Source organism: Diabrotica undecimpunctata, chromosome 6, assembly GCF_040954645.1.
Source record: "Diabrotica undecimpunctata isolate CICGRU chromosome 6, icDiaUnde3, whole genome shotgun sequence".
NCBI classification, from domain to species: Eukaryota; Metazoa; Arthropoda; class Insecta; order Coleoptera; family Chrysomelidae; genus Diabrotica; species Diabrotica undecimpunctata.
In genome coordinates, this window is record NC_092808.1 from 135,051,649 (window position 1) to 135,170,319 (window position 118,671).

At 32.6% G+C, this 118,671-nt stretch overlaps 2 protein-coding genes across 2 annotated transcripts; one reads left to right on the forward strand and one right to left on the reverse strand.

The window, feature by feature from the left end:
- Positions 1-1,365: 1,365 nt before the first annotated feature.
- Nf-YC (nuclear factor Y-box C) lies at positions 1,366-10,320 on the forward strand. Its single transcript, XM_072535468.1, has 7 exons — positions 1,366-1,529; positions 1,583-1,709; positions 2,365-2,550; positions 2,721-2,849; positions 4,980-5,138; positions 6,812-6,961; positions 10,073-10,320. The coding sequence occupies exons 1-7, from the start codon at positions 1,501-1,503 to the stop codon at positions 10,262-10,264; spliced, it is 972 nt and encodes a 323-aa protein (XP_072391569.1). The 5' UTR covers positions 1,366-1,500; the 3' UTR covers positions 10,265-10,320.
- A 10,493-nt stretch (positions 10,321-20,813) lies between these two features.
- Positions 20,814-76,242, reverse strand: LOC140443943 (XK-related protein 6-like). Its single transcript, XM_072535467.1, has 4 exons — positions 75,766-76,242; positions 35,157-35,482; positions 33,807-33,968; positions 20,814-28,918 (listed from the first exon to the last, which is right to left on the reverse strand). Exons 1-4 carry the CDS (start codon positions 76,050-76,052, stop codon positions 28,416-28,418), a joined length of 1,278 nt encoding a protein of 425 aa, XP_072391568.1. The 5' UTR covers positions 76,053-76,242; the 3' UTR covers positions 20,814-28,415.
- Positions 76,243-118,671: the final 42,429 nt, after the last annotated feature.

Sequence of the window (118,671 nt, forward strand, 5' to 3'; positions counted from 1 at the left end):
AATTATACAAACAAATGGACATAAACAAAACCGTTAACTCGTACGCTTCTTGGTTGATTCACTAGTAGACGTTGATGAAACAAATTAAATAATCAGAAAGTACCCGGTGCACTTATTCAATTTATTTTGATGAATCAATTTGAACAAGTCATTTTCATTATACAGCATTTTTATTTTACAAAATTTGACACCCGGTTAGAAAAACGTCATTTACGACATGAGATAATAATAATATAACTGGATAACTACTCGTCTGAAGAACTAAATTTCTTCTTTGAGAGTATACACAGGATATGTCACAGAATGTTGACAGACTATTGTAGCTAGTAGAAATAAGAAACCGTCTTGGATACATTAGTTACTTAAAAGAAGTAGAAACTAACTTCTATTATTGTTTATTGTACATACCTGATTTTTTGGTTTTAATATGTTTAAATTTCATTTGAAACACAATAATACAACAACAATAAGTATTGAAAGGAATGTAGAAGTAAATAATTGGCCGAAATTTCGGCAGGAAATGAAGGACTTACAAAAATGCATTAATGTACACTTAACCGAATTGGTAAATAAGACAAATTCTGAAAGTACGTATTTTTATATTATATATATTCTCAAATTGTTATTAATATAGTCTAGTATGTGTAACACACTGTTAGTAAATAGTTTATAATGGTATTAGGAAGTAACTCGAATTTTACTTTACATTCTAAATTCTTATGATTGTTTTAGGTGTAGACGATATAAGTGATTCTGGTACTGATACGGAAGCTGAAGATAAAGATCATCACTCAAAACGAAAATTAAAATTTTCTAATAATAAAAAATGTAAAAATAAGAAAAAATAAAATATATAGTTTAAATTTTTTGACACTGTAAATGAAAATGGCAGATGGCAGTTGCTATGTTGCCAACTTTTGGCTAACCCAAATTTATTTATATTTTGTTCTATGCTTTATGTGGTCCTACGCATAGATAAAATTACTCCTACGGTCGTTCATACAATCTGTCAATAAATTATACCAAAATTTAATATAATTGATTTTAAAATGCATTCAAGGGAATAGGACACATAAATATATTGTTTGTCAACATTATTTATTTGTTAATATTTTAGAAATAAATTGCATATCTCTTATTTTAACAACCTCCCTATATATATTTATATTTTTTTAAGTAAAACCGAGAAGTTATTTTTAACTTCTTTAACATATATGGGGAACTATTAAATATATGAGGTCCATTTCAAATAATAATATTTTGCGACTACAATTATTAAAAAAGGTTGATTTTTGGGTATTGCATAATGTACGTCGTTAAAATATGCCTCGTCCCTAATCAATGCATGTCTGATGTTATTCTATAAACGTCACTTTGACATTGAATAGTACATTTCGATTGGATTGGGCAGAAAAGGAATCAAAAGTAAAAACTGATTGGTTATATTAGCGGCGCCTTAATTTTCAATATTCGGAAATCTGAGTAATTAAATACTTGAAAATGTCTACTTCCCTGTTCTTTGTAAATACGTAAGTATTGAACGCAGTAAATAATACATTTTCTCATAACATTTATCTCACAGAGACTCCAATGAAGACAAAACCGATACACAATGTGTAGATGATCAGTCCCAAACTCAAAGCCAAGCACAACAAGCGCTAAATCAGTTCTGGCCTAAAGTTATGGAGGAAATAAGATCCATTCGTAATGTAGGTATTCCGTTCATTCCTATATACTAGAGTTATTAGTTCAAAAATCAACAAAACAATAATTGTACATAAGCTAACATTAAAATACTTGGACAACAAACTAATGATTTACTCCTAAGACCATGTAAAGGGGATTTAAAATTAAAAGGTATTTTTTCTAGTATTGAGGTAGAACTCTCTATGTCACTTTTGGGTAAATAGTTACAAATTTATTCAAGATGAAATGAGTATGGAAAGAGTTTAAATGGAATTAAAATATCCTAAATTTTGACGAAAAACAATATGAAGTAATGTAAGAAATATAGCAACAAGGCAAAACCTGAAATAACCTGCTAACACTGAATACAGAATGTTGTGGAAATTGAGGTATTTTTTGCATATTCTAATGTAAAAATCGAACCAGGATAATACAGACTTCCTTTATGCAGAAAAATTTCTTACAAGCATACTGTTCTATTGCACAGGTTTGGTTGTAAATATTTAAATATTATTTATCTGTATATTTCTGTTGTACACCACAAGGATTAAATCTTTAATTTTATAGAGGATTCAAGGATTATAATCTCATATAATTTGCTAGGATTATCTATATTTATCTGATTTGTTAACCAACTTGATCTTTATTGAGTTTTATATTTTAATTATATGGTTATAGATGGATCTCAAACAGCAAGTTCTGCCTTTGGCCCGAATTAAAAAAATAATGAAACTTGATGAGGATGTTAAGATGATCAGCGCAGAGGCACCTTTATTGTTTGCCAAAGCAGCAGAAATTTTTATCCATGAACTTACATTAAGGGCATGGATTCACACTGAAGATAACAAAAGACGAACTTTGCAGGTATTTTAATAATTGTATTTAAAATATACCTAGATCTAATAAATAATAATATAATAAAATAAGTAAACTATAATATTTAATTTACTAAACTTTATTATTAAATTAAGATTATATATATGTTGTAGACAGTATTGTCAGAGTCCTATATTAAAGATTTTTTTTAATTGCAGAGAAATGACCTAGCAATGGCAATAACAAAATATGATCAGTTTGACTTCTTAATTGACATAGTTCCTCGGGATGATATAAAACCCAATAAAGTAAGAGATGAATCAAGAATATCATCAAATCCAGACCAGGTAATGTATATTTTTCGGTTTCATTTTTAAATAATAGTTAATATAAAATAGTCACTGTGAAATTTTTTTATTTAGTAGGGTGTAATAAAATTAAACCCAGTTGGTCTGTGTCGTCTTAACTGACAAGAACCACGTGTTAAAAACCAAGCAGAGAGACATGTAGCTCCTTAAATATTGAATTTTATTCATTGTAATCGACCTAGAGTCAACATATAATTTAATTTTGTAAAGATGTAAACCCATATATGGATGTCATAGCCACAAATTCATTGTTAGCTTCAAGTACATAAGGCACTGAAGATGATCTGATTAGATCGAAAACGTTATGCTGTTTTTATATACCTAAATACAATGGTGAAGTGTTTTAACTTCTGTAAGTTTTTTTAAACGATGGTATACAGCCAACTACTGGGATTTTCCCATTAATTTTTATAAAAATTAAATACTTTTTCATCTTTACACAATCTAATTACTTGTTTAATAATCACATATTGATCCGTCAGTCTATAAGGCTGTTTTAACATTATTCTGGGCAGATCAAATGGAAACCCCTTCAATTTCTTGTTATGGAGGCTAACCTTGAAATTTTATTTGGGATTTGTCAAAATAATCACATTAAATAATGTATAAAAACATTCCTATTAGATATAGTTACTTATATTGGTAATTCTTACAGCATAAATTGATTTTTAGATCTCAGGATTATTTCATTTGGTCAATTTTAGATCTTCTAAATTTATACCCAACTTCCTATTGCTACCCTATTGAATACAAATTTTAGAATGGTAATAACATTTCAGAACTTAGAAAATGCTAGGTTTATAGGAACTGTAGCTTTTGTAGAATAGTGCTATGTAGTTGGAAGTCTAGAATTTGATGTATGACAATTTGCCTGAGAGGAAAAAGGGTTATGAGAAGAAGAAGATCTGAAGTATCTTTCTATTTATTACAAAAGTAATCTCTCACTGTAAATTCGTTAAAGTGCAGAGACTTAGATGGGCTGGAAACATTGCTAGGATGTCAGATCACGAATACACGAAGAGATTAACATTTTCACAACCAGAGGGCACAAGAAGCAGAGGACGACCACGAATGAGATGGATTGATGATGTGGAAGAAGACCTACAGATTCTAGGGGTTAGAAGATGGAGGAAAGTTGCCAGGAATCGACAGGAGTGGCGACTTCTTTGTGAGCAGGCCAAGATCCACAACGGATTGTCGAGCCACTTATGATGATGAATCTCTCACTGTCTGTCATGCCCATTTGTTCAAGATGATATTTCATAAAGCAGAGGTCAGCAAGAAAATCCTGACAAACAATGCTGGTGTGATTTCAATTTATGCTTCTTCCAGATTCATAATACCTATCTAGAGCTCCCTTTTCACCCATTAGTGTTACCTTAGAGCTTTCTGATAGTTTCTTTTGTAATGGTCTTTTGCCAAAACCTGTTATACAACATTCTGTGAATTACTGTCACTTTCTCTGTCAATTTTTTGAAGAAGCGAATCTTTCTCTGATCAACTGTGAACAATTTTGGAACGAATGTTCCATAGAAGTTTTGGCCGTCATACTACAGAGGCACAAGTAATTATGATTTAATATGACCATTAGATTATTTTTTATTTCAAGCCCAGGTGTTCAATTGGCTACACTATGACTGGTTTATTAAAAATGGCTTTTAAAAAATAACCCGCTTTAGAGTACTGAATAAGATTTTGTTGAAATTGGATTTTATACTAATTTTGATATTTTTGTTTATCTTAACTTTGATCTATGCTGATTTCTAATATCCCTCAATTGCGTTATTGATTTTTTTAGCATATTTGTTTCTGGTACCTGGGCTACATGTCCAGCCCATTATAGGTAGATTCTTTTAATTGTACTAGTAACATCTTTTCCATTGAACTTGGCCTTGCACTTGTGTATGTTCTGTTGCTAAGAGGTGTATAGTTTTTCAGGGGAAAACACACTAATTTTGTTGAAGATATAAGTAAATAAGAATTAATCCACTTTGTTAAATTTGATAACGAGTTGTACTTTTTAGTCCTGCTTAATTTCTGAGGAAATATAACATCTCGTAAATAAATAAATTTCTAGTTGATCGTTGTTTACTTAATGTGTATTTTCAGGTACATTATTACTTTCAACTTGCTCAACAACATCATGCTAATTTACAACAAAACAATACTTCTCCCACCACCACTCCAAGTACAACCCAATCTCAAGGAACAATACAAATAGTTCAACCTCAACAAGTACAAACAGTTCAAGTTAATGCAATTGAACAGGTAAGATATATACTTTTTAAATTAGTACTAATGTAATCAAACAGTTCGTAATCTCTATCCAAAGTAAATTGAAAACGGAAGTCTCAAGCTTATCGGTGATATCTGAAAAATTCATTGGCGTACGAAATTTAGTTTTTCTAGAATACTTAATTTGATGAATATAAGTTAACATGCCTTTACATTTGGTTTGTAACATTAATTTTTTAAGACCGAAAGATAAAATGTGTCAATGGCTTTAATGTAAATAAAGATCAAAGTGTCTGGACCTTTATTTAAAGTTCAAATATTCACTAACAGATAAAGACAGCATGTGGGCCAAAAACTGTCAAAGAGACTGTTTTCGCAGTTTCTCTGCGAAACCTGGAAAGCTATTTCAATAGAAGTTATAGAGGGTGAATTCCGAAAAGGGATTTTCCCAATTAACAAAAATGTTATACCAGATGAAGCTTTCCCACCATAATCACTAAAAAGATGGAACGCTTCTCAAAGTACTATCCGTGTTAACGGGAATTCGATAGCAGATGATACTGCAGTGGCTTCTACATCAAAAGAAGAAAGTGATACAAAAGAACCTAGTGTTAACGTATCATTTGAGAACTTATTATTGTCAGTATTTCGCCAAGTACCTATGCCAGAGACAACAAAAAAGTCCCGAGTATGCCCGGGTTTTTAAATATTAACCTCAGAAGAGGCAGTAAGTCGACTAAAAGAGGACAGTAAAAAATCAACACTACCAAAACCAGCTAAAAGAAATAAAAAAAAGATCAACTTCGTCAAGCAGCACAGATTTGCAACCTGCATCTTTGCCTTATACGGATTCCGACAATTCTGAAGAGTTTTGGCATGAGTTTGAAGATGATAATAACATTAAAGATGTTGATCAAACTGCAACTCCTAATTCTTGGGTACTAGTGAGATATTGCACCAAAAAACTAATAAAGCATTTTGTTGGAATGGTTACAGAGTCATGCGATGATGGTTGGACAGCAAACTTCACACGATTTGCAAAAAACGCGTTTTCATGGTCAGTAATGGAGGACATGGTCACTCTAGACCAAAGCGATATCTTCCTGGTTTTTCCAGAACCAACTGTCGCGGTTCTTTTGTATTCTCAGCTTCTTTTAAAGGTTACAATTTATCTTCTTAATTGATTTTTGTATCTAAGTACCAATAAAGTGTATCATGTTTTTTTAGATAATTAATTTTTTTAGAATATTGATTTTCTTTACGATCAAGCTTTATACTTTTGCCCTGTAATGTTTTAAATAACTTACTTATAGGTTGGTATACAGAATTATTACATTTGAGCCAAACGTCGAGGTAAATATGATATACTGATATAATTAAAAAAAAAAATGTTGCGTATATATGAAAGAAGATTAATTAATAACTATCTATATTTGAAGTATTGCACATTTTTTGTTTTATCATTGTTTCATTAAAAATGCCGTTTTACCCGTATGAAAGTGAACTATTCAAAAATTATATCACATATACCCCACTTCACCTTATTTTATTACAAATTTATATCAAAATTTAAGTATAGTTTGGCGTTCGTTTGATAAATTCCGATTTTTTAATTATTAATTTATTTTTATAATTAATCTAAAAATTGTACCTACTCGTATTAAATTTTGTTTTATATAAATTCATTAAGCTAATTTATATTCTAGCCTACTCCGACATCAGCGGCTCAAAATAATACGACTACAACCCAATCACCGGTTATTCTACAACAGGGACAAACGATACCTCAAAACCAAGGGAACGTGCAAATAATTCAACAGATTGTTACACCTACAGGAGAAATACAACAAATACCGGTATGTAGTTAATTTTTCATTTAATTTATTTGCATTAACTTGTGATGAGCGGAGGCCCGGTTTGCAAAGCAAAATAAAAAAATTCTTTTAAAAGGTCTAGAGCAGGAATGGGGAAACTTTTTCTTTCGTGTGCCAATATTTACTAAAGAAATATATGGCGGGCCAAGCTGTTGCATTTTGGTTATGTTGTTTGCTGAAATAAAAATATTGATTTTTCATTTTTCGGAAACACTTTTATTGTGCAATATTACAAAACAAACGATTGGAATACAAAAGCAATCGTAAATAACTTAATTAAAATTTTATGTCAGCAGTGAAGTACAAGGTATAGCAGAATTAGACTTTGTGAGGTATGTCACATGTGGAACTGTTTTTGTATAAAATAATGTATGAAATTTTGTATGTAATGTATGAATGCTGTTTCTAGCATTCTTTTTGTTTCCTCGGGTCGTGTTTCTGCTGCGTATGCCATTATTGATCTAATGTATTGTTTTGTAAATTCTGCCTTTCATTTCTTTCCTGATATTTAGAGAGAAGGTAAGTTCCAGAAAGTAGTCTGCCTATGTTTCCTTCTGAATGTGTTTAGTTTTTATTAGTTCGAATTTTTTCTGGATACGGTTAAAAATATACTTTACAGAGGTGACGTAGCAGGTATATACTCGGTACACTGTAGCTACTCGGTAGTTCGGGGTCTTTCCCGGGTTTTAGAAGGGCTACCACAATTTTGGAATCTTGTAGACCCCGAAAGTTGTTAAATAGGTCAAGAACCCCTTCTTTTGTTTTTGGCCCGAAGTGCTTTGCCTGCTTTGTTAGGATTTCATTCGCCCCAGTTGATTTTTTTAAATTTTTTATGACATTCATGCCCGTTTTGAGCTCTTCGGTGATAAATGCGTTTCGCAACAAAGTTGTTTTCTTGGGATATTTTAATTTTTGCTGCTTTACATCGGTGATTTGCTTTGGCATTCAGCAGTGCTGCGCATGGCTGTTTTACCTCTGTAGGATCACCGTCAAGTTTTTTGATCGTTAATATCTTACTTCATCGTTGTTGTCTTCAGTGCTCAGTATCTGCTGCAATAGCTCACCAATTGCGGCTGTCATTTTACTAAAAGGATCTTTGCTCAGATCAGATAAATGTAATGTTGTTGACATCCTTTGGATGTGTTTACAGGAGGTTTGTTTCACACGCTCGATGAAGGCATAATAATTTTCAGGGATCTGGGCTATGCTTTCCACTTGCTCTTCCAATTCGTCAGTATATTTTTTTCTATTCAGCTTTTTTGAAGTTAAACCTTCGTTTGATAGGTATTTTGGGAGCTTTTATAGTACTGCATATGGTTATTCCCACGGGTTTATACTGCCTTTTTTATATGGGCTTGTATATCTTCTAACGCAACGGTCCTCTCAAGACATGATAAATGTGAAACAAGGGTTGTAGTCTTTTTTTTTCTAAATTTTGCTTCAAAATAGTGTCGTGTAATAGTGCCAGGTTGTTTTGTTCAACCCAATCTTCCACAAGATCTCCATTTTTGTCAGTTAACGCATAGTCCCAATGGATATTATGGCTACTGAATTCCACGAGGATGAATATGGTTTTTTGAGAGACAAAAGTATTTGTAGGAGAGAAGACTGCGTATACTGCGGTTACTGTAAAGGCTCCTACTTCGATGGTCAGAATTTCAATGTTGTGGCATGTTTTTTCAGCTAATGTTACAACGATGTTTTGATTTATAAATATGCCTGGGACGGAGCAAAGGGATAAACTCTAGTATATACTGTGCAGTGTATAGTGATATAAAATCAAATTTAACTTAGTGAGTGGAAACTTTGAAAAAAAGGTGAGGTCCTAGATAGTCATTTTTTACCTTTAAATGTGAGGTGCTCTTTCAAGCCAGTTAAAAACAGGAACAAAAATCATAGTTACAGTGAATTTCGGACTACTTATTTTACTATAGCTGGTACACTGTACTATACTGTCTCTTTAGTTTTTCAGATATTAAAGGCAAGAAAAGTATCAATTACCGATCTGTATTCTCATTACCAATCAGCCAATCGCGTCCACTGCTGGATATAGGCCTCCCCCAGGTCTTTCCAATGTTCTCTATACTGAGCCGCTTGTAGCCAGTTTCTTGCTACTCTATTCACGTCGTCGGTCATCCTCGGCTTCTTTTATAGTTTCTGGGCCTCCATTCCATGATTCGTCTTGTCCACCGTCCATCTTGTATTCTAGCGAAGTGTCCTAACCACTTCCACTTAACCATCGTGATTATTTCGATGACTTCTTGAACGCCTGATCTTTACATGATTTGTTATTTGGTCTCGAAGGCTCACGTCCAGCATTCTACGTTTTGTATAGGGTAGCACAAAATGTATGTGACAGAGAAGTAGAATATTTGAACTTTACAGTAGCAGATACATGGCTTCTTCTTTCAGACATCTGAGAAGATATTTGAACATTTCGCGGAGCGTTCAGCGACCGACTGACATATTTTGCGATTCAATGCGAGACAATGAAGAATAGATTTTGCTAATTATTATTATTAGGAATGTTTTTAAATCTGAAGATATTTGTTTCCAGTTTCGGTGTTAATTACCTAAAAATCCTTTTAAGAGAAAATGCTACCGTTCAAATTTACAAATATCTCACCAAAAAGTTTTGGGGAGAGTACCCCCACTACTTCAGTGTGGTAGAGCAATGTACTAAATGGTTTTCCTCTTGAAACAAACGGCTCATTTAAAACCAGAGGAGTATTAAGCAGGATAATACAAGATGTCATACTTTGGCAACAATTCTATGACCAGCAGCTTCACCAGATCTTTGTCCATATTAAAAGTATGACGACTAATGAATGTTAAAGTGAACCGAGTTCTTAGCGAACATTATGACGGTCATCTAGTTTAGAATTAAAAGGAGGTTTTATAATTAAATGAAATAAATAATGTTTTTATACAATGTCTGTAAGAAGCAATAAAAAGTTTTAGCAGTTTTTTGTTAGATACAATTCCATTTATAAACCATTCCTTGCCGAAGACACTTGTTAATGATATTTAAATTTGTGCACCATCATACTATTTAATATTAATATATTAAAATAATAGAAACCCCTTTTACAGATACAGCTAACACCCCAGCAACTTCAGATGATTAAAATGCAGCTTCAAGGTAATTCTTCCCAACCAGTAATAATTCAGACCGCTCCCATTGCCGCTGGAACACAGTCACAAATAATCCAGGTAGCTCAACAGAACGCGGGTGGTCAGCAGGTCTTTCTAGCTCAAGGCGGTAGTAGCTCAGAAAATGAATAGTGTGTATTTTTAAAATTTATTGATAAGGACTTATAACTAATAAAACTTAATTTATATTTTAAGACTTTTATTAATAAAAATCAACACTTAAAACTTGTATAATACATTAAGTAATTTTTTACAATATTTTCAAATATACAAAATATAAATAGTTTTTACAACTACATTATCAATATTGTTCCCTTTATTTTTAGCTCTCATTTTAGGCAAAGTACAGATTTAGGCATTTAAGGTTCGTATTTTTTCAAAACAGAAATACCGATGCTTAACAAATTTTTTACCAAGAACATAAAACTTTTTGGGATACGATTTTGAGGTAATTCTACAAAGAATGGATCGATATAGTTGAGTACTTGATATTTAAATACTTTTTTTGTCTTTTTTTTATTAAACTTCAACAATTTGTATATCTAGATTTATTTAACAAAATGGTTCTCATTTTGGTAAACCCAAAAATTGAAGGAGCTAGTACTCTTTTTGTCTGACCAGAACCATTCTGTTATTATGAAAAAAGTTTATTACAAACTTCTAGAACCACAAGTGTTTTCATTGGGTACAACTTGTAAAGTGTACAGAACAACATTTAAACAGATTCTACTAGAGTTGATCATTATTGCCGTAAACATGTGAAACAATTATTTTTGGAACTTGTTTAGCTAATAATAGTACCTCCAACAAGGATAAAAATGTAGAGGGTGTACACAAAAGATCTTTCATCTTTTCAGTTATTTCTGGGTGGTCAAATGACCTCTTTGAAATCTACAATATTTCTTATTCAAACTAAAAAAAGTGAAAACTACAAAAGAGCGAACAATAGACTTAATTTAGGGAAAACAACAAATTGGGAAAACATTGTTTAAATTAATTGGAAGTATTTTATGGACAACTTTAAATGACATTTATTGTTTTTTTTTTTTCTTTGATTACATTGTAATTCAGAAAATGTTATCCGGTTCTTGCTGTCAGGTTTTTTTGACTACCATTGATAGCAATTTACAGCTGTTTATTTTCTTTATACGAATATAACAGGAACGTTCTGTTCATTTAACTTCATCTATAGGGAATCTAACCAGTTATAAAAAAGTGATGTGACGGTTCTAGGATGAGGCGCACAGGAGAACATGCAATGGAATCACGCTATCCTGTGTGAGCAATATTTTTAGTAAATCTGCCCTTATACTGGAAACTTATTTAGTTACCAAAACGTGGATTTTGTATTATCGTTGATAGCGTATATGTCTCTTGAGCTCGGATTTATTATCTTTTGATAACAGGAGAATATCGAAGCGGTGAAAGAATTCTGTTATTACGGTCACTGCTGGACTACAAGAACAAATACATCCACAGAAATAAGGAAGTGAATATGCGTGGCTAATCGCTGCTACTCAACTACTGATGGCGGAGTTAAGGAATAGGGTTTATAGAGAAGGTCACCATTTTGAACTCTACAGACTCGTTGGTAATGCAGACATTGTTAAAACCTTGAAAATAAACCACTTGAGATGGATGGCTCACATAATGCGAATGGATGGAAGTGATCCTGTTAAAATAACTATGTTAAACAAACCGATCGGAAGGGAACGACCTAAGCTCACATATTTGGACAATGTGTGGTAATAGCTGAAATATATTTAATATTACAGATTTCTTTAACCGAAAAAATAGGAATAATCATGAATAATGGGAGTGTACATTCATTAATTTTCATTACAAATTTTTTGTAATTAATTTTGGCTATGAACACGTGTGCTTGGTTGTGTAGTCGTTTCTAGTAAATAAACTATAATTTGTTTATCGATTTGTTCACTAAGTGGTTTTCACCGTTTTGCCTTTTCTACGTCTGATCTTTGCACAGTAATCCAAAGTTCTCCATGTCTGTAGCATTGTTTGTTCTTAATTGGACTAATATAATAATTTCAACCGAGCAAACTACATTCAATTAGGATTAAATTACTCCAATACGAAAACAGATTGTTGATAGACATACAGTAGAACATGTTTTGAATAATTAAGAATGGAAAGTTGCTGTGGTTAAACATCTACGTAAAAAAAGACAAAAAAATGAGGGATGAAATCATTGAAAATTGATAGTGAAACTTTTGTAAAGGTCGAGCATCTTCAATACCTAGAAAGCGGGGTCAATTTTAACGAAGGAATAGAAAAAGTTATGCAAAGGTGATAACGAGAGACAAAATTTTTTTTAATGTTTTAAATATCTAGTAAAAACAAACATTTGCTTTCAATACGAATGTAAAATCTGTGCTTTTTTACGACTGTGCGACTTAGAAAGTCACAAATGCTATGTTAGAGGCTGCAGAAGTTTGTTAAAAGATATTGTGTAATGGTCAAATATGATTACAAGCGAAGAATATTGGAACCTAAATGACCAAAAAATGATTTTTTAGACAGTCATTTACAGAAAAGGACTTGATTGGACATGTGTGTTCGCAAATGAACTATATTCAAGTCAGCACTAAAGCACAGTAAAGGAACGAGAAATTCAGTATTTGGTAAAAACTGAGAAACCAAAAGGAAATCATTTTAGAACAATTTTGATGTAACTATGTTATTTAGGTTCTGATATTAGCTTCAACTATTAACGCTTCGATTCCCCAGATTATTTAAACCTGATACTTCTACAATTGCATTAACATCTATTATGTGGTTCAATTTTAGAAACAGTTTTACAAGATCAGGCCTATGGTCATTACGACTTTAATGTAAAAGTAATACCATATATTAAACAAAGTGTCGTATTTAAAATACTCATTATATCAATTAAGATTTCATAGAAATTAATTTGGAAAAAACAGATCCAATCTTTGTAAGTTTTAATACTGTGCAAAAGGCGGTACTAAAACGTAATTATGTACTAAAATATTAAATTATATAGGTTTGACAAAGTATAATAAATTTTCAACAAATTCTTATTGAAAAACCCAACACGAACAGTAAAAACTGTTTTTATATATACAAAAAGATTAATTTTTACGTCAAAGTTATTTTAAATAGGTGTTTAAGTACTGTGTAATACCTTTCAGTTTTAGTCTTCCAAAAGTCTATACATTAGCCATAAGTAACAGTATATTCTGTTTTCATACTAATTTAGTTACACGACATCGGTGAAAATATAATGTCTACTTGAAATCGATTTACTAGATTTTGTGAATAGAGGTTTACTGCATGAAATGATTACTATGATGCTTACTTTTTCCCAAAACAAGTATAATCACCATTGTGTCGTTTTTATATGTATCAAATAACAAAACTACAATTCTCCAAATATAGCTTGTACGGTCGGACGTGAACACCAAAGTACGTACTACCGACTAGATTCGTTTAGGGAAGTAGTACCTTAGTATTATTATTTTTTTAATTTTGACGTTAAGGCAACGGTGTGTAATCACAAGGACAATGGCGTGGTACGAAATTAGTATGAAAAACGCTAGATTTCATCCAGCACACATATATTTTTGCTTAACTTAACCAAAATAACATTGATTCTTGGATATACCAATTTTAGCATTGCTAGAATATAAAATTATGATGATAATGTTTTTAATAAAAGAATAAGTAGAGCAGATCACATATTATTACAGAACAGAATAAAATGGAATGATCGGAACGAAACGGACTTTGTTAAATTGACAACCGAGAGAATTTTTCTGTCCTTCAACTGTTCAGTGGAGGGTTTACCAAAACCCGTGACGTGCAAACTTTTTCAGGCTATTAAGTACACGAAATACCAAATAATATATCGATTAAAGCCATCACACCAAAAAATATTAGTTATATTGAATTGATGCAGCATACGTTGTAAATCATCTTTTGAAATCCACTGCTGTTGATTTTTTTTTTCGTAGTTATATTTTGTATTTTTTATTATTTCAGGTGACGAATCTGACCCCTTTAGTTCACTTGATTCCGATCTTGACTCCATGGTTTTTGTCAACCAGTGATCAGAAATGTTATCTAGTTCAGATTTGTCAGACATAGAAGCATTTTCAGACATATTTTCTCAAAAAATAGCATTGTCCAAACCCAAAGCAAATAACAAACGCAAATTGCAACCAACTAACATCATTTCAAAGACATTGTGTACGAGGAATGTTTTGGATCAACCAAGTTGTTCTACATCACTCTTGCCCGATGATGCCCCACAGGAAGAAATAGAAGGTGCTGAGGCTACAGCACTCCATTTGATTCTATAGAAACAAACGATAATTGGTTATCAAAATATTTGGGACGGGAACGGAACAATATTTCACCTGAACAATTGGAAGGATTCTCTAGCAAATACTAACGAAATCCAGGAAAGTGAGGTTGAAGCTAATCAAATAAATAATTTATCGTCCTAGAAGTGTTTTCGTTGATGATCAAATTATTGATGAGATTGTAAATCAAACAAACTTATATGCAACTCAAATATTGTGTGATTCCAACGATATAAACAATGATTGAAGACTACACAGATGGGCTCCAACCGACAAAAAAGAAACGATTAGATTTATTGGTATAGTAGCTTACATGGGTCTAGTAAAAATGCCTTCTTTGGAGAAGTATTGTAGCAACGACGATCTATATAAGAATGTTATTATACCAAAAACCATGTCCCGAAATAGAGTTCAGTTGCTTCTTAGAATGTGACACTTCTCAGGTAATGAAAGTTGCCCAGAAGGAGATTGTTTATTTAAGGTTCAGCCATTAGCAGAAAGACTTAAGGTTTATACTCCTGGTTGAACATTTTGTATAGATGAGTCTGTCGTTCCATTTTAAGAACGATTGATATTTAAACAATATATTCCTCAGAAAACCCATAAATAAGGCGTAAAACTTTATAGATTATGCGGTAGCAATGGGTATATACAGGGAGTCTACGAATATATACCGGAAATGAAAAAAAGAAGGCAACGCTTCTGTATCAACTAACATCGTCATTAACCTCTCAAAGGACCTACTAAATTCAGGAAGAACTATTACTGCTGATAATAATTCTACAAGTCTTGAACCCAACTCAACTACAACAAATATTTTGTTGGACAGTAAAAGCCATTATATTGATACATTGAGAGCTAACCGGCGTGGAAATCTGAAAGAAGTTATACTTAAAAAGTTAAAAAGAGGGGAAGTATTTGAACAGGAAAACGAAAAAGGTCTATGCGTCCTGAAATGGAAAGATAAGAGGGATGTTTTCTTCTCAACACTGAGCACACTACAGAAACCGTGGCCACACAGCGACGCAGAATCGAAAAAATGAATCGATTTCGTTCGGAAGACTTAAGAAAATCGGTTTTGGTTTACGCCAGGCAAACTCTTGTTTAGTCCATACTAAATTACTCATGTAATAATAAAATTTTCCGCATTTTCTCATCCGCAGAATTTCCATTCCTATCTATTCGGCTCCGCTATATTGTGCGGTCTGCTTAACTCAAACATAAGTATCTCTGCTAGGCATTTAGCTGTACTACAGTTAATTATCAACATTTTAAACCAATAATCCATTAGCTTTCGACTCATATTACAATTGCTAGCTGAACTCTAAACAAAGTTTTACATTCAATAATTATAAAGTGTCATTTTTTTTTTAAATATATGATTTTAGCCATATTTTTCGACTATATTTTTTGGAAATAAGAAAACTTTGATTAAACCTCCATTGAAGCCCTTCCCAAATTTAATACACTTTTGAGAATAATTTATATTCACGACAAGCATTTTTAGTTTGGTGTGTTTTTTCTAGAAGCTTATTTTCTAACGTATTTATTTATACCATTATCTTCAGTTTTATACAAATATTCTAGATTGATTCTATTTGTGATTGTTTCTAGTTTTGTGCGCACAATTTGAGAAGGGCGTTTTATATATATATACATCTTCCAACACAAAAATATATTCAAAACACTAGCTGAAAGATCATTTTTGTTTAAAATAAATGGTATTAGATGATTAAAATGCTCTAAACACTTCACATTATTTTTTTAATTCTGGAGAATAAATAAAAGAGACATTTGAAATATATTTATCTGTCAGAGACATATCTTTCTGTAATTTGTTCTATAGATGCAGCACATATACACATATAGAAGGAATGTCTTTCCCTTTCTGTCTAAAAGTTTGTGATTCGGCTACACCATAAGAGATGGGTTAAGTTTACCGAAAGTACAAGCTGAATATAGCCGCAAATGTCAACCATGAAAAAAAATATTTCGATCTGGCAGTGTTGGGATGTTTTTATAATACATATGTTGTATGATTCAAATATAAAGAGAGAAAGCTTTTAAAAAGTACTTTTTGATTATACTATTTTATGAATTCTGCAATTTTTAATTTATATGAAACAATAACGAGTAAATATTTGTCTCTTTCGAGATTAATTGCAAACATCTGTTGAAATCTGGCTACTGCTGATTTGACGATTACCAAATCTATCCACTAATCCATCAAAGAAACAAGTAGTTACTCATTCTTGTTTTATATAAATAAAAAATTGCAGAATTCATAACATAATATAATTAAAATGTACTTTTCTAAAGCTTTATCTCTTTATATTTGAAGCATACAGCACATACATTATAAAAACATGCCAACACTGCTAAACCGACATTTTTTGTTTCATGTTTGACATTTGCGGCTATAATCAGCTTGTATATATAATAACGGATTTATTAAGGCTGTCGCCGCTTCTCCGCCCCCAATTTCCATCTTTTTCTGTCATATGCAGTTGCCTCTTCTAAGTCTCTTGCCGCCATTGCTTCATCAATATCGTTGCGCCAACTTCTCCGTGGTCGTCCTCTCTTTCTTCTTTCAGGAGGGATCCATTCCAGTACTCTTCTAGGCCATCTGTACTCTGGCATTCTTTTAACATGTCCGAACCAGATTAATTGTTTTCTTTCTATGTCATCATTGATATTTCGCTCCATTTTCATTTCGTTTCTTATTTGTTCGTTTCTAACTCTCTCCAATTTCAATCTACCGCAGCTTTGTCTCAGATAATCCATTTCTGTCGTCATAAGTTTGTTTCTATTAGCTTTGGTGACGTCCTATACTTCCGAACCGTAAAGTGTAATACTTTGGACTATACTACCGTAAATGTGTTTTTTGGTTTCTCGTCGAATTGTTTTTTTGCCAGAGAAAAGAGTTTAAGGCACGGGTCGTTGCCCTGCCCTTGTTTATTCTTTCCCTGATTTCATCTGCGCCATTTTCCTTCTTGTTGAAAATGACCCCCAAATATTTGCAGGATTGCACGCCTTTGATTTTGTCGTCTTCCAAGACTAGATTACATATTTCATCTGTTCCCACTGAGATATTCACATTTTGTCATATTGATGTTTAGACCTGCCACATCATATTCTTCTTGCAGTTTTCTTACCATATAGCTAAGATCGTAGCTGTCTTCGGCAATTACTACCTGGTCATTCGCAAAGAAAAGTGTATATAGCTTGTTTTCTTCCACCGTTATTCCCATGTTTCTACATTTTTTTTACCCATTTCACTAAGGATCTGTCCAAATAGATTTTAAATAAGGTGGGTGACAGACAGCAGCCTTGTCTTAGTCCCTTTGTTGTTTGAAAAGGAGAGGTGATTTCTTGTCCCATTTTAATTCTTGCAAAGTTTTGTTCGTAATATTTTTGAGTGGCGTTAATAAGAATTGGGTTTATTTTCAAGTTACCCATTTCTATCCATAGTTGGGAGATCGGTACACTGTCATGCTTTTCCAAATCTATTAAAGCTATATGGGTTTATCTATTTCTCTGCACTCGTTTTTCCATTGCAATTTTTAATGTGAAAATATTATCCATAGTGGAGCGTCCGGCCCTAAATCCCGCTTGTTTTTCAGGTTGTTTGTCTTTAATATCATTTTCTATCCGGTTTCGTAGTACTTTTGAGTATAGTCGGCCTATAGTAGCAATCACTGCGATTCCTCTATAGTTTTTAGGATCCATCTTTGTGCCTTTCTTGTGTATTGAGGGATATACGATTGTCTCCATTCTTCTGGAACTTCTTCTCCTTGTACTTTCGGTAAACTCAACCAAGAGATGTTTCGTTCTGTTGGGGTAGGTCGAAGATAGAAAAGCAGGCTTCTTACCAACATTTTTCATTATTGACATGGTATATGATAATCTGTTGTTAAAACTTTCAATGAGCATAACAAATATGTACTTGTAGATTATTTTTTAATATAAGCTATATTTTTCTTCAACAGAAAAGTTTCCTCTCCCAATGTACTATTTCAAAGACTAATGCGTTATTTTTTCTGTATATGTTGCAGTTTTAGCCGCAATAAAACCTGAACATACAGACAAACTGCACAAAGCTTAAGGATTGAGTAAAAAATATATTTAGACTCAATAAACTCATTTGTATAATTTGTTGTCTATTTAACCCTAATAACCCTGACGTTCTATATGTAGGACGCTAATTTCAATAATTTTTGAACACGGCCCTGTTTAAATTTGATAACGCCGTCTATCACAAAATGTTACTCAAGGACAAATCGTCCCATTGTTGTTTAGTTTGTTCCTATCCCTTGAAACGTCTACTTGTGGTGCGGTTGTAAAAAACGTAAAATATGGCTGAGCATGGAATCAGATTTGCAAGGTAAGAAATGAATATTAAACTTTTGATAAAATATACTTTTTTATGATGTTATTTGTATATAAGTGTTCATTTTTCCAAATCGTGAAATAATTTTATCCAAAATGTTTGCCAGTTGGCTGCCAGGTGGTGATAAATTTGACCGTCCTACATGTAGGATGTCAGGATTATGTACTATTATGGCATGAAAATTATAATTTTGAGTAATTATTGTAATCATTGGATTTCTTTGTTTATTTTACTTAGTATTTAGCCCAAAAGAATTTGTTGATAGTGTTATGAACATACTGCTTTTATTGTTTCAGGGGTTTTTCTTTACATGAGGCCTTGGAGATGTTAGAAGAAGATGAATTTCCTCATTCTCAAGCTAATATAGTTCTCTTACCTCCGGAAGATGCCGCTGAAACAGATGAGGATTCTGGTGATGAAGAAAACGTGTCTCCGGATAATTTGCCTTCAAATATGTTGAGAACAGTAGCTGAAATCCATGTACCTCGTTCGGTTGACTCAGATTCGGATGATGATATTCCATTATCAAATTCTGTTAAATCTGAGAAAGTTTTGAAGATTCCACGGCAATACCACTGGTCTGAAGTAGCAACCACCTCAGAGGAAGCAGAAATACTTGATTGGTCAAAGGATAATGATCTCAATATTGATACAGAAGATACTCCCATAGACCGGTTCATGAAGTTGTTCGATGAAGAAATTTTTGATTTACTGGTTGTCGAATCCAATAGATATGCAAGCATGAAAAATAAGAAAAATAAGCCTATATGTATCGAAGAAATCAAAGCATTCGTAGGAATTCTTATTCTTAGTGGTTATGCTCAATACCCAAGGAAGAAGATGTATTGGGAAAAGGATAGAGACGTCTGTAATTCCTTAGTTTCTGGGGCACTTGCTAGGGATAGGTTTGATTTTATAATGAGCGTTCTGCATATAGCCGATAATAATAATTTGGATCATTCGGATAAATTCAGTAAAGTTAGACCTCTCTTTAGGTTACTAAATCAAAATTTTTTAAAACATGCAGTTTTAGAAGAGAACCACAGTGTTGATGAAGCCATGGTTCCTTATTTCGGGCGTCACGGCTGTAAACAGTTTATAAAGGGTAAACCGATAAGATGGGGATATAAACTTTGGGTTGGATGTAACAAAAATGGGTACGTAACGTGGTTTGAGCCATACCAGGGAGCATCAACACACGTATCGCCTAAATACAAGGATTTTGGTGTCGGTGTAGGTGTGGTACTCAGTTATGTTGACATTCTTAGATCAAAGTGGGAGCTGAAAAAATTTCATTTATTTTTTGATAATTTTTTTAGTACAATGCCTTTATTTGAAATGCTGACAGAAAAAAATATCAGAGGAACAGGAACCATAAGAAGTAACAGAATACCAAAAAATCCGCTGAAATCGGCAAAGGAGTTACAAAAAGACAAAAGAGGTTCGTACGATGCTAAGTTTGACGGTAATAAGAAATTGACAATTGTCAGCTGGCACGATAATAGTGTTGTATCGCTCTGCTCGAACGCAGTTGGTACGAATCCTATTCATCAAGTAAAGCGATATTCGCGACAAGAAAAAAAAACGATACTTGTTCCTCAACCATTTATGGTAAAATTATATAATCGAAATATGGGCGGCGTAGATCGATGCGATCAAAACGTAGGTTTATATAGAACTGGTATTAGAGGAAAAAAGTGGTACTTCTGTTTGTTTACTCACTGTATCGATTTGGCTATACAGAATGCTTGGCAACTACATCGAAGCAATCAGGGCACTTTGGATCAATTAGCTTTTCGACGACGCACTGCAACTTCACTTCTTCAGCTATATACAAAAGCGACTTCATCTTCTTGTGGACGGCCAAGTCGAAGAGAAAATGCCGATTCTCGTTTCGATGGAATGCATCATTATGTGATTGATCAAGAAAAAAGAACTAGAGGTCGCTACTGCCATAAAAAAACAACTACAAGATGTCAAAAATGTGATGTTGGTATCCATGTACGCTGCTTTGTGAGTTACCACACAAATAGTAGTGCTTGATCCTGACGTCCTAGATGTAGGACGCTAATTTTTTTTTGTGTACATTGCGATTTTTTGCAATATTATTACAGTAATGTATTCAAGTGTTCCAAATAAAACATATTAATAACAAAAAATTGCAGTTTTAATACTATTTCTTATGTCAGGATTATCTGGGTTAAATACTGTCTCAACCTTTAAGACCCGGCTAGAATTTAGTCAGTCTGTACGAGTGAACGCAAAACATAAATTCTTTACTGCTGGCACGACAAAAAACGCATTTCTTTAGTTCCTGAAACGAATCTTTTTTTCCAACAGTAAAGGGTAAGTGGTTATTTAAATAAATTCTTTATGCTGCTAATTGTGTTAAGTTGCCTCAATTGATTGTTCTTATGTTTATAACCATACATTTTATATTTTATCTTTGTATTAATTTAGTGTATCTTTGGCAACAGTTTGAGCCTCTGTAAACACAAAAAATTCTTTTTAATCCAAATATTTACAACAAAAATCTTCCTCAGCTAGTGCGATCTACATACAAATTGTACTCAACAAGCTTATATCTTTTTATATTAGGCCTCTCTCAACAAAAAACGTAACAATAAAATTTCAAGCTCATAACGATTACACTCAATAATCTATCTTTATGTTTAAGGCAATTTCTTACACTGAATGTCGAGTTGGCACTTGGCAGTCTTGGTTTTGCGTGCCATTTTACTACTTTTGGACCAATGAACTACTCTCTAATACACAAAAAATATTGGATAAATGTAAAGAAATACTAAAAATTAAATTTTGAATGTATCTTACTGGGTTTTAAGGTTTTTGGAGTCGGTCATAATTTGGACACAAAATATTAGTGGTTGGCGACTGAGTGCTGCATAATAATGGGTTTTAACATTCAACATGTACATTATTTTTAGTAAATTAATTTTTAAATAATCTTGGTGTTATAATATTTTTAATTACCGCTTTTTAGAGTTGTGTCTTAAAATCTTTGAAGAGAGTAAGCATAATTTAAATGTTTATTTGTCCCGCCAGATTCCTCTAGAGATAGGTACTGTCCTTTAATTTCGCTTTTCTTTCTCAATCCCGCATGAATTTTAAAATAATATCTGAATTAAACAACCAAATAGGCGACAGAAAGTTGAAGATCGAGAAACATTGTGTGAGAATCGAAATAAGAAATAAGGTTAAAAGGCAGCACAGTCACCTCGCGGTATGGAGAAAGATCATTCTGATTTTGGCGGTGTGGCGGACCAATTTTTTATATTGAAGACTACACTAGTCTAACCAAGTGCATTATAGCTGCAAAAGATATAAATTATCATATATATATTATATAAATTATCAAAAGACAACGCATAACAGAGTGCTTGTTGTTTCTGTTACCTTTAACCGTAAGGGCTAATCTCTGTCTTCCTCAATCATTTTCTTTCCATGCTTCTTTGAGCAGTTTGAACTAGAAAAATTGACTCCCGCCGGCAGTCAAGGCGGCTCCCATAAGCTTGCATATCAACTTGTTGACCACCATACTGAATAAGTAGAATGACAGGGGATTTCCCTGTTTAAACATCTTTTCTCATTATGATATTCCCCTTTCATTTACTACCGAGAGTGACGCTCATACGAATCCATTACGTATCGTTTAAATGCGTAATAAATCTAGGTGGCACTCAACACTCTAGGCGATGTATGCGAATATCCATATAGCCTTGTGTGACGAAGGTAGTACCACAGACATACAACCATTTCGAATTATTGATTTGTAAAGTAGTTGAGTCAAACAACCTTAAGAATGGAAAAAGATTGTTTGCATGAAATTTGCAAACACTTTAAACCAGATAAACTCTGTACGATTAGCGTTCCAATCTCAGTGGTCTCTGCTCTACCACATGGAGTTCTGCGCTGGGAGGATTTATTGTGACATGGAAGACTTAAATTTAAGATGGCTAGGTAGCCTGAAGTAGATACCAGAAAAAAAAAACAGTCTTCAACATTTCAAACAAAATTGTCCATTCTCAAGATTTATAGGGTGGTCTATGATTCTAAAATTATGCTTTGTTAATCTCCGTATTCGATATTTGTTCAAGCAATATAAATCTTTCAGACAAGTTTTCTGCAACAAATTTATTTTGTAAGCTACTATTACTGTAAGAAGAATGACAAGACACACTGTGCTATTCTCTGCGACAAGACATGTCTGATGAGAGGCAATGAGCACGCAATTGCAATAACGTTATGGTCATTGAACAAATTTCCAATGCAAAGCGTTGTCTTTTAGAGGAATAGGCTTACAAATCTAAGTTGCAAAAAACTTTTAAAAGATATATAATTTAAATTGATAATAATCTGATAAAATATCAGTACGCCACCAAAAACTATAACGTCCCACTACACTTGATACATTTTAAATCTTACGATAGTAGTTCACTATTCCAATACGATAACTTATCACATTTAGAAAAGTTACAAGGCAATGATATAACAAGTACGTCTATTACTTTAGTGGACATTTATAAAACATTTTAACACGTGTCCAATGTTCGTTAAAATTTTATCTCTCGCCCTAAGTGTACATTACGGTATAAAAGTTACACAACTGTGTTTAAAAAATTCTATAAATCTTCAAAAAAATATTCACCTCGATTACGTCAGATTTATGAACATTTCAGAGACATATTGCTATTGAAACGTAGATATTTCTAGATTTTTTTAAAAATAATTGAAATTAATTCTTAGAAATTAATATAATTATACTTTTGCACAATTTATATGTAGTTTATAAAGGGATAAACGGTCACTTACAAGATTATAACATTATGCCATTTGAGTTTTTTTTATTGTACATAATGCGTTTCTTAAGTATCTTATGATTCTTTAAGTCGCGGTTTTGGCATTATATATACAAAGGGTTCACGGTGCATCTTTTTCTTTTTCCACTGTAACTAATTTTTTTATTTATAAATCACATTATACTTCTATAATTTGAATCAACTGCCAGCATTTTCTTTAACTTAGTTTTCACTAATACAGAGTTTGCGTAATCTATATCTTCCTCGAACAAATCAATATCTATTCTCAGTTTTTTTACACATATCATAAGTATTATGTCTGTCCCAAAACTATCCACCTTCGATTAAAATTTCGTTTGAAAACATTCTAACGCCATCTGTGCTGTAAGAGTGTAAACACTAATTCTTGCAAAACTTGCTGAACTTGCCGTATACCACAGATACTATTGGGAAGTGTCTAGTTCATAATACCATGCCTTTGTTTATATTGTCTATGCAACAAGTCCTGTGGGAGATAATTATATAAACAAAATACAGATAAAAGTGGTTCAATCACTTTTAAAATGACGGCCAGTTCGTTGACAACAAGATGCGTTTTGGTCGACTTTCCAGTACAACATCCGAACCATTTGAGTGTGTGCGAAATAGAAAAGACTTATGAATTCCAAAAGTTGTGTTGTCTAACCGAGATTTATTTGGGAATGACTTGCGCGTGAGCCAAATTTATTCTAAAAATTTCACGACTGAGCAGATTGTGGTTCAAATATTTTTGGGTGGACCATTATGAGGATCCATCTCAACGTTTCGATATCCTTGTAGTCCTTCAAAGTCCGACGGGCAATAATAATCATCATCGGTATCATCCAGGTCTTAAGTTACTCATTTACCTTATTTTCGCTCACTAGAAAAATAAAGTTTTTACGAAAGCTATCTCATTTTCATATGAAAGACTAGAAATAATTGTGAAGTTTGTAAAAAAAGTTAGTTTGGGCGTGTTGGCAACGTTGAATAGATTGAAATAATTTTTAGGAATCAATAATACTCTTTATTATGGCAGAAAGTTTTTAACGCTGTATTTTACATCACTTCACTTTTTATTATCCAATATTTCAATTAGTAAACTAATAAAATATTGGATAATAAAATTACTTTACCGGTTACCGGTAAAGTAATCCACACAAATGCTCACTGGTAGCTATCTTTACCGCTCAACGATCTTCAGTGAGTCGTGTGGTGTCTAATTTCACCAAAAATCCTTGTGCAACAGTACTGTTTGTGCTTATGATCTAGTACTCATTGCTATAAGTTAGAAAATAACCTTTAACAAAGTGGTACATATAGCTACCACTCACACTTAGAAGGGGTAAACTCTTTATGAATCTTATTGACTTCGTTTATCTATTGTTATATTATTATTTTGTAAATAAATACTTAAGTACTAATTTGTTTTGGATTTTTATAAATTGAGCAACATTATGACTGTTATACGACTATACATAATATAGAGAATTCATTCCAATAGCTACATGTTTCCTAAAACCCGTAATCAGTGATTTTTTTCAAAAGAATCACAAAACTCTTTTTAGAGCTGTGGTCTATATATTTACATATAAATACGTAACTAACACGAAACACTTTATGGTAAATTTATATTTCTAAATGTAGAGGGATAGGGCACATTTCGCAGGCAAGAAGTTTAAAGAATTTTCCCAGCCAATATCACAGCGACTTCAAAAAATTAATCTATTCACATGCGAAGCCTTCGTTATTTTTTACCACAGCAAAGTACTTCCCCGCTCTGTTTTAACTACAATGGTAAATGGTAAACATATACTATAGATTTCTCTGACTCTTTAGCAAAAACTTCAATTAACTTAAGGCAAATTACATCTTCATCTGAGTTTATGGGACTTATTCGGAAATTTTTGTCCCTAGGTATTCGTCTGTAACTGTAGCAGATATTAAACAACCCTCAAGCGCTGATATTATAAGTGATACGAGATCGCCTTTGATGTCTGCTGCAGTTGCAGACGAAATACCAAGAACAAACTTTTCTGGAACAGTGCTACAAACCCCGATAAAAAATCTACCTTTACACGAGAGTTCCGCGAAAATCTACACTTCTGTAACAAGTAGTAAAGTTAGTTAACAAAAGAAATAAATCCTTTAGGATCATAATTTATAACTCATTGGAAATTATTTTTTAAATATTTCGCTATTTCTATAAATTCCTTTTTAAAATGTTAAGCTTGCAGTTAAACAAAATAATGAAGTAAAATAATAAAATTTCTTAAGGCACTGGATAATATTTTACGATATACTTTATAAATTTTTTAAATTGTATCAAATGTGACCTAGTTTGAAGGTCCCCTTTTATTTAAGAGTTGACGGTGAGCCCACCCTTCAGTCCTAATCTGATTAACAGATTATCTAAATTATTGTGAGTACATTCTTCTACTCTAAGCAAATAAGTGATGCTGCTTTTACGTTAAGAAAGTTTATTTAACAATATATAAGACTGAATTAAGTAGAATTTAATATTTAAAATCTTTTCTTATAGACAGTGCATATTTCAGTATTCATATTATTTAATGTTAATTAATATTCCTATGCAGTCTCTATTTTAAACATGTTAAAATCGAAATGGATTAACTAAACAATAAATTTTGTGTTCTTGGTACGTATTTAACTATTTTTTTAAATTTCATTTCATTCTTTTTTATTCGACACTGTTAATCCGTTGCAAAGGAAACTTATATTAGTTAAGACCGTCTTTTAGGTGTACATAATTTAAGACCTTTTTGTGTATACACTTTATATTTATAACAGGATTGATTAAGAATTCGGAATGAAATTAAACTAAAAGAAAACAAAGACCATCGTTATCAGCAAGGACATAAACAAAAATAAACATAACCGAAACTGAATTAGAATGAGTGGCAAAAATAACGAACCTGGGATGCAACCTAAATGAAGATCGGGACTATTACAAACCGATAGACCTACTTCCAGAAATCAGCCAGATATCAGAAATAGTAATTATCTCGATAGTACAGGAGGAACGGAAATATTAGGAATAATTTTCGAAGTTCAATTTGTATTTAGAGATCAACATTTAAGCGAGCTACAAGTACTCAGGCTAATGGAGTAAATAGCTGCATGATTCAACGACAAACAATATATAGGAGCAGCTTTCCTGGATGTAAATAAAGCTTTCGATAGATTATGGCATAAAGGAATGATATTAAAAATGAAAAACTAGACATACAGCGACATATTAATGAAAGTTTAGGGTTTGATGGGATAAGTCCTGTCATAGGACGGGATTCCGGAAGTAGACAGGAAGCAGTGTTATCACCTCTAGTGTATAACATATATAAAGCAAGCGTTCCAACATCACTCGTTAAAAATCTACTGCGCTGAATGCACTGAAAGACTGATGCATACAATGGAAAATATCTGTACTAGTATAACAAGAAGTTATTTTTGAGAAATGAAACACCAGATAGAAGACCAATTAGAAGTACTAAACACTTCCATCGAGTGGAGAAATGAGACAACATATATGGGAATCATAATGAACAGGTCTGACTCTATAACTCACACAGTAGCAGCCGCCCAAGCGAACATCAGAAGACTCACAGGAAAATACAGCAAACAAGCCATCAAAACGCCGTCCCGGTTTTATAAGCAAAGAATATGTCATGTGAAGATTCTCAGGATTTTCATATGATTCGCAATTAGCATGACGTTAGTCCCCTCACGGTAAAATGGTACGTGTGAAGGTGGAGTGGCTGGGGAGCATTGGGGTTGTGAAGGTTTGTCTCTGACTAGTTCAGACGCCAACGATCCCCACCCCAAGTCATGGATGACCAATTGTTCTTTACAAGCATGCATGCCCTCTGAAGTATTATCTAAAACTGATCAGAATATCATAAGTCAGTCATATATAGAACCAATGTAGTGCTCAAAAGAATGAAAAAAACTAATAAACCTAGTTAAAAAATGGCTTAAGAATATCAGACAATGGACCAATATAATATCGATCCATTCCATTACGGCCAATCAAATTAAATTACCATCATAATCATACCTGTTCATCACATATTATTTTTGTTTTATTATCATTTAACCATGCGCATGGCGCAGTCACATCAACATTGCAATTTTTAAATAGTTACAAGCTTAACACATTTATATTCCATTACAAGTTTAATATCTCAGGACCTGTTTCTCTATTTATAAATTAATATAAAAATTTATGTATTTAAACGCATCTTTATATTTTACCTTTAAGAAGCTTTATCCTTAAATTCTTTGGAGATATTTATGAATATCGTATGTAAATTTTTCATTTGATTATATATTCAAGAGTTCATAAAATCTTGACAAAAATATAAAAACAGAGCGGGGACTATTTAGTTACGTCAGTACATATATTCAATTTTTGAAAAAAAAATCTTCCATTTCGTCTAATGCACAATTAAATGCTACGCTACAGCCATTTTCAATCGCAGTTGAAGGGATGAACGAAAAAGTAAGTCTGCTTCATACAGAAGAACCAACATACAAATACAAATGATTCTTTAAAATCAAATATTTTGTAAAAATATACCGACAAAACTGGATTGAAAATTGTATTTAACGTCTGAAATAAATACTTGTGCATAGATAACAATAACTTCCATAAGTAATATACCTTTTACGTCTTCTTAGACGTAAACCAAAGATCAAGATCGAGATCTTAAATTATATGATTTGCTATAACCTGGCCTTTCAGACTCCAAAAAATCGGAATCCAAGCTTGGAATTTTTGACCGGTTCATTATAGAAGGATGACAACAATTGTAGTAAACAAGTAAAAATATAATACCAAGTAAAAATGTGACTATCTGTCCCCCAGCTGCTCCATAATACAGCATAGGATTGTCTACAGAATTGTTAGTGACACACCATACTACCAGTGCTGCTGTGTTTTCCATAAAGCATACTAAATAATAAGCTAGGTAGACGTAACGTGTTGGTCCGTCTCGTGGAGATATAAACGCCAATACGTATGCCAGTCCTAACGCTGTTGATAGAAGCAATTCCTCGCATCGGCTACCGCATGCTGCTGTTTGATGTTGGCCCAAGGCAAGCCATACGGACATTACACCCCAATGTAAGGCGCAGACGCAACCCATCCAGGCAGGGAATATTGAAGCTAAAAGACTTAAGGCTAGGACGCGGGACACTGAAACAAAAAATATATAAATAAAAACTTCTTTAATTGATTAAATCTCTTTACAAACTAATTGAGAGGTTACTTTTGTATGACAATATGTAAACAAAAGAAAAAAAATTATCTCAACATTTTTGCAGGGTTTTTCATTTATTTATCATTACGAGTACAGTGATGTATGTTTTTTTGGAGATGTGACATTCGCCCAAAGTTTTTAGGACCACATGAATTATTACGGACACACAACACAGAATATTAGATATCAAAGAATAAAAAAAACTACATTTCTGAATAATTTGAAGATGAACGAATAGAACACTATACAACGATTGCCATAACAGGTCCATCTACAACAGAAAGTGAGGTTACATGGGTAATACAAACGGCAAAAAATGGAAAAGCACTTGGCTCCGACGAATGCTGAAATACTAAAGTTTTTTTGGGAGAAAATGGAATTAGCACAGGGAAATAAGCTTTTTGTCGTGACACTCGTCCGGCCAGGCAACCGACAGTTGTTTTGAGTAGTATGGACCTCTATAAGAAGAACCTATATGTTTCCTGCAGTCGATTTTTTGGACTTAATTAATTATTAACAAATTAAGGTCAAAAAACGGTAAATTTTCGCTTTTTTCGTCTATCAGCAAAAAGTAAAGCGTTTGAAACAAATTTGAGAAGCGAAGAAACTTATAAAGTCATAAAAACCTTCAAAATAGCGTTTTCTAAACGTTCCTATCCTTATTTGTTGCTTAAAACGTTGCAAAATAAGTCAAAAATTTCGGTTTTTCATAAATTTTAATAATTTTTTTTAAAATAAACTTATACTTTTATATTACACACAATGTTGGGTCTTGTGGTCTGTACAGAGGTCCAGACTACTCAAAACAACTGTCGTTTGCCTGGCCGTTTTAGTGTCACAAACGGGGTCCTTTTTTTACTTATTTCCCTGGTCTACACTGTCTGGCCTCTTTAACAGAATTTATGACACTATGATATTACCAACTGATTGGTTTAAGTCAAAAAGGCGTTTGACAAGGCCCGACATAACAAAACGCGTCATTTAGAGTGGAAGCGAGGACCCATCAGTGAGGCCGGTAGGTAAGGCAATTGTACTGAAAATCGACTGCATCATTAGACTGCTGTCGATTAAGTCACGATGGCGAATATGGTAGCCAACATGATATCCAACGATCTACAACGGGCATGGAACTAGAAGAAGATAAACAATGAATTGGTATAACTCATTCTAAAATAAATAATCTGTAAGTATCCGTATTGTATGTAGGTTAAAGCAACCTATATGATGAGTTTTATTTCCCTTTCCTTTCCTGGTGAATTATAGTAGCTGTTATCCTACTATTTGTTTTAGAAAGTTTAGTCCTCTTTTGGCGATACTAGAGGGTGTAGTGGATACGCCTTAGGAAAGCATACCTTAAAAAATGCTACAGAAACGCAGGGAAAGTGTCATAATAGTTGTATCAATATTTTACAGTTATAATTTTACAGGACAAAATGACTTTTGAAGTGGTTCGAAGAGTAGAGGACGGAACTGCGCCAGTGGAACGGTTTCTGTACTGCGATGTGGAAAGTAAATGGGAACCTTATGCATTATATTCTCCGTTCTCCGTATTATATCCGCTCTGAATTATCACTTCTTTCTTCTACATAATCTTCTTCTTGGTGATCATAATCATTATCGAAAGGTTTTTCTTCCTCATCATCTAATAATGCTTTCTCCATCAACTTTTGAAGACGGTTCTGCTGTCAAACTGTGTAATCTGAATCAAGACCGATACAGAAAGAATCGATATACTTACTTCTTGTGATATATTTAAAAAACTTTTACCGCAAGCACAATTTACATTAAGGGATAGTAAACGGTACTTAGGACTACAACATTGTGGATGTATTCCGATAACATTTTGGTATCGCAATAAACGCTGGTCAAATCTCTTAATGTCCGTTGATAATATAGGTGTAATATATTCAAAAATTTGTTTATTTCTTATGAAATTTGTTTTCATATTATCTAATCAACTTTTTGAGGTAATGTTTCTATTTTAAAAGAGTTACTCTCAAATTGCGCAATCACATTTCCGCCAATTTTACGATTATTTTTTTAAAAGGTAAAACATGACATCACTATTATGGTTAGCAAGTAAATTATCTACTGCAATAAAAAAATATCGCTTTTCTCTTGAAACAATCCGTTTAATTTCAAAACAAATATTGTAATATTTATTATCCTAGATAACAATTGAATCACTAGTCATAACTAGAGACTATGTATTTTTTAACATAAATATTCTTCAAAATATTTTATTAACAGATGCTTGTAATGTTAACAAGTGGATTTATGTTTCTTCATATAACTTAGATAGTGCATGCTGCTAACTGTTGTTTTAGTTTTACTCCTTGAAATATTTGTTGTACGAGTCTTCGCCTATGCAATTAGTGCTTCTTCTTTATCATGTACCATGTCCTTTCAATACGTTAGTTACCATCATAGCTATCTTAATTTTATTCACTGCCACTAGTCTTCGCCGTAGTTTTGTCATCTGAGATTAGGATTGCGTCGCCAGCATAACAAAGGATTTTTATTTGTTTTTTGCCCAGTTCATATCCTTGACCTACATTTTTAGTTCTTTGATTTTGACAATTACTAAATTGAAGAGCAGTAGGTTTAAGCTAGACTGTTAGATCTCCTAGTTAATATCTTCTTTCAATGTTATTAATTCTCGAATTAAAGTTACCATTCTGTGGTGTGGTAACAGAATTGATTGTAAGTACTTAATTCGATTTCTATTGTTTACTTTTTTATGCATGGTTATTATGATCGTCGTCCACTTCTTTCTTCTTCCTCATGTACCGTGTCCTTTCATAACGTTGGTTATCATCATAGCTATCTTAATTTTGTTCACTGCCACGCTAAATAGCATGCTTATATCAATACCATACCAAGTTCTTCAACCATGAAGTCTTTCTTCCTCCTGGACTGCGTTTGCCTGCTATTTTCCCTGGCATAATATTTTGTAGCAACCTATATTTAACACGTCTCAGTACATGTCGGAAGTACTCCAGTTTTCTCTTCTTGGTGATTTTTATTCTTTGTAATCTTGCTGAGACGTTCTAGTATTGTGGATTATCAAAACCAAGAAACTTTTCAAAATTATTCTATAGCATCAGAAGCAGGCGGATCTGCAGTGCCAATTTTAGGTCTTTGTTACATAATACCTTGGACATCCTTCTAAAAGCGGCTCTGGCCTGCTTAATTCTTGATCTAATGTCACCTTGACTCTCTGCGAACTGATAGACAATTTGATCAACTTGCTCAAGTTTGGTACTATTTACATACATAGACGGTTTTATATTGTTTACTTATTACGAGTATTTTGGTTTTCTCTGTGTTTAGATTCAGACCTGCTTCCTTACAGCTCTCAACGACACTGTAAAGTAATGTTTGCAGATCTTCTCGAGTAGAAGCTAGGAGTACTATCGTCCTCATATCCCAAATTATTGATGACTTCACCGTTCACAATTATTTCTTCTTCTTTTTCAGAAAATGAATTCCCGAAAATTCTTAGACAGTCGTCTACTGGTATGTATACAATTTCCTGAAAAGTAACTCTATGCTTTTAATGAATGTTTTTCCTCCGTACTTTAAGAGTTCATTTCGTATGCCACCGAGACCTGGAATTTTCTGGTTTTTAATTTAACTTTGCTATGACTGATTTATTCTGTTGTGACTTTTTGTTGTACTTTTTTTTGCTTGCTCTTGCTTTTTCGTCTACTTTTATACGCACACCACTGTTTTCAGTTGTTTTATATACTACATTCACTGCTACATTTCTATTTTGTTTACATTTTTATATTCGTAAATGAGGTTTCTCTTCTTTAAGGATTTTACACTCTTTTCGTTGCACTGCATATGGACCGTGTTCCATCTCTTTAGTAAATCGTGTTCAATATTTTGTTTTTAAACTTCTTATCTTAGAATTAATGAAATTTCGTCTCTCTGTATTTTTAGGTGCTAGTTTTTTATTGTTAGACTCCTATGCTGTCTTTTTTGCCCACAGCTTGTTCGGATTTCCTCCTTTCATTACGTTACGAGTTTATCTGAAACCTTTATTTTAAATGTCTTGTATACAGCCATTTCATAGTCTGATCCCTGGAGAGTCTATGATTATTTTTTTTTTAAGTATTTGGGTGGTGTTTTTTTATTAGAAGTATTTTGATTGGTCAATGATCTTGTACCGTATTGATTGCATTATTTTTCCCAAAATCGCATCAGTGAGTTATCTTATATTATCTAATGATTTGTTGATAAACAACGGTATTTTGCGAATCCAATGTATATTTAATATAAATCACGGTAACGGATATACTTTATTTGCAAAGCTTTGAGTACGCTTATTTACAGTTAAACCTATTAAAATACTATCCCGATTTGTTGGTTTACTTATATATATATATATATATATATATATATATATATATATATATATATATATATACATATACATATCAGCTAAACAGCTCTCAAAGGCCCAAGGCTTGGATGGAAATTTTCCTCCACGCCTTCTTGTCCATAGGTTTGGTTTCCCATTCTCTCACGTTTATCTTTTTAAGGACTTCTACGGCGCCTAACAATTTTTTCTGGGTCCTCCCTTCCTTTTTTCTCTGCTAGCGTCCTCTTAAATATGTTCTTTGTTACCCTGTTCTCTGTACAATTTTTCTTTTGCTTTTCTTGACACTATTTTGGATTTTAGCACTTTCAGCAACGCTCCTGAACTCCTATCGTTAATGTCTCTGCTTTCTTTATTTCTATTTCTATCCTCTCGTGTACGAAAATGTCCAAATTAATAACAAAGTTATATACTATTATATAAATAATATGACTTACATGCACTCATCAATTGCCAGCAAAAGGCAACTAGGATGCCTGGCCACTTCATTTTGTCTTTATCGTCCCTGGCATAACGCACTGATCTGTGATATGAAGTTAACGACCAAGCTATTGACATGAGGGCTACCAAGACAGTCCAGGCTTGTAGTACAGCTATATCTATAAATTTAAAATATTAAAAAATAAAATATGTAACACATGTTGAAAATATTTGTCAACATTTAAGCTTAGAAGATTATAAATCCAGTGTGGTGTATAATATAGCTTATAAAGTTATACTTTTATACACGCGTTCGCCGTTACAAAGTTATATGGGAGTCAATCTGCACAATCATTACAAATGTAATGCTATAGGTAAGAGAGAGCAGAAAGAGAAAAATAACTAGGTATACAGGTATATGGTGAATCGTTTGCTGTATATAAACATTTGACCTGTAATAGGAGTATAGTAAATGAATGATTGAATCAATATTTTAATGAAAATATATATTTTTATTTTCATATATGTATAAAAGGAGTTGAATGCAAAAACATTTTTTTACACATACTTTGCAGTAAAATTCAGTGTTTATTTTGTTATTAACATAAAATACAATACAATAAACTGCAACATAATTCAATATAATAATATATTACAAATTAAAATGCAATATTTATAAGTATTTACAAATGACAATATACATAACTTACTTACGCATATGTTTAATTTTCCATGATAATAATATTAATAAAAAAATAATAATATTAATAAATATTAAATATATTTACAAAAGGAATATTTTTATTCTCGAGAGAAAAAATATATCTTCTGTCTCTCTCTTACCTATAACTTACATATATAATGATTTTGCCAATTCACTCCCGTACAAATTTCCAACGTCGAACGCGCGTATAGAAAAATGTTTGTGGAAGATAAAAATAAAAAACCAACAACTCGGATTATGTTGTAAATTTTTATTTTATTTTAAAATTTAGCATTTTTGCGTATATTACATATATTTAATAATATTAACGTGAGGTTTTTAAATATTTCAAAAATAAAAAGGAAATTCATATTGGGATTCGAACTCACATATACCAGCGTATGAACCAAACACGTAAAAAATTTGCCAATTAGACATGACACTAACGCATTTCAAAATTGACAGTTTTCGGTCATACAGTGATTTATTGTAATTATTATTTTTAAATCTAATAATAAAATAATTATGAACATTTAATAAATAATACAAAACATATCACATAAATAATAATATTAAGTAATATTTACTACGATTCTTAAGGTGGAGAAGTGACATTAAAAGCTATTATTATTATTTAAATAAAATAAAATGAGGTATAACTTACTTATGTTTAAATTAGGTTTTTCTGGATGAGCAACATGACTGAGCAAAATGACCAATTGTATTATGGCTTGAGGAGCAGCATGTAAAAAACAGTGGAACAATCTCAAAAGGGCACTATTCGTGTCTTCGTCCAACATCCGACGATATAAAATGGTTTGTTTAGCCTCATTACCAGTAGAGGCTTCTATTTTGCTTCGAATGCCGTAAATTAGTGTATCTATGTACCTCAAAAGAGGAGACAGTTGGAGCAAAAGAAATATTATTCTGATGATCCATTGCGACACTGAGATACGGTCTAAGGTGGGATCGTCGTGGTCTATAATATACCTGAAAAAGAAATTCGTTGTCAGTAACTTTTTACAGATTAAAATTAAAAAATATTCAATATGGTGATACACCAGCATCTTCTGAAATTTTCGACACATTTTCTAAAACACGGAGGAGAAAGTATAACCCTAGAGATGGAAAAATTTATACAAAAACTAATATTGCACTGCAAGATACCAGACGCATGGAGAAACAGCATAATGATACCAATGTTCAAGAAAGGAGATCACCTGAACACCGCACAAGCTTACCACAAAAGTCCTAACCAACAAAATCAATAAACTAACAACAGATCCTGTGTATACGCCGTATTTGTACTAAGACCAATCACAGAAAAGGCCATCGAGTACAATAAACCAGCATATCTATGTTTTTTAGACCTGACAAAGGCTTTTGATCGCATCCAAGTCGAAAACGTCTTACACCTACTGTATAAACGAAACATACTAATCAATATTATACAAACCATCGAAAACATCTACCTCCATAATCGAATACAGGCAAAGATAAATGGAAAACTAACACAGTGTATACCAGTACAAAGCGGAGTCAGACAGGGTGACTCGTTAAGCCCACTTCTCTTTAATTTAATAATGGACGAAATAATACAAGCAGTACGTAAAAGTCATGGCTACAGAATGGGGAACAAAGAAATCCAAATATTATGTTATGCAGACGACGCCGCATTAATCGCCGAGACAGAAGTATCTTCAATACAAAAGCTAAGAAATACAATATGATAATATCAGCAGAAAAAACCAAATGTATGTCAACATCTAAATACCCACTACGGTGTAAAATAATAAAGCAGGAAGCAAGGTTTAGATATCTGGGAATAGATATAACTAGTTACGGAGATGTTGAAGAAGAAGTATGACAACAAAGCTTAAAAGCAAGTAAAGCGACGGGATCTCTTAATGACACAATCTGGAAGAACAAACACCAAAGACAAGACACAAAAACAAGAATCTATAAAGCAGCAATTAGACCTATATTAACATACACGGCGGAGACAAGACCTGACACATCAAAAAAGAGACGACTGCTAGAAACAACAGAGATGAAAATACTCCGACGAATATCAGGGAAAAGTCTATTGGATAGGGAGGGAAGCGAAAACATAAGAAGAGCATGCAATATAGAAGACATAAATGGATGGGTGACAAAACGAAAACAGGTGTGGAACGAACACATCAGTAGAATGGCAGAGGATAGAATAGTACGAATAGCACGAGATAAGTCACCAAATGGACGAAGAAGTATTGGCAGACCAAAAAAAAAAAGATGGTGCGACAATTTAAACATTTTGGAGGCTAATATTGAAGAAGAAACAGGCTTTAAAGCCTACATACAAGAAGGAAGAAGGAGATGTTTCCTAATAGCGCCAATACCATTTGATCCCTCACCACTGATTTAATAAAAATATCTTTAAAATTTTTAAAACTCTTTTTTTATCTTTTTATATTATTTACTTGCTTATTGATTATAGTGAATGATCAGATAGCAATAATCATAAGATTCCTGTTGCAGTTTTATCAAATAAAAAAAAACTTTTTATATTGTACACTGAAATTAGATCATCAAATGAAATTAATATATTTTGATTGTAGGGGCTTGCAGTAAGGGGGATTGTAGTAAGAAGGGGCTCGTTTGATATATTATGTCTTGGGTATTTTTAATCATATCCAATTATTTTTGTTATAAACGTCGCGTCGGATCATCATTATGGTGTAGAAAATCGATGATTGTTTAGGTCCGGTTTTTTGTAGCTTCCTCTATCTTTGACTATTCTGCCGAATATTTATCAATCACAATGTGTTGTTGTTTTGGTTATTTTATCTTATTTCTGTTTCTTTGTTTGCATTTTAGTGTGTGTCCTCTCATAAATCTTAGTGTCGTCATCTCAGTTATTCTTACTAATCTCTTCAGTTACAGTTCTTCGTTGTCCCATATGTTATTATTGGTCACACGCATTTTCAATTTTACACTTGCAACTTACTTGTTTAAGCATCGCCTATTTGCACTAAGATTGACGTGTACACTACCGCAAGGCTATCACATCTCTCATTTCTTATGGATAATTGTTGTTATTAGTTCTTTGAACATCATCATCATCATCTTTGGCTCGAGAATCCTCTGTGGATACTGGCCTGCTCTTAGATTAGTCTCCATTCTGTTCGGTTTCTGGCAACCTGTAGCCATCTTCTGATCTCAGGTATCCCTAAGTCGGTTTCAACTCCATCTAACCACCTAATTCGCTGTCGGCCTCCTCTGCTTCTTCTTCATATAGGTGTTCCTCTCGTTAGCTTTTTAGCAATCACGTCAGGCATTCGTATTATGTGTCCGGCCCACCTAAGTTGCTGTGTTTTAATGAAGGTTACGATATCTGGTTCATTAAATAGTTGGTATAATTGGAAATTAAATCTTTTGAGCCACTGCCCTTTTCATCCTTCTGCGTTAGAGTCCATGTTTCTGTTCCGAATGTGAGGGTGAGGATCGGCCCAGCAGTGTTTTGTATATAATAATTTTAGTTTTTCTTTGGATATATCTTGACTGGAATTGTTTTTGGAGTCCATAGTATGCCCTATTTGTAAGGTTTATTCGTCTTTTAATTTCTTCGCTTGTTTTCTTGGTAGTAGTCACTAGCGAGCCAAGGTATGTGAAGCTGTCAACAAGTTCAAAGATATTACTTCCAAATGCTGTTTTCCGTTCCTCATTTGCTAGAGGATCCTTAGTAACCAACATGTACTTGGTTTTGTCTTCGTTGGTGACTAGACCGACCTGTATCGCCGCTGTTTCCAATTCTAGGAAATGTTGCTCAACATCTCGGTTGCTACGCCCTATTATGTCAATGTCATCAGCGTATGCTAAGATTTGTATCAATCCATTGTAAATAGTACCGCCGTCTCTAATTCGTGTGTCTCGGACTGGCTTTTCCAATGCAATATTCAATAGGAGGCAAGCTAGGGCATTCCCTTCTCTGAGTCCATCTTTTATCTTAAAGGATCGAGAATTTTCTCCCTCTATCCTAAAGTTGGCTTTTAAGTTAGACATTGTCATTCTCGTTAATCGGATAAATTTTTTTATTATACCAAACTTACGCACCGAACAGTATTGTTCTCTTGACACTGTCGTATGCGGCCTTGAAGTTCCCATCCCCCGAATAGGGGATCGGTTTCAATGTTAAATTCTAATGTTTTCTCGAGAATCTGTCCTATTGAATGAATCTGGTCAATTGTTGATTATTCTGGAGTAAATCCGGCCTGATATTTTCCAACTATGCCAACTGTGTAAACTTGTAGCCTTTCGTAGAGAATATTTGCTAGTATTTTGTAAGCAGATGTTAACACGGTCTGTAGTTGTCACACTGGAGCTGATCGCCTTATTATGTAACGGGCATATCACGCTTTGAGACCATTTACAGGGCACGATCTCATTTTGCCAGATAAAAAGTAAAAGAAGTAAAAGTCTTTGGGCAATAGTTGGTGTATTATTCCAAGCTGCTTGTTGGATGTTACTAGCAATATTTTCTATAGCTTTGTCTAATTCTTTAGGATGTTTCAATAAGCCAGAAGTCAGTAGTTTATCTAGTTGTAATCCGAAGCTAGCCTAATCAATATCTTACTAACGTGGCGGGGTTTCTTTATACTAAAGTCAGGGTATGAAGAACAGGAACATGATTTTATATCCCAAGCTTCTTTCACTTGTATATAGACAGACATAATACCTTTAAGTCAATTAAGGTTTTTGTTTGAGTCCGTTGGCCGATAGGTGGGTTTGCTTGTAGACAGAACATTCCATTTCAAGGCCAGGTTCCTCCAAACAACTTTCAAATAACTTAAAAAAATTTAAAAAAAAAGTATTCTGAGAGTGACTGCCTATCTTAATGGTGGGTACCCTTAATTGTAGAGATCCCCATGAAAATTAATCACTCAATTGCACTGTTTTATTGGGGCAAGAGTGACAGTCGCTCAAATTTGTTGCGCTAATTGCTTCAAATTGAAATCATGGTTTTCCTTCATGCCATCCTTATGACATATCCGGCACGAGCACAAAGTTTGCTGCGCCGGCTTAAAAATAGCTCCCACTTTAATATGTTTGTGACGAAAAAAATTTAATTCTTTATTTGTACACAAAGGGTACCACCCTTTGCATGTAAATGATCTGTACTCATAAGAGGGTTAAGGTTTTATTTAACATGTTTTATGTAATAAAAGAGGAATAATCCTGTTCTTTAGACAATTTTGGTGTGTATATTTATTAATTGTGTAATTTCGTTTTTGGAATAGGCATCCTTATGCAATTTACCCTTTTGTTCTATATATTACCGCATCGTGTTATTTCTTTGAGTTAAATAACATTCCCATATCCGGTGTTATTTGTTCTCTTTAATATTCGAGTAAGTCCTTTGTTCTTAAATATTATCCTGCTGATAATCTTCCGTTTTTTGACTAAAATAACTATCTCGACATGTGTCTGATGATTTTATCCGTTTTTATTTCTGACAGGTTATTTTCTTGATTACTTTCGTTACTGTTGCTGTTTCCTTTAAATAATACCGCTAAATGGCTTTCCCGTTTACTTTCTGATAAACTGTTTTTATTAACTCGCCATTTCGTTGCGACGTTATCTTACAAATCTAGACATTCGTTTTGGTGCATAATAAAATCTGTTTACATTTAATCTGTAAACAGTTTCTGAGTTTTATTTTATTCAAATTTTATTGGTTACCTTGTACGCCGTAAATAAACTTGGAGACAACAGCAAGATGATAGGATTATGTTATGATTATACAGTACTTACAAGATAATATACCGAAACTAACGAGCTGTTTTTCTCGCATACATAATTAAGCAGTTATTATCATCAATTATTTAATGAAAGGGAAAAAATTCCACGTGCTAAACGCAAACAAACTGTTTTACCTTTTTTAGTAACAGACAAACATGATCCCGAAGGGAATAAAAACATTTTATTATTAGTGCAACAGCAGGCAACGTTCCTCCATGCAAACAGAACATACTATAATTTTTGTAATAGGATTAACGAGAAAAAATATAGAAATTTTAATAATTATTATAATACTTTAAAGCTATCATTAAATTAATTAGTCTTGAGGGAGTAATATTCATGTCTGCCTTATTTTTTAGAACACCTTTTATAAAATACAGTATTGGAACCCCAAAAAATTAATTTCATCGTATATATATCCAGCCACCCTGCAGTCAACTCTTCACTGTTTTTTGAAAAGTTCACATTTGTGCGATTTAATAAGCTTAGTGTTAATTGTGCTAGGACACGAGTCTATCTGAGAAAAAAAATCATTGATTTCACGTAGAAATCTTATAAAAAATATTTTTAAAGATTCTAAAAGGTATATGAGGGGTAGCTGATGAAAAATAAAACGTTTCTTATGCAGTTTAGAGAAAAACGGTTCAAATAAAAATTGTAGATCTTAAAAAGTTCTTCAGTTTGTGAGTTTCTAAATTACAATACATAAAGAATTCACCAAGATAGTTGTAAAAAACCCTTAATTTTGCAGCAATTTATAAATGTTAATAACTTTGTTTTTTGCATAATGTCATGTAATATAACTAGCTACCTACTTAAAATTATCGCAGTTAATGGGTTATTAAAGTGTGCTAAATTTCAAATAGATCGACCAAGTAGTTTATAAGATATAAGATAATGTAAAGTTTATAAGATAATGTAAACAACTGTTCTTGCCCAGACACTCACTCTAGAGTAGACTAGGCGGGATCTGTAGAAATTCAGACCATAATGGACATTTTCCATAGGAAGCTATTTTTTTGCTGGAATCCCTTCAGGATGTGCCCAGTATCGATAATCACGATATGCGCCAGTCGCAAACCCTGTGCTAAATTTTTTATTTAACAAAATCTGAAAACAATTGAAAATTTCTCATTGTTTTGCTCCTATTTTCGTTTATAATTCGGAAAATATTGATCCTAGAGAAAAAATTATAAGAAGTTAAAAGTTTTGTTATTCAATTTTGCACAATATTTCGTTAGCTAGAAATTGAAAATTTAATGTTCATTGTTGAAAAAATAGCAAAAATTGGAAAAAAAGTACAAAAAAGTGAAGTTAATCCTTTAAATGTTTTCGACTTTCTAAACTTGACTTACAAGCTCCATATTCCGCCTATAAAAACCCTTTAATATGTTTAAAACCTGCGCTAAATTTTGTTAAGATCAGTCGGATAGGTTTTGCATAATAGTTTTGCAACCCAGCCTACTGGCAAAAAATCGCAAATTTTCAAATTTATAGTAGGCAGTAAATAACGCTCTTAGATAGTTGCAAATTTTTTTTATATATAAAAGAAGGCTCAAACTTTCAAACGCTTTTTGTAAAATTTAAATCGGTTCACTAGGAGAGCTTAGAAATTTTTTTAAAGTTTTAAACATTTTTAGGCTTATAAACAAATTGAATAACTTTACAAGCTTTTCAATCAATTTCAAAATTTATGCACTTAAAGATCATTAAAAGACGCTTTTTTAAAAAAAATACCCTCGTTTTGTCAAGTAGGTACTTTTTATATGAAAAGTTTTACGTAATGTGCTTCATGGCAACATCCATAAAAAAGACAAATAAAATCATTATTCAGAAATATTAGTTGCAAATGTAAAAAACTTTGTAGAAAAACATGCAGTTGTATCAAACATGGTCTCAAATGTTCTGACTATTGTCTTCACAGAAAAATATTGGAAGAAGTTGAACGAGATATGGATATGGAGTCGATGGATTCCTTCCTTATCCATCTATCCATCAGATTTTCTAGAGGCACAAGATAAAGCTACAGATGAAGGAGAAGAAACATTAAATTTACAGATCGAGGATGAAGATATTGAAATGGAAAATGAAGGTTTTGAGGAAGAAATAAGACCTGAATATTCTTGTCCTTCCAAAAAAAGAAAAAGACTTTTTCTTAAAAGAAAAATTATTGAAGATTGAGTCAAAATAAAGTTTATTTATGAAAAAAAATTTTTTTTTTCGTTCGCCTTTGTTTTAACAATTTAAATTTTTTATTAAAAAATTTATAAATACATATTTGTTTACTGAAAGTAACAATTTACTTTAATGTATAAATTGCAAGCTTAAAAAAAATGCCTGAAGAAAAAATGCAATTACTTGTTTAACATACAATTGTTTATTGGAAATTTCCCAATTTGCAATTAAAAATGGTATTTGAAAATACGATATTTGAAATCCTCGTCGTGTGAGACATCGATTCAAAAAGAAAAGAGCAAAATTGGTTAGCAAGAAGCTGAGATAATCCATTTTTTAGCGTGCGCTATGATTTTGAACTCGCCGATTCACATTTCGAGTGAATGTCCCCCACCACCACCTCTCATGCATTCCGAGCGACATTTTACGCGAAAACGGTTTTTTATTTGTCTTTTTTATGGATGTTGCCCTGAAGCGCATTACGTAAAACTTTTCATATAAAAAGTACTTGACCAGACGAGGGTATTTGTTTGAAAACGAGCCCTCTATCACTTATGGTTACACATCAAATGTATGCCAACTTTAACCTTCAATATCTCAGCAACCAGTAAGCCGAATGTATCTTTTTTTTAAAGAAGCGTCTTTTACTGTTCTTTAAGTGTATAAATTTTGAAATTGATATGTTTAAAGCTCGTAAAGTTATTTAATTTGTTTATAAGCCTAATATATATAAAAAATATTTAAAACTTTAAAAAATTTTCTAGGCTCTCTTAGTGAACCGATTTGAATTTTACAAAAAGCGTTAGAAAGAATGAGCCTTCCTTTATGTGTAAAAAAATTTGCAACTATCTGAGGGCCTTATTTGGGGTCTACTATAAATTTGAAAATTTGGGATTTTTTTCCAGTAGGCTGGGTTGTAAAATTATTATGCAAAACCTATTTGACCGATCTTAACAAAATTTAGCACACGTTTTAAACATATTAAAGGGTTTTTCTAGGAGGAATATGGAGCTTGTAAGTCAAGTTTAGAAAGTCGAAAACATTTAAAGGATTAACTTCACTTTTTTGTACTTTTTTTCCAATTTTTGCTATTTTTTCAACAATGAACATTAAATTTTCAATTTCTAGCTAACGAAATATTGTGTAAAATTAAATAACGAATCTTTTAACTTCTTATAATTTTTTCTCTAGGATCAATATTTTCCGAATTATAAACGAAAATAGGAGCAAAGAAATGAGAAATTTTCAATTTTTTTCAGATTTTGTTAAATAAAAAATTTAGCACAGGGTTTGCGACTGGCGTATATCGTGATTATCGATATTGGGCACATCCTGAAGGGATTCCAGCAAAAAAATAGCTTCCTATGGAAAATGTCCAATCCAAAACAGATCCCGCCTAGACTAGAGGTATTCTATAAAAGTTGAAGTCGATTCTATAAAGGGCGATTTATACATATCCGTGTCATGTCCGTTCCGTTCCTTGTCAGTGGATGATCTAAATTTTATGATCCATTTTATAGATGGTATATATCGAGAAGGTGTAAAAAGTTGTAATGCGTTAAAGTGATAGTACTTGTAAAATACCGCCACGGAAAAGTGGAGGGGTGAGCTAAACAAATATTATTTACAATTATTAGCTACGTATCTTCATTAAATGCAATTGTAATAAAATCAATTATTTTGTTGAAAGCAAAAACTATAAAATTAATAAAAGAAAGAAATGTATTTTAATAATGTATAATAATTATCATATATTTATATAAATAACATACACTTATCATTAAAATTTAAATATTTCTTACGAAATAATAGTAAAATTCAATAACCTTTTTATGAAAAAATTTAATTATTATTTTTTTGAATTTTCCGAGAGGTGAAAATAGCACAATTCTTATTATTTTGTTGAGCTACCTCAGTTTAAAAAATGAAGATCTACACTAGTGGCCAAAATTCTGGAAATTTTTCAAGCAACACAAAGAATAGTGGAGTAAGGTAATTTTAAGTGATGAAACCAGAATCTCGATCTCTGAGAGTGACGAAGTGAAGTTTGTTCGCCGCCGACCGGGGGAAGACCTTTTGCCCAAGTGTTCTGCGGTCACTATGAAGCATCCTGTGAGTGTCATGGTATGGGATTGTATGACCATTAATCGAGTTGGACGTTTAACAAGAGGGCAATAAAATGCAAAAAAATATCAGGAAATGATGTAAGCCAAACTGCTGTCGACTATCCGAGATTTGTTCGAAGGGGATGCCCAACAATGCATCTTCCAGCAGGATGGAGAGCCTTGTCATACGGCTAACACTTCCATGTAATGGTTGAGATACCATGATCTTACTGTCCTGCCTTGGCCTGAAAATAGTCCCGATCTAAATCCAATAGAAAATTTATCGTCAAGGCTAAAAGTGTTATTATCAGTCCGGAACCCAAGTAACACGAGAGAACTGAACCATTATTCAAAACTGGTTTAGAGTTATTACACCAGAAGATTTGGCTCGTCTCGTGAATTCCATGCCTCGCAGAATCGAGTCTGTCCTAAAAAATCAAAGATTATCCCACCAAATAATAATTTTCTTGATAATAACCAGTGTACCTTTTTTTAAAAATTTACCTACTAATAGCTAACGGCTGTATTTTTAAAATTTTAGAGGACTTTTCCTCTTCAAATAGATGTTAAATATTAATTAGAAGCATAAAACGATGCAATAAAATTATAGATAAACTTATAAATAACATAAGTCTTGTAAAAAAGTTGAATGATGATAACAAAACTAACATTTTTATAAAGTTTCCAGAATTTTGGCCACTAGTGTACGTGCGATAAGAGCATAAGACAAGACAAGATAAGACCATAACCCGCTGATAGCTAGAAAGCACGTGAAACTAAAAAAGATTGTAATACCTAAAAATAAACCAACGTTTGATTATACAAAATTAAGAAAAAGCGAAAAAAATCAAAAGTGATCCAACAAGTCAACTCAAATCTAACAGAAGCAGGAAAAGAAATCTTAACATTAAAAGACAAAAAAAAACAGAAGTGGATGACTTCAAAAATTCTAGCATTAATGGAAGAGAGGAGAAAAGCCAAAGGGATATATGAGCTAAAATATCAAGAACTACAAAGTAGAATTAAAGTATCGATAAAAAAGGCCAAGGAAAAGTGGTTAACAGATCAATGCATAGAAATAGAAGAGTATGACAGAAAATACGACAGCTTTAAAATGCATATAAAAATTAAAGAACTAACAAATATCAAAAAGCGAGCACACTATGGGATACACAAAGATGATAATGGTAAACTCATTGCAGACATCAAAGATGATAAACTACGATTTTGGCAAGAATACATAATGAAACTATTCGACGATGATAGAATGATACAAGAAGAACCACAGGAACAAACAGGGCCGAAAATAATAATGCGAATTAGAACAGCCAATTAGAAATGCAAAGACCACAAAATCAGTAGCCTCAGATCAGATACCCACCGAGCCAATTAAATGCATTGACGAAGAAACACTGCATTTACTTTTAGATCCGTTCAACAAAATATATACAACAATTTCCTTAATAAGCCACACACTTAAGATATTTCTCAAAACAATACATGGAATACTATACAAAAAATAGAAGGAGATATTGATGACACCCAGTTTGCATTCAGAGGAGGACTAGGAACGAGAGAGGCCCTGTTCGCTTTTAACGTTCTCGCGCACAGACGACTAGATATGAACCAGGACAAAGAGTACGACATCAGAAACTCGTAAATCTGTTAAAAGAAAAGAATGTGGATAGTCGAGATAAACGGGTTATTGTCAATCTGTACTGGAATCAACAGCAAAGAATTGAATCGAAAATGTGGATACAGAAACTATAGAAATCAAAAGAGGTATTAGACACGGTTGCGTGCTGTCCCCATTATTATTCAATCTATACAGCAAAGCTATTTTTGAGGAAGCAATATCAGAGGAACAACAGGGTATATTCATAAACGGAAAAATCTTGAACAACATAAGATTCGCAGACGACACCGCTGTTTTTGCAGACAGTCTAGAAGCACTGCAACGCTTAGTAAATAGATTACATCAAGTCAGTATAAAATATGGACTACAAATGAACGTTAAGAAAACCAAGTTTATGATTATTTCTAAGCAACATACATTAGGAAGGCTAGATATCGAGGGAAAACAAGTAGAAAAAGTGAATAACTACAAATATCTTGACAAAGGTAGAGAAATTACAAGACAAGCATTTATAAAAATGAAAACAATGTTTGTTAATCGAGACCTTCTTCTGGAGCTGACGATAAGAGCCTTAAGATGCTACGTGTTCTCGACTTTGTTGTATGTAATGGAAAGCTGGACAATAAAAGTGGATAATATAAAGAAGTTGGAATCACTTGGGATGTGGTGCTATAGAAGGATTTTGAAACTACCATGGACCCAACGAGTTACAAAAAATGCAGAACTGCTAAGAAGGCTACAAAAGGATTACGAGGTCATAAAGCACATCAAAACAAGAAAGCTGAAATGTTTAGGCCACATTACCAGAGGTGTGAAATATGAGATATTAAGGCTCATAATGCAAGGTAAAATCAAATAAATATATCATAAATATTACTGTTTACTTGATCTATATTAATGTGTTAATTCTGGTATCAAGAGAAACAAAAACCAATTTAGAGAGTATTTTAAAGAAAAATATGTTTTCACGGCCAGGCAGCAATCTTAGTAACGATAACGACTATCGCAAAATTAAATGTACATAAATACCGAACACCCAATTTAAACAGTCTAAGGTCAATTAGTGTTTTATTGGTGTTAACGATTATTTATTGATAATTTAAAACATATCAATGTTAAAATTTTACAAGTGTAAGACGGCCAATAAAAAATGTAATAAAGAAAACGATTACTTGATGTCAAAGGCCAAATCGACTAATTTTAAAAATAAAAATACTATAGGATTGAATTAAGTTTTCTGAAAACGTTTTTTTTTAAATATTCTTTAAAAGAAATTGATACGTCGGAATGTGTCAGGACTCGACAAAATTCTTAAACGTAATGTCTATTAAATTCTGGGTTAATTGTTAAACTAGTAATATATATATATATATATATATATATATATATATATATATATATATATATATATATATATATATAGACAAGGGGTCGTATTTTCGAATTTAATCGAATTTTTTCGTATATGAGTTAACTCGAATAAAAAATTTCGTGTATACGAATCTGAATGTGTATTTTTAAACGTCCTTCGCAATGTTATACGAGAAGAATTTGCACAACCAAAAGTCAAATAAAAAAAAAAAGAAGGATAATTGACAGTTTTACTTAACCTATTTTATGGTGATTTTGTCATCTGAAACAATTCGTACATTGTTTCTTTGAGTAGTATTCGTATTTAAGATTGGTTGGTTGGTAACCTTGCTAATCACCCTCCACATTTTATCCGGGCTTGGGACCAGCTGAGGTAACCGCAGAGCTACTCAATCCACCCCGCAATCACCACAAGCAATGGTTTGGCAATGTTTATAACAGAAAATTTAATAAGATTGTAAATTGGAGCTGGAAGGTCAGATAATAGAACAAGTGATGGAGTTTAAATATCTAGGCATCACATTATCTAACTAGGGAAAGCTCGAAACACAAGTGGAAGATCAGGTGAATAGAGAAAACAGAGCCGCAGCTTGCCTGAATGAAACAATATGGAGAAATAAAAATATCGGGAAAGAAATGAAAGGCAGTCAAATTTTTTTTGCAGTTTCCTTTTTGAAACTTTATACATCCGTTCATTCAAGTGTACTCCAACGCCTCTTTTACCATAAAGGGCCGATATTATTTTAAAACCATCACTTTTTATTTGGTTTTATGAAAAGTTTGGCAAATTGTAGACCTTAGCTTTAGTCATCAAATTTTCGTTGTTTGCTAATATGTTAATTATTATTTTTTTTAACCTGATTATAGAATGCCGAAGTTATATCACAACCTAAAAAAGCGCGAATGAAACAAATTACAGGAATTATAAAAAACATTAATTTATTTAACCAAAGATTGTATAAATAATTATACAGCTTTCAAATGAGAATATTTGTATTTAGAGCCACGATAAATTGCATTTACAGAAGATGTCCTGCAGAAGTTATAGAGGAGCAAATATAGACTCAGATTCTTCTTGCCTAGTGACTTTAACATTGAGGGCTAGAATTTTAAACACCAGTAAAGAAAATAAAATGGATAGAAAAAATTGAATGTGCAAAAGCTGAGAGATGCAACAATTGCAGAACAGTACTCGAAAAACATCACCAACAGGATAAGGAATCAAAATGTAAATGAAGAAAGCCAGACACATATATTGTATATATGCTTAAATATGCATTTACAACAACTAGTAATTTTTTTAGATTTTTTAAATTTTGTTTGGGGAGAGTTTTGGGAGTGTTGCCCTCAGGCAAGTGTGGGCAGCAAAAACTAACGAATTAAGTTATATACTTATTTATTATGCCAATCAAAAAAACAATTATTTGTAGTTGTAAAACATAAAGCAACTTTACATTTATCGCACATTACTTTAGGAGTATTACAGCATCCTGGTTTTTTGCATCTTCTCTTGTTTTCAGAAAATACTGGCCAGCGGGAGGTTTGGTCAAGCCTAACTTCCTTTGGTGGTACAATACAGTAGGTCCTCTCTTCTGTTTTTTTACAATTTCGTTCTCAATTTCATTGAGCCTGGGACGTCCTTTGTTTTTGATCTGGTCAGTTCTTGCTAACAGTACGCTACATAAGTGGGACTTAAACTGCAACAAAGGCAACTGGTTTTTCTTTTCAATTTCAAAGTAATCGCAATCACGACGATACAACAACCAGCTGTTAACAACAGCTAAATCCAGAAGGTGAAAAAATATTTTTTGATGCCACTTTTTAGATCTTATGTCTGTTCGGTAAAGAGCAATTAGTGAATCCATAAGATCGACACCTTCCATAAATTTATTATAAAATTGCACTGCATTTGGACAGCATACATCAATTCTTGATTTTTGTTTCTTATCCCACCTCTTGACTAACGAAGTAGGCTCAGAACCATCAAATGTACTAAGCAAATGAACCGGTTTATTATCGTACCACTTTAACGCTGTTAGTCTTATGCCATCTACTGTAGCGTGCTTTTCTTCTACAGTACCTCTGCCCTGTTTCTTGTCATCAGAAAAATGGCAATTAGGCGATCTGTTTGGACGAACAGTTCCCAAACATTGCGTTTTTCCATTTCAATCTGCAACTGAATGCTATTGAACCAGTTGTCAAAATATACTTTGTAGTATTTGTTTGGTTCGACTATCTCACACAATCTTATTACTACATTACCGCTGGTGCCTACATTAGATAAATGAAGAGGATGTTCAACAGTTTCTGTATATAATTCCCAGTTATAAACAATACCATTGCTATCACACAAAACAAATGCCTTGGATCCCCATTTTTTGGGTTTGTTCTTCATATATTGTTTTAAAGAATGTGCTCCTTTGAATGGTATCATTTGTTCATCAATACACAATTTTTCACTCATTGAAATACTCTGAAAATTTTGAACTAGACCGTTGATGAATGGTCTAATTTTGTATAACTTATCATTATTGTTGACCATATTTTCGTTATTATTGAAATGAATTTTAGTTTTTATTTCTTCCCAGCGATTCCTAGATATAGTGTCAACTATTTGAGCAACACGTGTTTCCTTCTGCCAAAATGATCTTGGCATTGGCAAGCCATATATTGACATCAGTAGAACAGATCCAATAAATTGGTTTAATTCTGCTAGTGTCATATTCAATGGTTTATTTATATTTTTTTGCAGTGCATACAAATTACTTTGTTCTATTATGTTTTCCAGCATATTGGTAGATATAATCTTTTTAAAATAATGTAGAGGGGATTCCGGTTCTAATAATTTGCATGTCGGTAAATTACCTTTCCATTCTGGAATTGGAAATACTGTTCGGGGACCACTCTTCCACTGAATGTTTTTTTCGATTATTTTTGACCTTTTGAACACATTTTGTTCAGTGTGTTTTTCTGTTTTATTGGTATCATCCTCATCTTCATCTTGCTCTAAATCTAAATTGGTATCCTAGTCTAAATTTGCTTCGTACAAATCGTCTTCATTTTCCATTTCATTTGATCCTGGATCGATTGATATCTGAGTACCTATGGAAAATTCATTATCACTCTTTTCAAAGTCAGAGTCTTCGGATTCCTCGGATTTGTTGGGAACTTTTACAAACAATAACAGATATTTACTGCTTTTCCCGTAGAACGTTTTTGTATCTATCCTAAAAAAATAATTTAAAATGATATGGTCCAGTGTGGATTCAAAGCAACATACCTGTTTTTAATCACAGTACTGAAACAACACAATAAAATAAACAAATTTCAACGGCAATCAATATCTAAATACTGATATAATGCCTCTATGTATTTTTATATAAATTGTACACAATTTATAAAAATAAATCACGATCGACAATACAAACTAATAAGGCAGCCATGTGCATTTGACATACTGTTAAAAATTTCCATATAGGTTTCGGCATAGGTTCATAGATGGCACTAAGTGTATTAAAATGTATAACCAAATGTGAAATCAACAGAGGGCATCTTAGAGTCGGAAATTGTTAAAAGTTTTCTGCATCAAAAACTCCTTTGTTGCCTTGAGTACATACGGGGCAATAGAGGGTTAAGATAGGACGTCTGAGGTGGATAGGGCATTAATGCGGATGGAACAAAATGACCCAGCTAGAAAAACGCTCCTTGATAGACCCATTGGTCAGAGAAGAAGAGGAAGACCCAGAACAAGGTTCCTTGATAACATCGAAGAAGACATGAGAAATATGGGAATACGTGCTTGGTGGAGGAAGGCGATAGATAGGGATGACTGGAGAGAAATTCTTGAGGAGGCTAGGACCCACACAGGATTGTAAAGCCAGAATGATGATGATGATAAATTGCTATTTTTGTCTAAGACATTCTAACCATTATGGCAACAAACTTTAGAAGTTGTACCTAGGTCAAAGACATTTTGCTATCTGTAATAGATTGAACATGAATACTTCTGCCTACTAAGTACTGAGAAACAAGAATGAAACAAGAATTGGCCAATCTTTCTATTTTCAGGTTTTTGTTCTTACTACTGATGAGTTGTTACAGCACCTTTTAGATATGTATAAATGTCGCCTTTTACGAAATTTTATCATTTTACTAATGATGTACTTCTACACGATCATGAAAAATCGAGATCACAAAATCACGATAAGTTTAAATGCCGTTGGAACCCAGAATATGATCAATTTCATCCAGTTTTCGGCAATGTTTACAGTTATCTTCTTCGATCACTTTTATTTTAAATACATGACTAGGATAGCATCCTCGTCTAAAATGAGTCAGTTTATGATGGTTATATGTATATGACGCGTAACAATAAAACCAAATATTTTGTGAAATAACTGAATGTAACGTGATCTAAAGAAGAATATCCTGGCTGCATAACCTGCGAAAATGGTTTAACTTAACCACTACCGGACTTTTCAGAGCAGCAGTCAACAAAGTCAGAATAGCCATGTTAGTGTCCAACATCCCTAACGGATAGGCACCATAAGAAGAAGAAGAACGTGATCTACCTTGGATGGTTTGTGAAGAAGTAATAATTCCATTGTTCTGCCCATATGCAATCTTTATAAATTCGTTGTTTTTTATTTCATAATCACAATCACATTATAATTCAGTATGGGGTTAATCTACAGCTTCTTATAAAATCGCCTGCCTGTATTCCTTTGACATTTTTAATATGTTTACTTTGGAAATATCATTTTATTTTATTCTTAAAATATGACTTTGCGTCATAACTGACGTGGCTTATAAAGTTATCGTAAATTTTTTTTCGAATATTTAAAATTGTTAAATAATTTATAATGTATTAATTTAATTGGAAAATACTTAGCGTGCTATATTGATTTTAATTCAAATTTGTAAAATAATTTAGTATAATTGGTATATAAAGAGAAAGGTGTAAATGTTTAATGAGCGTATTAGATAATATTAAACGTAAAATGTTTATGAAATAGCTTGCGATAATCCAATTAACGTTATTTTCACTTTGTGTTTGTATGCTTTTGCGATAGCTAGCATATCGCATTGTACATCCGTTAACGAGAAATATTAAATATACGATGTGTCCAAAAGAATTGACGTATTTCATTGTTAAATAAGGACAACGTAAAAAATCGTGAAGTCGGGAAAAGAGATCAATCTTTCTTTAAAATTCTTCGGCATTTATTGTTGGGTGTTTCAGTTTCTGGAAAGGAAAATACTTGCTTTTGAACAAATAAATATTTTTACAGTAAACGTGGAAACGTAAACTTAATAGGGTGTTAAGGTATATTTTCTAAAGTGTGTCAGTGTGTGCTTCGCCATAGTTTGCGCATTTTGGATAAGTGTTTCTGTCCTTTGTGCATTCGCTGCTGTTGTGTTCTTCGCCACATTTGACACATTTAGTTCGCCATCACAGTGGCATGATTTGGATCAATGGTAGTATCCTTGGCAGTTATAGCACTGCATAACTTTTTTGCTTGTTCTTAGTTCTTCTTCTGCGTGTATTATCATGTAACAGAGATTTGTCAAGATTCTTAGTTTTTTTTTGTCCTCTTCTTTTATGATGACTAGGAATAGTGGCTAAAAGAAACAGGAATTAACAACCAAGATCTGAAAATAATTAGAAGTCTATACTGGAATCAGACAGCAAATCTCAGAGTTGAAGGTGAACACACTGACTATGTGAAAATCATGCGTGGAGTGAGACAAGGCTGTATTTTATCTCCTCTAATCTTCAATCTGTACTCTGAAAGGATATTTATCGAAGCTTTGCAAGAAACTGAAAAAGGTATTCTACTAAATGGTTGCAGGCTAAACAACATCAGATATGCAGATGACACCATAGTATTTGAAGACCTACAAGTTCTTATGAACAAAATCACGTATTACAGTCAACAATATGGACTCAATATAAACGTTAAGAAGACAAAGCTTATGATAATTAGCAAGAAAAGAATAACAGAAGGTCAACTCTACGTCAACCAATCCCCTGTAGAAAGAGTGACGCACTACAACTACCTCGGCACCATAATAAATGAAGAATGGACCAACAACCAGGAGATTAGAGCACGCATCGGAAAAGTCACAACCTCTCTCTTGATACAAAAGTCAGAATGCTGCGATGCTACGTCTTCTTTGTCCTTTTTTATGGTGTTGAATCGTGGACCTTGAACGAAGATATGTGCAGAAAACTGGAAGCATTTGAGATGTGGCTATATCGGAGAAGGCTTAAGATCCCGTGGACTGACCGAGTCACAAATGAGGAGGTCCTCAGAAAAATGAATAAGAATCGAGAAGTACTGACCGCGATCAAATCTCGAAAGATATACTCTCCTTCAAGCCATCCTGCAAGGAAAAATATTTGAAAAACGAGGTCCAGGAAGAAGAAGAACATCTTGGTTAAAGAACCTCAGAATCTGGTTCAATACATCTGCAGCTTTTCCGCGCTGCTGCAGATAAGATAAAGATTGCCATGATGATCGCCAACATTCGTAACGGATAGGCACATCAAGAAGAAGAAGGAACAGTGGCAGAACTTTTCGGTCTTCCTTTTTGGAAATCATATTTGAGACTTTAATTACCTCAATATCTCCTTCTTTTAGTTCTTGATGGATTTTGTTTCTGTAGTTTCGTGTAATCCTCTAATTACAAGTCTTGACTTCCTTTCACGTTTCAATTATTTTGTTCTCAATAGACGTTCTTATATTTTCTTTTCTTCTCATGAAATAATTTATTTGTAAGCGATTTTGTCCACTTTGGTACCTAATAAGTTGAGTTTCTCTCTTTTGAAAGAATGTGTTAACAATCGCCATATCCAATACTGGGGCAATTTAAGCTTGTAATATAGGCTGGTATACAAAAAACAGTACAAAAAATGGTACTGACACTGACGCACGCGCACAAAAAAATTAGTATAATTTATAGTGCAGTCATTGAAGCGAAAAATACGGTCTTACCTCCGAATTTTTTTACTGTGAACCGATTTGCATGAAATTTTGGCATTAGGCTCATCTTACCCTTAACTTCAAAAGTGAAAATGATCTGAACTCCGCCTATTATTTTAAAGGGGTGTGAACAACCCATTGACTGTTTTCTAAAGTGTTTTCTAACACAACTACCTCATATTAAAATCATTTTCAACCCCTTGAAAATCTTACAACTCTTGCAAACAACCCCTAAATTGAAAAAATCACAAAAAAATACTTTGGTATGACATAAAAAGATGTAAGTATAGAGTAAGTAATATTTTATATTCTCTATAATAATTATCAAATTTTTAACCTCCTTTCAACCCTTGAAAACTACCCCTTGATAAAAAATTGGTAAAAAATTTTTTTATTAAACAAAATGTATTGAAATTGGGTGTCTAATTAAAATATTATATTAAACACGTGCTCATTCCTTTGCAAACGGAAATATACTGGTCACATTATAACGAATAAACGGAGCACGCACAACTGATCACCTGGCTTTTTCGTTGGCCCCTTCACTCAAATGTGGTGTATATACATATAAGAACGTTGGTATGTATTCATGCCTACGTTTCCAAAATATATGAGCCATATTATGTATATATATACACATTACAATAGTTTTGGGTCTCTATTATACTGCGTACTTTCACATTGCTCCCAATATTAACACTCCGAAATTTTCAGTTACTAAGTAGAAAAAAATATGATAAGTTTTTGGACCATAACTCCTTCAATTTTCATGCTATCACAATTTATAAAAAACCATGGTAAAGGCAATTAAGAGAGCTACAACATCCTTTATTGTAGCTGACACGCGCTCTTTAAACAATCATATCTCCGTCAATTTTTGTTTGACAGAAAAAACAAAAAAACCAAATTGTTTGGCAGAAATATACCTAAATTTTTTATCCCTACACTTTTATACGTATCTGTCGCCATTTTTGAGATATTATGAAAAAAAGGTGGTTTTTTTTTAAATTTTTTTTAATCGTGACTTTTTTGAAAAATATGTGTCCTGAAGCAGCCAAACTGATACAGTCTATCAAACTCTTCATAATAAAGTTAATTCTAGGCGGAATACGATTAATTTTAATTTTGGCGGAAATGGCACTTATGAAACCCATTGATTTAAAAGAAAAAACATTAGATGCTCCTCTTATTTGCAATACAGCTCACTTATTTTACGTGCAAAAGACTTTTAATAGTGCTCATTTTAAAGCTTATTTCAAGCACTACAAAACCCTTTTTATTACAATGCCTAAAATGCATCTGCTTGCCTGCATCTTGGATTAAATTTCAGACAAAATAAAAAACGGCTTTGATCTTTAATATCTAGCTTAATATTGCACTTAGAATACTTTATAAAAAACCAAATTGTTCAATTTTTTTACCTGCTACAATTTTGTTTTTTATAAAATTTTCGATAAAACGTATATTTTTGGAGATATTTGCAAAAAACCGATGAAAAACGTGAAAAAATTGCGAATAACTTGAAAAGTATTGGATTTTTTGAAAAACTTTATATAGATGATTTTTTGCTTAAAATTAGGCCTTCTAATCAGAGGTTATTTTGAAAAAAAATTCACCCCCGAGAAGGGGTGGCAACCACCCCCAGGCTGGTTGCGGAGTTCAAATCATTTTCACTTTTAAAGTTAAGGGTAAGATGAACCTAATTCCAAAATTGTATGCAATTCGATTCACAGTAAAAAAATTCGGAGCAATAATGCTTCAATAACTGCACTATTAGTATTTTAATATTATGTTTATAAATATAAATTATAAGAAAAATACATTAGATATAAAAGACTACAAATTATTGTATGCTGCGTTTAAAATACTTAAATCAAATAATAAAAGAAATCTTCCAATTACACTGCTCGAAGAATTTCTGTTCACAAAATTTAATTAGCACCGTGAGACAAGACATGAAGTTATCTTAATGAAGACGTTTTAAATTTTTGTATAGCATTGAACATATGCGCGGCAGACACCATTATCAGTATTTTTCTTTCAATTTTACATTAGAATTCTTGACAACAACACGAACGCGAGTTTTTATTGTTTTCTCAACAATTAACCTAAAAGCATATAACGAGTTTTACAAATAACGACCTCGTTTACCATAACGAAGTTCTTGATATTTTTAATGATGAAATATCTGTACATGGTTTACATATTTTGTAAATTTGTATATTTTGTAATGTTTACGTTACATATTCTCCTATTTGTACTGATTTTTTAAATGAGATCTCCCAATAGTACATTATTTAACGAGGTTAAAATGAAAATTCGGTACGAGTGCAAGATTTCCGACGCGAGCGTTAGCAAGTGTGAAGAATCGCAAGCAGATCGTTTTTCATTCTAACTGTATAACAGACTGCATTTTCTCTGCAACCAGAAAGTGTAAACCAAAAATAATTTAATCTGATCTCATTACCGACAATGTATGTTGTGTTCGTATGACTTTTAGAGGTTCAGTTACATTTTCGTCTCTTACGACAGGAGTACTGACGCTAAAACTTATATAACCTAAACTAAAAGAAAAACTGGAAGCTTGTAATCATTACGACATTGATTGATGACACAGCTAAAAAATAGACAAAGTTTTCTGCTCTCAATTATTTGCCTACTACTCTTACTATTACTCCGTGGCGTTACAAACCTTCGTGGGTTTTAGCCGACTCGACAACATGCCTCCACTGTTTTCTGTCTTGAGCAACCTCCATCCAATTCTCCACGCCCATAGTGCTTAGGTCTCGCCACCGGAGACGAGGGCGTCCGCGTGGTCTCCTTCCAGGTGGGACTTCCTCCCACACCCGTCTTACTGTTCGTTCGTCAGAATGTCTTCTGAGGTGTCCTGCCCATTGGAGTCTTCTGGACTTTATTTTTTTATGATGTTGACGTCTGGGTAAAGTTCTTCGAGCTCTTTGTTAGTTCTTATCCTATATTATCCTGATGCTTCATCCAGCACAGGGCCACAGATCTTCCTTAGGATTTTTCTTTCCCAAACACATAGTCTCTCTTCGTTTGCCTTTGTTATCGTCCACGTTTCGCTTTCATACATCGTATGATTGTTTTATAGACCTGTATCTTCGTACGTCGTGTTAGTTGTTTCGATTTTATAAGGTTTTGGAGGACAAAAAGACATCTGTTGCCGGCCTCGATCATGTTGTTTATTTCTTGTGATCCGTTATTGTCTTCAGTTATTGTTGTTCCAAGATACTTGAATTCTCTAACTCGCTCAAAGTTAAAGTCATCGATGGTGATGTTCTGACCGATTCTGTCTCTGCTTTGGTTATCGCGGCTCATATACATATATTTCGTCTTGTTTTCGTTGATTTGGAGCCCCATCTTCTCTGCTTCCTTCTCGAACCTCACGAAAGTCTCCTTCATCCTTAATCGTGTGTTTCCTATTAGATCGATATCGTCTGCAAATGCCAGTAGTAAGTTTGGTCCTTCTCGATGAAATACTATATTCGGTTTTTCGATTCTTGCACTTCTGATTATGTGTTCCAGAGCTAAGTTGAAGAGTTGTGGTGAAAGTGCATCTCCCTGTTTTAGTCCATTGTTTATTTCAAATGTCTCCGAGTATTGTCCAACTCTCACTCACCTCTCACCTCAATTATTTGCCGGAGTATGAAAAAAAAAAAAAAGAATAACCCCAAAAAGTTATGTCAAAATTCCCAAAATAATTAATAAAATTATACGAAAAACGCAATTGTTATGAAGTAAGATTTTATACACAGAAATCAGGACTTAATTATAGACAAATGAAACTAAATTACAGATAAATTACGCTAAACTAAAAAAATATAGTACTTAAAGCATTAATAATTGAAGCATATTCAGTGGCCTTGATAGACAGATTCGTTTTTGAACTATTGTGTAACGAGCAATATCGGATTTTAGTACTATTACAACAAAACTGATTCCATTATAAATCAAATGGGGCTAAAATTTTAAAAAGCAGAAGTTATATTGGTGCACATGGCTGTCAAAAAATTACGCCACCACTGAATTATTATGAATGTGGTTAATAACGTTTGTTGATTAGTATTACTATTACGCACTATTTTTATATCTAGTTTATCTCATAAGTTCATGTTTTCTATTTGTATAATCTTTTAAACGGTAGAGTGACATATTATTTTCTATAGGCGGAATTAATTCAGTTTTGTCGTCTCATTTTCTAGTTGAAGCTGTCTGAACAGGATTTACTCTTTTCCCGAGTTATATGAATACGCCTACAAGCTAAAAAATTAGGTCATGTGAAAATTGTCATTTCCTTTTTACAAAGTGTCTCGAAATCTAAATGTGTATATTAAACTATTATATTTTATACATATTCAAAGTGAATAATCAAAATTAAAAAGGGTATTTTCGGTTTTTGTTATTTATTTCCAAAAACCAATAAATTTATAGTTTACTACTAATTTAACATTCTATTTTTTGATCCCAATGGGGATTAATAACGGATGTTTCTTCTTCCATTGTAACAACCTAAAAAATTGGGTATCAATTGGGGTGATTAAAAATCTAACAAGGCCAGAAGAAACGAAGATTGGTTTGACGAAGAATAAAGATCTATTAACCAACAAAAAATGAAGCATATAAGAGACTCCAGCAGAGCAGAAGAGGTTAATCCTGGAAGATTATGAAAACCTTCAACGAAAAGAAAAAGAAAGAGTAATACCAAAACGTTTCAAACGATATTCCTAACCACCCTAACAGTAAAGACTCACTGAGATTCTAAGATGAAGAGCTGCAGAAAGGAATTCACCCATAATAATTGCATGAGGAGATAGGGATGGTTCTATAATTAACATAATAATTACTGACAAGAAGTAGATGGGCGAATCATTTTAAAATGCTGCTTAACGACGATCATGAAGAAGGGATGGAAGGCTGCCTTAATTAAAATGAATGAAAATGATCGGCAGCACTCACTACCGAAGAAAACTAATCAGTTTACTAAAAAAAAAACAAATTCCCCGGTCCCAAACTTATGCCCAAATTAATAACTGAAATCTGGCAACAGAAAGAAACACCTGCAGAGTGGAAACTAGACATACTGTGATCACTTTACAAAAAGAGAGACATGATGGGGTGTGATAATTATAGAGGCATCGCTCTACTCAATATAGCATATACCATTTTTCAAAGTAAAACACTTGCACGTCACGATTTATACAAAGTGACGTCACTTGTATTTAAAATTTCCAGAACGTCAACCTTAGAGTTCAAATGTTTATAACACAGCTAATAATACGAAACCCATACGGAACTGCTCGATCTTTCATCGACGTCAACATGGTGTAATAATCAGAAAAATGTAATCATCATTATATTGAAAATTTTAGAATTATATTGATTAAATAACCAAAAACATTTGTTATTATTAATAATATAATTTTTATGAAATAACTCTTAAGTCTAATATTGCACAAAATAATAATTTTAATTAAATAGATTAGATAATTGTACGCAACTGATACCCGAATACTTCCAATTTTATTGACAGTTCAGCGTGTGGCAAAAGTGTATAAAGTGTTGCCTCTTTTTAGAGTAAGAATTTTGTTTATGTTTTGATTTCTTACACAATTTGGTCATAACATAATATATATTAATAAATTGTATTTATAAATACATATTAAATTTAGACTAATAGCTTTAAAAACTAATTATTGTTGTGTATTGTGATTGTGCTATGTCAAAATATATAAATAGTCTGTAGAAAGCTGATAGACTATTTATATATTTTGAAAGCTCATATAAGATAGATAATTTTGAACAAGAAATAATGGCGGGGCGTCTTTACTATTACAGCCCTAAAAGAGGCAAGTTTAAAATTTAGAATATATAATTTTGTATTAAAATGTTTTCTTACGCATTTTAGTGTGTTGCAGTAGTCTTAAAACTAAGTGTATTTACTGTTAATATAATAGTTTGACAAATAGTTGACATTTTAAAAATTCCTGACTTACTAACTATTCTGATGTTTTGGCAACGCTGTGGGGTTCTGACGTCATAAATCTTGAATGACGTGCAAAAGCATTTTTATGTGAAAAATGCTATATAATTTATTATCAGTGCAGTTTAAAACCCAATAAACCAACTCCTTACAATGAGTCAGATTCTTGAAAAAAACCTAGAGGTCGACGTCGACACCTACTACATATTCGTGGATTTCAAAGCCGCATACGACTCAGTTAATAGGTATAAACTTCTCCGGAATATGGTAGAATTCCAAATAACGCCTCATCTTATTCAACCAACTGAACTTACACTCACAGTAGCAGCGAGCATGGTCAGAATCCAGAATAATCTTTCAAGGCCCTTCGATTGAAAAAATGGACTAAGACAAGATATCGGGCTATCGTGTCTTTTATTTAACCTTGGTCTACAAAAGGTAATGGTGAATAAGAAACGTATTGCCCTCATAAAGCATTTGACGTAAGTTACTACTGAAATCGCAGTACCTGGTTTCTGTTACAATCAAAAATCTTCTATCCATAAATTAACAAGTGTCTAATGGAGCTCTTCGGAGTGATGAGTAATGTAGTGGTCCTGTGGGATATAGTAACTCTCTGTATTTCTGGTCTAATCCATTCTGCAATATTTCCAATTTCGTTGTAACATCCCTGTTCCGTACAATTCAGAAACTTGCCCGTGCATACTTCTCTAATGATGATAAAAATTTACTGATAATTTTTTCTCAAAGAAAAAAACGTACTGGTATTTTTATAATTTAAAAGCAAGTTTTTATCTGAATACTACCAATATCCGTAAGTATTAGTTTATCCGGAAATAACAAAGCAGTTTTTTAGGTATCGATAAAGAACGAAATAAATTTTGTTATTCTACATTTATGAAAGGTATTTAAAAAAATATGAAGTCTTAAATGGTTTACGTCATTTTCACTTAAAAACTTTATTTTTAGCAGTCCATTGTAAACACGGCCATTTTTTCTCGAGCATTGCGCTAAATACTGGTATGATAGCACATCGGCTAAAAATGTTAAAAATAGACATTCCGATTTCATATTTTTATAATTTTCGCAAACATTCGCTTAAATAGCCGGTCAAATTGTTTAGCAAGTTTGAGTAAACACTAAACAGTCAGATCTTGAAAAAAATAATCCAAATATTCAGTTTGAACACGATCTAAGGAAAAACGGAATGAAATATAATAATTTGAATAATTTCGTATGGAATCGTTTAATTTATAGTACAGAGAAATAAGCAAAAAAACAGAATCTGTTTGGGACCGCGACTAATCCAGATATCTGACAATTTTTTTAGGTATTATAGGCTTATATAAAGAAAACCTATATGTTGTCCGCGTAAATTTCGGCGACTTTTTTAATTATTAACAATTTAAATTTTTCAATTTTTTTGATATATAGTGATAGTTTTTAACTTTTAATGAGAGTAGAACGTGTTAAAAAAAAAGATAAAACAAAGGATGGTACTGGAGCAAGAACAAGATATACTGACCTACATAAAAGAGAAATGTATAATTTGGTAATCGAGATGGATAACAAAAATCTGGAATGGATTCTAATAAGAAGAAAGGTTGTGAATAATACGTTGGTTTACAAGAGACATTCACAGGAAAACACCGAAAACCGATCATTATTCACCATAATATTGCGAGAGACATTTACAAATAGGCCAAAAAGTCAAATTTTAACTAATCAAAACAATAAATTGTTAGGTCATTCATCTTTCAGTCCAGATTTGGCATCAAGAAACGAATGTTTTGGAGTCATTCAGAGAATTTAAAAGGTCTGTGTGTGTTTGGTTGGGATATTGACTTGTGATTCTATGGATAAGGATAGCAGACGAGACCCAGCAACTCCAGAAGTACAACAAATAAAAATATAGGTGTTAAAAATAAACAGTCTATGAACTAACTTTTTCTTCTTCGTCTAGCCATTCACGTCCACATCTGAACATAAGCCTCTTCAAGTCTTCCTTTCCATTGTTTTTTATTGTACGCTACTTGTAGCCAATTTTTCCCGGCAGTCCTTTTCAGATCATCTGTCCATCTCATAGGAGGTCTGTTTCTGGGTCTTTTGTGTTGGTATGGTCTCCAGGTTAAAATTGATCTGTGTCATTTGTTTAGATCGCACCTAGCTACATGTCCAGCATATTCCCATTTCAACTTTAATGATTTTTGCACCACATCGGTGACTTTGGTTTTGTCTTATCCATGTGTTTGTTTTCTTGTCCTTAAGTGATATACCTAGCATTGCTCTTTCCATCGCGTGTTGAGTGACTCTAAGTATATTCATATTCTTTTTTGTGATTGTCCATGTTTGTGCCGCATAAGTTAATATCGGAATAATGCATGCATCAAAAACTTTAGATCTAAGATGTAATTGAATTTGTTCATTTCTGAGTATATAGTTCAGTTTACCGAATGCTGCCCAAGCTAACTTTCTTCTTCTTTTTATTTCTTTAGTTTGAATTTCCCTATTTAGTATTATTTTTTGTCCTAAGTATATATATTCTTCAACTTTTTCTATAACTTTATCGTTTATTATTGTCACGGTGTCTTCTGAGTGCATGACTTTTGTTTTGTTTAAATTCATTTTCAGTCCTATTTTAGAAGATTCGGTATGTAGTTCTAAAAGCATGGTTTGCATTTCTTGTAGGTCAGTAGCTATCAGGATTATGCCATCTGCAAATCGTAGATTACTGAGGTAGCGGCCATTGATGTTTATTCCCTTATATTTCCAATTTAGGTTTTTAAAAACGTCCTCCAAAACTAAGGTGAACAGTTTGGGTGATAAAGTATCTCCCTGTTTGACTCCCCTGTTTAATGGTACAGGGTTCGTGTGTTCATTTTCATTTAGGTAGTATGTAGCTGTAGCTTGGTTCATAGTTTCTTTTATTAAGTTAATATATCTGCTGTCTATTCTACAATTTTGCATTGCGTTTATTACGGCCGTGTGTTCTATGGTATCGAAAGCTTTTTCGTAGTCTACAAATGCTAGGAAAACTGGAAACTTGTATTCGTTAAATTTTTCTATTAATATTTTTGTGGTTAACACGTGATCGGAAGTTGAATAGCCTTTTCTAAAACCTGCCTGTTCATATGGTTGGTATTCGTCTAATTTCCTTGTTAGTCGAGTAGTTATGACTTTGGTGAGTATTTTAAACAGGTGTGACAGTAGGCTGATGGGTCTGTAGCTTTCTAATTTTCGACTATCACCTTTCTTGTGTAATAAGATTACTTTAGAGTTGATCCAGCTCTTAGGGACTTTGCCCTGATGTAAACAACTGTCCAGAAGCTTACACAATTGCAATTAGTTCCTTACCTCCTTCTAATATCATATCTGTGGTAATACTATCTTCTCGTGCAGCTTTATTTCTCTTCATGTTTTCCAATGCTGTAGTTACCTCTGAAATTGTTACTTTTGGCATTATTTCTGATCCAACATTTTTTATTAATTTCCGTGCTGGTCTCATCTCATCATCTTGTTGATGTGTTCTGTAAAGTTCTGTGTAAAATTCTTCTATTCGTGTCAGTATGTTTTCTCTAGTTGTGATTTCATTTTCGTCTTTTCCCATTAATGATATCATCTGACGTCGTCCTAGTGTCGGTCTATGCCTATGAACTAACAGTTAGTAAAAATATTCGTATGGTCATGCTGATAAAATTTTAATAATGCCTACAGCATTAATAATCTTTAGAACATAAAATATTATGACACTGTATTCTAATTATTAACTACACATACATAATATATCTATTCGTGTTTGCTTCATTTGAACTTTTGCTGTTTACCATTGATTGCATTCCAATGCGTACTTAAAATTATCAAAAGTTTAAGGTATGTAATACCTAAATACAATTCGATAATGAGTTTTTTGTTTACATCTACGCCTCATTATTATTTTTAGGTCACATTTAAAAACAATTTTAGTGCCTATTTACTAAATATTATATAATACAATTCAAACACCCGATGGCAACATAAAGTAAGAAATTAGAGAATATAAATGAAAATGATTTTTTTTGTTTATTTAGTTTATTGCGTCTCAACTACAAGATTATGGACACTGGGTTAATTGTGTTTTTTACTACACATTTTACATTACATTAGGTATACTTTACAATAAAGAGAATAAGTAAAAGAGAAAGTAATAAAAATGAAAACAATAAATTTTGTAATACAACTTTGATTCTCCAAGGAAATCTAGTACATTCTGAACAAGTTCTAATTTGCTGAGGATCAAATTTGTAAGACCTTGTACAGAGTGTTTTTTTGTTTTTGCTCGTATTTGACACATTGTGTAAGAATATGTTGAATGGTTAATGATTCACTACACTTTTCACAAACAGGTGATTTCTACAAAGCCATCAGGTGTTCATGTGTCAGCCTTGTGTGACCAATTCTTAGCCTGCGAACGATTAATTCGTATCTTCTACTTAAGTTAAGTTTTAGATCTGATGCTAGTTGAACACAATTGATGTCTGATTTGGTTGTAATTGCTTCTTTTGCAGCAGTATCAGCAGTCTCATTACCTAAAATGCCAACGTGTGAAGGAATCCAGATTAATGTTACTTCATGTATGGCATGAGCTAATGGATATTAGTTATATATATTTTTAATCGAGTCGATGGAGGACATCGACTCTGTCCATATCGCAGTGTTCTTGGCTTTAATTTGGTTACATAAGCCTTTTAATGCTTGTAGGATGGCGTACAGCTCTCATGTATGGATAGAGGTGGATTGTGGAAGGCTGAATGATACTATTTTAAGTTGTTACAGAATATCCGACACCTGTCTTAGTTTTAGATGCATCTGTGTAGAGAATCTCGTCATATGAGTTTGTGTTGACCAGCTCTAGGAAAGATTGCCCCAGAATTTGGCTGTTGGCTCATTTTTGTGATAATTATTAAGCAAAGGTTAATTTTTGGTATGTAATTAATCGAAAGGGAAGTTAATGACATATTAAAAAATCAACTGGTCGTGAAAAGAGAAGTAAAATTTAGTACACATAAAACAAGTATTTATTGTTAGGCTTACAATTATAGGGTTTGTAAATTAGCTTATATATAGTGATGTTTTAATTCGAAGACACTCTGGCAAAGTATGTTAGAAGTTGTTGCCTGCGAACCGAAAGGGAAAATTCACCCGTGTCACACAGCGAAGACTTTCGGTGGGACTGGATCTGAAAGCTTCGAGACATATTCGTAATGCGGTATTCTGAATAATGTCAAGAGTCCTTAAATAAGTCTTTGATGCTGACATGTATACAAAGCATCCATAATCCAGTCGTGGATTATTCTTTTTCATTTTATCATTAATTTGTAATCTGTGGTTTCCATGTTAGTCGACTTTCAAAAATTAAACCTAGTATCTTGTGTTCATTAGCTACTGTGGGCGGAGTACCATTTAATGTAATTTGAGGTAATAATATGCTACGTGTTCTTCGACTGAATTTGAGTACTTTTGATTTTTCAGCAGACAAATGAATACCAAAGCTTATAGACCAAGAAGTTCATTCATTTACTGCGTTTTGGATTAATTTTGTAGTTGTGAACGTATCTTTACCGCGGCAATATAAAATCAGGTTGTTAGCATTTAAGTTGTATTTCACTGGGTTGTGAATATTATTGCAAATATCATTAATAGTTATTATAAATAAAGTGGAACTTAGAACTGATCCTTGGCTACCCCATTTTCCTGAACGTAGGTTGAGAAAGCTTTTACGTTAACTAATACTTTGAAGCGGCGATTAGAAACAAATTGTTCGACTGAAAATAATTGAACAATGGTACAACGAAATAAGAGATATGATAAAAATAAATTATTTATTTCACTAAAAATTGCTATGCCCTTGTTCTTATTTATTTACATTTGGTATTAAAAAATATAAATCAAGATATTTTCCGACGAATTCCTCGGGCAATCACATCCTCCGCATACGTGATGTTTTTTTACCAAAAACTTACCATTTCCGAAAGAGGATATAATGAAATAAAGAAATGTCTCCGTGGTTTTCTACCGATACAGTAGAATTGCCATCAGCATAGTAAACTAGAGATATGCTGATAAATACGCAGTGTGTGTCAGCAAAAATGGATTTCTAATTGGGTATTTATATGTCTCAAATAGCCTCTCCCACTCAAATGTCAACCTCACCTTCTAGCTGGCAAACCTTGTTGTACAAACACAGTATAGGCGGAATAACAGATCGAAGATAAGGGAAATGTTATCTTCTATGATTCTATTTCGTCGAAACTAAAGGGAACCTACGATGAGTGAAAACAAATAAACAAAATTCTCAGGATGTCAACATCCATATATATTTTCTTTATCATGACAAGAAACCTCAAAGCAATGGCCCTCAGTCCCGGGAAAGTGTTAGATCACTAGAGGGTGCTAAGAATCCCCCAGCTTGACATGATGAAAATAAAAAACGAATTGGAACTTAAGACACACGAAACCTTTGCAGCAGGAAAATTTGAGATTACGGTTCAGGAAAAGCTGAACAGTTTTACGATCAAATCCGGGAAGTTCTGTAATCATTAAAATCTCAAGAAATCATCATAATAATGGGCGATTTAAACGCAAAAGTTGACAATGGTAGTCTAGTCTAGAAGTAACTGGTATGTACGGTCTGAGTGATAGAAAAGAACGAGGTAAAATATATCAATTTTTGCCGGGACGAAAACTGGTTATCAAGAATTCCTTCTATAAACTACATCCTACATAAACTACATACAACGTTGTGTGAAATCGGATTGACTATATTATGATTAACAGAAGCTACCAACATAGCATAAAACGTATTGCAGCATCTCCAGGTGAAGATAGGCTCAGATTGCTATTTTTTGTTTTCGTTGCAAATTATTAACAGAAAGAAATAAAAATCAGAAATATGATATTATTGGGATGAGATTAAGAGAAAATGAAGGCAGAAATAGACAATATTTGCCAGGAAAACAATCTCAGCCAACAAAATGCATCCTATGACATCTGGAAAGCGGGAAAAGATAAAATCATGAATAACGGTGAGGAGAGTAGAGTAGAGTAAATTTTTATTTGCATAATTTGTTTAACATAATTGAGCAAATAATATTATTAATCACGGACTAAAAAAATATATATTCACATCACAGATCAAGATATATGAACATTACAAATTAAATAACGTGATCAGGGAGAAGGATAGGCCATAAACTTCGCCTTAGTATAGGGCTTCAATGTTAACTAGGTGTTTTAAAAATCTTTCTTTTAAAAGCTCTATACTGTGTTTCCTGTTAAATGTCAGATGGTAGACTATTGTAAAATTTAACACACGCATACAAAGGACTTCTCTCTGTTAGAGACAATATGTGAAGTGGGAAATTCAAATTAAGGCTTCTTGTATTATATTCATCATTTGGAAGCAGGTGATAAAACAAAGTAACATTTTTAAAAAGGAACATAATACATTCAAATATACAGATGGCTGAGAAAATGAGTATATTGAGTAATTTGAATCGGCCTCTACAGGATTCTCCCGCCTTTAGTCCTAAGATCACCCGGACTACCTTTTTTGGGCTATACAGACAGTTAAGCGATCTACTGCAGCACCCCAGAAAATTACTTCATATCGTATAACAGAATAAAAGTTTGCATAATATACTGATAGCAAAATCCCCTGATCTAGATAGCTTTTCAATACTCTTAATGAGTAGCAGGATCTATTCAGTTTTTGTATTGGTATTTGTTCCCCCAATTCAGGATCTAGTCAATATGAAGACCAAGGAATTTAACTGATCTAGCAGGTTTTGTGTTTTGTGATAGAAAATTGACTGTATCTGGGAACTGTTCTCGTGACTTGCTGATTCTAAAGTAAGCACTATTTCCACTGAACCACTGTTCAGACTTGCTTAGAGTTTGCTCTGCCACTGTAAGGAGTGTTTCACGCAGCGCATTTGAGTCATCAGCGAAATTTACAAGATTTAATAACCACTAACCACCGCATTTGGAAGGTAGTTTATATAGACCAAAAAGAGAAAAGGCCCCAAGACGCTCCCCTGTGGTACACCTAATTTTAAATTGATCGGTTCAGAGTAAACCTTACATCCCTGTTTCTCCAAGCATACTTTTTGTGACCTATCTGTGAGAAATGATTTTATCCATTTTAATGTCGGTTCATGTATTCCATAACGATGTAATTTTGGTAAGAGCACGATCTAGGCCATCGAAAGCCCAAAAACTGGAATATATCGTTTTTCGAATATTTTTGAGAATGATGGAAGAAGGCTTATTGGTCTATCGTTCTCCATCTTAGTAACATCACATTTTTTATGTAGTGGCTTGACAATTGCAAGTTTTAAACTTTTAGGGAGATAAATCTCTGATGAAACAAATTTAATTAAGTTGGTTGATATTGGTCTCCCTACAAGATCAACCAGGAAACATAATAAACAATCAAATTGATTACAAAATGGTGAACAAAAGATTTCGTAATGGATGCCTATCAGTTAAAAATTACCTCGGTGCTGACGTATCGTCAGATCATATTCCTGTTATTGGTAAATTTAGGTTGAGATTTAAAAAGGTTACAACAAAGAATAGTAACAAAAAATGTGATATGAGAAGACTAAAAGATACGGAAACTCAAGAGACAGTCGCACGGATTCTTTCAGAAAACCTAAGTAACATGGAGTAAATATATGATCCAGAAGAATATATGTGAAACCTTTAACAAGATCAGAAAAGAACATCTAAAAGAAAATAAACAGAAGAGGAAAAGTTAGATAAATGACAATACACAAAAAATTAATACTCATGAAGTGGAATATTTTAGTTTTTCTGATTTTTACAGAAATTATTATACAACTGGAGGAAAAAATATTTATAAACACTCCAGAGACTATATTTTTTGTCTAGTACCTAGTACAACAAAAGTTATAAAATTAAACATTGTTAAATGATTTCTTTTTATCTATCTTGACTTATCCAGGTTTTGCATCAAATCCACTATAATTATACAATATTAAACTACACAAAACAGTACAATACTGTCTCTCTTGTTTCATGTCAAATGTTTTAAGAATAAAAAACTTTCGTGACAAATTGTCGCTCTTTGTAGCAATTGTAAACATCTTATTATATAATTTTGTTTTATGAGTTGTTTAACCACATTATGGTCACGGTTGTGAAATTCCGATTAAATACAATCACAGGTTTTATAAAAATAGATAATTTTTGGCAATATTTTTTCATAAAACCTATAAAAACTCAAGGTGAACCCAATTTTTAAATTTATTTATAGGAGGATTTATGAAGATTAATATTTTTTAAAGTGGAACGTAGGTCTATTTAAAAATCAGAAAATCGTAAAAGTCTTAGCTTTTTCAAAGAATGACAAAGCAAATTAATTCACAACATAGAATGAAGTTCTAATCAATGATTTTTAGTTAAACTATTTAGAACTTATATTTGATTAGATATAAATATTTACATCATTCCATTCACTCAGAGAAATGTAGTACTTCAAAGGTAAATAAGAGAAAAGACCTCCCACCATAGTTCTACTAAGCTACTAAGCGTTCTATTAAGTGTTTTGTTATTATCCTGTTCTTGTTCTGTTATAAGATTATAGGTCATATAGTCAAGGAAGTGAAGCAATGAACCTTGGAAAATTGGCGCAGTAAGACGGATTGAGATGCATTTTGGTCAGTGGCGGATCTAGACATTTCCCTTTGGAGGGACACTTTCAATGAAACTCCAACCAAAATACTTAAAAAAGATAAACCCAAACTACATAAAAAAACATAAATATTAGGTTTTCTTTAATTTTGGACCTTCTAGGGAGGAAATTTCCCTATTCCTCCCCGTGTATCCGCCACTGAGTTTGGAGCAATCGATTCATGAGAGCTTCGGGAAATAATGCAATCATGAAGAAATGAAAAATTGCATTTCTGCATAAGAACACGTCGTTCCTAAACACGAATATCATGTTAGCGAAAGTCAGCGGGCCCGGGTATCAAAGATCCAGGTTCAAAAATTTTGTTTACTGGAATTTAATTTTTTTTAATTGACCTCCTTTTTATAGTAAAGTTTGTAGCACTGCTTTTAAAAAAATTGGTAGCACTGATGATACCTTTAACCTACTTCAGGTAAGATTTACCTACTTTCACTGTATACAGCATTTGTTTTTATATTGTTAAAGTTATTTATTAAAAAAAAACTAAGTAGACAGAATATTCCATTGTGATTCGATAAATAATTAATGATTGTTTATTTCTTATACGAGGATAGATTGATATTAAACTAGCCTTTGACAGATGGCGCTACTTGATACCGAATTGGTTTCGGTGTTGACATTTGCCATTCATGACATGACGTCTGTCAAAATTTTAAGTTTTAAAAATAATTAAAGTTTTAGTTTTAGTTTGGTTTTTACAACCGTCAAAAGTAAGCAAATTTTGTGTTTTCGGAGAAATGGAAAAAGTCGAGTATAGTTCGGTGATTAAGTTCCTCCACAAAAATTGTAAAATGAATGTGCAAATCAAAGCCGACCTGGACGAAGTTTATGGTGAGGTTGCACCTTCGTTAGCAACAGTAAAATTTTGGAAAGCTGAACTTGTTCGTGGTCGTACAAGTGTTTTTGATGATGAGCGTCCCAAGAGGCCAAATGAAGTCCCCACGCCGGAAATGATCAACAAAGTCCATGAAATGATTATGGCAGATTGTCGAATTAAGCTCCGCGAGTTAATAGAGGTCCTAAACATTTCCTACGAACGCGTACACGACATCATTCACCATCATTTGGACATGAAAAAGCTATCCGCGCGATGGGTGCCGCGTTTGCTGACAATCGATCATATATGCAAAAACGTGTGACCACTTCGGAGACGCTTTTGGCGATGATACGGCGCGATCCGAAGGATTTTTTTCGCCGGTTTATCACCGTTAATGAAACCTGGGTGCATTATTACACACCGGAAACCAAAGAACAGTCAAAACAGTGGCGCAAACGCGGCGAAGGGCCGCCGAAGAAGACAAAGAGTGCACATTCGGCCGGCAAAGTGATGGCGACTGTTTTCTGGGATGCGAAGGGCATCATCCACATCGACTACTTGGAAAAAGGAAAAACAATCAATGGTGAGTACTACGCAGCATTATTAGATCGATTCGATGCCGAATTGCGTCAAAAACGTCCCAGTTTGGAACGCAAAAGAGTGCTTTTTCCAAAACTCCTAAGAGTTTCCAAACCTGAAAAAATGGTTCGGAGGACGCCGTTTCGCAACAAATGATGAAGTTGTCGCTTAAACTTCGGCCTATTTTGAAGAGCTCGAGCAAAAGTACTATTCGGATGGGATAAAAAATTGGAACATCGTCTTACTAAGTGTATCGAGCTAAAAGGGGACTATGTTGAGAAATAAATCGATTTAATTCCAAAAAGCTTGTTTTTTCTATCAAAGGCTAGTTTTATATCAATCCACCCTCGTACTTGTTCAAATAAATTTTTTTACATATATTTATCAAATTTTTATTGCATTCCTCACCTTTGCCGAATTGATATTCGTGTTCAGCAATCTCGAAAACCCCCGAGAAACAAGTTTCGAATGATTTTGTATTAAATCTACATAAAACTCCCGGAGATGCGCTATGTATGGTCATCGGAGACCTTCGCCGACATGATATTCGTGTTCAGCGAACCCCAAAACCCCGAGTAGCAAAATTAAACGTATTTTATTCAATATTTGACGCTCTCAGGAATCAAATGCACCAAACTGTATCTCAATCCGACTTACTGCGCCGATTTTTGTGCTTCATTGCCTCGACTGATAAGGGGTAAATTTTATACAATCGTACACGATTAGTTAGCCATTGTTTATTTCTATAAAAGAGAACAATGCTATTTTCTGTCCAGGAATTTTTATAGTATTTCTCGGGGAAAATATTTTTTTTCTTTTATAAAAATAAACAAAGCGATCTAATCGTGTACGATTATAGATTGCAAAAATTTATTGAGATATCGGCAAAAATTCATATTTTTGCAGTTTTTTATGTGTTAATAATGAAATACTGGACGTGACGTAACATACTGACCAAGACGCCATTCTCGGTAAATTTCTTCTTCTTTGTAGTTCTAGAACAGTTTTTTGCATTGCTTTTTCTATTGAACTGTAGCCAATTGGCTTATTGAATATTGTGTGTTCAGTAATTGCATTGCTACTAAGTAAAGTCTGCTTCATTTTCTTTACAAAGAATTGCTTATTATATCCGAACGACGAACGATCTTCCCTCACAATATCCTTCCATCGTTACTTATTTAAGTCCGATATTTTTGATGCCCTTATTGCCAGTACTTGTAAATCGATTTTTGGATTGGGTCTTCATCATTCATTCTTAAGATATGTCCCCACTCCCCATCTCAGTTTGTTGATTTTAATTGTTTTTATGACATTTGGTTCTCTGGATAGGTGATAAAGCTTAAAATTAGAACGCTTCTTCTATAGTACTTTGTTACTTATGGCTTCATGCAGTGTTCTTAGGACTATTATCTCAAAAGTTCCTAGTAGATTCTCGTTTTTTCGAGTAAGTGTCATATAAGCCATATTATAAGACTGTGATCAGATTTTTTAGATTTTAGTTTTTCCACATCTCGAAATATTCTTGAGAATTTTCTCGAGATATACGCCAAAATAGTATCTGTTAAGGAGAGTTCATTTCTTCATTTCGTTGTTGAATTCATTTTTTGTATCGACGAGGGGACCAATATATATACAAATTCTTGAACAGCTTCGATGGTTTGTCCATCTATAACTAAATTCAGAATGTTTTTGCAGAATTGCTGTTATTGCTATACATTCTGTTTTCTGTATTTTTATTACAAGTTCCATAGTTTTTGAAGATTACTGAAGTTGTCAAAATTCTTTTTTAACTGCAGATTTGCTTCTTCCTATAATGACTATGTCAGCTGCAAATGCAAAAAATTGGATCCTCTAATTAAACATTGTGTCATTGGTGTTGATTCCAGTTCTCATAAAATAAATAAAATAATTTATTGACCTATTAAACCATACAAGTATTTAGGTACCTAAGTCATAAACATTGAGATAGAAAATATGTATACATATGTATGAAAAAGATGTTAAACTACATACAACACATCCGTAACTACTACTCTTTTTGCACTTAAAATACTCCTTCAGAAGTGCTGAGATCAACAAAATGCTGTCTATGTGTGTTTTATAGATTACGAGAAAGCTTCGATAGGATACAACATGCTAATCTAGTTGAAATACTACAAAAACGCGAGTTGACAAGACATACAAGTAATAAAACATGTATATTGCATATGCTGAACTTAGTCAACTAAGTAGCAAGGAAAATGAGATTCAATGTAAATGTGATTAAGAGGAAACCTATAATCTTTAGTCTGAATATCCTGATGCAAACTTAAACATCCATGGACAACCAATTGAAAGAGTTTTTTTTTTCAGTATTTGGGAATTCAGCCACAGAGCAACTGGACATTGATAAGGAAATCAGACATAAAGTTGAGTTGTATCGTTTAACTTTATTAAAATTAAATTCCTCTTCTGCAATGCTAACATCAATCTTTAGCTGCGACAGAAGATGGTAATAAGTTACATGTGGTCAACATTCTTCTAGGCCACAGAAATCTGAAAGTAGCCATCATAAATCAGTTAGAGGCTCTAGAGATGAAGATTCACTAAGATTCACAGTAGAATTTTATGGGTACCATGGGTGAAAAAATAATCAAACAAAGAAATTTTACAAACATGCCTACATAGAAAATAAGCATCAGTCTGAAGAACATCATTGCTAGACAGGTATCAGCAGTGTTGACCAACTCGTTGCACTTGCACAGGATCAAGAAAGAGCAATGTTAGGTATACAACTGCCAGATAAATAGAGGAACCACTGGGTAAGATCAAAAACAAAATTACCAAACTCAAAGGAAGCTTCAGAGGTCACACTGCTTGACAAAAAAGCCAACATTGGAATGCCACAATACAAAATTGGAGAACTTACAAAGGTAGATGACCAAGAAGAAGACAACAGATGAGATGGGTAGACCACATAAAAAGAATAGCCGGAACAAATTGAAAGTATTTTGCTCAGGATATAGATGGATGGAAGGAGTTGGGAGAGGACTATATCCAAAAATTGACGAAAGAAGGCTACGAGAAACAAATTTAGAGTGTATGAAAGTCTAGTACTGAGTAATAATCTACACAAATATAGATACAATTAAAGCAATATTATAACTATTATTGGAAAAGATAACATCAAATATCAAATAAAGTAACTTTGATTGCAACCCAGACCAACACTAAAATAGTAACTGCCTATCAGAAATGGAAACGGAGGTCAGCTATAAACTCCCAGGGAATACACATATATTTTGGCACACAACACCAAAATGGGCAAATAAAAATTAAGCAGTGGATGTAAGAATGAATATTAATTGGTATAACCAACATTCTTGCAGACTGTGTTTTAGCTTAAGCTGTCTTCATTGGGTTCGATGATTTCATATTAATGCATGATAATGCTGATGTACATGTACAATAATAGTAACCCAGTATCTTCGGGAGTGGTGATATTGAGACTATAGATTGGCCACCAATAAGTCCTGATGCAAATACCATAGAACAAATATGGGGCATCCTAAAGTAACATATACAAGAGCTAAACCCAGCCATCTATTGCAAAATAATTAATTCAAATTCCACAAGCAACCATTCAAAAACTTGGTGGGAGCCTGCTTATAAGGATAGAGGCTATTGTTAGAGCTAGGGGAGGGAATTCTAAATTATTAATGATTTTTTATTTTGTTGTAATTGTTGTAGTTTCCAATTAAATGTTATGATTAAAATTGTGCTCTTCCATTAAGTTGTCTGTATATTATTTGTAATATTGCAACATTGCATATTCAATTAATTTGATTTCATTAAACACTTCAACATAAATGATATTTCTATTTAATTAAAAAAATAAAATAGGCAATACTTTTGTCCATGAGTGTATAATATTCAATCCATGGCATGCTTTTATATTTTTTTGATTTTTTGCTAGGAAAACATTGCTGTTTAATTTGATACTAGAAAAGCATTTTAACAAGTTTCTGATATATTAGTTTCATATAAAATTTTGCAAGATGATAATAAGTAGTTAGTATAAGTTGTACTTACCATCGTAAATTAACTGTAGTCATAATAATTGCGGGAATAACAAGAAACGTTAACGTAAGTGCGAAATACAACCCATAACCGTTAATAGAATAAAAGTATAATAAAATACAAGCTAGTATTAAATCTAGGACATAGGTTATGATCGATAGACCAATACAAACAACGTAAAATGGTCCAAAACGGCCGCATTCTGTAAATTTATCGGGGCTTTCTCCCTGTTTTAAATTTTCGATTTTTGCAAGAGAGGAATCTCTTGAAAATCGCACTACTGTACAATCTTCTGCCATAACAATCGCGAATAATAGCACTGCACTTTAACTGCTACCCGGATATAAGTATAACGTTCATTTTTGCGGCAGATAAAGTTGTTTACAAAGCCGTTCTGGAAAATACAACAACTAAAGCCGTGTTATTATAGGAAATTCCTAAATAATTTAATTATGTGACGCACACACGAACCTAACAAATACAAATTAATTTTTCCCTGACAGGTGGCCATGAGATTTTGACAGCTGTCATTTAAATGGAGGGGATTAAAAATATTTGTTCTACTTTTTAGACAACACTCCTTACCAATCAGTGTATATTGTATTATCTATTGTGAAGAATTAGAAAAGTCTATGGAAATTAAATGAAATTGCTTTCTTTTCTAATTCTTCACGGTGCGAATATATTTTTATTGTTTATGTACTTTTGTTTTTGAGATATTATTTGAACTTAAATCACGTATGGTTTTTAAGCAGTCTTTTTGAGTATATCTATATCGTTCATTCGCACTTTGTCTTATTCGTTGGTTAAATATACGATGCATATATTATCTAGGTATGTTTAATGTATTGGTTTTTCTTTAATTTGTTATATTTAATGATTAGTTTCTCCTCTTGTTGTTCATAATAATACTGAATCCTCTAGTTTATTCTTTATTGAGGAGAATAAGTTCATGTGTGTTTTTATGGTTTTCTGTTCCCTTTAAGATTGATATCTATTTTCGCTCTTGTGACTTATTGCGGTATTCCACGTTTTCTAAAATAGAATTGTTAGTTAAATATGCTTATCATATCATCTCCCTATTATGCAAACTAAGTTTGTCTCTGTATCACCTTATTTAATTTATGATAAATCTAATTTATTGTCTCTGTATCACCTTATAATTTATTAAGTACTGTGTTATCATAAATATTATGGTTTCTATATTATTTTTGTAGTGATTCTTGTCTGAAGTATATACTTACTTAATATTATCATCATTCTGACGATACGTTTATTAACTTGCGACTCAAAACTGAACTATTATTTATAATGTTGGTATCTAGTTATATTTGTAGTTGTAGATAAAGGGATTTTTGATCTCATAGACTTTTCCACACCACGAATAGAAATATCATTTGTGCACCTATACCTTTCATCTATCTATGTGGCTTTCGGATAAGATTTAGCACTACTTGCTGTCGAATCAGACGTGATTGTCGTATGGTTCGACCAATCAATATACTATGCTATAATGCATTCCAAAAATTATAAGTATAATGAACCGGTTGACTGACTACTAAAAGCATTAGAAATTGTTGAAATTCTTAAAATAGTTAAAACAAAAAAATCTAGTTTCAGAACCAGCGTTGGATGGAAAGTAAACCCGAGTTTTTTGGATAAAATCACTTTAGGTTTAGAGCATAATGAGTTTATAAATGGCAACTAAAGTCCTGCGGAAAACAAGCAGGAATCATCTCAGACTCCTAAAAGGCTTACTTATTGGACATCGCCAGTCAAGGCATACCTGCATACAAAGGGACTGTTTCATAGAGATTTATGCTGCAGATTCTGTAGCAGAGAGATCATGAAGGAAATGATTTCCGGAGGGTGATTCCTATTTTGTACCTTTTATTGAATAATCCCTCTATAATATGCAGATTATTGTCATTGATAAACTTTAATAACTCGCCTGGTAATTATTAGTTTTCATCGGCCATATTGCATAAATAACCTTTACTTCAGTTATCTCTGGCCCTACGTCTCTGCTTAGACTACTCATATAGGGATTTTCTTGTCTCTGGTCTTGCAATAATTCCTCTATGTATTTCTTCCATTTGCATAATTTTTGTTCTCTTTCTATAATGACTTTTCTCTCTCTGCCTAGCAGAATATTTGAGTAATTCCGTTTTTCTACTCTAACTTTTGACATTTTTTCTACTCTATTGAAACTGAAATTGCAATGTTTGTTTTGCGCTTCTTCTGTCTCTTGTATACAGTACAAGATCTTGTTGTTCGTAAATTTTCTTTTTTATTCTTTATCTCTAAAATTTCATTTATCCAGTCTTTCCAGAGGCGTTGCAGAATACATAGAGAAAATTAAACAGATCGCGGACGAGCGGCATGCCCTATACAAATCTCGAGCACCACGAAAGCGACTAAAATCTAGGAAAACCTTCCTTGGAACAGTGCAGGATGAACCGCCTGAGTATTTTCCTCTTCACCAGGTTCAATGGACCGGCCAGTCCCTAGACTTTAAAACGTGGAAAACTATGAATAGGATAAGAACGGGGGTCTCTCCAGTAAAATCAAACTTGGCAAAATGGTGAAAAATAGACCAAGATGATGTGAACTGTGACTGTGGGGAAACACATAATATGGAACATCTTGTTACATGCAAAAACTGTCCTCATCTATGTACCATCGAATATTTGTGGCTCGCCAACAAAGATGGAACCGACGTAGCCCGATACTGGGCCGAAATTTTATGAATGACATGTCCGGACACGATAAAGTAAAGTAAGTCAAGTCTGTATCTGTTGTTCGAACTCATCATTCCATAATATGTTCTTATTTGTTTGTCGGTAGGTTTGCTCTTGTTTTCATATCCTATTTTAAAAATTTTCTCATATCTCATATCTCATATTTTGAAGATATCATCGTTGTTACTTTATTTATAATAGCTGAATCCGTGTGACCTGTGATGGTTGAAAAATAAATATATTGTTCGTCATCATCAAATAGATCCTTAATACTTTTTTAACTATACAAAAAACTTTCTACCTCTTTAGGCTATTTGATACTACGTATTTTCCACTACTAGTCGACAACTAATTCTAAAGATTTAAAAACATTTAGACAATTAGTGGGTGTTATGTACGGTGTAAAAAAGTTACAATGTTATATAAATACTGCTGATTAAAAATAGGAAATGACTTTCACCCATTCAATGAAAACATCGTGTGTACCTTTGGTTATGATTTATGATGCGAAGTGTTAGAAATCTATTAATTGTTCTGTTACTTAATTTTTTATTTATTTACTTATTAAAATATAATATATTGTATTCATAATTTTTTTTATACCTAATAAATTATACACAAATAATTACGTTTAGTTCGGTATATAGTGAATGTACCGTTTATATCAAACACCATGATTAACAAATACAGCTTTCATATAATATAAAATTCTATAGGTGAATATATGTCCATTAATATATAGGGTATATCAAAACTGATGCTTGTGATTATAAAATTTGGTTTCGAGTCTCGAGTTTCCAACAAATTGAAAACGACGGCCAAAAAATTTTATATCGAAATAAAAAAGTTTTGCCACAACTTGGTTGCCAATACGTTTTATGAAAAACAATGGTGGAAGTTGATAATTTTGTGCACGGTAGCGCTGATTCGAAATACAAAAAATAAATAGGTACTTAACAAAAGTCTTCTTCTTAAAATGAAACTCAATCCTTTTGTTTTTATTGGAGATGAACCTTATTATCACCTTTTCGTTGAAGTCAGAAATTTCTCCAACTAAATTTTTTTCGATGATGAACATCATGGCAAGCCCTCTTCAGTCTTTCTTTCTACAATATATTCCTTAGAAACGTTTTGATCGATTTTAAAGTCGAGAAGCATCTTTCAGTTTCTGTAGTTATCATTATCATCGTTATTAAAATAATAAAACCTACTTATTTTACAAAATGTTGACTCCGAACTATATGGCAGTATTAAATTTAAAGTTTTCCTCTGTTATTTCTGTTTGCGAGTAAAATATTCAATTCCAATTTCAGGGCATATTTTTCAACCATTGGAAATGCATTGCAGAAGATATCAATTAACCTTTTTAATAGGAATTTTGAATATTATATACGATTCGGTCCCACAAACCGACGTTATAGTTGTTGTTACATTTTGAGGTAAGATTAATTTGTTTGATTTTTTTGTTTGCCGTTCTGATTTGTATTATATTTTAGGGCATACTTTTATAATGAATTACGAGAGGAAACAAGAATGGCTGTTGCGGCTTCATGGGGAAGTTTTAACTGATTCCGAGGCAGAATCAGAATATGATGATGGGAGTTTGATAGATGACCACATTATAGAAACTGAGGATATAGACTTGGAAGAGGAGTTTGAAAATGAACAAGACTCACCTATTCTTGAAGCAATATTAGTCGAACAAACTGCAAGAATACTCTGTCTTATCGGTAAACATGAAACTACCAGGTGGCGAACATATCCTGCATCAGCACGGAATGTTCGAACACACGCTGAAAATATTGTCACATATTTACCTGGACTAAGGGAGATATAAGGCATAAATATAAAGATTCAGAAATATGTCAATGCTTCTTTTTTCCAAACATATGGGAAAAACTTGTTACTTATACCAACGAATTTATAGAAATGCAAGCCTATGACGTTTCGCAAAGTCTTTTTTTTAAACCGACTGATTTATTAGAAATAAAAGCATTATTGGGATTTTATATATTTTTGGTGCTAGTAAAGGTAACCAGAGAAACGCTGAAGTTTTATCTAAGACGAACGGAATGACTATGGACATATTCAGACTTACTATGTCCCGGATACGATTTCAGTTTTTGTTGAAACATATTCGCTTCGACGATGAAGCTACCAGGCTAGAAAGAGCGCAAGTCTACAAATTAGCTCCAATTAGGGAAATTTACGACGAGTTTGTATCCAATATGTCTAAACATTACAATATATCAGCATTCACTCACGATTGACAAAAAAACTCGAAGCATTTCGAGGTAAGTGTATTTTCAAAATTCATATGCCTAAAATACCGAATCGCTACGGAATATAAATTTATGCCTTAGTGGACGCCAAAATGTTTTATACTGCAAATTTGGAAGAATACATAGGGAAACAGCCTGCCGTACCATTTCAACGGGATACTTCGAATTTGGCAGTAGTGCCTCGTATTTGTCACCTTTCTACCACGCTTGATAGCGTTTTTACCAGCTTACCTACGACATAGATACTAAGGGAACACTGCCTTACTACAGTTGGGACATTACGTCCAAATATACGTGAGATACCTCCTCAAATGTTATGAACAAGACCAGAAAAATCCATTATGTTCGTTTTTAAAGATAAATGTAAGCTCGTTTCGTATTCTCCAAAATGAAAATGAAATGTCCTGTTAGTATCGACCATGCATTATCATGAAGCTGTTGACGAGGAAACTGACAAACCAGAAATAATCATGGACTACAACAAAACGAAAGGAAGTGTCGACGTTGTTGACAATCCTATGTGCGAAGCCTACGATTGCGCTCGTGCAACTCGTCGTTGGCTAATGGTCTTTTTTTATAGTGCCATGAACGTTGCTGGAATAAATAGTTACGTCATTTACACCTCGAATACCCAAACAAAAATCGATAGAAAAATTTTTTTAGAAAATTTAGGATTTTAATTACTTAACCCACATATTAGTCGACAAAAACAACAGCAAATCTTTCCCAGGATAATCTGCTTTGCTCAATAATAAAAAGAAAACTGCGAAGGGAAACAAACAAAGAAAAATAAGACTAATTCTAAAGAAGAAGGAACAGGACGTTATCCAGTTTGATGCAGACAGTGAGCCTGATGAGTTGTTAGGTAAGAATCTCCTGACTCTGCTGATACTGAGTGAATGTATGTTTTGACAAAGACTTTTTTCCATGGAGAGCAGTGGAGAAAACTGGATTAAGTGCATAATATGTGGGCTCTGGGCTTATTATGATTGTGCTGGTCCAGACTTTGATACATGGATCTGTGACTTCTGCAAGTGAATTAAGCTACTTCTTTCATTTTTCACAATTTTCTTATTTAAACTTATTTGATCTCATATATGTATATGTCTATCTTAGTTATTGATATGTTGGTTCATGCTTATGTTCCATATATGGGTACCTATTCCATATTTGGTTACTAATTTGTGATTTTGGTTTTTGTGTTCGATTTAATTTTTTTAATTAGGATATTTTATTGAAGGCTGTCAATTACTACATAAAAATGTATGACTGATTTGTAGTAACATTAATTTGTTTTAATTTCTGTTTTTAACTTTTTCACGTAATATGCGGAAGATTAAACTAAAGGTAGTTCCTTTCTTTAAGGTTCATAAGTTTCTCTTTGAAACAACTTTGCACCGGATAGATGATTTTTAAAAGCAGAACGTAGATTTTTGAGCAATCTGATCTCATACGTGTCCAGATCAACTAAGCTTAAGCTTTGAAATAGTATGTGGTACTCTATTAAAGGCTTTCTCAAAATCTATAAAACACAAGTAAATGTTTTTTCGAAACTCCATGCTCTTTTGTAAGAATATTCGTATGCAAAAAGCGTTTTCTGAGTGCCCATATCGCTTCGGAAACCATATTGCTCATCACCAGTAATTCTCTGATACAACAAGCAAGAGATGTTAATACAGATGTCTTTGCCTGTTTCATTGACTTCGAAAAGGCATTTGACAAAGTACAGCATGAAAGGCTTATTGAAACTTTGCCAATCGCAAACATCGATGACAAGGATATAAGAATAATAGCCAATCTCTATAGGAAACAAGTAGCCAAGATTCGAGTACACAATCAATTATCCGATTGAAGTCCCAATACAAAGAGGTGTACGACAAGGTTGCATACTCTCGCCTTTGCTGTTTAATGCTTACTCTGAACATCTATTTCGAGAAGCGAAGGTACGGATAGTGCTGAAGGATTACAAAGACTGATAGATCAAGTAGTTAACATCGGTAGGAAATATGGAATGAAACTTAATAACAAGAAGACGAAAATTATGATCATAAGCAAAAACCAAGATACAGATGCAAAGTTTATGGCAGACAATGAGGTATTGGATAGAACAGAAAAAATAACATACCTAGGATGCAACATCACAGACAGCTGGCATCACTAATACGAGATTAAATGTAGGATCGAAAAAGCAAGGAGTGCCTTCCAACAGATGAAGAAAGTTCTCTGCAATTTAACCTTGAACTTACATCTCCGACTCAAAATCCTTAATTTTTATGTGTTTTCTGTCCTTATGTATGGAGCAGAGGCATGGACACTCACTGATGCGTCTTGCAGACGGTTGCAGCCTTTCGAGATGTGGTGATATCGTCGCATGCTCAGAATATCATACGTACATCATATAACTAACGACGCAGTAATGCAACGTTTACAAAAAGAACCTGAAGTCTGGAAATCCATTAAAGAAAGAAAGTTAGCATACTTCGGACATATAGTGAGAAATGAAAATAAATAAAGAATACTACTATTGATATTAGAAGGGAAAATAGAAGGAAATAGAGGACCAGTACGCCGCCGAATATCCTGGCTTAAGAATTTGAGACAGTGGACAGGTACGACCACCACAGACCTATTTCGAACAGCTGCTAATAAAATGCGATGAGCCATTGTGGTAGCCAACATCCATAGAGGATAGGCACTAGCAGAAGAAGAAGTAATTCTCTCATAAAGTTAACAATGCAATATTTTCACAAACGTTTTGAGTGTGTGACTCATTAATAAGTCGTAATAAGTCGATTGTCGCTACATTTTTTAGCGCTACTTCTTTTGGAAAGTATATATTGAAAGATACTTTAGATATTTAGGCTGCCTCAAACTGTATAGATAAAGGATTGTCTAGAAATAAAACTGAAACATAATAGTATTAAAATATGTACGAATTCTTAAAATTAAGAAACAATAAATTTCTAATTTCAGTTTATGTGGGATATTTCAATAACAAATTAGAAATGAGGTTCAGACATATGCAAATTACCTATATCTAGCATAGTTTTTTGAAGTTAACTAAAAATGAGTAATACCACGATATGTCATATTTAATAATTCATTATTTCAAGTTTTTGATGACACAAATGATATACATATAAAAGTTTAAAGTTTGTTGCAGCACGTAACCTTTTGCAAAATTGCGATGTTTTTCTAACATAAAAACAATTACGTAACAAGTAATGCATAAGCAAAATTAAAGCATCAACATATAATATTGTCCAAACTTTTATCCTTATCTTTTACATCCTATTATCTACGGCATAACTCTGTCTTTAAGTAAAAGCCACAACGGAAATATACTTGGATGTCCAGATGTACCAGATAAAATTAACTAAATACTAACACTAACAAACAATGAGAACATCAAATACGGTCACAGTAATAAACTGAATCTCTGTGGTTAACGATTTACCATTACGTGGATACCACAGTTCGGTTATCTTATAATCTATGTAAACTTTAGCATTTTTCCAAGTCGTCTTGAATGTTTTGTTTCAGTTGCTCTGCCGTTTCCTCTGATTTTAACTCGCTTGTTCTTTAAATTGTTTATTTTAATTCGCTTCGGAAACCAAATTGCTCATCACCAGTAATTCTCTGATACAACGAGCAAGAGATGTTAATGCAGATGTCTTTGCCTGTTTAATTTTTTAAATGAAGTGGTAGTCTGGCGATAAGCTGGTCGTGATTAGAAAATATATCAGCACCTGGGTATGCTTTTACTGCCTGTATTGCATTTCGGTATCTATGTTTTATTAATATATAGTCAATCGGATTTCTGACTATGTTGGTAATGGTCTTTTAGATTAGAGGAAAGTCGGATAAAATGGTCCCCTAACATATTTCTCATAATTTTCATAAAACAGCCGTTTAGCTTTCTTTATTATATTCAGTACTACTAATGCCACTTATGTACGAAGCTGTGAAGATGTGCGAAGCATTATTAGCCCAGTCTGGTTGCGCAAAAATCATCGATTTCACGGCAAAATCTTTCGCAGATATCTGAAGCTTTTAAGACAAAGGTGGGGGTTAATAGATGACGAATAGATGAAAAAGTACTCGTATTTTTACCTTAGTGTGCTAGACACATTTAGCAAATTTCATAGGATTCTTTAAGACTTAAACTATCTCAGAAGTTAAACCCATATTGCGTTTTCAACGAAATTATTTACAAAATAAACGTTTGAAAACGGGGTATGTTTTTTACTTATAAACAATTGTAATAACTTCTATATTTTTCAAGCTACAAACTTGTACGTACAACCATTGGATAGATGGTAAAAAAACTCACATTAAAAAAAACCTTCTATGACCAATAGGAACGAAGTTAGGGACTATTTTAAAAAAAATCATATCTCCAGTGTTTATAAACATTAAGAAGTAAAATTTGCACAAATTTTGAATGAAAATCTAAACTTCATCATATTGAAACTTATAACTATAAAATTCATCAAATTTTTAGAAACTTACAACCCTTCGAAAGCAAGGTACTTTCGAAAGATCGACATAGGAAAGTGGAGGGGATAATTGTTTCGGCTCCGTTTTTTTTTTCGAGATCCGAACTTTAAATTGAAACACGTAGGAAAAATTTACATTATCTCGGCTTCCATTGCAGCTGGAAGCCTCTTTTTTTAATCTGGGGTAGCTGGGGTAGAAATTTCGCACAAATTTAAAAGACGGTAATTAATCGTTGTTCAAATGTATTAATAACATTTTATTTTGTTAGTAAAAAAATTAATAAAAAATTACTGCACTTAAAACTGCTTTTTTGCAAATATCTCCGTAAATTATTCATCAATTTTAATTTAAAAAACGTTAAAATAAAGATATTCTTGATATAAAATAATGATATAAATATTGTTTATGCAAAATATAAGGGAAAAAATATAAAGTAAAAAAATCAAATTGTGATCATAAATTATTGTTTAAAAAAAAACGGAAGATAAAAGTACTTTTTCATCTATTCGTCATCTAGTAACCCCCACCTATGTCTTAAAAGCTTCAGATATCGGCGAAAAATTTTTCGACCTTTTTTTTAAACAGACTGGGCTATATAGGCTAGTTTTAATATATTCTATAAAAACACAAGTATTATTGCTAATTTCGTGCTCACAAAAGTTGTGTTTTTAGGCGTTTTAATTAGATTTTTTTTATGTAGTTTAAAAAGGCACTTTTTTCTGGTTATTTTATATATGTTTGAATTTCTCTAATTATTAGAAGTCACTCATGTAAATTAGTTTTCATATTTAATCACATTTTGAGGTAAAATAGTCCCTCCATGTTGAGGCAAAATGACTCCGGGGACCATTTTACCCTTGCTCAGCCTACCAAATAAAGCTTTGAGTTATACAGGAATATTTTTTATAACAGTCAAATGTAAGTATATAATCTTTACAGAAATAGTGGTTGCTGCTCTTACGTACTTAAAAATAGGGCCGAAAATTATAACGTGTTGGTAAGTGAACTACATGTAGACTACTTTATTCGTAAGGGAGATGTCAGAACATTATCGGGACTTTATTTTAGGCAACAGATTATTCGAAAAGCCTTGGTCGATTCACTACAAATAAGTAAGTCTCCAATTCTTTGGGCAATGTTTTAGAGAAGGAATATGTTTTATGGAATGACAAAGAATATGTTTTAGAGATGGAAGACTGACTATTCGGCATGGCGAAGAAAAACATTTGTGAAATAATCTACAAGCTTGCGGAGAGGAACGGTATTAAACACAGGTTTTCTGGAAACAAAAAGTCAGCTGGAACGGCTTGTTTAAAGATTTTCTAAAGAGACTTCTTTTAGAACTCCTGAGGCTACCTCAGCCACCAGAGCGAGATGCTTTAATTTTTTCCCTTTTAGATAAAATATAAAATAAAAATAACATCAAACTTATGAAAATATATAATATAGATGAGTCTGGTATGAAGACCGTGCCTAGCAAATTGCCCAAAATTTTAGCACTCAAAGAGCAGAAACATGTTGGTTTCTTAACTAGCGCTGAAAGGAGATACAATGTTACCATCGTTCTCTGTGTAAATGTTGCGGGTCAATTCATTTCTCCAGCAATATAATATTTCCTCGCAAACGAAGGAATGAATCAAGGCGTCCCATATGGAAGAATTTTTCTTTACAACTAATCTGGATACATAAAATCTGACACCTTCATTCTGTTCTTAAATCATTTTCAACAACATACAAAGTGCTCAGTTGAAGATAGGGTCCTAATGGTGTATTTTATTCAGGAAGTTATTTTACAGCTAAAAACAAACCCTGGAAAAGTTATGACACTGTACAATATAGCTAGCTTGTTTTGAAAATTAGATCGAACAGCTGCCACACTTAACAACGGACTCAGTGGATTCGAGACAACATGCATCTGTCCTTTTAATCCGAACATATTCTCAGATTATAAATTTAAACCATCCTGTACAACTGATCGATCTATAGTGGAAAATGAAACCTTTGAAACTATTCATGAACTAATAAGTACTTCTCCATAAAGAGATACTTCTTTGCTTCCAAGTTCTTTACCTATAAGGAAAAGAAAAATACAAAGAGATACCTCTTCGCTTTCAAGTTCTTTGCTTATAAGGAAAAGAAAAAATCTTAATACATATTCACCAGACGGGTGAGAGGAATGGGAAATAAATGGAGGAATATCACTTTTCGGGAAACAAAAGTCCTGGAGGACTATCAGAAAATAAAACTTTATCCACTGCAGCTTCAAATCCGGAAGTCGATGTTTTAAACGATAAAGTTGACATTACTAGCTCTGCAATTTGTAAATCAATACCAATTTCCGAAGTAAGCACTTCAGAACAGAAAGATGGCCTTAAAAGGAATGACATTCCATCATCTTATATAGGAGGATGTTTGTGTAACTCTATATAAGACCTTCGTAAGGATCAACTTGATCAAAGGAACAAGGTTTTTCTTCTTCTTCTTCACGTGCCATCTCCGCGACGGAGATTGGCAATCATCATGGCTATTCTGATCTTAGATGCTGCTGCTCTGAATAGTTCAATTAATGTGCATCTGTACCATTCCCTCAAGTTACGCAACCATGAGATTCTTCTTCTTCCTACATTTCTCTTGCCCTGGATTTTCCCTTGTATAATCAATTGAAGTAGGTTGTATCTCTCATTATGCATAACATGCCCCAGGTGTTGCAGCTTTCGTGTCTTGATGGTTTCCAATAAGGGTTCCACAAGGTTTTTACCTCCACGCAAATTTATCTTTTGATAAAAGAAAAACAAAAATCACCAAAGTCAACTTCAAACCGCTTACACGATTGCGAACTTTTGAGATATGAAGAAAGGTGAGAGATTTACACAAGAATGTTGAAAATCCTCTAGATGGATTATTTTTCAAATAGTGAAGTCATGAGAAGACTTATTAAATAATGTGGAATTATTTCAGCTGTGAAGAAGCTGAAGTTTTAATATGTGGGTACCGCAATAAGAAATCAACAGCTCTAGGTTCTATTGCAGCTTATATTTCAAGGAAAAATACAATACAAGGTTTATGGCTCTATGATCTTATAAAGTGGTTTTCACTTTTACCACTGAACTATTTAGAGCAACAGCAAATAAAGTAAAAATAGCCGTGTTAAAAAGGAATTTAAAAAAATCAATATCTAGAAAAAAAAACAGAGAAGAAACCCCCATCGGCTATTTTATTTAAATAAAAAAACTATTTTCAAGTGAAGGTGATGTGCCATAAATTCAAGTAAACTAATGTACTTGTACAAACAAATACTAATAAAGACTTATTTACATTTTTCATGTTGTATTGTTCATGACATTTACTCTTTTTTTTAATTGTTTCTTTTATTGTTAAAACATAAACTTCTACATATGACAGGAATTTTAAAATTAAATAATTTAAATCTATTTTCCATATTGGGATTGTTAACAATCATCTGATTAGTTTTTAAAATTAAATCATGTCCTCATCAATCCAAATTTAAATGAAACGACATTAACGATCACGTCGTAAACGTTTCCTTTTTTAGGAAAATTTCTTTATTAAGACCACCTTGTCAGATGCACCGTAATAATTAATTTTATTGCCATAAAACGCAAGTCTGCTCCATAGGCGTAGATTGCAAATTAATATTATACAGCCCAACAAAAAAAAATTTTTGTCTTGCTGCCGAAAAAAAAATTAACTGATGTTGGTTAATTCATCTGTGGTGATTTCAAAAATACAAACCTTTTCTTTGTAACAGGTCTAGTTTTCGAGATATAACATACTCATCAAATACTTAAATATTGTTACATTTCTGTATATTGAACCACTAAAACTGCAATATGTTTATAAACCAACTTAACATTCTAATACAAATACATAGTAATGACTTCTAATTAAAGTGTACTTTTTGGAAATGCCCATAACTTGAAATTAGCGCTAATTGCGTTTTTAACTGTTGTCCGATAAGTAAATAGTATTTTCTCTGAAACGGCCAAAGCAGGCGTTGTTGTGTGAATAACCCGGACGTTTTTTGCTACAAATGTGGCGAGTACATTGTAAAGAAAAGTAGAAAACCAGTTTGTGATTTTATAAAAAGGGTATATCAAGCCTATTTTGATGTTCATTTAGGAGATCAAGATAAATTCTGGGCTCCACATATAGTGTGAAAAAACTTGTCTGGAAAACTAGCGACAGTGGACGAAAGGACAACGAAAATGTTTAAAGTTTGGTGTACCAATGGTATGGAGGGAACCAAAAAATCATTTTGACGATTGCTATTTCTGTCTTGTGAATATAAAGGGCATTAATCGTAACAATCGACATACGTGGACATATCCTAACCTGGATTCAGCAATAAGACCAATTCCACATCAGCTTGAACAGATACCCATTCTAATGTTTAGCTGTCTACCTACGTTACGAGAGGATAATGTCGAAACGTTATCTGACGAACTACAGACTAATAGATTTGAGAAAGACGACAGTGATTTTGAAGAGAAGTCAACACGTCCTGAACTCTTCACTCAGAAAGAGCTGAGTGATCTTATCAGAGATTTGAACCTTCCAAAAAATTCTTCCGAGTTGCTTGCCTCCAGACTAAAGCAAAAGAATCTTCTTCACCCAGACACCAAAATTACATACTACCGTAATAAAGAAAAATATCTTTTGCCTTTTATTTCTCAGCAAAATGATATGGTTTTTTGTAATAATATTAAAGGACTGTTAGACAAAATGGGTGTATCGGAATAAACACCAGATCACTGGCGTCTTTTTATCGACAGTTCCAAACGAAGTTTAAAGTGTTTACATAATGGCAACAAATATGGAAGTATACCAATTGAGCATTCTACGAAAATGAAAGAAGAATATAAAACAATTTCGCTGGTGCTAAAATACAAAATATACTTGTTTCCTGTGTCTTTGGTATAGCAGGCCTAAGGACCAACACTGGAGTAGAAGGAAATGGCATCCCAGAGATGCTTTAGTTCAAGAAGAAGCTAATGTAGTTAACGAAGCATTGGTCGACCGAGAGAAAATAATATTACCTCAGTTACATATTAAACTAGGGCTGATGAAACAATTTGTAAAGGTCCTAAATCCTAAAGGTCAATTTTAACAAAAACGGTTGTCATATGAGTATTAAAATTCATTACCTCCACAGCCACGTAGACCGTTTCCCAGAAAATCTTGGTGACCTTAGTGAAGAACAAGGGGAACGCTTCCACCAAGATATCAAAACGATGGAAGAGAGGTATCAGGGGAGATGGAGAGATGGGAGATGGGGGATGGAGATGGGAGATTTTTAGATGACGCTGAATAGCAGATTTGTGCTGCGATGCTGGTTAGGTTAGATGAAAAGATAAGGTTTTTTGACAGATATTTGTGATGATTTTTGTAAGTAGATTATTGTACAATAAATATCTTACTTTTTATTAGTGTTTTGTTTATTTAATTTATAGCAGCACTACATATATGTAGCTAGTGCTGCGTTAAATTACCCTATATGTTAGAAATGTGATCTGTTGTATTTCCTGAAAACGATCTGATGGAGCAAATCTGATGGCATTTTTGAAATCAACAGACCCAAATTACTTAAAAACAGTAAAACATTTCCGGCAGCAAACTCTGTGTTTACCAGTTAATCTTACTACATAGTGAATTTAGAAATTGGTTATCCACACTGGAAGAAGAAGTTGCTAGATAAAATATTATTTAAATAGGATCTTCTTCTTTTTCTTCCCCTTCCTCTTTCTAAGCAATTTTGCTGGTTCATTGGACTTATACTGGATTAATACCTGTATGGAAGGTTGTCACTCCATCTTTTGTGCGGTCGTCCGATACTTCTTCTGCCGATTGGTGACTTATCTCTTGCTATTTTGACAACGCGGGTCTCCTCCAGTCTGCTTATGTGGTTATTCCATTCTTTTTTTCTATTTTGTGTCCATTCATTTATACACTGTATGTTATATTTTCTTCTAATGTGTTCACTTCTCTTTCGATCTCTCAGCATATTTCCTGTAATTCTCAGTACTCTCATCTTTGCCGTTTCCAGTAGCCTTTGCGTTGTGGCTTTATCGGGTCTTGTTTCTGAGGCGTATGTCATTATTAGTCTTACACTGACTTTATAAATTCTTGACTTTATCTCAGTGTCAATGTCTCTGTTTCGCCATATAGTGTTATTAAGGCATCCTGCCAGTCTATTTGCTTTTTGTACTTAATCTTTCACTTCTTTGTCCAGGTTTCTATAGCTATGTAGAAACCCTCAATTCAGAAGAGTGATATCATAGTTTAAACGCGGAATATCCTCAAATTTAAATGTACACAGCGGCCCTCGAAAACTGCCTGTTTTCTCGATTGCAATTTGCGTTTCCTCATAAGAAATTACAGAATATATAAAGTAGTATATTTATTTGTGCTTCTCTATAGTAGACTTGACCAGAAGTTGTCGAACAGTGTAGCCAAATCTTGTTCACAAGTAGTAATTATGGTCATACAAAACCTGTATTCTTCCACGCAGCGATTATTACCGTCATAAAAATACCAAAAAACATGATATTTTCAATAGTAAAAATTAAGCACAAAATTGTAATAAAATAAATTTTATTTATATGTTCCGTTTCGTTACGTATTTAAATTTATAAAATAAAAATCGATATTTTAAAACATTATTTTTCAATCGTTTGGCAATGTTGGAATTAGCGAGGGAACTCGGTTTTACAATTCGGATCCAGACATGCAGTAAAACTAGTTTTTATTATTTTTTGCCCAAGAAATGAACGAAGAAAACATTGGCGTTTCTATGGGTAAATAGTGCATGTGTTTTTGTGAGTAAGTATATTTTATGTGATTGATAAGTTTGTAAACTTATTGTTGTCAATACTGTTTTATCAATACTGTATTGTAGTATTGATAAAACGTGTTATAGATAATAAGAGTGTTATATTTTGTCGTTTTATAGTAAATATTTAGTTATATTCTTTGAAATTTATGTATATATAGTATATATCCAGATTATTGAAATACAATGGACGAAAAACCGAGTTGTTCCAAGAGAAGACAGCAAAATTCTGATGTTGATTCCAAGAATGAAAAGCCGCAAAAGAGACGGAAAATATTAACGTCCGAAGAGAAGGTAATGATACGAAACGTTTATGAAGGAATTGTCGGCAGAAAAATGGCATTAAACGTTAGCCAAGCGGTCGACATTTGTAGCAGTTTAACAAAAGTATCCGTTAGCTGTATTTATCGTGTACTTAAAAATACATCGGAAAATAAAAAGCAAGAAAAAGGTAAAACTAGAGGTAGGAAAAGCATTGTTTTCGATGACGAGACAAGGAATATTATACGTCGAAAAATTCATTCATTTTATTTTCGGAGTGAAATTCCAACACTGAAAAAAATTTCTCAAGAGCTCGAAAATGATGACTCTTTACCCAAGATATCTCGTAGAGTCTTAATCAGGACCATGCACGAAATGAACTTTCGATACGTAAAACGCAACAGAAAAAGTATGCTATTAGAAAAAAATGAAATTATTCTGTGGAGAAGAAAATATTTAGAAGAAATACGAAAAATTCGCAGCACTGGATGCAAAATATATTATTTGGATGAAACCTGGATTAACGAAGGTCATACAGTTGGAAAAGTTTGGCAAGATTTAAATGTAAAAAGTAAACGCGAAGCATTTATAGAAGGCTGGTCTACAGGATTAAAGGCTCCATCAGGAAAGGGACGGCGTTTAATCATCACCCATATAGGAAGTGATACAGGGTTCCTTGATGATGGTTTGCTTCAATTTGAGTCGAAAAAAACAGGTGATTATCATGAAGAAATGACTTCTGAAGTATTTGAGCGCTGGTTTAAGAGAATCTTACCAAAATTGGAATCTGGGTCTGTGGTTGTTATGTACAATGCGCCATATCATAGCCGCAGACTAGAACAATTACCGACGACGGCATGGCGGAAAGGGAGAATTCAAGAATGGCTCACAGAAAAGGGGATTGCATACGAAGAATCAATGCTCAAAATTCAACTACTTGACATTGCACGGTTAAGGAAAATTGAATATCTTAAATATGCTGTAGATGAAACTGCAAAAGATTATGGTGTCAAAGTTCTGCGTCTACCACCTTATCATTGCGAACTTAATCCCATTGAACTTATCTGGGAGCAAGTGAAAGGAGAAGTAGCACGCAATAACAAAACGTTCAAATTAAACAAAATTAAGAAACTTTTGATTCAAGCAATCCTCCATGTAACTCCAGAGAAATGGGCTAAATGTATAGGCCACATAATTAAAGAAGAACATCGTATGTGGGAACTTGACACTCATATCAAAGTTTTACTAGAGCCAATTATAATTACACCAGGTGGTGAAGATAATGACAGCGATAGCAGCACTGCATCTTCAGGTTTAGACAGCGAATAATATTTTCTAATAGTTTAATAAGAACATCAGCACAAAAAAACCAAAAACAAAAAAAAACGAGAAGAACATAGTAAATGTGTATAGTGTTTGTGTTTAAACACATCAAACATTATTTTTATTTTGTTTTTATAGAATTTTATTTTGTTTTATAGGATTTTATTTTGTTTTGTTTTATACTGTTTAAGTGTTTTGTTCATTTTATTTAATAAGACAATATGGCTCTTGGCGATTACCCATTTAAAAAAAGTATCGCGCCACAAGACATACCTCTGGGGTGGCGTGGAAACTGTCTTAAAATTTGTTTTAAAAAAATTTCATTGTGTAACTCTTTAAGGACGGGTCACGTCAAAAGACGTTTTAGCGTAACTTCCGCGACAGCCGGTTGGTATCAGTAAACTTTCTGCAAAATAATTCTTTTTTATAGCTTTTTGTTTGTGGCATTCTGTATTTTTAGGGGAATGTAGGGAATGAGCCACAAAATATTTATTCATATGTTTATTTATTGACGTTTCGATCTCTATATCCAGAGACCGTTTTCAATTATACAAATGATAGTATAGTTCATCCCAAACCCTTCTTTCAGTGCGTCACAGTTTATCGAATTCTCTCTAACGCATTAAGCTAGAAGTGACAGAAAAAAACGTGAGTCTGTGATTATTATACATAGAACTTAGAAAATTATATTTCGTTCACGGGTATTTGTATATTAAAGCGAATTCTACTTACGGATATATAATTGGTCGGAGTTTAGAATACGCTAAATAGATATCCAATCAATGATGCGCATAAATATATTTGACGCAGATGGTCTCGATAGTGCCAGTACTTTGACAATGTCAACTGATAAAATGATAATTGTCATTCCAGGTTAGTATTTTCAGACATTTTACAGTGAAAATTTAATTTTGTATTTATTGTCATAAAAATATTTTAAATATGCCGAGATATACCGAGAATGAACAAAGACTAATATTAAAATTATTAAATTATTTTCAATTAGAAAAAGAGGCTGGGACAACTTTATTACCAGTTTCTGCCGTTCGTGAAGTAAGTTTTAAATTATTCTAAAAAATATTCACATTAGTAGTTTAAATACTATACATTTTAGCCATAGTGTTTGTAATAAATAATAATAAATACATAAATAAATCTTAGCTAATTAAGCACTTTCCTTGGAGTGTATAGAATAGGAATTATGACAAACTGCCGTTCCAATATAATGCACAATAAAAATTTTTATACAGGACGGGTCTTCTAATATGTAAATTAAAAAGAAATTGAATTCTTAAAGTTTTTACTCCATATTTTCAAAAAATAACATTTTCACATTTAGCCGATTACGATCCTTCAACTGTCAGATTTAACTAAAATGCCATGCAATAATTCTCGACATTCTTAAAATCCTATATGACGTCAAAATTAGTGACGCACTGAAAGAAGGGTTTGGGACAGACTGTACTATTTATTTTCTATGGCTTTTCGCTTGTCGTTCTGTATTTTTAGAAATAATGTTGGGAATAAGCCACAATATATTTATTCAAATGTTTAATTTACGGACGTTTCGATCTCTATAAAGAGACCGTTTTCAAACATACAAATGACAGATATATTTATTTTTCTATAGCTGCTTGTTTGTGGCATTCTGTATTTTTAGGGAGAAGGTTGGACATAAGCCACAATATATCTATTTACATGTTTAATACATTGACGTTTCGATCTCTATTCCGTTTTTAAAGATAGAAAAAAAAAAAGAAAATAAACAATATAGGATTATAAAAATATATAATAATAAACAAATAAAAAAAATATTACTATCATTTATATCTTTGAAAGCGGTCTTTGGATATAGAGATCGAAACGTCAGTAAAAACTTGTAAATAAATATATTGTGGCCTATTTCGAACATTAATATTTGAAAAATAAAATATAATTAACGTTAAAATAAAAGTAAGTGTACGTCACTGGATTTCCAAACGGCTGTCCGCATTTCTGGGTCTTTAAACGATGACTCACTCTCTCAAATAGTGAAATTATACTTTTAGACAGTGTAATTCCTATGTATTTTATTTCCATTACTTGTTCAATACTGATGCCATTAATTTCTATTTTACATCTGATTGGTTCTTTGCTGACTACTATTGTTTTATTTTTCTGAGCTTTGAGTCAATACTTTTAGTTTTTCATGGGGAAAGTTTACCACTTTTATCCCCGGGCTTCCCCCTAAAATCCCACTTGTACCGTGATAAAAACGCACAAAAATAGATTTCTCTCAGAAACAACGCTTGAAGGGACCATCTATTTGAATGTCAGTTACGCGCACGAAATCAATGTTCAATAAAATTTGTATCAACTCGATGGTAAAAATTCGATATCTTTTGATAAAAGTGTCCTATCGATAAAAATCAACATGCGTTTTCAAAGATAAAGAGTTCAGCTTTCGTATGCAGTTTCTGTATTTTGCCGCAAATAAACTTCCCTTTTTAGACATTAATCTTTAAAACCTATGACATGAAATTTCAATTTTGAGTTGTGGCAAAAAATATGAATATTTGAAATATGAATAAAAAACGCAGAATTTATTGTTTTACGTTACAAACGACCGCACGTCTCGGGAAATGCCTCCAAGAAGATGGTTTTTGAGTGTAGTTTATAGCAGAAGGTTGGTTGTTTTGAAAAACGTATTAGTGTAATTGAAAAAAAAGTTTTAAACGTTTTAGATCTTTTGTTATGTGAAAGTTTAAATCAAGCGTTTTTTAAGCATATTTCAAATGCCTCATATTTGTTGGCAAAACTCAAAAACTAAAATTTCATGCTATAGGTTTTAAAGGTTAGGTTCGAATAATCGAAACTTTATAGTGGCAAGTTAATAAATGGTATATCTTGTTTTGATCTCATGAGAATCGTGAAAAATGGCAAAAATCGCGCCACGTTTATTTATTTAGCACCTTTATAAAATCGTAGTTTATTTGTGGTAAAATTAAGAATTGCATACGAAAGCTGAACTCTTTACCTTTAAAATGCATCTTGATTTTTGTCGTTTGGACACTTGAATCATAAGCTATCGACTTTTTACGACCGAGCTGACAAATTTTATTGAACATTGAATTCGAGCGAGTAAGTAACTGACATTTAAAATCGATGGTTGCTTCAAGCGTTGTTTGTGAGAGAACGGTTCATTTTACACAAAAAGTGCTAATAAATATTTTTGTTTAAAATTATCTCAGCTACATTTTTTATTTAAAACATTTTTTCTACGGCTACAGATTCTTGATAAATCGATTTTTTGCGTTCTTTTTTAGGGGGAAGCTCGAGGGTAAAGTGGTAAACTTCTTTGCATCTTTTCTGGAGTCCCAAAATTAGTATTCCTGGTAAAATTCAGTTTGATTGTATGATTTTTTAAGGTTAAGTGACATTTTCGTCTCTGACGACTGGTGTAAACTTTCTTCTTTTGTTTTCTGCCATCTGTCTCACATCTATAACATACCATTGGTCTAATTGTAGTTTTAGAGACCTTAATCCTTGATTTCCTATATACGCTTTTAAAGCGGAATATATCAGTTATAGAAAAATAGGCATTGTCGATTTTCTTTATTTTTTTTAAATTTCGGATTCTTCTAATTTCTCTGTATTTACTCCGACTTCTATATATTTATAGAATACTACCTTATTAATGCTACTTTTTTAAATTTATTTATTTCTTATATGGTTCAATGTCCTGAAATTCTGAACGAATTTCGAAAAAAAAATTCTTTCCAGCGTTTTCAGTTTAACCTTACTTTTCTCTTTTGTGCTAAATTTTGATAATAATTTAGGTATGAAATGATTCTTTTTGGCAAGTGACAAAATCTTGGCAAGAATATTGAGAAATAAACTAAATTGCTATACGGAAACAATTCTACATGAGTATCAGGCCGGCTTTAAAAAGGACAGATCTACTGATACAAACGACTTGTTATGAAGGTAAAATTCCCCTGCATGTTTTGTTTGTGGATTTTAGACAAGTATATGATAAAGTCGATAGAGTCGAAATGTATCGAGCAATGGAACATTTGGGTATAACAAAGAAACTGATCCGGCTAGTTAAAATGACACTAAATAATTCTACGTGTGAAATTGCTTGGCAGGGTCACATATCAGACCAATTTGCGGTTGCAAAAGGCTTGAGACAGGGAGATCCTTTATCCACTACATTATTCAACTTAGTGTTAGAAACTGTAATCAGAATATGCAGCATGAATGTGGAAAAAACGATCATGAAAAATGAGCACCAGTGCTTGGCATTTGCTGACGATCTAACAATCCTAGCGAAAACCGAGAAAGAATTAAGAAGAGTTGTGAAGAAAATCATTGAAGAAGCACAGAAATTCGGATTGGAACTAATGAAGACAAAACCAAATATATGATCATGGGAGGGAAAGAAGGGAAAAAAGAAGACCTAAGTGTGAGGTCTGTAAGTGGTAAAAGCTACAGTTTTAAAAGGGTGGACAAATTTGAATACCTGGGTGTAGTTTTCGATGAAAATGGAAAAGAGAAATGGCAGCTCGAAGCCAGAATAGCAAAAGGGAATAAAAAATTAAGTAGTTTAAGAGTTTTCTTAACTCAAAATACGTTTCCAGACAAGGTAAACTCAGAATATATAAAACAGTAATTCGACCCACAATATCATATGCCGGTGAGACATGGACTTTAAATAAGAAGGAAGAGGATACTCTGGAAAGATAGGAAAGGAAAATATTGAGACGCATATTCGGAGGACGGAAGACAGAAGATGATTGGGAGAGAAGAACCAACAATGAATTAATGGCTTTATACAAAGAACCTACCATTACTAAGTTCGTCAAGTCACAAAGAATCAGATGGTTGGGACATGTGGAAAGAATGGCAGCAAACAGAATGCCTAAACTAGTAATAACCAGAAAACTAATCGACCCCAAAAGAAGAGGTAGATCCAGAACGAGGTGGATTAGTAAATAGGAGGAAGACCTCAAACACGTGAAGGTGAGGGACTGGAAAAGAAAAGCACACAATAGAAGCGAATGGAGAAATATTGTCCACCAGGTCCTTCAGAGCAGTTAAGAATGTTGTATATACATATTTAAGTTAAAGTTTTGTTTAAAATAATTGTAATTAGTTAATATTAGGATTATGTTTTAAAAAAATGCCCTAGGCCTTAACGGCCTTTTGTGCGTAAAAATAAAATGATTCTTTTTGTAATATGAGTAAAACTGATTGTAGTCCTACGTCATTGATTCGTGTTAAACTTTTGTTCTTGACTCATTGTTCTTTAAATTAAAATTAACGATAGGTACTTACGTACATTGAGGAACTAATTAAAATACAAGTGTTAAATAGATTTACAATATACAGCAAAGAACTCTACGAATACACATTTTTACAAAAATAGTTCCTTTTGACATTGACCACGTAGTAATAAGGTTACTTGACTAAATAAAGCTTTTTTTATATCGATTTCTGCCTTACTTGGATTACCTTAATTTAATTGTTTTATATATATATGGACTACAAAAGTTTTGTTACTTATTTAATTTACATTTTATAAGAATTCCGCCTGTAGATTAATTATTTATATGTATTTATAATGTTGTAACACGCTGTTTAGTTACCTTTCTTTTAATTTATACTGAATAAGTGCATGTATTATTGTTATCTGTAATTCAGTAATATAGAATCTAATTGACATGTGACTAGTAGAAGTATAATATAAGGTTTTAGGATTTTAACTAAAAGTATCAAAAAGTTATAAATGATAACGAAAACCATATCAAAACCGATTTCAATGATATTTGTTTTTTGGACTCGTCTCAGTCCCGAATAACTGATTGACCATTAAAGTATAGTAAAAATTTACGAAAAAAAAAAAATGAATATTACATTTATCTTCTTCTTCTTCTTCTTTTTATAAAGACACGACTCTGTCTGTGTTTCAATGTGCCTCCATTAACTTGTTGTTCCATCGTTTTCGTGGTCTTTCTACTGATAGTCTTTTTATTGGGGAACCGTCTCTTGCCGTCTTTACCTGTTTGTTTCTGCCGCGTATGTCATTATTGGTCTGGTGACTGTTTTATAAACTCTGCCTTTCGTTTCTTTCCCGATATTTTTATTTCTCCATATTGTTTCATTTAGGCAGCCTGCGGCTCTGTTTGCTCTATTCACTGATCTTCCACTTCAGTTTCGAGCTTTCCGTAGCTAGATAATGTGACTCTTAGATATTTAAACTCCATCACTTGTTCTATTATCTGATCTTCCAGCTCCAATTTACATCTTAGTGAATTTGCTGTTATAACCATGCATTTTGTCTTTGTTGGGGAAATTAACATGTTAAATTTTCTAGCGGGTATATTAAATTGGTTCAGCATACGTTGTAAATCATCTTCACTTTGAGAGAGTAGTATTGTGTCATCTGCATAGCATATTATTTTAAGTTGTTTTTCTCCCATTTGGTATCCTTTTTTAGTTCTTACTGTTTTTATTATTTCATCCATAATCAGGTTGAACGATAGAGGACTCAGGGAATCTCCCTGTCTTATCCCATCGCCAGCTTCAATAGGGTCGGTTATTTCTTCTTCTATTTTTACTTTTATTGTGTTGCTTTGGTAGATATTTTCGATCTTTTTGATTATTCCTAGAGGTATCTCTCTTGCATACAGTAAGTGGATAACGTCTTTTAATTTGACCCAGTCAAATGCCTTCTTGAGGTCCACGAAACATAGATATGTCGGTTTGTTGTATTCTAATGATTTCTCTTGCACTTGCCTCATTATAAATATAGCGTCAGTGCATGATCTTCCCGACCTAAAACCTTGTTGTTTTTCTGCTAGTGTTATAATTTCATTCAGTTTATTTGTTATCACTTCTCCCTTTTTGAAGAGAGGTATTGGGATGCTTGATCCCCATTCTTGAGGAATTCTATTTTGTTCTATTATTTTTTGGATTAGTCTTAATTACATTTATGGAATATGAAAATATATCCATTTTCCTTTATCATTTAGCCATTTATCCTAGCAGTACTCAATGACAAAATGAATGAGGTCTTAAATATCTTTCACAACCAATGTAGCCAATTACAGTTCACTGGAGAAAGAGATAAAAATAATAGTCTCCCTTTACTAGATATGATTGTCCATCGCACACATGACAATAGTCTCAAAACAGAATGGTATCGAAAACCGATCTCTAGCAATAGATTCATAAATTACTATTCGGGACATCCTACAAGAATGAAAAGAAACTTAATTTTGGGACTAAAAGTAGAGTAACTGAAATATCTCATCCAATATATAGAGAACGTAGTTTGAAGAAACTAAAAAACATACAATGGAAAACTCTTATTCCGTAAGCCTACTTAATAAATTAGTTTTAAATAAGTACTGCAAATTCTCCAGCCTCCATGAAATTGATCGGCAATAGAAACAATAGAAAACAAGGCATAAACAATAGCGCAACAGTAAACACCTTAGTACCAATAACACCACAAACTTTTGGATCTTCACCTTATAGTCTATTCTTAACACCGAAACTTCTCAAATTATTTACCGGATTATAAAATATAAAAACTGCCACTAGAAATGTGAAAATCACAGTAAATTTATACACTAAAACTAAAGATCCTCTAACGACCAAGGAAAATTCCAAAGTAGTGTAAGTGTATTAAATACCTTGCTCAGGCTGTGATAAGGTTTATATAGGAGAAACTTCTCGGACATTACACAGCAGAATCATTTCTCACAAAAGTGATAAAAAAATAAACAAATCACAAGCTTGTGCATTAGCCGACCACTCCGTCAATCTAAATCACGTATTTAATTTTTCACAAGTTTCAATTCTAGAAAGGGGGAGCAATGAACAGAAGCGGTTATTTTTAGAGATGACACATATACAGAAAAATTAAAAATGTATAAACAGATAATCAGATATTGACAAATTAAGTAACATTTATTGGTACATATTAACATCTTAACAAACAATTGGCATAACATCATAATCTCATTTTCTATTGACATCCCAACATTATAATTAGGTACATTTTCTGTATCACTACTAGAATTTTGCCATATCTGAAGTGTAACAGTTTGTACAGCTTCTGTCCACATGTTTAAAGCATCAGATTCTTTATAGCCATCTCTACCACTATTCCATAGCATTGATAATACAGTGGTATGGTGCCAGGTGTAATAATTTATGGCCATATTGTTCAGCTAAATCATCAACAATCTTTTTTGGAGACGACTTGTTTCTAAAAATAAATATTGATAACCTGAACTAAACTGTAGTTAGGCGTGCTTACTGCGCAAGAACCTGCAAAATCTGGTTTTTCAACATTATCCCAATAAAAGGCAGTTTATTATTAGTTAGGTAACCAATATTTTGGTTGAAGATATAATATCTTGGAGAAGGAGGTTAAAGATATAATATTTTGGTTGAAGAGATAATATCTTGGTTGAAGACATGTTTGGTTTTTTCTCTAACAACATGCCATGGTATGGAGCGTTATCCATTATAATTAGGGATGGTTCAGACAAACCGTTTAATAGTTGATTTTTAAACCACGATGAAATTTTTGTTTAATTGATTTCCCATGGTAGCCCATTAAAGCCGATTTAGAGGAAAATATAGCCTCTTCACTATCAATGAAGCCATTTTCATTACCATCATGAAGAATAATGTATCTACAAAAGAACTTCATTTCAACACTTTTATGTTTTCAGTATGATTAAATATATTACCGTTTTCCATCAAAACAAACTTGTATAGTTCTACATGTTAATATTTTTGATATAACCTTAAAAATTCTGCTCTCTTCACAGCAATATGAGACTCTTCCATTAGTCCTCGCCTTGGATCATCTTTAAGCAATTTAAAACCAGTGTCTTTCAGTAGATCAATACTGAGTAACATATAACAACCACTAAACAGTTTTTTCCTTCGATTGAATCCATAAACAGATTAAAGTCACCTGTTTTTCTGAAAATAATTAAATTTGATTTCATGTTAAACAAATCTGTTTAACTTAATACACTTTATGATATCTAACGGTTTATGATAGTTTTTACGGCTTGAAAGATAGAACTGACAGTCGAAATATGTAAAAAACAAGCTAAAACAAAAATGTATATTTTAAGCATTTATATAAACATAGAAAAAGTACATTATATACTTCCCTAACAGCAGTCAACGGTAGAATGGGGCGGCTTTTATCACGTGCCTGTTCAAAATAATGAATCAAAGAAGCTCCTAACTCTTTACAAGGACTATTCAACTTCTTATGTGACATTTTGGAATTAAATTACACTAATTTTGTTCTAACAAGAACAGATTTTAATTAATACTAAATAATAAAAACAAATCTGAAGTGTCAATACCGCAACTGTCAAAAGAGTCTTACCAATTTATTCCAAAATGTCACCATTTTTCGATCACAGATAAAGTTTGATTCGGACAAGTGTGCTTTATAAAACGCTTTATAATCCTCTTCTTCTTACGATGCCTATCCGTTCCGGATGTTGGCGATCAACATGGCTATCCTAACTTTGCTTGCTGCTATTCTGAATAGTCCGGTTGTCGATGTATTAAACCACTTTCTCAGGTTTTGAAGCCAAGATATTCTTCTTCTCCCTGGTCCTCTCTTTCCAAATACCTTGCCTGAAGAATGAGTTGCAACAAGCCGTATCTCTGTTCATTCCTCATAACATGGCCAAGATATTCTAGTTTGCGCTCTTTGACGGTGTTAATAATCTCGCATTCCTTGCCTATTCTACGTAGGACCTCAACATTAGTCACACGATCCACCCATGAAATTCTTAAAAAACGTCTGTAACACCACATCTCGAATGCCTCGAGTTTTCTTAAAGAAGCTTCGGAAAGTGTCCAGGCCTCTACTTCGTATAATAACGTAGAAAATACATAGCATCTAATGAGAGAGATTTTGGTAGCAAGTGGTAAATCGTGACTTCTGAAAAGAGACTTCATCATTATGAACGCCGATCTCGCTTTTCCTATGCGTTGTTTCATTTCACTGGAGTGATCCCATTGGCTGTTAATGTTGGTACCAAGGTATGTGTAGCTGTCCACTCTGTCAATTGAATGTTGGTTAACCAAAAGCTGTGTATTTAATATTTCGCGCTTACTGATTACCGTGTACTTTGTTTTCTTCGTATTAAGATCAAGTCCGTGTTCTCTTGTCCGTGTCCACTTACACAAATTGAATGAACCAACATTAATAGAAATCTTATATTAGAAATATTATTTCTACGCCTATATAATAAAATATGTCTAGAGTACTTGGTTGGCTAAAAGATTCTAAGAAGGAACAGACTTAAAACTTAAATATTTTGTGTTGGTAGCACGTGACTTCACCTACTATGACGCGGATGACGTGCATCGGAATTTATACTGTACCAACTGTATGTTAATTAACCAAACATGATAATAATATATCAAATTTTAAGAAAATTTTTTTAAAAATTTTAATAAATGTGCGATTGTGTGTTTTTGAAAGTCAAACTTACTTGTGATTCCACGACTAGTAAGTAAAAAAACCTAATAATTGTAACCACATAATTTTTATATCTATTTTTTGTCAACAGATGTCTTGAAAAAGAATTGAAAATAAATTCGAAAGCAGTAAGTCAAAGAGTTTTCTTCGTCTTGTGGGCCAAACAGACTGCATCCTCAAGAATCACTACTTAATAGTCAAATAAACAACGTTACCAACATTATGTATATATATATATATATATATATATATATATATATATATATATATATATATATATATATATATATATATATATATATATATATATATATACACATATATTTATATATGTATAACGAGAGATTAGATTTGATGATTGCAAATAAGGGAGTGGAGAGGCGGGCGTGGTGAAGACTGGATAACGTTCAATTGTTAGTAATGCCGTTTCAAATTCGGAACTTTTAAAGAAGAAATAATAAAAAAAAATTATTATATAATGAGAAATATACAATTATGTTTATTACAGCAATTACATTTCAAAAGGAAAAGCTTTAAACACAGTAACACCTATAAATATCCAAGTGATAAAATGAATTGCATTATACTTCATAATATCTATTAAGCAAGCAGTTCATCTATAATTTTTAGTATATTACGTAATAATATTTTTCTTTCAATAGAGAAATATAACAATAAATATATAACTTTACAGGAGATTGATGTTTCTAAATCGAACTTTTATTTAGTTGTCACTAAAAATAATGTCTATTTCAAGCTGTACGTTAAAATCGTCTTTCTATTGTTATAAAAAGCAATCAATAAATTGTTGTATTGTTAGTACACCACCGTCGTGAGATAAGGTCAAACTATTACAGCCTTAAATGGTCATCTTCACTTTCTCTGTACAACAGAAACAGATTCGGAATGATAAAAATATTATATAGTTCGCTACTGAGATATCTTTTTGAAAGCAGTTGTAAAGATAAATCAGAAACGTGATAAATTAGTACACTAATATATAATATGTATTCGCTTTATCGAGAAATACCGAATTTTAAATATTTTTGATGCTCTGATTTCAAAAATGACTTCTTTTTCATAGTATGTAGTTTTTTTTTAATCGATTGTATAATTTTAATTTCCCTTGAAAAGATATATATATATATATATATATATATATATATATATATATATATATATATATATATATATATATATATATATATATATATTAGGTACCTGTTGCTTTATTGCAACACAGCTAAATTATTAACTAATAAACTTCCATGTATACGTAACTCTTCATCTCCACTATCAGTATTATCTGGACCTTCTACTGGTGCCCGACTTAATGTATCAGCGATGAAAAGAAATTTTCCAGGAGTATAGCTAACTTCTAAATCATAAAGCTGTAAGATTCTTTGCAAACGTGCTGGAACCTCACAAAATGGTTTCTTAAAAAGATTGACTAATGGTTTATTATCTGTTTCAACTTGTACTTTTCTACCATATACATATTGTTTAAATCTAGTACATCCGAACTAGATTGCATATAACTCTTTCTCTATTTGTGCGTAATATGACTGAGACTGTGACAAAGATTTAGATGCATATGCCATAGGTTTTTTGTTGTGTAAAATCACTGCACCAACTGCAAACTTTGAACTATTAACTGATAATGTTAATGGTAGATTGTTATCAAAATATGCTAATACTGGCGTTTGACTAATCATGCCTTTAAGCGCCTCGAATTCTCTTTATTCCTATTTATTATAATAATATCGTTATTCCTACTCTGGTTTGCATATCCGTTATTTCTTGATTTAAAATTAAAGTTTTGACTTGTTACCTGACTTTGACTTGTACGAACAGTTGTACCATCTATGTTATGCTGTTGATTATCATTTCTTAAACTTGGACCTGAAACTTCACTTTTATATCATCTCACTTGGAATGAATTGTGACTCTTGTCACAAACTGCTATTTTGGTAAAAATTCGAACCTGGACCATCTTTATTCTTCTCCACTTTGTATACCGCGGCTTCTGAATTTTTATTTAACTGTTGGGCTTTCATTTGAATTGTAATTATACTTTGAGCAATTTGTAGTATCTTTTCTGTCTTTAGATCTACTTCTTGCAATAATTTTTGCCTAATTGAATGGTGTTTAGGATTTAAACCAATAATGAACATGTCACTCACCAAACTTTCTTTTAAAATTCCTAATTCACATATTAAACTCAAATTATTTAAACTAGTCATGAAATCCTCAATGGTTTCACCATCTTTCTGTACTCTAGTAACAAAATAATGTCTTTCTACTGGTAAATTTTCTAATAGAGCTACCTTTCTCGCATCAGTTTCCTTTCCTAAACCTGTTGCCCCCAAAAATATTTTGAAATTCATGCACCATTCTTCCCAGTTGTAAGCCAAATTTCCCTCCATTGACAAAGGTTAAATTTCATTGCCGACTACGTTTCTTTTTATTTTTACAACGACTGGTTGATTCTGTTCGACAGCATCTTATTCTACCATGTCCATTTTATATCTTGACTGTTTTTAATAATAAATCTCTTTTTGCTTTTAACACCACAACATGTGTTCTTAGGTTATGTGTCGGCTTTTGTTACTATTATAATGACTCTTCGACATTTGTCTTACTTTTTTTTACTTCTGACACCATGTTTGTTCTACTCTGTGGGCTTTTTGTTATAATAGACATTCTCTATTGTTACTAATTTCTGTATGTTTTATTTATTACAAGACAAACTAATACTAATACATAATTATCTCTAAAGAGCATCGAGTTAGAATTTATGGAGAAGCTATGAGCATATTGACGTGTGTATTAAAAACGGCGTAGGTCGGCGTGGCTAACGATGCCACGATGATTAAAACTACTATAAAAATGTGACTAGTTATTTAGAATATTTAATTATAATCTAAAAAAGTGCAATACATTTTTAATAAACTATGATTTTTTTATCCCGCGGTAAACCCTAAAAACACGATATTGTAGCGTGATTAAATAAAACGAGCGGTTCGAATTTATATACATATATTTATTTATAAGTTTACAGTTCGGTACTCTCTTATCAACTAACTCTACTTCTAAAATCGCGTCATATATATACCAAAAGTATTAAGTTCCAGAACATTCGGGAGTTGTCCCACCTCTAATTCGCCTACGTGACCTGTTGTTCTGTCTCTCACTCGATGGATCTCGAAGCTTCTCGAGGAGTATTAGAGATGCAATGCAACCGTTACCTGGGCCATCTCGAAAGCATGTTCGTAACAATATATTATACATGAAGATAAATTAATACAGTCAAATACTATCAATTTATTCTTTAAAGTACGCGCCATTACTTTGTTTACATATTTGTATACTAACCTGCAGAACGTTATTCCTGAAGATTTTTTATTAACATTGCTACTGCAACTACTTTGAGAACAAGAAACCATTATTATGCACTATCACAATATATTATTACAGTTTCTATAAAAGTATTATAAAACTAAAAATATTCGAAAAACAACAAACGTAAACAAACATATACGATCTGTCAAAAGTGTCAAAACAGTCTTAACAATATGGCCGAATTGAGGTCGTTTTTAGTTACGTGATGCCCTCTCCATAGACTAACTCGATGCTAAAGAGCCATAAGACCCAAGACCAGTCTGTCGACTGTCAATGTCTGTCCTTCTCTTTCACTCTCGGGTTTCTTCTATCTGAAATGTCACTAATGTTAAGGTAGGTTTACAAATATTAAGGTAGATTTACAACTTAATACAACATAACACCTGGAAATCACCAGACAGACTTACATCATGTTATTGTAGACTCCCGACACCAATCGAATAATATTATATTATAATAAACGTCCGCACCAGAAAAGGATTAAATGCGGATTCTGATCACTACTGAGTCGAAAGTAGGGTAAAAGCCAGAATTTTAAAGGTTTAAAAAAGGAAATGGATGGGAATAGGTACTTTTCCGAACGAACCCAAGCTTCGTCTTGTCTACTGACTTTTATTTTGCTACTCCTAATTGTCAGATAAAAAAGTAGCAATTTTGTTCAGTGGTGGTGTACATAGTTTTCAGACAATGCCTTTTGTTACAAAGCGTGTGTACCATATTTTGACATAATCTTTTGAACAAGTTTTTTGCAAATGAATGTCGATATTACATTTATGACTTTGCCATAAAAACGTGCGTGTTTTCAAACAAAAATCATTAACATCTGTTGTACACGAATGTAATAAATTCTTACCTTGAAATTTCGATTTAAAGCAAAAATTTAATTTGACCTATTCAGATCTAATAGGTATCTTAAATAATCATCCAAGCATTTAAAGTGTTAAGAAGTTGATGGTTTTATAATAGGTTGTCAACATTTTAAACACCTATATGTATTATATCTTTCAATTGAATAAAGTTAGATCACCCTTAAATAAAATTTAATTGTTTTAAGTGCCTTTAAATGTCTAATATAAAACTTTTATTTGATCTTATATAAATGAAGTTATGAGTCACTTACAATGCTGGAGAATGTTTAATTATTATAATTAAGATGTTTGTATCTTTAAACGCTGAGATTCATTAAAATTTAGTTTAAAGTACTAATACGATGATGAAATTAAAGCAACAAATGAAAAATTTATTCAATTCAAACTCATTGTTAGATGAAACTATGATCTGAGTTAAACATGAAGTATTATTTAAAAAGACTGATATGTTTTTGTACACTCATGACAAATGAAGGAATGGAAAATAAAAATATTTTTGAAGAGTGTAAAATATTTAATCCTTATCTGAGAATATAAAATAAAAAGTGAAAAGTGAAAAACACAGGTTATAAAAAAAATTGTATTTTTCACCAATGGGATCCCACTTTAGTAGTGGTACTTTATAAATTTGACCATAGCTCTGAGGATGGTTTTGAAAGTCGAAAGCGCTCACCATGTAATTAAATATTTTATACACTTCAAAAATACTTTTTTTTCCATTCATTTATTTGAAGTAATATTGTTGTCCTTGTATAAAAAAAGAGATAAAAAATATACAAACTTTAGGGCCATAAAACTTCTTTTTCTTCTTCTTCAGGTGCCATCTCCGCTACGGAGGTTGGCAATCATCATAGCTATTTTAATTTTTGAGGTAGTAGCTCTAAATAGTTGTTTTGAGCTGAATCCAAATCATTCTCTCAGGTTCTTAAGCCATGAAATTCGTCTTCTTCCGATGCTTCTTCTGCCATCTATCTTTCCTTGCATTATGAGTCGCAGGATGCCATACTTCTCGCCACGCATCACATGTCCGAGATACTGTAGCTTTCTTTCTTTAATTGTAAGTTAAACTTCCTTCTCTTTACCTATTCTTCTCAGTACTTCATTGTTCGTAACTTTATCTACCCAGGAAACCCTCATAATTCAGTATACAGTATAGTATACTGTATACGTAGCATTTTGTTAGGCGTATATTTGATAGGATAGGATAAACCTACCAGAATATCAATGTTCCAATGTCCAGTAGGAAGTAGTACTAGAAGAGGACCTAGACTAAGATATCTCGGCGAAGTGGAAAAGGATCTCAAAAAATTGGCGTTAGAGAATGGAGAAGAAGGCAAAATTTTTTAAAGTCAAAATTTTCAAAGTCCAAGAAGTAACCAAAAACTTTACTGTTCACATCCCTAGATCTATCAATCAGTACTTGTATGCTAAAAAGTGCCTCTCTCGTACCAAAATAGTTTCTAAATTCAAACTTCCAGTACTATGAACTTTAAAATAATCTTATTGCTATTAAGAAGGTAAATCTCAATACGTTCACTTTTTATTGTGGTCCAATGTGAAAGTTATTGCCATTAATTCACTGTTACAATAAATTGAATTGCCTCTTTTATTATTTTATTTCAAATATCCTAATAAAACCATTATACTCATTACACAAATGAAGGTGTTAGAACATCTTTAAAAATGCGGTAAAGAGTTTTATTAAGGTTATTCTATATCATTTACATATTGTTGCGCTCAATTTGTAACATTATCATGTAGGAAACTATTACACACTAAGCTAATTACTAGTACTTTAATTACTGTTAATTGTTTTGATATTTATTTACTGTATCCCTACAATAGCAATAAAATCAAGGAAAACTAACATTAGTTTTAAACTTTTACTTTTAAGGAATATTTAAAATATTCAAAACGATCAATCTTGTATTGATCAAAATAGTCGATAAACGGAATTTCAGTGGTTTAGGAAAAAAATTCTTTTGGTTACATATATTATGTACAATAATTATCTATTTGTTTTCTTTGTTATTTACATTTGAACAAAATATATAATGACGTGTAACATTTAACATTGTAATATTAAAACAATATTATTTTTATAAAATCAAAATATATGAAACATATAATAAATATATTATATATATATATATATATATATATATATATATATATATATATATATATATATATATATATATATATATTATATTTTACAGGTATGTAGTTATGCATCGCACGCCACTGATGTGACTGGATGCAAAATATTAAAAATTTAACGAATTTATTGATTTACCAAAAAGAATACATTAAAAAATTATCGACTTAACATATAATGTTACCTGTTTAACATTAAAATATCGAGGATAACTCTATTCTCATTAATCACCTGTCAAATTCACGTCGGACATTGTAGCAGATAATGTGACGTCAGTTCCGTCGTTGATCAGCTATATGTAAAAATATCAACATCACATCGATGATTTGATTTATTATTTTTTAGCATATTTCAAAAGTAGTTATTGACGATAATGGAATTTCGCAAATGCTGTGTTATAAATTGTAAAAATTCAACAAAAAATAGTAAATTCAAGTTCTATCGGTTTCCAACTTCTAAGCACAAATTAATGCAACGAGAAAAGTTAATTTATATCATAATAAACCAGAAGTAAGTAACATAACTCAAATTCTGCATTCTTATGCCCGATTTCTTAATCAGTGTGATGTGAACATTACATTAAAGTTTACTTTAAAGTGTAAATTTCAATAATAATCATGGTGGTTCAAGTTTGTTTATAATATTATTTTTTTTTAATTAAAAAAAAGTATTTTTTTAAGTTCGAATTACGCCACCCAAAAGTTGACAGGAAAAGAAATAATTATTTAAACCAATGTGATGTATATTTCTTTGACTATTTCACTCATCTTAAAATTTTCACATAATCTGACCAATCACAAACCAAAGACAGCTTGTGTTATCGCGAAAACACCAACTGTCTTTCAATTCTGATTGGTCTATCAGCTTCGTGTTTTCAACGACGTAACCATGGATACCGATCGCAAAGTAAAGTTTGACGTTTGCCAAAAAAATTATTGTAGCTGTATACGTCAAAATGAGTCGTTTCGGTGGTACTTCAAACGAAGTTATAAACCAAAACATTGAAGAAAATATACCGAGTAACACAAGAAAATCTAAGTCTTATATATGGAGACAATTTATGATGTTCTGTGTGGATCGCAACTACAAATTAGATGCAGAAAATAACAACGAAAGACTAGCATTTTTTCCTCTCATTCTACTGAATTTTTGACCTATCACTTTGTTCATGAAATAGTAAAATACCACTCGTGATTTAATTTAGCTTATAAGTCTGTCTTTTATTTCTAAACTCAACTGAGTTTCTTAAAGAAAACACCACTCGTCGTACGGACTCGTGGTGTTTTCAAGCAACTCAGTTTCGTTTAGAAGTAAATCGACAGACTTATCGCGAAAATTGAATCACTAGTGGTATTACTATTGAAAGGTTTGAATATATACAAAGATACAGTTAGGCAATTTAGTCTAAAATAAACATTAGTTAAAGTGTACTTTAGGTTGTCATTATAAAATCGGGCGTTAATGTCATTCCAAAATATTGATATGATATGCAATTATTAATTGTATTTTACAGTGGATATGATAGTTGGTTGAAAAGGTATTTTATGATTTATTTTCTGGAATCCGGTTTTTATTATTGCATCCATATTAATAGTAATACTGCAATTTAATATTTATTTTTATTTACTACATACAATAAAAAATTGTCAAAATAACTATCAAACTTAATGTAAATTTTGAAATTCTCTCGGAAATTTTTGGCGGTTTTCTGAAGATATTGTAATTGTGCTAACTAATTATTAATCTTCTAGAGATTTGGTATATTTAAATTTATTATTGGTAAATAAATAAATTGTCCTTTATCCAGTCAATGTGAAATAAAAGTGAGGTCGAAGTGAACTGAAAATGTTCCAACAGGGAACGGATCAGGATCGAGTAATTTTCAGTACCCTACAGTGAAGTTTCCAACTGTAATGCAGAACGAGCCTACAAACCTAATACATCCGTATTACCAAGTAAGTCAAATAAATACTCAAGATCCACCATTGTGCTCAAATCAACCAACAGTCAACCAAATGATACCTTTTGATAATTATAAACAAGCAAGTACAGCCAGTAGTTGCCCAGCAAACCAACTTTTCTTATTCTACATCAAACTCTCAAATTAACTTAAACTTAAAAAACAATCCAGAAACACAGAATGAATATGATTCGATGTCAGATGAAGAACATGAAGACTCTCAAAATAATAAACACCCATGGCAAACAATAAGATCAAAAAGAAAAAGGCTTAAACGTCAAGATTCAGAAGAAGAAGAAGCTCCAATTACACTCTCAAATAGGTTTTAGTCACTTCCATAATAAAACTCTGTAAATGATACAAATAAAAATCCACCAATCTCAAAACCCCCTCTAATTTTTATATATGGCGTGAATGACTATAGTAAAATGATAGATAGATATAAATATATTACAATAATTATTGTATTAAATAAGCAAGTTTAAGTCACTCTAAATATAAGTTAATAAAAAGTTAATAAAAGTAATTATGCTAAAATATTAATAGTGCTAACACCTTCGCTGATTTATGCCACTAGGTGTCGCTCTTCGGAACTTGCACATGGCAAATACGTTAATACTCGCAGAATAAATTGCAGATTTTTATAGATAAGATTGCAGATAATAGCGAAGAGGGCGAACTAACTTTAAATACCAAAAAGGCAAAATTCATGATGATTGCAAGGACACAACAACAATTGAGGTTTTGGATTAAGGGCGAACTCATTTAAAAAAATTAGTATTTTTAATTAGAAATAAGCCACAATTTAAGTTTCAATTAAAATGTTTCAATTTTCACTTCGGAAATCGTTCTTAAAATTCTCAAGATAGTATTTTGAGATCAACAACTTACATTGCTAAATGCAAGGAAAAACAAAAACCGGAAATGTATTTTATAAAAATATCATCATCACAACCAACAAAGTTGATGATAACTTTCGGTATAACCGGAAGTGATAGCGGGCTTTAAATATTGTAGAGATGTAGATCAACTATGATTAAATTGAAGCGCAAATTTTCAGATTTAAAATCCAATTCTTTTCAAAGATAAGTACAATATTTTGTCTTCGTGAAATATCAGATATAATACCAATACTATACGATTACTATTCTATTATTACTTCATATAATTTTTATATTTGAATGACTAGTACAAATCTGCTTAAAATTTCGCAACGTACGAATCCCAATTTTTAAACGTTTTGTCAATACCAGCATATTATTTACAGGAAATTCACAGAGACAAATACACTCCAGGCGAACTTTCTCATCTCAAATGAATGGATATGTCCAATATCAAAATATTGATGGTACAATAGTAATCGATAGAAATATAATTTAACAAATTGCAGATGATTGGTACCAATTATTGACATTTGATGGTCGGTATTCGCGGTCAAAATTTGAAAATTACACAATCTAAAACACAATCTCGAACGATTAGTTACAGTGGCGCGCGATGTGAAGGATGTGTGGAAAATTTTGGGATAGTTAATGTCAAGGTATTAGGTTAAAGTATTTATTGCGAATGGGGCGAAGTATTTTAAATGTTTATACCACAATAATTAAACGATTATACTAATAAAATAAAATTAGCAAAGAACGATTAACAAAAATTATAAAAATTGCAATTTGTTATATAAAAGGGAATTTAAAAATACCTAGTTTCCCAGTACTCTACATATTAATTCTACAAAATACGAACATGTTATGAAACTGCTCATAGATATTGATTTATTTTAAAGAAACTATGTACACTTCTCCAAGAAATTAACGCCCCACTTCAATAAATCAATTTTATTTGTAAACAGGCAAAGAATAAAAAATAAAACTTCAGCAGATTTATTCTACATTTTATTAGTAATTATAACAATTTGTCTCTCTCTCTCTCTCTTGTCGTTTCCTCATTGCTGAGGATCGTGATTTCCTACAATGCGGGCTGTCAATTCTCTCCATCTCTTGCGATTTTGGGCTGCTCTCATGGACTCGGAAAACGTCTCTCCAGTGGCTTTCTGTACTTGATCTGACCATCGGATAGGTGAGCGTCCTCTGCCTCTACGTCCTTCTACGTTTCCGCACACAATTAGTCTTTCTAAGTTGTCATTGTCTCTTCTCGCAATGTGGCCAAAAAACAATTTGTCTAATCATCAAAAAATGTTGAAGTACAGGAGAAAAAAAAATAAAACGGAAAATTCTAAAAAAATAATAATTAGAAAAGTAAACTAAAATATGAAAAAAGTCTTGAAAATATGAAATAACGAGTTTTCCACCTCTACTACATATAACAGCCCCACATCGTTGGCCCATACAATAATACTTAAAATTATTTGCCGTATTTCATTGGATATAAGTTGTTTGGTTGGATCGGTGTCGCTCTTAATCGCCTACCAAGGATATCCCAGAGATTTTCAATCGGATTTAAATCCGGACTATGTGTTGGCCATTCCATAGTGTTAATTTCTACCGCTTCTAGATAATTTCTGACGATCTGTGCAGCGTGAGGTCTGGCATTATCTTGCATTAGTAAGAAATTTTCACCGATATAAGGAGCAAATGGTACTACATGTTGCTCCAGGATCTCCAATATGTACCTTTCAGCTGTAACAGTTTCAGTTTGTATGACCACTAGGTCCGTACGTGCGGCCAAAGAAATATCACCCCACACCAACGGATCCTCCACCAAAAAATGTGGTGTATGAGAAGTTACACCGAGCATATCGTTCGTTGGGTCGTCGCAACACACGAACACGTCTGTCGTTATTGTACAAACAAAATCGGGATTCATTAGTAAATAGCACTCGTTCCCTGTCAGCCTCTAACCAATTAACGTGTTCTCATGTAAATGGCAAAATGTAGTCTCCCCCTTCGATGCTCTGCAGTTAATAGAGGACCTCGGGCGGCAATCCTAGGTGTTAAATTGTATTCCCTAAGTCGCTGGCGAATAGTTTCAGTACTAATTTGTATAGCATGCACGCCTCGAAGCTGAATTTGTAGACTTCGATGTGTTACAAAACGTTGTCGAAGAGCCGAAATTCTTAAAAATCGATCTTGAATGGGGATAGTTACCCGTTTTCGTCCTTGCCCTGGTCTGCGAGTATGATCCCCTGTTTCGAGGAATCTTTTTAACACCCGTGAGACGGATGTGTGGGACACATTAAACCGACGACCAATTCTTAGGTAAGTCCAACCTTCTTCCGACAGTACCACTGCTTGGGCACATTCATCTCGGGTTAAATTACGTGATTGACGCTCCATAATAAACACAATTAAAATAATCAACAATTAAGCAGTAGCCGAATAAAATTCGTGAACACTTGGAAATTAGTATATTTATAGAATTAGTACATTTTTTGCTTCTTGTTGTTTTGTTTTGCAAAAAAAACTATAGCGCTAAAACACAGTCAATAAATATAGAGTGTACGAATAGCATATACAAGGGGCATGCAAAATATAACATTACAATGGAAAATTTTATTAACGCTAACAGAATATTTTAATATTTCAAAGTGGTGCTATAATTTTTTGGAGAAGTGTAATAGGATTGCTACCTTGCAAGGTTTTATGGCGGGTTATGAACAACTAAGGAGTTCTATTTAAATCTATGAATGCTGTGGGATTTATTTATTATGAAGAAACAACTTTTAAAACCGTATATTCTTAACCTAACCTAACCTAACCTAACAGAAACGTGGCTTAATTCTTCTATTGCCGATGTAGGCATATATTTAGCAAATCAAATTACTAATACTTTTCCTATTACTTAGTAATAAAACAATAGACGTTCCAGTTTTATATATTATCACCCACTTACTTATTACTAATAACTCTTTTACATCTAATATAAAGTGCATATACAGACCCTCGGATACAGTACTTACTCAGGACAATATCCTTATTGACAAACTTGAGGAATTATCATCCCTTGAATATCTCATTGTTGTTGATTTCAATTTTCCAGTTTCATTCCGGAAGAAGTAGAATTGTCGATTCTACTTCGGTGCCGTTTGTCGGTTCTCGCATTTCTGGAGAACAAGATACTGATACACGTCACGAGTGACGGGAGTAGGCAGATTGAGACCCCGAACTCGAACGGAACCTCTTGATAATGGCCCCAAAATGGGTGCCGAAACGTCACGTTTTCAATTCTCAACTCGGTTCTTCCCGAGAACTTAAAAAATTTCATATATATACATATATATATATATATATATATATATATATATATATATATATATATATATATATATATATATATATATAGCATTTATATTATTTATTTATTATTTTAATTATTTTAATTAGATGTGTATTTTTAATAAACACGTGGTAAATCTATAGATGATTAAAAATTAAAAAAACAGACGATTTAAATAAACAAAAAAAATATCATTTAAAAATTACATAAAACCGTTCGATAACCTTACATTAAGTGCTAGTTAACATCTTTGTTATAGATTTTAATAAAATGTACATGCTGTACAACGGACTCTACCCGTCGCGTAAATGGACTCTTCCAACTGTTTACAGCGCCTTAAAAAACGCTTCTGTAGTAGAAATACGCTATTTCGTGACGCCTTATCGTAGTGCTACTTTCGTGACGCTCGCCGCAGCATTTTACTATAGAGAAAAAATAATACAGTGCTAGTATAGAAGCTTTGCTTCAAAAATTGTTTAACGCCAATTGATAACAAAATAACAGAGGTTAAGATGGTTGGGACACCTTCAATGATGAAAGCCAAAGTATTACTCAATTCAATAAAAGACAACATTTACTAAGCTTAAAACACAATAAATATCATCTCTAGCATTCTATTAGACTCTTATTTACTCAGATAAATATACAATATGAATTTAAATACGTAACTTCAAACTAAATTACACAATAAACATTTATCCAAATTTACACATTTTACTAATTGTAAGTATGCCATTTGAATCGCACATAAATTTAACAGTGCAATAAAAATTATCATTAATAACACACATATTCATTATTTAATTACTGTATCAGTTTCTGCCGAAGGAAAGAAATATATTGGTTGTGTATTGTCTAGAATACTTACCTTGCTTAATTGTTTTTACAAGTAGAGAAATATGCAGAACTTTAGTTTTGTAAAATTTATTTATGAAACTTTCACTAAATTACTGTGGGTGGAGACGTTAAAGATTTTCCTGTATTTAAAAATAAACGTTAAAATGTCTGTAATAAAAAATAGATACAAACAACAAAACAACCTGCTAATTTACCATTTTCACCAAATACCAATAAAATCTTTAGTCAAAAACCATTTAGATTAAGATATTTATTATTATTTTCGTACAGTGCCTTTTTTGTTCAGGATATTGGCAGTCTTTAATGAATTACGTACTTTGTTCGTTGATTGTAAAATAGTTAGGTTAACGTTGTTTTAAACCAGTTATGTAAGCCAGGATATTCTTTGTTTTCCTGGGCCTCACATCCGTAAATCTTCCATTGGATAATAATCTGAAGTAACTCATAGTTTTTTTGCTCTTTTTGAAGTTATACTTCTATACGCACGGTCGGCGTTGGAAATTTGCATGAGAGTGAATCTGTGAAACCATTACATATGTAAGATAATGAGTAAGAGAGAGACAGAAGATATATTTTCTCTCTCTTCCTCTCTCGAGAATAAAAATGTTCCATTTGTATTTAATATTATATATATTATATATATATATATATATATATATATATATATATATATATATAATATTGTATATATATAATATTGTATATATATATATATATATATATATATATATATATATATATATATAATATTATATATAATATGTATTAATATTATTATTTATGTGATATGTTTTGTATTATTTAAAATTAAACGTTTATAATTATTTTAGGCTTTTGTATTTCAAAATAATCACTGTTTTACCGAGAACTGTCAATTTTGAAATCCGTTAGTGTCATGTCTAATTGGCAAACCCTTTACGTGTTTGGTTCATACGCTGGTGGTTGTGAGTTCGAATCCCAAT

What these genes read in the sequence shown, in the direction of transcription:
- Nf-YC (XM_072535468.1), top strand. Translation starts at nt 1,501, where the DNA reads ATGTCTACTTCCCTGTTCTTTGTAAATAC. An exon ending in AAATAAGATCCATTCGTAAT is followed by an intron (nt 1,710 to 2,364) that starts GTAGGTATTCCG and finishes ATATGGTTATAG; the next exon opens with ATGGATCTCAAACAGCAAGT. An exon ending in ACAAAAGACGAACTTTGCAG is followed by an intron (nt 2,551 to 2,720) that starts GTATTTTAATAA and finishes TTTTAATTGCAG; the next exon opens with AGAAATGACCTAGCAATGGC.
- LOC140443943 (XM_072535467.1), bottom strand. Translation starts at nt 76,052, where the DNA reads ATGGCAGAAGATTGTACAGTAGTGCGATTTTCAAGAGATTCCTCTCTT. An exon ending in ACTACAGTTAATTTACGATG is followed by an intron (nt 35,483 to 75,765) that starts GTAAGTACAACT and finishes TTTCTTTTTCAG; the next exon opens with GTATATTATAGACCACGACG. An exon ending in CTGGCAATTGATGAGTGCAT is followed by an intron (nt 28,919 to 33,806) that starts GTAAGTCATATT and finishes TTTTTGTTTCAG; the next exon opens with TGTCCCGCGTCCTAGCCTTA.